This window comes from Vombatus ursinus, unplaced genomic scaffold (assembly GCF_900497805.2).
Source record: "Vombatus ursinus unplaced genomic scaffold, bare-nosed wombat genome assembly UNPS02000580.1, whole genome shotgun sequence".
Classification (NCBI taxonomy): Eukaryota; Metazoa; Chordata; class Mammalia; order Diprotodontia; family Vombatidae; genus Vombatus; species Vombatus ursinus.
Window position 1 is genome coordinate 4,518,290 of NW_020940358.1, and position 144,179 is coordinate 4,662,468.

At 39.4% G+C, this 144,179-nt stretch overlaps 3 protein-coding genes across 8 annotated transcripts in view; all 3 read left to right on the plus strand.

Moving 5' to 3' along the window:
* The first annotated feature begins 5,687 nt into the window (after positions 1–5,687).
* On the plus strand, positions 5,688–35,074 carry STMN3 (stathmin 3). 3 transcript variants are annotated; one of them, XM_027850352.1, is made up of 6 exons: positions 5,688–5,700; positions 7,502–7,638; positions 28,192–28,287; positions 28,895–29,070; positions 33,451–33,642; positions 34,634–35,074. In XM_027850352.1, the coding sequence occupies exons 2-6, from the start codon at positions 7,620–7,622 to the stop codon at positions 34,691–34,693; spliced, it is 543 nt and encodes a 180-aa protein (XP_027706153.1). In that variant the 5' UTR covers positions 5,688–5,700; positions 7,502–7,619; the 3' UTR covers positions 34,694–35,074. The 3 variants fall into 3 exon arrangements, with proteins under 3 accessions (XP_027706153.1, XP_027706149.1, XP_027706159.1); XM_027850348.1 differs by lacking the exon at positions 5,688–5,700 and having other exon boundaries at positions 7,456–7,638; XM_027850358.1 differs by lacking the exons at positions 5,688–5,700; positions 34,634–35,074 and adding an exon at positions 33,700–33,783 and having other exon boundaries at positions 7,456–7,638; positions 33,451–33,586.
* Positions 35,075–43,626: 8,552 nt separating this feature from the next.
* Positions 43,627–102,244, plus strand: GMEB2 (glucocorticoid modulatory element binding protein 2). Of its 4 annotated transcripts, XM_027849921.1 has the most exons (11): positions 43,627–43,751; positions 51,265–51,456; positions 62,280–62,377; positions 63,934–64,061; positions 69,558–69,661; positions 74,187–74,344; positions 80,068–80,139; positions 85,438–85,575; positions 86,207–86,329; positions 95,104–95,162; positions 97,091–97,169. In XM_027849921.1, exons 2-11 carry the CDS (start codon positions 51,326–51,328, stop codon positions 97,094–97,096), a joined length of 1,017 nt encoding a protein of 338 aa, XP_027705722.1. In that variant the 5' UTR covers positions 43,627–43,751; positions 51,265–51,325; the 3' UTR covers positions 97,097–97,169. The 4 variants fall into 4 exon arrangements, with proteins under 4 accessions (XP_027705722.1, XP_027705688.1, XP_027705699.1 ...); XM_027849887.1 differs by lacking the exon at positions 95,104–95,162 and having other exon boundaries at positions 97,091–102,244; XM_027849898.1 differs by lacking the exons at positions 80,068–80,139; positions 95,104–95,162 and having other exon boundaries at positions 97,091–102,244.
* A 24,592-nt stretch (positions 102,245–126,836) lies between these two features.
* HELZ2 (helicase with zinc finger 2) overlaps positions 126,837–144,179 on the plus strand; it is a 32,672-nt gene continuing 15,329 nt past the window's right edge. The window contains exons 1-9 of the mRNA XM_027849941.1: positions 126,837–126,988; positions 132,505–133,717; positions 135,115–135,298; positions 135,448–135,555; positions 135,884–136,410; positions 136,672–137,310; positions 138,753–139,536; positions 140,640–140,715; positions 141,679–144,179. The exon at positions 141,679–144,179 is cut by the window's right edge and continues 1,121 nt beyond it. Of these exons, the coding sequence (XP_027705742.1) occupies positions 132,675–133,717; positions 135,115–135,298; positions 135,448–135,555; positions 135,884–136,410; positions 136,672–137,310; positions 138,753–139,536; positions 140,640–140,715; positions 141,679–144,179 (5,862 nt within the window). The 5' untranslated portion in view covers positions 126,837–126,988; positions 132,505–132,674. The remainder of the gene's footprint in view (positions 126,989–132,504; positions 133,718–135,114; positions 135,299–135,447; positions 135,556–135,883; positions 136,411–136,671; positions 137,311–138,752; positions 139,537–140,639; positions 140,716–141,678) is intronic.

A 144,179-nucleotide genomic window follows, 5' to 3' on the forward strand; every position in this document is an offset into this window, starting at 1 on the left:
CTGGGTAGGTGATTCTAGGTTGTAGTGCTAATTCCTTTGCCCTCCGGAATATCATACTCCATGCCCTCCAGACCCGTAATGTAGAAGCTGCTAAATATTGTGTTATCCTGATTGTGTTTCCACAGTACCTGAATTGTTTCCTTCTGGCTGCTTGCAATATCTTCTCCTTGACCTGGGAATTCTGGAATTTGGCTACAACATTCCTAGGAGTTTTCCTTTGGGGATCTCTTTCAGGAGGTGATCAGTGGATTTTTTCAATTTCTATTTTGCCCTCTGGTTCTAAAATATCAGGGAAGTTTTCTTTGATAATTTCTTGAAAGTGATGTCTAGGCTCTTTTTTTGATCATGGCTTTCAGATAGTCCAATAATTTTTAAGTTCTCTCTCCTGGATCTATTTTCCAGGTCAGTTGTTTTTCCAATGAGATATTTCACATTCTCTTCTATTTTTTCATTCCTTTTGATTAGTGGTACAGTTCCTTAATTTCTCAAATTGTCCCTATCTTCCAATTTCTCCATTCTAATTTTTAAGGAAGGATTTTCTTCAGTAAGCTTTTGGACTTCCTTTTCCATTTGGCTAAGTTTGCTGTTAAAGGCATTCTTCTCCTCATTGGCTTTTTGGACCTCTTGTGCCATTTGGATTAGGCTATTTTTTAAGGTGTTATTTTCTTCAGTATTTTTTGGGGTCTCCTTTAGCATCACTCTCAGTTTTCCCTCTACTTCTCTTACTTGCTTCTCAAAATCCTTTTTGAGCTCTTCCATGGCCTGGGACCAATTCATATTTTTCTTGGAGGCTTTGGATGTAGGAGCTTTGGCTTCATTGTCTTCTTCTGGTTGTATGTTTTGATCTTCTTTGTCATCAAAGTAAGATAATATAGTCTGACTCTTTTTGCGCTGCTTGCTCATGATCCTGGCCAATTACTTGAGTTGTAAACTCTTTGTTAAGGTAGGAGTCTGTTTCCAGTGTGGAGAATGTACTGTCCCAAGCTTCAGGGGTTTTGTGCAGTGGTGTTCAGATACTTCTAGCGACCTGTAAATTTTCAGTTCTTCCAAGGTGGTATGATCAAGGGCGAGGTGTTTACTCCTTTCCTGGCCTGTGCTCTGGTCTATGAGCACTCTTTTCTGTCTTGGAACTGTGAGGAGGGTTTCCTCTCCACAGCCACTACAAGCTCCACCATGCCAGCGGTCCTCCTCGCCCCAGAACCGCCACCCAGAACTGTGACCCAGATCCAAGCACTGGCAAAGCAAGAGAATCCTGCACCAGCAGAGAGATCCCTGCAATCCCCCTCTGATCAGCCACTCGATTCCCCCTCAGTCTGTGGGCCTGAAGCTCAGGAGGCAGCTGCTGCCCCCACCAAGGTCAGGGACTGGAGCTGAGACCACCAGCTTCTCTCTCTCCCCGCTGACACAGACTTTTCCCACTGATCTTCCAAGTTGTCTTTGGCATTCATGGGTTGAGAAGTCTGGAAAACGCCACAGCTACCCGAGATTCAGTCCTCCAAGGCCTGCTCCAGGGCCGCTGCGGCCTGTGTGCCCATGTCAAACTGCACTCCTTTCCCAGCCTGGCACGATATATCTTTCCGATCAACCATCCAGCCTGTCTTGGGCTGGAAATTTGTTTTGCTCTGTCTTTTTGTGGGTTCTGCTGCTTTAGAATTTGTTTAGAGCCATTTTTTAAATAGGTATTTGGAGGGGCTTGGGGGGAGCTCAAGCAAGTCACTGCTTTTACTCTGCCATCTTGGTTCCGCCCCCTTCTGTTATCCAAAGTGACTTTTCTAGAGCCCAGGTCCGACCCTCTCCCTCCATCATTCAACAAACTGTGGAGACTCCCTGTTACCTAAAGCATCAAATATAAACTTGTCTAGTTGGCATTTTCTTAATAATTATTTTCTTTATAACCTGGACCCTTCCTACCTTTCCAGTCATCTTGCACTTCTCATCTCTCTATGTACTCCATGATGTAGTATTCTACTTGTTTCTCATCCATGTCCCTACTCTGCCCCTTTGCACCAGCTGTGCCTCATGCCTGGAATGCTCTACTTCCCCACCTCCACTTCCTAGTTCTTCTGGTTTCCTTAAAGACTCAGGTTAAATCCCACATTGTGCAGGAGGCTTTCCTACTCCCTCCAACTACTAGTGCCTTCCTCCCCAAGATTACCTTTCTCTGTATAAACCTTCTATGGGCAGCTAGGTGACACTGGATAGAGTGCTGGGCCTGGAGTCAGGAAGACTCATCTTCCTGAGATCAAATTTGGCCTCAGACATTTACTAGCTGCATGACCCTAAGCAAGTCACTTAACCCTGTTTGCCTCAGTTTCCTCATCTGTAAAATGAACAGAGAAGGAAATGGCAAACCACTCTGGTATCTCTGCCAAGAAAACCCCAAATTGGGTCACAACAAGTCGGACACAACCGAACAACAACATACCTTCTATGTTTATAGATATTTGTATGTTGTCTCCTCTATAAGAATGCAAGCTCCTTGAATTCAGGGACAGGTTTTGGCTTTTTTCCTATTTCTAGCTCAGCACAGTTCTAGGTACATAGCAGGCACTTAAAATTTGATACGATGCTTGGTGCTAGGGCAAAGCAAACTGAGGCATAGTCAAATAGGTAAGAGAAAAAAGTAAGGAAAGAGACAATATCCAGTAGGAGGAGTCAGTCAACAATGTCAAATCCTAGTAACCTCAATGATGGTGAGGATGGAGAAAAAGCTAATCATTAGTGTGGCCCTTTGACTGAATCCAAACTTCACAGAACAAATCCCTTTAATAAAAGGATCTGTTCTGTAAAACTTGGACTCAGTCAAAAGGCAGGCCTTGAGGTCACAGGTTCCCCACCCCTGGGCTAATGGAGTTATCATTTAAGGGATAATTTGTAATCTTTAAGAAAGCAATTTCAGTAGAATAGACAGATTGCAAGGGATTAGAGAGTAAGAAGGTGATTAGGAAGTGGAAGCAGTAATTATAGATGACTCAGTGTAGCAGTGAAAGAGAGGAGATATAGGAAAATAGCTTGAGGGAACAGCAGAGCAAAGTGATTTTTTTTTATGATAGGGTAGACATGAGAATATTTATAGGAATTGGGAAAGGAGACAGTAGTCAGAGAGAGACAGAGACAGAGAGAGAGAGAGAGAGAGAGAGAAAGAAATTGAAGATGAGAGAAAAGAGAGAAGGCATCTCAATTTTTTTTTGTTTTCTCTTCCCCCACCTCAATCTTAACATAACAATCTTAACAAATAGAACTCATTATTTTTCTCTCCCACTTCCAGCTTCCGCTAGCTTGCCTATTTGCCCTTCCAGCAGAAGCAGGCACCTAGAAAGCCCTTCTCCCCCAGTCTTCTTATGAATGTTCCAATTCCCTTTCCCTCTCTTGTTTGGCTGCTGACCCCATTATCTCCACCCTTATGGGGGAATGTGCTGTAGGGGTGTGCTGGAGTCAGTTCAAACTGAGTCTTGAGAAGTGATTGTTAATTTTTCAATGTGAGCATTTTATTTCTTGGAAATCAGCAAAGGTTAAAAATCAGGGCTTAATTTATTATTTTTTTTGATTCTTTACATTTAGGAAAGTGATGGGGGAAAAGTTAATAATGCAGATTAAGCTTAAAAGTTTGTCATGGATACCTTTTTTTTGGAAAGCAGATTGTTAAACACTTACCAACACACCCCTGGAACTCAGGATCCCAACTCACTGCAATCCTCAGCCCTACTTCAATATGGTGAGCTGTGTCCCTTTAACTCATCTTCATCCTCTTGCCAAGCAAAGATGACTGTGCCACTTATAGGAACAGAGAATCACTAACTACAATTCTTCCTGTAAGTGGAGAATCACCAGGCCATACCATCTGCCCTGCAACTACACCCTCCCACCCACTGGGCCTTACCATCTGTCCTTCCACTATGCCCCCCAGACCCCCAAGCATTGCCATCTGTCCTCCATTCCCAGAATGTACTCATTCCTCACCTCCACGTCATAGAATCCCTAGCTCCCTTCAAAACTCAGCTCAAATGCCACTGCCTACAGAAAGCCTTCCATGGCCCATTCTCCTTATTGTGCTCTTCTAATTACTTTATATTTACTGGGTATGTATTTTGCATTTACATATGTGTGTGTATATATATATGTATATATATATATATGTATGTGTGTATGTATGTGTGTGTGTATACACATATTTTGTTTCCCTCAAACAGAAACTCCTTTCATTTTTGGTTTTGTATCCCCAGTACCTAGCACAATGCCTGGCATATAGTAAGTGCTGAATAAATGCTTGATGATTGATAGGCAATGAGGTGACTCTTTTGGGGTGGGGGTAGAAAGGGATGGAGTCCAAGGTACAAATGGAGGAGCTGGTCTTGGCAAAGAGGAAGGTTACCTCTTCCTCAGAGATTGAAGCAAAGAGAGAATGTGTAAAGAGGAAAGAGGGGTTTTGGTGGGTACAGTAGGGGAGTTGAGATAGTTCATGACAGGAAGCATCATTTTCTCAATAATGGAACCAAGATCATATGATGAGAAAAAAGGTGGTATGCGAGGGTCTTTAGGAGCCTGAATAAGAAGAAATTTTCAAATAGCCAGATTAGGGAGTGGCATAGTGAAAAGGAATTGACTAAAAAATATTAGTATTTATCAGTGAAGGCCCAATTGAATTCTATCACATGAATTTGTACTCCCAAGTCACTAGATTTTATGACTTCTTATTCAACAGCTTGGGGGTAGAAGTAGTTGTTTGTTGTTCTCAAAGAAGACCAAAATGACATCATAAGTAGGAGTAGAGAAGGTAGATGGTGGCAGTGTGATCCATAATTGAGAATGTAAATGGCAAAAGGATAAGTGGGCAAGGATTCAAGGATGAAGGACAGTGCATAGTTGAACTGGTTAACTATAGGGTCAAGACTGTGAAAGTATGAACACGAGGCCATATGGGGAAAGGGCTGATAGATAAGGAAGACAGGGAATGACCAAGAGACTGGAGGCTTTGAAAACAGAGAGCAGGCTTAGAAGGAATGTGGTAGTGGGAGAGGTGGGAGGATAGAAGATTTTGATCAGAAATGGAGAGTTCTAGAGTTTAAGATCACAGAGATAGAACAGTTTTGGATAATGGTGAGGTCTCAAGTATGACCATCTTTATGGGTAAATGAGATAAGAATAGATATGAAGGTCATGGGAGTTGAGGAGGTTAATGGACTGGGAGGCCAGGTAGTTGGGGGACAGTAAAGTGAATTCAATTAAAATGAACAAACATTTATAAAGCGCCTTCTACGTGCCAGGCACTGTGCTAGATGTTGGGGATATAGAAAATAATAAAAACCATTCCTACCTCAAGGAACTAACTTTCTCTCTCCTTCTCTCTCTTTCCTTCTCTCTATGCCTCTGTGTGTGTGTGTGTGTGTGTGTGTGTGTGTGTGTGTGTCTATCCTGGACCCAGTCCATCCCCCCTTATTTCTTTCAAATTATTATTTACCTTAGGACCCAGGATGATAAGAGAGCCTCTGTATCTCATGTCATTTCCTTTCATCAGGAAGCTCTAGGAACATGTTCTCACAAATGAGCTGTATAAAAATAGAAGGGACAAGATCTCCATGCTGGTGTCCAGAATTGGCTGCCTTTATTTCCTTCTGGTACAGGCAGTGAGCTCTTGCTGAGACTGCACTAAGAATTTGGGAATAAGACTGTCTAGCTGTGACTCAAGGCTCCACCTGTGAGGTATGTCTAATAAACTATGAGACACAGTACATGCAGTACTGTGTCCTGTGAATATGGGGGATCACTCCCTCATATCCAATCTGTTGTCAAGGCCCGCTAATTTTACCTTTGTAACATTTCTCATATATGCCACCTTCTCTCCTCTGATAATAGTACTACCCTGGTACAGGCCCTCATGGCCATCGCAAATGTCTGCCTGACACAAGTCTCTCCCCACTCTACTCCATCTTCCACTTAGTTTTTCAAGTGATCTTCCTAATGTAGAAGTCTGACCATGTCACTTCACATACCCCCCACCCCCATCCCCATTCAATAAACTCCAGTGGTCCCCTATCACCTCAAAGATCAAATATAAAATCCCCTGTTGGACATTTAAAGTCTTTCATAACCTGCCTCCCCCCAGACCTTTCCAATCTTTTTACTCCTTATGCAACCTCCCCTCCACAAACTCTGAATTCTGCAATCTGGTGTCACTGGCCTTCTTGTTGTTCCTCAACAAGACACTCTATATCCCAACTCCAAGTATTTTCATTGGCTATCCCCCATGCTTGGATTGCTCTCCCTTTTCATCCTATCTTGTGACTTCCTTGCCTTTCATGGAGTCCCAGTTTAAACCCCATCTTTCTCCATCTCTTTTCATTCTAGCTCCTTCCCTCAATTGATTATTTCCAGTTTATCCTGTATATAGCTCATTTGTACACAGTCATTTGCATGTTGTCTCCACTATTAGACTGTGAGCCCTTTGAGGGAAGAGACTATCTTTTACCTTTCTTTGTATACCTAACATTTAGCACAGTGCCTGGCACATAGTAGGTACTGACTAAATTCTTATTGACTGACTGAGTAGTGTCCTATTCCAGATGTGGGATAGGGGATAGAGAATAATAGATTTACAATTTCTTGATATTTTGAGCAGCTTCAAATAACTATAGAATTTTGAGTTATTTTACTTTGGGGAAAAGTTCAAAAGAATCTAATGAACCCCTTTGACCCCATTTCGCACCTCATATATTCCTATCTCCTCCTAGCTCAGCACCAGCTCCAGCCCCTCAGTATGTAATCTTACTCTTCTTTTTAGTGCAGTAGAAAGAGTACAAGATTTGGAGTCTGTGAACATGGGTTCAAATTCTGGTTCTGTGTAAGTTATTTAATCTCTTTGGGTTTCAATTTCCTCATCTGCAAAATGAGAGGGTTGAACTAAATGGCCTCTTAGATCCCACCCAACTCTAAATTTTTTACTATGATGATTATATTACATTTTCAGAGAATCTGCAAAGCAGTAAGTAAATAATTATTTTTTAAAAACCCTGAATTTCTTCCAAACAGCCAAATTTAAAACAAACAAACAACCCACAACATCCTTCTCACCTATTTTTTCCCCTCATCAATGGAGGAGGCAGAGGGGCTGAACTTTTCAGGCTGGTCCATCTACAATAGAGGAGGGAGGGTAGAAATAAGGGCGTTTTCTAAAAAGAAAAGCTGTCCATTCTGACTGTATAAGACAGCCTTTCTTTCCTTCCTACTACAGGCAGCTTCCATGGCATCAGGAGCAAAGGAAGGCAGTTTTTAGAAGGAATGACTAGAACCTCAGAGCAACTTGCTTTGATCTGCCCATTGATGTTCTGAATAGATGACCCCTCTTTTCCTTCAACTCTTCCTTTTCCACTTCTTGGCCCCTCCTTTCTTCCTCCCTTCCTCCGCCCTCCCCCCTCCTCCTCCCTCCCTCCTCTCTCCCCTCCCTCTGGATGGCTGCAGCCCCCTAGAGCTGAGTCGCTGGCTCTCTCTTTGCTCTTTTCCACAGCATTGCAGCAGTCGAGCCTACAGCAAGCAGCTTCCCATCTCTGCAGCCACCTGCGTCTTGGGCCTCCGCAGCTTTTCCTTCAGCCCCATAACCTCGCAGAGCCTGAACGCCCAGCACCATGGCTAGCACCGTATCCGGTAGGCGTCTGTACATCCCTCAGAATTCAGTGGCTTCTAGCCTTTGCAGAGGGAGCCATAGGCTTTTCAAGGGGCGGCTGGGCGGGGTTGGGTGGGTGGGGAGAGAGGAAACCGTAGCTGCTATTGTCTTCATCCAGGCTGGATGTTTTCAGATTTTGTTTTTTATACTAGAAAGAGTGCTGGTCTTGGAACCAGATTGGAACGAAATTTCAATTCTGCATCCTATACTTATTGTGTGACCTTGGGCAAAATACTTAACCCCTCGGTGCCTTAGTTTCGTCATCTGTAAAATGGGATAATTACCCTTGTATTATCTACCTAACAGGAGTGTTTTATGCAAAACACTTTGTAAAACCATAAAGACGTATAGAAATAGATGCTATTTTTGTGTTTCCATTCTCAGTTGCTTCCCCTCCCTGATCGAGAGTCAGGTTCCGCTGCCAGTCAACCAGGCAGAGAAACCCCTGGAGGGGCCAGTGTGAAGACTTGCCTGGTAGGGCAAAAGGGTCTAGAGAAGCAAAAAGGGGTAGAACAGCCTGGGGTCAGGAGGAAAAAGAGCATCTTTGCTTACTACGGATTATTCGGAGGTAGAAAGTCTGGAGAAAGGTTGATCAGAACCTCAGGATCTGGATGCCCTGAAATAGCAGGGTGAGAAATCGGAGTAGGTTGGGGAAAGGTGAAAGGAGGAGAAAATTCAAAATGAGGGTGAGGAAGCTGCAAGGGAGAAAAGGAATGGGGAGCGGCCCCGCATTTGCAGTGTCTAGTCGCATACTCCACTCCCCCGCCTCCCTTGCGGTAAGGAAGGGCAGGGCGCGGCCCATCTCCTTTCCCCAGAATCCCACCGGGCCACCCTTTTTTTTTGATTTAATACTACAAGGTGTCCTCTTCATGGGGTGTCCTTATCTACCAGTAATCCCCTCCCTTCTCTCGCCCCCCTTCCGAGTTGCCCTGCACCACTTGAGGGAGCTCCCGGGGCTGAGTGGTAGAAGGGAGAGGGTTGAGCAGCCACTGCACTGGCCTATAACTGCAAGCACAGCAGCATCCTAGAATTTTCTTTTTTACGAGGTTAATATTGCTCAGCCCTATATTCCACAGAGACTTGGAGCACAGGTCCAGGCTATAAATGCAGATGGAGAGAGACCAATGGATCTTTGTAGATACAGTGAAAAGAAGGAAGCAGACTCCAGATGCATGGATCAATATCCCTGATACAAGTGATGAGCAAGGGAAGGGAGGTGGCATAGATATATCAAGAGATACATGATACTAATAGATTCTGTTAGATTAACATAAAGCTATAAAGAAAGATACACTCATCAACCAGCTAACAGCCAAGATAACGGGCATCCTCGGAAAGGGATCCTTGTTTTAGGACTTCACTGCTGATGGATCCAACTCCTAAATTGCTCATTGATATTCTAAATTAGTGACCTCTCCCTTTCTCTTTCTTTCTCACTCCTTTGCCCCCCCATCCCTCCTCCTTAAGAGTCTCCCTTAGGTGAAGGAAACAGGGATTGTGACAGAGGTGATGTGAGGACTGTGGAGGAGCCAGATTGGAGGTGGTTTCAAAGACTCCTTCACAGCCCCACCCCCGAAGAACATCTCGGGAGGGGGTGGGGGAGTGGGGAACACTCCCTGCGGTAGTAGCAACAGCAGCATTCTCTGTGCCTGTCCTCATTTTTTCCCATGTATCTTCTGTTCTCTGCTAGCTTTGGTTGGAAAGATTTTTCATTGCAGTGGCTTGTTTCTGGGTGACCCTGTGTGAATCAATTCAATTCAGTTCAACAAATTCATTGAGAACCTACTATGTGCACGGCAATAGACTGGGAATAGAGAAAGGAAGCAGATCAAAAAAAGATGAAAAAAAAAAGTAGTCCTTGACCTCCAAGGCTTTATATTCCAGTAGAAAAATCTGGGGAGAGGAGTTTGTCCTTCTCTATTTTGTTGCAGACCTGGCTCTGCTTTCATTAGCTCAGTTAAGAGAGGGAAAACAAACAAAAACAAAACCCCAGACCTCTCCATTTGAAACTACATTATGAAACAATGAATGAATGACACTGTATACTTACTGGGCACTCAGGGCACTTGCCATTATTTGCCACCCCTTCATTAGGTTGTTTTCCCCCCATTTCTCAGAATATTTTAAATTTCTGGAGAAACTGATCCTAGTATGGGGACCTCATAGGCCAACTAGTCCATCCCCATTATTTTACAGATGAGGAAATTGAGGTCTAGGCAGCTTAAGTGACCCAAGGTCACACAGGAAGTAAATATCTGAGGCAAGTTTTGAACTCGGATCTTCTGACTCCAAATCTGGGTTAAACAAAATCCTAGAAAAGACCTTGAGAGGACATCACATCTAATTCATCTCTCTACCTCCTGACAAGAACATACCTAAGCCATTTTAAGCAGACGAAAATCTATTTTCTATTGCCCTCAAGACTACAGTGAAGAAAATCACACAGCTTCTTGGGTCATCTGTTCTCTTTGTCATCAATGTTCAATAACTCTGGCCATCAGGAAATTACCTCTATCCAAAATCTGTCATTCCAATTCATTTCTTCTGATTCTGTTCCCAGAGATGAAGAACAGTTGCTGGTCACTGTCCTCTATATAATAATTCTTTGTAAATTTGAAAATAATTATTAAGCTCCATTTAGCATTCTCATCTTTGGGGAAAATGAATTATGGAAGGCACAGAAACAGGTTTTGGTTTTTACCTTTTTCATTACTGTTTTCTCCTGAACCCTTTCCAAATTTAAATATACCTCTTGAACTATGGGGGCCAGAACACTACCATTTTCTGAAATGGCTAAATGATGCTGACTATGACAAGAGCATTACCTTGTAGTTCTGATTTTCTATATTCCCGGTAGATTTTTCATTTTGTAAGCAACCCAGCATTGCTGATTCATCTCCATAAGATGTTTCACTCTTGTCCCCTGGAGATTTTTCTTCTATATTCTCCTACTTTAAAGCTCTAATGTTTGCCTTTCTTTCTCCAGGGCATCCACCTTATTTTCTTAATTTAGTTCCTTACATTTTGATGTGGAAAGCATCTTAAAATTTAGGGACTGGGTTTTTATTCCATCACTGAGGGTCCTAAAAAAATACACAGTAATATTGGAATAAAGCCCAGCCTCTGCCAAAAAACATAATATTCTCTTGGGTTGATACTGAAGCAAAGCTTTTAGAGTCTAACCTTTCAGCTAGTTTGCACTTCATTAAGAGTTTTATTGTCTTGTGCAAATTTTCCCTTTTCTTTAAAAAAATGTTATTTAAAATAACAATGAAAACCTCACTAAAGTTTATACTCGGTGTTTTACTACTCACAGAGTATCTTGGAAGAACCTGTATTCTAGCTAATCTCCCTCAATGCCTAGAACACAGTAGACACTTAATACTTGTCAGTTGAATTGAATTGAATTGAATGCTTCAGGGAAACCACATTTTAAGGTGGCAAGAGCTCTAGACTTGGAATCAGAAGCCCTTTTTGCTTTAGCACTTATTCCTGTGTGATCCTAGGCAAGTCACATCAACTCTCTGAGCTTCATTTTCCTGATTTGTAAAATGGAAATAATGATACCTGCCTACCTGCCTTACTGGGTTGATTTGCGTTAAGCACTTTGTAAGGCTACACAAATGTAAACTATTATTATTCTCCTAATCTGCTCTTGTCCATCACTCTGTCATAGGAGATAAAATTCACTGACAGCTCTGTGGGTAATTAACCAATATTATCTTATAGAATCATAGAGTTTAGAGCTGGAAATGACTAGCCTCTGCCAACCAACATGACTTAGAAATTATCTAGTAGTTGAGTGCTGCCCCCCAACTTTTTTTTTTTTTTTTACAGATGAGAAACTGAGATCCAGTTAAGTGAAATAATTTCCCTGAAGCTTGTGAGGGACAGAGTTGGGACAAGAAACAGATCTCTTAATTATAAGCTCAGTTCTTTATCCTCTACACCACATATATTAGTTTGTCTCTGATTGTTTTAACCCCATTTTCTATACTTTACAAATTCTCTAAAATTATAGTTAGTAGCCCTGGTTGCAATTCAAGAGAACCACAGGATGAGGGGAAGTGACTTGCTTACAGCTAATAAGTGGCAAAGGCTTCGAACCTAAAAGATCAATATGCATATGTTATTGTTATTATTATTGTTGTTATTATTGCCCAAGGTCACAACAGCCTATTCTCACACTCAGTTCTTCTGACTCCAAGTCCAGCTTGGAGTTGCTGCAGCTCCATTATACTAAAATGGTATCCCATGACATCTAGAACTGAACTAATCTAACTGGTTGACTTATTTCTGAAAGGCCTTCCTCACTTTTGGGCCAGTTTCCTTTCATTCTCTATATTGTCTATTTCAATTTCTGGTATGCTATTTTCTTTGGTAAAGATCAAGATTTTATTTATCTTTTTAAAAATTATGTATTTATTTTAAACATTCTTTTCTTTTTATTTTAAAAATTGTTTATTTAGTATTTTATTTTTCCCCAACTACATGTAAAAACAATTTTTGACATTCATTTTCAAAATGTTGAGTTCCAAATTCTCTCTAAAATTCTCTTCGATATAGGTAATAGATGTGTCGTCATGCAAAACATATTTCCATATTAATCATGTTGTAAAAGAAAACATAGACCAACCCCCCCCCAAAAAGAAAGCAAGTAAAAAAAGTATGTTTCTATCTGATTTCAGACTCCATCAATTCTTTCTCTGGGAATGGATAGCATTTTTAAAGATCGAGATTTTTAAAAATATAAATGAAAGTGTCCTATTACCAGAATTCCTTCCAAGTGTATTTTATCTTTTCTTCATGTTATATTTAACAACGTGCTTTTTCATCCATGTCCTCCTCTATCTCTAACATCTCTACTTCTGTTGAGGGCACCATTGTTCTTCTAGTCATTCAGGTTTACAATCTTAGAATCATCCTGGATTCTTCCCTCACCTTCTCTGTCATCTTCAGTCAGTTGACCTTCACAATAAATTTTGCATCTATCCCCTGCTTTCCCCTTATACAATTACTACCCTAGTTTAGGCTCTTATTACTACTTGACTAGACTATTAAAATAGCCTTCTAATTGGTCTTCCTACCTCCAGGCTCACTCCTCTTCCACATATTCTGCACACAGCTGCCAAACTGATATCATTAATGCACTGATCCATCCAGATGAGTCAGAAAACTCCACTGGTGTCCTTTTGCTTATGGAATAAAAGGCAACCTCCTCAATTTGGCTTTTTTAAGTTTATTTTTTATTTTTAATTTATGGAATAAAACAAGTACTTCCATAACATAGTATAATTTTAAAAAAAGACGATTGCACATGAGACTGCAAATTTACTACGTACAATGTGCTATTCCTTTTAAATATATAACAAAGCTATTGTGTAAATTTCTTTTTTTTCCTTTTTTTCCCCTTCCCTCCCCACTCAGCTCTCTATTTGGCTTTTAAAGCCACTCACAATCTGGTCCCAACTTACCCGTCAAGGTTTACTGTGTATTACTCTCCTTCACAAACACTACCTTCTAATTAAATTGCCCTGCTTGTTGCTCTCTGTGGACAACATTGCATCTATTGGTGAGGAACTCTCTCCACCAGTGCAATTTATAGTCCTGTGGAATGGCTGGAGTAACCGAGAGGTTAAGTGACTTGCCATGGATTACAAAGCCAGTATATAAAGGAGGGAGGACTTGAACCCAAATCTTCCTGGCCTTAGAGGCCAGCTTTCTATCTGCTATGCCAAGCTGCCTCTCTACATGGCTCTTCCTATCTACTTAATTGCCAATCATTGGATTTTAGAGTTGCAATGAATAAATGAAGTATTTATTAAGCATTCACTATGTGCAAAACACTGTGCTTTGGAAGGGACCTTACGGATTATGTAGTCGAACCCCTTCATGTTACAGATCAGGAAACTGAGTTCCAAAAGAACATAAACTGTTTTGACTAAGGTCATTCAGTTAATGAGTGGCAAATCCAGAATTCAAAGCCAGGTGTTCTGAAACTGAATCTAACACTCTTTCCAATATATCAGACTGCCTCCTACCTATATTGGCTAAAGTAAAAGGAACTTTTACAAGGATACTAATGGGCAGGAAACACAGAAGTATAGCAAGATACACGTTTGACAGAGTATATAGTCTTCTGTTTCTAACAACTCAATTATAATCACAAATTGGCTCTGCTGGCATAGCTTATGAAGCACCTTAGCTCAGGGACTTCAGGTTTGTTGTTATCATGTCAAAGGAACACCCAGGCAAGCCACCACAGGGTTTTATTCCACTGTTGGAAAGAGCAAGTTGTCATTGCCCAACCATTTCATCCAGGTTTGCCATCACAGTAGGTCCTGAACTAAGTCTATTTGAGCCAAGACAGGAAATGTTTTTCCTGACTTCTCTGCACTGGAAATTTTAACCTTGACTCTTCCCTCTGTAATCTTTGACTCTTCCCTCTTCCCAATCTTCTTCCCATGTGCAATCAGCTACCAACTCTGTTGAGACAGGATCTATGATCCTAGATTCCTATGATTTTACATTCATAACATTTCTCCTGTTCTTTCCCTTCTCTCCACTTACATGGCAATGATCTTTGTTTAGGCCCCAATCACCTTGCACTTGGATAATTGCAACAACCTTCTAATTGACCTTCCAGTCTTTTCCCTCTCTAATTCATCTTACATTCTGGTGCAGAAATAATTTTTCTAAAATTCAGGTCTGACCATGTTAACCTTATTGCTTAAGACTCACCTTTGGTGTCTCCCTACAGCCTCTACAACAGAAGACGAACTCCTCCCCTTGGTATTTAAAGCCCTTTAAACTGTGCCTCCAATATAGCTTTCTGAATTTCACATTACTTTTCACATACTTTATGTTATAGCCAAACTGGCCTATTTATCCCCCAAACTTGACATCCTAGCTTCAGCCTCTGTATAGGCTTCCTCTTAGCTTACCGCCTTGGTTCACGCCCTTATCATTTCACAAATGTAATAACCTTTTAATTAGTTCCCAAGCTTCCTATCTCTCCCCTTTATAATTCATCCTCCATATAAATACCTAAGTGGTTTTCCTAAAGCACAGATCTAACCATTTTACTTAGTCAATAAATTCTAGCGGCTCCTTTTATCTTTAGGATCAAATACAAACTTCCTTTGTTTAGCATTTAAGCATTTAAATGTTTAGCATTTAGCCTTTGCAACTTGTTCCCAACCTAACTTCTGGCCTCATTATACATTATTTCCCTTCATAAACTCTGTGGTCCAGTCAAATTGGCCTTTTTTCTGTTCCTCATACTGCACTCTATCTCCTTTTCCTTCAAAACTCATTTCAAGTATCACCTTCAACCTGAAGTCTTTCTAGCCTTCCTCATTCCCCTTCCCCTAGCTGTTCATGCCCCCCCTACTAAATTACCTTGCATTTATTTCATATCTATTTATGCATGTACATGTTGTCTCTGACTTGATTTTAAGTTTCTTAAGGGTGAAGGTGAGGGTAAGCTTTCTTGCAGTGAAATCCTAGGTCATGTCAAGATTTAAAAATTAAAAGTAAGGGAGCAATTCATTTCATGGGTATACTGTAAAGACACTAGGAGTAAGAGGAGCAGAAGAGAATGAGGAGCTAGGAAGAAGAGAATCAGAATTAGTGGTGACAGTCCGTTCTTGTCTAACTTGGTGATCTTACAGTAGTAGGGTCAGTACAGATCTAACATAATTTTCTATACCCATAGTCTTATAATAATAATAACTGATATTTGCATAAGACTTAAAAATTTACAAAATACTTTACATATATCTATATTATTTAAGCATCACAATAATCCTATAAAGTAGCTACCACAGGTACTGGAAACTGAACCACAGATATTAGAACCTCAATATCAGAGAAGTTCATTGTGTTTAAGGTAAAATCATTTAAAAATTGTGCTCATTAAAAAATTGTACTCATTTAGTTTTAGTGTTATCTTACTATATTATAATTTTTAAAAATAATGTAGATAACCAGAATATTAAATTACCCATATCATTCTCTTCCCCCCTCCCCCAACTAGACATTCTGGATATACAGACTTTTACCATATTTACATACAGATTTGATTTAGATTGGGTAAGGGTTATAGTTTCCAGTAGAGAGGATATTCCACTCAGGGAACAGCTTTTCATTAAAGGAAATTTATGAACATTTCATCCAGGGAGGTTCTATGTACCCATAATGGGTACTCACTGGTTTTTGAGCTAGTGAATTGTGTGATTCAACTTAAACATTTATTAAATGCCTACCATGTGTGAGATGCTATGTTCAGTTCTGGTAATACTTATTTTGGTACTTCCATGCTTCTATGGTCTCATTGTTGTGGATATTTCCTATAGTGGTACAGACTGCAACCCATTCCATGTGATTTTTCTCAATAATGTCCTCCCTTAAATCCTCTATAGGGAGTCCACCAAACACCTTGAGGGGCCTTTGTCTGAATCTCTTAACATTGTGTGGATATTCAGTGTAACACTCAAAGTCTCCACTGGTTATCCTTTGTTTTTACAGCATGACTAGCCCTCCTATTTGTTCAGTCTGATTCCTGATAATATCGTTTAACCATTTCTCCTGAGCAAGCCTTCAGTGGTAATATGCCATAACCTACTTTACTCTCCATTAGCCTTTGGTTGACCAATGATTATCAATATTTTTCCCAGAACCCTGTTTTCAATAATAATGAGGTCCATGATCCTTTAAAGGTATTTGGTACCTCCTCCTCTTTTAGTTATCTGGAAAAGAAATATCTCAATATCCTCAAAGTGGTAGAGTTTTACATGCAGTCTTCTTGACCTCTCTTCAACCTTTGACACTGTAGATCACTATTGCCTCCTGGATACTCTCTTCTTTCTAGGTTTTTGTTGACTGTGTTCTTTTCTGGTTCTCTTTCTCCATGTCTGACCGTTCTTTCTCAGTCTGCTTTGCTGGATCTTTAGCCAAGCTCTGTCCTGGACACTTGGTGACCTCATCAGCTTCCATGGGTTCAATAACCATCTCTATGCAGATGACTGGATCTTGTACAGACTTCTTAAACTCAACATGTCCAAAACAAAATTCATCTGTCCCCCTTAAACCCTTTCCACTTCCCAACTTCCATATTATTCTTGAGGGCACCACCATTTTCCTAGTCATATCCTTGACTCTTCATTTTTACTCAACCCACATATACAATTTGTTACCATATCTTATTATTTCTACCTTCCCAACATCTCTTATATATGTCCCTTTCCCTCTACTTAAACAGCTATTACACTAATACTAGTCTTCCTCACCTCTCACCTGGGCTCAATGGCCTTCTAATTGGTCTCACTTCTCCAACTTGCCACCACTCTAATCCACCTTATACTCAACTGCCAAAGGACTTTTTAAAAATAAATTTTTTTTCAGTCAGTGAAAGAAGGGGAGCCACCCTCCTCTTCATTGAGAAAGCAAGAAAAACAAACCCCCTATTACAAACATATCTAGTTGAACAAAATAAATTCCTGCATTGCCATGTCCAAAAAAGGAATATCTCAATCTGCACTCTGAGTCCATCACCATTCTATCTCGAAGTGAGTAGCATATTTCATCACAAATACTTTGGCATCGTGGTTGGTCACTGTAGTGATCAGAGTTCCTAAGTTCTTCAAAGCTAATTATCTTCACAATATTATTATTGTATAAATTGTTCTTCTGATTCTGCTCATTTCACTTTGCAGAAGTTTAGACAACTCTTTCCAGGTTTCTGAAACCAGCTCCTTCATGATTTCTTATAGCTCAATAGCATTCCATCACATTCATATACCATAACTTGTTCATAATTTCCCAGTTGATGAGTATCCCCTAAATTTCCAATTCATTGCTACTACAAAAAAGAGCTACTATAAATACATATGGGTCCTTTTCCTTTCATCTTTTTGGGAGTCCTGAACTTGTAGCAAGTATACTAGGTCAAAGGGTAAGCACAGTTCAATAGTGTTTTCAACAGTTTCATTTTACTTTCCAGAATGGCCATGTCAGTTCACTACCCCACCAACAGTGCATTAATGTACTCATTTTTCCAACATTTGTCATTTTCCTTTTTATGTAAACTTTGTCAATCTGTGGGATGTAAGGTGAAACCTTGGAGTAGTTTTAATTTGCATTACTCTAATTAGTGATTTACAGTATTTTTTAAATAAGGCTATTGATAACTTAGATTTCTTCCTCTGAAAACTGCTGGTTCTTATTATAAATTTGAATCAGTTCCCAATATTAGAAATGAAACCTTTTTCATCAGAGAAATGTTGCAAATTTTCCCCCCATTTACTTACTTCTCTTTGAATTTTAGCTGCATTGGTTGTGTTTGTATGAAAACTTTTTTAATTTTATGCAATCAAAACTGTCCATTTTACTTTCTGTGATTCTCTCTGTCTCTTGTTTGGTCATGAATTCTTCCCCTATTCATAGATATGATGGATAATTTATCCTTGTTCCTCTAATTTGTTTATGATGTTACACTTTATGTCTAAGTCTTGTATTCATTTGGAGCTTATCTTGGTACAAAGTGACTTTTTCTAAAACCCAAGTCTGACCATATTACCTCCTTCCTTAATAAACTCTCAAACTTCCCCATTACTTCCAAGTTAAAATATAAAGTCCTCTGGCCTTTGAAGCCCCTTACTACCTGGCCACTTTTTACCTTTCTATTCTTTTTTTTTCTTTTTTACCTTTCTATTCTTATACTTTACTTCCTTCCATACAGTCTTTGATCTAGCTGTATTGGCCTGTTTGCTATTCCACATGGTACTCCAGCTCCCGATTACATTCCTTTGCATTGTCTGTCTCCTATGCTTGGAATGCTCTCCCTCCTAACCTACTCAACTCAAATCCTATCCTGTGCATTCCCATTCACTGAATTCTTTCCACCCCAACATCTAGAATCTTTGCTCTGAGATTACCTTCCATACACAAATATCTTGCCTGTTCACAGTCATTATATGTTGTCTCTCATTAGAATGAGAGTTCCTTGAGGATAGGGACGGCATTTTTACTTTTCTTTGTATCCCTAGCACTTTAGCACAATGTGTGTCACACAGTAAGAACTTAATAAAAGCTTGTTCACTGACTTACCGACCTTATCTGTATGTACCTGGACTAATACAGCTGTTCTTTCCATCTTTGCTTTTGTTAAAGCCATTTCTACTTTTTCATCTAACATATCAGGGACTGTGATGCAAGACTACAAATGTGGTGGTTTCACTGTCATTGATGGTGAAAAGAGATTGCTATTGAAATCTTCACAAGTCATCTAATTTTTTTGTTCATTGTCCTTTTACTTTCATTCTTAATGACTTTGGGATGTTCTGGCTTAATTGGATCTCTTCAGAACTTTTCTGAAAACTTGTTTTCCCATCCTTGCTTCTTGCTGTTTTGTGAGGTAATTCAGAGGAATGCTGTTAAATGTTTAACTGGTTTTCAAAAAAAAATGTACATGGGACACACTTTTAAGTTTAATCTGCATTATTAACATTTTTCCATCATTTTCTTAAATCTAGACAACCAAAACAATAAATCAGACCCTTATTTGTTGCATTTGCTGATTTCTGAAATGCAAATGCTCACACTGAAAATTTAACAATCAGCTCTCGTGAGCCAGTTTAAGGGGGCTCCAGCACACCCCTGCATAATATTACTAATAATATTTCACTAGAGGAGCTTATCTTCGAAACCAGTGATGCCTTTGGCACTCATATTGCTCCACTTGGCAAGGAAATCAAGTATTTGTTGGCTGAGCGGGTTTTTAAGATCTTGCACTCTCCTCATTGTAGCAATTGATTCAAATCTGTCACACATCTTTAGGAAATAGTGATAGTCTAATTTGATGTCTTGTTCTTTTATCCATTTCTCATTTATCAGTTTTAACATCTTGTTCCAATAGATCAGGATAGAGTTGCCTCAGTTTCATGCTATATATTCTCACTTTTATTCTAATTTGGCAATGATTTTGGTTTGATCTAACATGAAGGTTGTCTGACATTGACAGCTGATTCAGAAATGGCTCCCACATTGGCAATTAGTTGTTTTCTGTCAAAATATAATCAATTTCATTTTTTGCAATGTTATTTGGTGCTTGCCACGTCCAGTGTCTCCCAATTTTCTTCTCCAAAAGATTGCTCTTGATATATAGGTGTAAGACTTCTGTAAAATCTACAAGTCCTTGGCCTCTCTTGTTTCTTACTCCTGAGCCATATTTCCCAACTTATTTTTACCCTACTTCTCCTCTTATTACCTTTGCTTCCACATAAGTATTAAGATACACAATGATTTAATTTGAAATTCTGTAGATACTGAGTTCTTTGTATAATTTATCTTCTGCCTCATTCACTGCAACTGATGTTGGCACATAAGCCACAATTTTTACTTCTCCCTAATTGGTTTTATATCCTACTCCCTATATAGGCTATTCCAAACATTCTCTTCTCTCTTCAGACCTACTTCATTATCTATCCCCTGCCCAAACCTCTCAACTAAGGATCTTGCCTCACATTTTAGTGAGAAAATAGTGAGTTCACCATGAACTTTTTCTCCTTTTTTAATACCTCAAAAACCCCTTGACATCACCCCCCACCATTTTACTGCAGGTTGTGATGATAACGTAGTCCTGGACCTTGCCAAAACCAACCCCTCTACATATACCCTTGATCTCATACCCTCCCATTTTCTCCAGCATATTGTGCCCAGAATCATTCCTTCTCCCTCCATCTTCAATCTCTAATTAAGTGCTCCATCTCTATTGTCTATAAACACACTCAAATATACCCCACGCTTAAAAAAATCTTGCTAGATCATATTATTTCCTCAAACTATCACCTTAGATCTCTCCTGTTTCACAGCCAAGCTGTCTATACTCATCATCTCTACTTCTGACCTTCTCACTCAGTTCTCAACCCTCTTCACTCTGGTATTCACTGCTCAACTGAAACTACTTTCTTCAAAGTTAATCAATAATCTTTTAACTATCTGATGACCTTTTCTCAGTACTCATCCTTTTTGACTTCTCTGCAGTATCTGACACTATTGAGTAACTTCTTATATATACTCATTCCTCTCTAGGTTTTCCTGAAACTACTCTCATTTGGTTTTCTCACTTGTTTCACTGATATTCCTTCTTAGTCTCCTTTGCTAGCTCATCATGCACATCTCTAATTTGTGGGCGTACCCCAAAGTTCTGTTCTGGCCTGTGTTCTCGTTTCTCTCTACAGTCTTACTTGGTCACATCATCAGTTCCCATGAGTTTTTGTCATCTCTAGGCAGATGACTCCCAGATCTTATCTATCCAGATCTCATCTTTCTCCTGAGCCACATCTTAAATTGCCTATTGGAGATATCAACCTGAATGTTCGAGGTAAATAGAATTCAACAGGACCAAAACAAAACTCTTCTTCACCCCCCCCAAGTCTACCCTTCTTCCTAAATTTTCTATTTCAGTTGAAGGTACCACCACTTTATCAGTTGTCCAGGTTTGCAACCTCAACATAATCTCAATTATTTGCCTTTATATCCTACATTTCTAATTAGGTGCCAAATTTTGTCATTCCTACCTCTACAATATCTCTCCCACCCATCTACTTTTCCTTACTCACACAGTCACCATCCTAGTTTAGGACTTAATTGTCTCTTGGACTATTATAATAACCTCCTAATTGGTTTCCCAGCCTTAAGCCTCAACCTATTCCAATCATTCTTTTACATAGCTACTTAAAAGATTTTCCTAAAATACAGGTCTAACCAATGAGCTCTAATGGCTCTCTATTGCCTCCTTTGTTTGGCTTTCAAAGCACTTTATAAATTGGCTGTTGTTCAGTTGTGTCCTACTCTTTATGACCCCATGGACCATAGCACGCTAGGCCCTTCTATCTTTCATATCTCCTGAAGTCTGTCCAAATTAATGTTTATTGCTTTCAAGACACTATCCATCTCATCCTTTACCATCCTCTTTTCTTTTTCCCTTCAATCTTTCCCAATATCAGAGTCCAATTAACACACAACCACAATGAGTTCCATTTTCTTATTATGTGGCCAAAGTATTTAAGCTCCAGCTTTAGTGTTCAAGTGAATAGTATGAATTAATTTCTTTAAGTATTGACTGATTTGATTTCCTTGCTGTCCAAGGGCATCTCAAAAGTCTTCTCCAGCTCCACAGTTTGAAAGCATTGATTCTGTAGTGCTCAGCTTTTCCTATAGTCCAATTCTCACAGTCATACATTGCTAATGGAAGAATTATAGCTTTGACTGTATGGACCTTTGTTGGCAAGGTGATGTCTCTGCTTTTTAGTAAGCTGTCCAAATTTGAGATAACTTTCCTTCCAAGGAGAAAATGTCTTTTAATTTCATGGCTATAGTCACCATCTGCAATGATCTTCAAATCTAATAATATAAAATCTGACACTGCTTCCATTTCTTCTCCCTTTATTTGCTAGAAAGTGATGGAACCAGTTGCCAACATCTTAGTTTTTTTTTTTGATGTTAAGCTTCAAGCCAGTTTTTATACTCTCCTCTTTTATCCTCATCAAGAGGCTCTTAATCCTTCACTTTCTGTCATCAGAATGGCAGAATCTGTATATCTGAGATAATTGATATTTCTCCCAGAATCTTAATTCTAGCTTTTGATTCATCTAGCCTGGCATGTCACATGATGTACTCTACATATGTTAAATAAATAAGGTAATACAGCCCTGTCATACTCCTTTTCCAACCTTAAGCCAATCAGTTGTTCCATGTTTGGTTCTAGCAAGACAAGTAAGATGATCTGATACTACCATCTCTCTGAGGACTTGCCACATTTTTGTTGTGATCCACACAGTCAGAGGCTTGAGTGTAGTCAATGAAGCAGAAGTAGATGTTTTTCTGGAACTTCCTTGCTTTCTTTCTCCATAATCCAGCAAATGTTGGCAATTTGGTCTCTAGTTCCTCTGCTTCTTTGAAAACCAGCCTGGTCTTCTGGTAATTCTTGGTTCACATATTGCTGAAGCCTAGCATAACCTTGCTGGAGTGTGAAATGAGTGCAGTTGTTCAGTAAGTAAACATTCCTTGGCATTACCCTTCTTTAGGACTGGGATGTAACAACCTATTTTCTGAGTCTCATTATATATTACTCTCTTTCCTGCACTTTACAACCCAACCAGACCAGCCTTCTTGCTGTTCCTTACACATGATATTCCATCTACCCTGCCTTTGCACTGACTGTTTTCCATACCTTGAATGTATCTTTTCTTCACCTTTGTCTCTTAGAAGTTCTTGTTTCCTTTTAAAACTCAGCCGAAATTCCACTTCTACATGAAGTAGAAGTGAACCTTTTTCTTGAACCCTCTACCTCCTAGTCCTTTCTTTCCAAAAATTACTTTGTATTTTTTTGTACATTTTGCAAATAGGTAATGGGGATCTGGTCCCCTCTCACCCTAAATTAGCATGAAGCCAAGAGTGCATTACAAGTGCAGTGGTAATGGCCAATGATCCTAGTCCTTACGAATATCTGCAGAGTGTTTGCCTCTGCAATTCCCAAATGGATTTTGTAGCATATGGAAACATCTTGCAGTTGGTACTGGTCTGCTAACCACATGGTGAATGGAGCCTCTTTGATTTGCTTTAGCTGTGTAGCCAGAACTGGGAGTATACTTGCAAAGTCATAGTTAATCTTGGCTTTCCTCTGTTGAACTGACTTCTTTCAGTCTGGGGGCATTCTGGTGAAAGGGCATGCTGTAAGCGGAGAACATGTATCAGCACTTTCTGGTTTCACTCTCTCACAACAAGGCCTACTATATTGCCTTCTTGGGGATCTAGGGATACTTCTGAGGAGTTGGAGAGTCTTTTCTCTAATGCCATTAGCTTAAGCCCTACTTGTCCTTCCCTCATTTTAATCTCCAGTGACTAATATCTCACTCCCATTTAACCAATTAACATCGTTATCTTTTACAAAAAGAATATTTACTTAGAGAATTTAGCAAGAACAGAAGCACAAAGATTTCTGGGCAGTGCTTCAGTGATGCATTTTCTCCCATACCATCTCAGTCTCTGGGAGAGAGGGCTCAGACTTAATGCAGTTTCTGCATAGCCTTGGTACCACTACATTCACTTCTAAATGCAGAATTTCTGCTGGAATAGCCCTTGTCTCGACTATTGCTGGTCTGAGTCTCAAAGGCCACTCTTTAGGGTCAATCAAAGAGACTCCTATTTCCCATGTGGTTAGCAACTCAGAACCAGTTACAGAATGTCTATGCGTGCTCCAATGGCTATATGGGAATTACAGCAGCTAAGCACTCTACATATTTTTATAAGGACTATGATCATAGGCTGGTCACCAATTGTACTCATCATGTGCTCCTGGCTTCCTTGTGGCTATGTACATGTACATAGATATATGTGTCCATGTTATCTGTCCCGAGAGAATACAAGCTTCTTGAGGGTAGGGACTGTTTCACTTTTTTCTTTATACTCCAGCACATAGCATAGTGCCTGACTATATTTGTTAATTAGTTGATGGTGGTCTTTTTGCAAATGCTTATCATGAGCATTGAAATATAAAATGACTGAGTCCCCCAAAATTATGTTTCTTGTTGCTTTTGAATGCATGATAAAAACCAATTCTACCAGCTCCTTTATTTACCTCTCACAGGAGAATCTATCAACCAGCTTTTCATGTAGCTGCATCTTCTTTTCATAAATGGTCTCATTTACAGTGAGAATGTCAAGTCAAGCCAAATCAATAAGCATTTATTTGTTAAGTACCTACTATGTGCTAGGCACTGCAATAAGTACTGGGGATACAAAGAAAGTGGGAAAAATACAGTCTCTGCCCTCAAGGAGCTCAAAATCTAATTGGAAGGGGGAAGACAACATGCAAACAACTATGTACAAACATATGTATGTGTATGTATGTGTATATGTATATAGATGTACACACTCTATATATACTCTCTCTCTCTCTCCCTCTCTCTTTCCCTCCCCAAAACAGAATGTGGTAAGGGCAAAGAAGAAATTCATTCAACATGTTATATGGAAATTTGAAGAAAGAGAAAACTTTTAGGTTGGGTGGGCCATCAGGAAAGGCTTTATAGAGGAATTGGCACCTCAGTTAAGCCTTAGATGAGATGTGGAAGATAAACATTTCAGGCATGTATGATGACCTATACAAATCCATGGAGGAAGAAGAGTTTAGGATGTGATCAGGGAACAATGAGTGGTCCAAAGTAGGGGAAGTATGAAAAAAGATTACATTGGGATTAGTCTTATGTGAGAGCCTTAAATGTCAGTATGAGTAATTTATATTTTATTCAATAGACAACAGAGAGAGAGAGAGATATTGAAAGTGTTTGAGCAGAGGAGTGACTTGGTCTGATGCATGACTTAAGACAATTAATATGCCAGATATTTGAAGAATGGATGGAAGGGGAGAGACTAGAAAAAGGAGCCTTGTTAAAGAGGCTATCACAATATTCCAGTTGAGAGATGATGAGGGCCTGAACAAGAATAATGGCATTGTGGAAGGAAGGGGCAGATGTGAGAGACATTGTATAGGTAGAACAAATAAGGTTAAACAAATGATTGCATATATGGGCTGAGGGAGAGGAGAAAGGTAAAGATAAGCTAGAGTTTCCAACTTGTGTGACTTGAAGAATAGCTATGCCACCAACAAACAGATATCTATGTCCGGAAGGAAGATGACTAATTCAGTTTTGAATATGTTGAGTTTGAGGTATCAGCAGGACATCAAGGTAGAGAAGTAATCAGAGATATGTCTTAGGAAACAACATGACAACAGTGTATAGGAGGGATTGGGGGTTGAGGTGAGCAAGGACTAGAGGTAAGGAAACTGATTAAAAGTCCATTGCAAATACATATGAAAGAATAATCATAAAACAATAAAAATAAATTCTGCAAAATTATAGAGAACTTGGCTCTAAAAAAGAGAAAGAAGACACCTCCCTTTGCTTCACTGCAGAGGTTGGGGTTGATGGGGTGGGAACACTGCATATAACATCATATTTTTTGGATATATCAATCAGTTTTGCTGAATTTTTTCTCATTTTCCTTAAATTTTTTTTCTTTACAAAGGAAGGAAAAAGATACACAGTTCTTAGGAAATACAAAAACCAAATACAAAAATACAAAAAACAATATAAAATCCAAAAAAAAAAACAAATACAAAAACAAAAGATTTCAATAAAAATATTTTTTAAAGTCCTTTAAAGAGCAATCCTATATTCAATTCAATTCAACATTTATTAAGTGCCTTCTGTGTTCAAGACATTTTCCTAGGTGCTGTGGATAAAAGAAACAAATTGGATGGTCCCTCCCCTCAAGAAGCTTAAGTTCTACTGCACTTAAGTCTTGGCTATGGGAAGAAGATAGGAGTAATATTTCAGAGGTCAAATTGACGATTTCTGGATTGATGGGATGAAGGAGCCTACTCCCTTTATTCCACTGAACATTTTGATTTTACTGTACCTTTTCCTAGAGCACTGGGCCTGGAGTCAGGAAGACCTGAGTTCAAGTGCTACTTAGGTACTTACTAGCTCTATGACCCTGGGCAAAACACTTAACCTTGGTCTGCCTCAGTTTTCTTAACTGTAAAACAGGGATTATATTAGCACCTACCTCTCAGAGTTGTTGTAAGGATCAAATGAGGTAATATTGGCAAAGCTCTTAGTACAGTACCTGGCACATAATGAGCACTTAATAAATTCTTATTCATTTCCTTTCTGATCCTTTTCTTTCTCCCTCTGGATCTTTCCCTTCTCTTGCACCCCTTTCTCCTCCTTGACATGTGGCAATAAAAATCATATGCAGTATTTTAGGTGTAGGAAACCCTAATTTTGTGAAAGAATAGAATACCTATAGTATTGGTATTAATAATATCCTTATCACATTGTGCCTTGTATTAAAGTTATTTGTGTACATCTTATTTCTTTTTACTCGATTGTAATCCTCTTGAGGGCAAGGATCACATTTCATCTCTTTAGAGCAAGCACTGACTAGAAGAGTAGCTTGCTTACAATAGATTCTTATAGATTACAATTACTTGACTATTATGGAAATGAAACTTACCAGAACCAAGTTTCCAAAGTCTCCTCTAGATCCCTTTTCATGGAAAGAAGTCAACCTCCCGGCCATTTGACTGAGTGACCAGTTCTAACAAAAGGTTAAACACCTTTCTTGGAAGGAGGAAAGCTTTGATTTATTTAGCCTTTCAAGATAAGAGAGGTATGTAGTGCTGAATGGATAGTTCCTACCCTAGGATGGCTATTTACAGATCTTTGCTCCAGTGTAACATCAATAGGAAAAAAAATGTCTATGTGTACCTAAAAAGTGATCAGGATGAAAGTGCCTATGACTCAGGTTCCCTATCTCTGTATGATAACATGTTGGATTAAGCAACCTATAATATACCTTTTTCTGGGGGGGAGGTGGGGTGGATGATATGAGTAGTGATGCCAGTGTCCATGAGACCCTTTGAAAGTAATCTCCAAACAATAGACAAACTTACCAAATCCCAGAAAATATCACTGGCCACAATCACATATATAATCTACTCCACTTCCCATGCCACTTCTATACCTTCTGACTGATGTCCAATTATCCAATATCCAATTCCACTAGGAGTGTGCAAACATTCTCCTGAGCTCAACACTACAACACTGGCATTCTACTCTACCTTCAGCTAAATAGCTCAGCATTGTGTATGCCTTCCTTGAAGGTTGTGACAACTGACATTATCTAGAATTTCTATATTACAATGTTAGCAGCAGTTACCCAAAATGAAACCCTCTCAGACACTACTTTTTTCCCTCCTAAACACCTCCTCCAGCTTCCTCTAAACTACTGAGCCATGAGACATCTGCTTGGTTCTATACTTGGTTCTATACTTGGTTCTATACTGTGCTTTTAGTTATGAACTCTCACATTTGGAATGAAACTCACATTTATCAAGAGCCAACTATGTTCCAGGCACCATGCTAACTGCTTTACAAATATCATCTCATTTGATCCTTATAACCGTCTTATAAGATAGGTGCTATTATGAACACTTTACTATAGTTGAAGAATCCATGACAGAGGTTAAATGACTTGACCAGGGTTATTTGGTTGTTTCAGTTGTGATGTCATTGGTCCTCTTCAAGGACAAACGATGAACAACAGTCAAGTCTGACTCTTTGTGACCCCCATTTAGGGGTTTTCTTTACAAAGATACTTGAGCAGTTTGCCATTTCCTTTTGAAGCTCATTTTACAAATGAGGAAACTGAGGCAAACAGGGTTAAGTGACTTGCCCACGGTCACACAGCTAGTAAATGTCTGCAGCCACATTAGAACTTGGGTCTTCCTGACTCCAAGTCCAGTGCTCTATCTGCTGCTGTTGCATGATATGTACATGTATATGTGTGTGTGTGTGTGTGCATGCATGCATGAGAGAGAGAGAGTCTGAGTGTGTTAGTTTTTATGGGAGGACCACAGGGAACATTGTTTTCATTCTCTTCTATCCTGATTTTTGTCTTTGTAGCATACAAAGAGAAAATGAAGGAGCTATCTGTGCTTTCACTGATCTGCTCTTGCTTCTATACCCAGCCACACCCAAACACCATTTACCAATATGGAGGTAAGTGTCCTGTCCACCACCATTTCAGCTAGCAAGATCCTACTCCTATAACTCTCTGGCTTTACTAAAAGAATTTCAGGCCATGTCATAAAGCCTCAAAACTAGGAGAATGACTGCCAGCTCACAAAGGATGCTCTGGCTTATAAAGGTGATTAGGGAACTGGCACTCCTCTATTTGGTCAGAAACAAAATGAGGTAACTACTTCTGGCATCTCCTTCAATATCTGCTATATGATTAAACAGAAGAGAGAAGGAAGAACTCAGAAAATCTTAACTCTTCCCTTCCTCAGCCTTTATGTTTGACTCTGGCCCTTCATTCATGAGCCTGGCTAAAATGCTTGGCACAGAGGATGAATGAGAGGCTTTGAATCAGAAAGAGAAGAAAGCTAGTGAAAAAAATATAAAGTAAAGATATCAGGGAAGATGCTGATTTAAAATCCAGTCAGAAGTTAAGAGGTATGATCCTCTCCCCTAACATATCTGCCTTAAACATGGACGTGCCCTGCAGGAAGAGCTTCTAAGGATTCTTCTAAGTCCCTCATCTTAGTCCAGCCTTTCCCTAGGTAGTATGGATGATAAATGCATCAAACTTGCCTTCTTCTCATAGACATGGAAGTGAAGCAACTGGACAAGAGAGCATCTGGCCAGAGCTTTGAGGTGATCTTGAAGTCACCTTCAGATCTGTCCCCAGAGAGTCCTATACTTTCTTCCCCACCCAAGAAGAAGGACATTTCTCTGGAGGAACTGCAGAAGAGGCTGGAGGCTGCCGAGGAGAGAAGGAAGGTAAAGAATTCTTCTCTCCTACCTGCTCATGAGTTCAAATGATGGAGGCCATGGCCTTAGCTTTTCCTGCTCTGGCTCTATCAGTCATATACCTCAATATGTAAACATGAAGAAGTTTGGCAAGCTTATTCTTTCTAGAGTTTTGGTTGTGAAAATGCTGATCAGCAGGGCTGGTGGCTTAAGTTATATGGGGCTTTTCCTTCTCACAAGCCTTTTTGTAAAATGCAGGGGGGTTTCTGTAGTTCTTTCCACTCTGTCTTTGTCTACCAAGACTACTGGATTAGAGAAAGGGTGCTGGGATTTTCAGCAGCCTGGATCTTTTTTCTGAGTTGTTGGAACTGGTAGTTTGATGCAGGAACCAAAGGCAGCTCCATCCCCATGGAAATCATACTATTGTGGAGAGCTTACATGAAAAATATCACCTTCTTTGGACCCCAGAATGGGGAACCAAAGGCAGCTCCATCCCCATGGAAATCATACTATTGTGGAGAGCTTACATGAAAAATATCACCTTCTTTGGACCCCAGAATGGGGAACCTTATAAGGACAGGGCATTTATCAAGTGACTACAGAACTATGTTAGAGCAAACTCAAACAGGCTCTTGAAAGCCAGTTGTTAAATTTTCAGTGGGACATTTACACCTCTAAAATCAGCAAACAGATCAGGGTTCTATTTGTTTTTTGCTGATTGTCCAGACTTAAGAAGATGATGGAGAATATGTTAATAATGCAGATTAAACTTAAACGCACATCGTGCATACATTCCCTCAACCCCCAGAGAGCTGGTTGTTAGACATTTACTAATTCACCCTTGACGTTAGGCCAGCTGCTAGAGCAGGGGTTTTTAACCTAGGGTTCATAGGACCCTAGTTCTGTGGATAGATCTCAAGGAGGTTAGTGAACTTGGGTGGGAAAATTTTTTTCATCTTTATTTTTACTAACCTCTAAATGATATTTAGCACTTCTTTAATTTGAATGCAGTCAATAATGTGTACGAGTCCACAGGCTTCATCAGACTGCCAAAGGGGTCTATGACCCAAAAAAGTTTAAAAACTACTGCTATGGGGGCTTGCCTAGCATTGTGCCTGCAACATATTAAGTACTTAATAAATGTCTACTGACTGACTGTCTGTCAGAAGTGGTGTCTTTTCTGCATCCCAAAGCATCACCTTCTAGCACTGGGCTAATGGGAGTACTGACCAGGAGTACCTAGTAGACAGAACAATTACTCTCCCAGTCCTTTGGAAAACACTTTAAAAAGATAATTTAAAAAGAGTTGTTTTCTTTAAGGCTTTTCTAGTTTCAGGGTATGGACAATGAGGCGCCTGATAACCCAACACGAGGGCCTTTTTCCCCCTTCTATGGCTTCCCCTTGGGGACTTTTCTGCATCTTTGTAGAATTAATTGGCATCTCAAGACCCAGTTGGTCTCAGTGGAATTAATATTATTCAGAAAATTCTGTTGCCAAATTCCCTGCCTCACTGGCTCCCGCTAAGTCCTATTCCCTTAAGCTTGTCCTTGTGGCCAAAGCCTCCCCATCATTTGATTTCCTAAACAGGATCTAGTCTTCTTAGTCTTCTAGAGGGTGGTCATCTTTGTAACCTGTTCATTATTCCTGAGTCGCTTAGCTTGGATCATTTATCTGTTCTCAGCTCTGGCTGACTGGCACACAACTGAACAGAACTCCATTCAGTTAAATTCAGCAAGTATTTATTGAGTAGCTGTGTTGTGTCTAGCCTGTTTTGGGTGCTGGTAGCATTGAAAATTTATTCACATCAACATACATTTGTTAAGTGCCTACTGTGGGCAAATGTACTGTGTTGTGCATAGGGAACACAAAAATGAAACAGTTCTTGCTTCTAAAAAATCTTGTAGCCTTGTGATGGGGACAAGGAAAATATATAAAGTATATATTACACCACAATAGGACAAGCACACAGTTATCTAAATAGAATGTTGTGGGATACCTGCAGTGCTTAGCCAAGTGACTTACACTTAGTTGTTCTGTTGTTTCTGTCATGTCCAACTTTTTGTGACCCTATATGGGGTTTTCTTAGCAAAGATAGTGGAGTGGTTTGCTATTTCCTTCTCCAGCTCATTTTACAGATGAGGAAACTGAGGCAAACAGGGTTATACATAGTGGACCCTAGCAAATGTTTCTGAGATTTAACTGGACTTACCATTGATAGGGAGGAGAGAATAAGCATTTATATGGTGCCTATGTGCCAGGCACTGTGTCAAGCACACAAATGTTATTTCATTTAATTCTTACAACAACCCTGGAAGACAGGTGCTGTTATTATCCTCATTTTATAGATAAGAAAACTGAGGTGGACAGAGGTTAAGTAACTTGCCCAGAGTAACACAGTCAATAAGTGTCTGAGGTCAAACGAACTCAGGTCTTCCTGACTCTAGACCCAGTACCACCTAGCTTCCTCTCTAACTGAGTGAATCAGTGAAGGTTTCAAGGAAGAACGACACTCAGTTTTGACCTTAAAAGGTTAAAGGTTATAGCAGGCATAATGGAGTAAGAGGTATCTTGTCGCACTGGCAAAGGTTAGACTTGGAATCATGACTGTTCACCTTTGATGTTGATTAGCTGTGTAAAGCTTACTAGTTGTATGACTACAGGCAAGTTACAGCTTCTCTGAGGTTCCATTCCCTTGCCTGCAAAATTAGATGAAGGAAGACTTGTACTACCTACCCTTGCAAGGTTATTGTGATTAAAATGTGAGGCAGAAATCCTCAGGTGCTATAGGAAATGTGAGCTATAATATTTGGACATCTGGAAAGATGCCATCGAAGTCATGGTGGGCAACAAGCACACAGGCACAGCTGGGAAAAAGCAGGATGAAATGGGCCAGAAGGCTTTTGGAGCATGGGCCCTCCCTCAACATTTACAACGTCACATGCATCATTCAGTTAACTAACAATATGCTGCACACAGTTGCATCTCCAGTGGTTTGCAATGACACCAGGAATACATTATTACCAAGTCCTACCAACAGCTCTAACTGGCCCCTGTAATATTGTTTCAATGAATACTGTGCTTGCTCATTAGACAGGGAAAGCCTAAATGTAATATATAATGACATTCTGGTAAAATGTATACATTATTCAATACATAAACCTGTCATATATTTACATAAAACATATAAATATGTTGTTCAGTCGTTTTTTTCAGTCATATTCAACCCTTTGTGACCCTATTTGGGGTTTTCTTGGCAAAGATATCAGAGTGGTTTGCCATTTCCTTCTCCAGCTCATTTTACAGATGAGGAAACTCAGGCAAACAGGGTTAAGTGACTTGCCCAGGGTCACACAGCTAGTCTGAGGCCGGATTTGAACTCAAGAAGATAAGTCTTCTTGACTCTAGAACTATCCTTTCTTTAGAACTATCCTTGACTCTAGAACTATCTATCCCTTGCACCACCTACCTGCCCATAAATATGATTTGCTACTACATAAATATAAATACTGTTGCTGTTGCTGCTATTAGCTTACAAAATGCTTTTCCCCATAGCAATATTTAGTTCAAGTAACTCCCAAAATGATGCTTGTATATACATCTATAAAGCTGGGCAAATATGACTAGATTGTAAAGTTTTTGGATGGGATTGATATGTAAGAAGATTGGAAAGGTAGGAAGGGGCCAAGTTATGAGGAGCTTTAATATTTGATCCTAGAGGTAACAGGGAGACACTGGAGTTTATGGAGTAGATGGGTAGCATGGCAACACCAGTGCATTAAGAAAATCTTTTTGGCAGTCCCATGGAGGATATACTGGAATAGGCAGAGATCTGAGGCAGGAAGATTAGTTAGGAGGCAACTGCAGCTTCTAAGTCAGAGGTGATAAGAGCCAGAACTGTCTTGATTTTCATCTCTCCGCTCCTAGTGCCAGTGTGGGGTCTTGCACATAAGATGAGGGGTGTAATAAATGTTTGTTGAATTGAACTGGAGGGTTTGATGTTTTAGAACTATGGAAGGTTATTCTGCAGGGAACTGACATGATTAAAGTAGTGGTTTTGGGAAGATTACTTTTTGTGAAATGGGGACAAACAACCTTCTAATCCCAGGTTGTGAGCTGAGAGGTTTGTGAGAATAGCTGCAGCACAAGTTTATTGCTGAAAAAGGAGCAAATTATGTGCCCCATTTCTACTGATTGTGTTCCATGTTAAGGTAAGTTATTCTGTGTAATGTACCTACATTATATAAAGAGTACATCTTTGATCCTTCCTGCCGAGTATCTGTCAAGGGAAGACCACTCTATGACTGTTTATATAGTTAGGTAAGCAAAGCCTTTTCTGTTTGGGGGAGGGAAAAGAGGGACCCTTCAGGAATGGATCCCTGGTTTTCACCTGGGACCCTTTGGTTTGCCAGACTCAGGAGGCACAGGTCCTGAAGCAGCTGGCGGAGAAGCGGGAGCATGAGCGAGAGGTTCTACATAAGGCCCTGGAGGAGAACAACAATTTCAGCCGTCTGGCTGAAGAGAAGCTCAACTACAAGATGGAACTCAGTAAGGAGATTCGTGAGGCTCACCTGGCTGCCTTGAGGGAGAGACTTCGGGAGAAGGTGAGTTGGGCAGCCTGCTTCTCCCTCATTCTACTACTCCCTTTCTCCTTCATTCAGGCAAAGAATCCCCACAGGATGAATACCAATGAAAAACCAACGGAAAGAAGGCAGTTTTCATATTCATTAATGACCCTTAGTACCTGGGTTTTGTGGGTTAGAATTATAATAAACATTCCTTATAAAAAGTGTTTTCTCCAGGCTAGTTACTTTCAATTGTGTGTTATGTACATGGTGGGGGGGGGGGGAGGGAGGGGCAGAGAGCAGGAAGAGAAGACTGAAACTCAAATCTTTCAGTCCTCAGGTTGAAATCCTTCAACTCAGAAGCCTTTTCTCCCTCTTCCCCTCACCCCCAACACCTTCCTACCTCAGTTAAGAGACTCATTTAAATACCTGGCACTGCAAGAGGACCAGAGTTCAAATACGGCCTCAAAACACTTAATAGCTTTGTGACCCTGGGCAAGTCACTTAACCCCGATTGCCTCACCAAAAACAAAAACAAAACAGAACAAAAAAAAAACCTGCCACTGACCTAACCCTCCCAGAATTGGACACTGTATTTCAGCCAGGGCTGAATATAGTAGTTCTTTCTCTTACTGTAGACACTTCTGTTACCACTGTTCTGTTCTTGTCATTAATTTGGCCTAATAGCACATTAGTTCTTTTGGTTGCTACATCACAATACTCGCTCACATCACAGTGACGGGAAGAGTGGGTAGGGATAATTCATGTTACTCCTAAAGCCTAAGAGCCTATTAGGTTAGCTGAATGTCATGAACCCAAGTTTTTCCCATTAATCTGGCCTCATCTACCTCTCTAAAGGATAGGAAGCCAAAGTGGGAACTGAATGATCTAAACCTAGGTATGAGAAAGTTTCCCAATGTGAAGGAATGAGGAAAACTACAATCAGGAGGGAAAACAAGAACATCAAGAAAATTGGATTTCTAGGCGGTGGACTCTTCTTCCTCCCTTAACCTTTCCCATGTCTTTGCAGGAACTTCATGCAGCTGAAGTCCGCAGGAACAAGGAGCAGCGGGAGGAGATCTCTGGTTAATGGGCTTTTCTATATGCTTAGCACCTGGTTCCTGATATAAAACAAACAAACAAACAAAAAAAAACCACCCACATTTTTATTTTGTTTGTCTAGATGCAACTTTGTCTTCACTACCCTCCCCCTTCTCCTCTGCCTACTCCTATGCTAACCTCCCTAGTTTATGCTTTTCTCTTAGGATCCTTATCTGTCCAGTCCTTGTGGAGGGCCTTGCTGGCCTTGGAGAACTCTAAACAGAGTAGCCACTAGTTCATATGAATATAGAGTCAATCACATTAATCACCTGACAAGTCAATCCACTTGGTTCCTTCCTGGAATCTTTCATAAACTTATGTAAAAGATGGAGACATTAATAAATTCAACCAACAGTGGCATGGAAATGTAGATTTCTTATCCAAAGTTTGTTCATGATACTTTTTTTTTCATTTAAGAGAATTTATTCTGAGCCAGCTTTCAGTGTCTAGGGATCATGGAATCAAAAGTAATCATTTCTTCTTTGATGGAAAATCATGGGAAGAACAACAATCAATATATCCAGATTATCTTTAGGATTAGAGAAGGAAGGAAATTGGGTGGGAGAGTTAAAATTATGGCGGTTTCCCTTTGGGTTACTGGTTCTAACCCTGATGAGGCTTGAGGTTGCAAAAAATAAACATAACCTGAGGATAGTTGCTAGTTGACTTGCTTAGCTGGTCTGTGTCTTAGCTTTATTCCTAGAAAACAGAAGTGGGGGGACTGAATATATGGATGTCAAATATTAACTCATGGCTGGTTTTTAGTATTATTATTTATTATTATTTTATTTATCATTTATTTATTATTATTATTATTTTATTATCATTATTAAGCATAGTATCAGTGCTCAGAGGCGATGCGGAAACTAAAGATCTACATTCTTTAGAAATGAAGTTTGGAGTTGGGAAGCCTGGCGCTGTCTATGACAGTTCCAATCAGGAGCAGTGATATGTCTGTTACCTAGGACAGAAATTTTCACAAAAAACATTACGATAGGGAGGATTAGATATTATATACCAATCTAAAGCATTGAAAATCAAAAACTTTGCAACAAGGGATAGTGACTTATCCTATATGGTACTTTTCAGACTTTTTATGAAGAGGTAATTAGTACTAACATAGTTAACTCCTCAAGCATTACTAAGAAAAGTTCATAGGAAGCTCTGCTTTATCCATCTATAGACTACATAAAGTCCATAGTTTATTTTTTTCAAAGGACTCAAAAATGGGGAGATAAAGGACAATGGGTAGACTCACTTCTGTTGTGTGGTGGATGGAAGTCCAGGTTTTCTGCTAACTGTAGAGGACGCCACCAGTGTGGACTGATGTAAGAACGTGCTGTAAAGAGAATGTTTTGGTATGTCTACTCATACTATGAAAGCAACAACCTAGGTAGACACAAATTCCAGATCCAGACCACATGTGGGAGTAGACTGAATACTAGAAGACAAAATAAAAGGCAATTACTCAGCATGACCTAGACCTTTCATTGTGTGGTTTCTTTGGTGAACATTAGCTCAGATTTGTGACTTTGAGCTTAGCAACTCATCTGTAATTTACTGAGAGTTGCCCAGAGTACTGAAATATAAGTGACTTTCCCTGGTCACACAGCTTGTCTGTCATAGGTTTGGATTTGAACTCAGAACTTCCAGACTCCAAGACTGTCCCTCTGTCCACTCAGATCTACTATTCTATGCTTGGTGGACAATAAATATTTTAATTCTTTTCCTTCTTATATTCTTAAAACTTGTGAAAACTGGATACCATTTGCTTCTAATTTCTAGCAACCTTATTAAATATTTATTTTTATTCACCTCTTTTTGGCACCCAGCTCTCTGGTAGTATAAGTAAGCTACATCAGCTGAGGATTCTTCCATAGGGCATAGGTAGCACAGGGATAGATCACAGGCTCATGGTCTATCCCTGTGAGTTGGAGTTGGCAGGTATCTTAGAGGTCACCTAATCCCACTCTCTCATTTTACAGATAAGGAAACTGAGGTACACAGATAATTTGTTCAAGGTCAGGCAGTTGTAGAAAGTTAATGGATTCAATTATCTGATGATTTAAGTGTCTGGGGAGAGTGAAAAGGGCTGAAATCCACAGAAGTATTTCGTTAATTGAATCTCACCCAAACATTGCTTATCATATTTTCTATTTTACTGATGGGAAAAATAAACAACAAAAAAAAAATCCCAAACCTCTCTGTCAGTTCCAGTGGGGTGGACCATCTTTAATGTTGCAATTCCTTTTTCTTAAAATGTAAGGGCCACCTTACAGCCTTGTTTAAATTAATCTGGGAACTGAGAACAAATTTTCCTTTTCATATATTTGCTGAATCTAGTAGAAAAAACTAGGTTACTTCGTTTTACCTCCTAAAGCACTTTCATGAGTAAAAGCCAAGGCAGGTAGACATTCAGAGTTATCTTACCTTGGCCAAAATACTCCTTTTACACAAAGTTGTTAATCTAATACTCACACAAATGTTTATCTTGTGTCTGGAGTCCTTTTGGCTGACTGTAACAGGTGTCAATTTACTCCCCACCCTCTTTGTAAAGATGAGCTACTTTTAATTTCCCTTATATTGGAAGCAATGTTGTGGAAGTGATGAAGTTAGTGCACTTTGTGTTTCATTCATGTTCCAATGCTAGGTATGACTTAAATCTACTGGGGGGGAGGGGGGACGCCTGCCATTTAGCATCAAAGAGACTGAGTCCCCATAGCTGAACAAGTTTAGCAGTTATTTTTCCTAAAGTTGCTGAAAACTCACCACCAAGACTGCCTCCAGAGGGAGCTGGAAGCCATGATTAAGATTTAGCCATGGCCAAAGGCTAAAGTTGCTTGGGGCAGTGAAAGAGAAGAAGAAATGGAACTGAAGGTTGAATTTCTTAATAGTCACCAGTTTCTAGCAGGTAGTAATTCTCATAGCAGAAATTTACTATAATTCAGACTCATCTTCTTCATATAATAAGGTAAAATTTAAAAGTTAAGAATTACTTAAGTTAAATTAATAGTACTAATAAAATCTGTGTGTGTGCTAGAGTGTAAGTAATGGTTAAAATGTTGGTGTCCTACATCTGTGGGATATGGGAAACTGTCTGCAATTAACTTTGTCCTACTACTCTGTGATCGTTTCCTTGGGGTGTAATTCCAAACTGAAACTTGTAAATACCTTTTATTAGTGATAATTCTAAGAAATGTTGTACTCATGAGTTTGAATATTTGAGAAGGGCAGGAGGGGTATTAGGAAATAGGACAGCCTTGGGGTACAGAAGCTATTCTCAAAAGGAAGATATTGGGTTGGGTTTGAAAGAGGCCTTATGAGTAGATCTGGACTTAAAGCCAAGGATATTTGACAGTGCCTCCTCAGAGGATTTAGCCTAAACTACCAATTTCCTGGGAGTAGCAACTGATGGTAATCAGTTTTCCTCAGGAATCCTGTTAAGGCCTAAGACATATGTAGTTTAAAAGAAAATAAAATGGTCAAGATAGAAGAATCAAGGCCAAGGCTCCATATTTCTCTGAATAGAAAACTTCATATTCCTTACCTTGATCCTTGGATGCTACTAGGTTTCTTTGGGAAATACAGTTGAACTGCTTCATAGCACACAGCATTCCAATGCCCTCATCAGTTGGCTGAGAGGATAAGATCCAGCATTAATTAGGGAAGGCCAATGCAATTCCTCAATGACTCTTTCTTGGTGGCTTTGCCTATTGTTTTGATTTCTTGTTAACTCACTCTTATTGTCCAAGCTGGTCATTTGGTTAGCTTGTGTCAGGAGTGAGCAGTTTGGGACAGGCCTCCATCTTTTCACCTAATTCTCATAACCTTACTCTTTCCCTATGTTCCCCAACCTCTGTTTACTAAGGAATAGCAACTCTTAAAAAATAATTATGGGGACTTCATGTTGTGCTGAACCCCTGACATTCCCTAGACTGTAAAGAGGCAGGTAATATCCCTTGGCTGTGGAACAGAACTCAGTTGAAATTAAAGATAATTATCTTTAGTGCTGGAAATTGTTCCTGACCCCTCAAGCACAACAGTACTACTGCTGGTTTCGTATAAGATCAAGAATCTGGAATTATACCTTCCTTCAATCGTGTTTGCAAGCCATTTCTGAGCTTACCCAGATTTCAAATCTCATTCCTAGAGAAGGCACAATGCTTGCTCCTTACATCTGACTAAAAAAACCTCAACTGTCCTCCCTCTTCCTACCAGCTCACTGGACATTATCAATCATTCTTTAAGGCTGGTAGGGAAGCCTTAAATTATATGACACAGAAATCCCATGAGTAGGAAATAGAACTGTTTTCTTTTGACTACCTCCCATCACAGTTTTCCATGGCTTTAAAGTAGGAAAATAAGGGAGATTAAAAAAAAAAAATTATCATTGGAAAACCTGGAGAAGTAAAAATGTCAGAAAAGAGATTGGGATTTTGTAAAAGGATATAAGTAGAAAAAAAAAGCCAATCCAATGCCATTTTCTCTGTGCAGAGTTGTCAGTTGAGATTAGCTATTCTGGGGGGAGAGGGGGAGAGAGAGAGGGAGCGTGAGCATGTGCCGTGTGTGTGTGTGTGTGTGTGTGTGTGTGTGTGTGTGTGTGTGTGTGTTGACAGGGATCTGTGGTTTTAGGACATTTGCAATTATAGCCCATTTCCTCTTTAAACTTTTGGTTATGCACCCCCCCCCAAACTGTAAAATCAGGGTAGTCCTGGTATAATATTCACACCATATAAAGGTTGTAGTCATGCGGTAGGAGGGAGGTTGGTTTTGTTGTAAACATTTTTTGTGGTAGAAATATAAAGATAAAATAGAAATACTGATTGCAGACTGTCAGTGTAAGTAGTTGTTTACAAATTAATACACACTCCATACATATACTATAAATATCCATTTAAAACTGAAATTTCAATGTTTCATTTGGGTTAGTCACTGGGCCAATATGGTCTTCTAACAATGATCTTAATTGCATAGTTCACCTTTGTCTGCTGTGCCCTAGCATTTTATCGAACCTGCATTATTTCAAACATACATCTGTAATGTGTATACATACACTATGAAGTACATAGATGTGCAGACATGTACATCCATGTAATATGTATACACTGACATTTTTATCCCCACATGGTCAGGCAAAGGCTGATTATGGTGCTATAGAGATTTAGTTCCTAACCATGCTAGGGGATAAAGTGATATACTAAGACTAATAATGCATCTGCTAGGTGTCCTTTGTGGAACAAAGAGGGAGTGCTGGCCACTATTAAGGCTTCTTTTATCAATAAGCTGGTGGATCATATCCTCTATGTAACTAATGTAGTTTCTTTTAAAAAAGACCAGCCACTGACAGAGAAAGTCAAAGCCAAAAAGGCACTCTGTACAGCCCTCAAAGGATTAAGTTTGGGTTCAGTAGCTTTAATGTCACTGGGCCTACACAGGATCCATTCCTTACAAGATGGTGTGTACAGCTTTCAAATACATAGAACAAGAAGCTTGTGAAGGATTCCTACCAATCTGACGTCACCTAGTTCCTTTAGTGCATTTCATTGTCAACTTAAGGTTGTTGTTGTGCAAAAGAAGTGATGATAAAAAAGAATAAAGTTGGTATTAAACTATGTGCTTCTATTTTTTTTAACTAAAGAAAATTTTTGATATCCAGAAAGTTAGAGGTATATATTAACTAATTAAAAAGGAATCCAAGAATTACTTCACCACTAAGCTGGATTGAAGATAAGCCTCACATTTCCCTAAGAACGTATAGGTGCTTAATCAATTTCTCAAATGTGATGTTTCTATTAAATGTCCCCAAATACTGAATAAACTTTACCTATGTTGATCTAATACAACCTCCAAATTTCTAGGACATCTATATATAATAGCTAACATTTACTTCATGCTGTACTTCTTTTCAAGACTGTTATTCTGACTACTATATGAATGAACTAAACCAAGTCTTCAGAAGATGTTACCTGCTACACTGAAAAGTATCACATTACACCCTACACTGACATAACTTGAGATATTTTCGAATGAGATTTTATTATAGTAAAACACTGGAAGATATCAGAACCACTTAACAAATTAACTAGTTTTATCTTATTTATTTTTTTGCTTTTTGGTGAGGCAATTAGGGTTAAGTTACTTGCCCAGGGTCACACAGCTAGTAAGTGTCAAGTGTCTGAGACCGGAGTCAGGTCCTCCTGACTCCAAGGCCAGAGCTCTATCCACTTCGCCACCAAGCTGCCCCGAATTAACTAGTTTTAAAACAAATGGCTGAAGCAAATTAAACTTGCCTTAGCTATATAGCTTACATATTTCTGAGTGAGTTACAAAATCCATTAAGGTTCCTTTCTTTGGCTTTTAAAACAATTTTTATTGACATGCTTTGATTTTACATCACATACATTTCCCATTCTATACTCCATTCCCACTCTCAGAGCCATTCCTATAAGAATAGGAGGAAAAAGTAGTTTAGCAAAAGTAACTAACACATAAAAAAAGCCTGACATTCTAAGTAGTATTCCATACTCATAGTCCTTAATCTCTGGAAAAAAAATAAGGGGTTACAGTCTTACCTCCTCTTTGGAAGGAAATTAGCATTTATTAAACACCTACTATGTACCAGGCACTTTCCCAAATATCTTATTTATTCCTCACAACAACCTTGTGAGGTAGGTGCTGTTATTATTTCCATTTTACAGATGAGGAAATTGATGGAGGTTAAATGACTTACCCAAGGTCACACAGCTAGTAAATGTCAAGGATGGATTTTAACTCAGGATTCCAGGTACTCCACCTAGCTTTTCTTTTGTAAATGAATAACATCCACTTACAACACGGTATACATGGTTTTGCTTCATTTTGTATCATATAATGAGCCTTACTCTCTTTCTCTATATTTACCATATTCATTACTTTTGATCAAACATTAATATTTTGTTACTCATATATTACTATTTGCCTTTGGTTTTCAAAACCAAATCAATACAAATACAGAGCAAAGGCATAAAAAAAGCTTTATCTTTTACTATATTTTATAAAATGATTATTTTAAAAGACAGAGGTTCCTTTTACAAGTAGAATAATTTCAGGGAATAATTTCACTAAGCTTCCTTTATAATAGAGGCTATGCACACACACCTATAAATGCAAACCCCATGTTGCTTTAGACTAAGTGGAGTCCATTTAAATTTTACAAGTACAATTGGGGGAATCTTTTGGAACAATAATTTATGTAGCACATTAAAGCTTACAAAGCACTTTTCTCACAACCTGATGAGTTGAGAATAATCATATCTGCTCTACCTACCTCACATGTGAAGAAATCTGGGCTCAGAAAAATTAGAAGAACTCTCCAGAATAGTGCCAAGTAGAACCTGGATATTCTGACTCAAGACCACTTCCATTTCTACCATCTCTACTTCCTCTCTGGCTTACATAATGGAACACTTTGCCCTTCTTTAAAAAAAAAATCAAGGAGCTAGGCTTGCTATTGTTACATATATATGTATTATATATATAATATATATTATACATATTACATATATAATACATGTGTGTATATATATATGTATGTATGTATACATATTTTGGCAAGGCAAGGGATGAACTGACTTGCCCAGGGTCACACAGCTAGTGTCAAGTGTCTGAGGCCAGATTTCAACCCAGGTCTTCCTGAATCCTGGGCCTGTGCTCTATCCACTTCGCCATCCAGCTGACCCTTAGGCTCGCTATTGCCTCAAGATCATGGTAAAGTGCAATCCTGAAGAGTCCCACCTTCTTTACCTTAGCATCCCCGAACAATTTAATAAGAGGAAATTACTCCCCCTACTCTGGATACCTCTCCATGGTGGCTTCAAGAAAGACCTATAATTTGACAGAATTAAAAGGACTGAGGATTACACATGTAACTAAAGAAAACTTTCTAAGAACTAAGACATTGAGATATGAGAAATAGGAAGTAGGAATCTTGTCACCAGGAGGAGAAAGAACAAATATTTCTCCAGGTGACCCAAATATTTTGCTACTCCTTTTGGCATAACTATCAAGCATTTCTAACCAAACAATGAGAACGTACATTGTGTTTCTGGAGTGATTCTTCAAGATTTCAAGGGCTTACATATGCAACCACATAAGTTTTTTCTCACAGGGACTGGGAACATTATTAACACCCACACATACTTACCAGAATAGAGTAATAAATAAAATACTGGACTTGGGAATCAAAAAGGCAGAGGTTCAAATATTGACCCTGAGGCATACTTTCCTCTTATGGTTGTTGGGAGCTGGGTCAGCCGTGGGCGAAACTGAGGAATTTGCAGGATATTTACTCAAGGAGAAACTCAGACTGTCCCCTATTCTGGCCTGCTGGATTTCCCCCAAAGTAAAAATTTAACTTCCGACTCATCATCAAAATACAACCTCCCTGTGTCTAATTTCCTACAAGGTGAAAGGGATAACTTGTATTATGACGCCCATTTTACAGGTGGGTAAACCGAGGCTCTCACAGCTGGATTTGGGGAGGGGTGCTTTCTGTACATTCCCATCATCTTCCCTAGATTAGAGCAATCTTCCTGTTTTCTTCACTAGTTTCACTTAGCGGCCCACCCACAACCAGCTTCCCTCAGTGCAGGACGATACCAGAGAAGACGCCCTGATCTCTCCACCCAACTTGAAGCCCGAGTTGTCTAACGCGGTTGCTCGCTGCAGCATGGAACCTGCCTTCTACGCGCAAGCGCGCAGGGGCCCGCCCAGGACTTATTTCACAGTTCCCAATCAGCCCTGCTCCCGCCTCCCTACGGAGGCTTTTCAAACCACAGGAGCACCAAAAAAGTCACCCCCTCCCCCTTCCGCACCCCTCCTGCGTGCGCGCCCCTCGCCTCCTGCGTCACCCGGGAGGCGCGCGCCCGAGCCGCCGCCGCCGCCGCCGAATATCCAACAAGGAGCGAGCCCAGTGGCCGCTGTCCTCGCCAGCGGAGTCACCGCCACCCTCCCCTTCCCTGCCCCCGTCGTTGGGCGTTTGAGCAAGACTGGTTTCGGTTCTCCCCGAGGTAAGCGGTAGCCACAGGGGGGTCTCCCCGGCCCGATCCCTTCCTCTCACCTCCCTCTCACCCCCCCGCGGCGAGGCCTCTCCGGCTCCCCTCACGCACCCGTCCGTCCAGTCAGGGGTCCCTGCGGAGCGTCAGGACGTTACGGCAGGAGGGGGGGAGAGGAGGAGGAGGAGGAGGAGGCGACGGCGACGGCGACGGCGGCGGCAACGGCCGCAACGGCCGCCGGCGGCAGTGACTGCAGCGTAAATACGGCGCGAGACGAAGCCGGCAGCCGCGTGCGTCAGGCCATTCCCACGCCCTCCCCCTCGCCTCGCGCCTCTGCCCCCCACGGGGTGGAAGGGGAGGGCTGGAGGAAGGGGACGGGGATGTGCTGCAAAAGGCGGCCTGGGTAGGGGGTGGGGGAGAATAGTGGTGTCTCCGCCAGCCACCCCCGCCGCCTCCTCCTGGAGCTTGCCGGGGCGGGCTGGCGGCGCGTGCATGCCGCCCCGTTCCTCTCCTTCCCGAAGAGCGCCGTCTCCCGTAGCCTCCTGTCTCGTCCGGCTCGCCCGTTCCCTCCTTCGGAGCTCCTCCTCCCCCAGTTGCATGCAACAAGCAGGCCTCCCCTCCGTATCAGCATGCCCCGTGAATAGCTCCCCGCGGCGCCCTTTTGGTTCCCTCCATTACACGCCTAGAGCTGGCTCCCCGCCCCCCACCAGCGTGCGGCCTCCCGGCAGTTGCAAGTACCGTGTCCAGGCTGGTCCGAAGCCCTCCCCGCCCCGGTTGGTGCTGCCTGCAAAATCCCGCTCCCCCCGCCCCAGTGGGAGCCCCCGAGCTGGGTCTGCGGGCTCTGCCTGGCTACCCGGCTGGCTGGGAGGAGGAGGAGGAGGAGGCAGCGGCGGCGGCAGGAGGAAGGAGGGGGCCCTCGCGCCGCGCTGGACGGAGCTGGGCGTTGTGCCCTTCTCTGCGATGCGGTTGGGAGGCGGCGTTTCCGCCCTTCTCCCCCCCCCCCGGGGTCGGGGCCCCCGCTGGCCTCTGCTCAGCCCCGGGCCCCCGGCGCAGCTGTCAGGGGCTGCTTCGTCACAGGTTCCCCAACACTCCTCAAACTAACCTGACTTGGCCACGCATGGCCCCGAGCCCCTTTCTCCCCACGAGCTCCTCCGTTGACTGAGGAAGGCTCTTTTTCAGACCCCTCTCCCTACCCCCTTCCACCATACACGTATGGCTCTCCTTGCAGAGTAGCATTATGCTGCGTGCTAAAAAGAAAATTGGTACTTTTTTATTTTAAGTCAGAAGTATTATAGAATCAATATTAAAGCAGATCATGAACATGAAAAATAACTGGAGAAAAATCTTAATATACTATGACCACAGTTGGGGCAAAATTAGATTGACTGGGATGTCATTGACATTATATACTACTGTACAGCCAATAATGCACAGTACTGTTGTCCATACAGTTAAGGTCCCAAATCTGAGTTTATCTGAATCAAGATACTCATCCTTTATCCAGATTCTTGCTTGACAGTCTACTTGGCTATGTAGACCTACTAGCTTTGTGGGTGGACTAGGAAGAGGAAAGTTCATATGGCCATTTCTGGGCCTTTTTTCCCCCTCATTTAAAAAAAAAAGCAAATTGCAATAGTATCCTTGGGTATTCTGGGTTGGAGTCTGTGTCATTTTACAAGGGTAGGTGATGAGTGTTTAAGGAAATATAGAAGAGACTTATCTTTTTGTGGACATGAAACTAGTGTGACCCTGAAAGTGTGTGCAAAATGAGTTCTTATGGATAGTGTTAGGAGATTTGATGTACTTAAGCAGTATTTCTGCTTTATGAAGAAGTGAATGCATTTAGCAAAGTGAGTGAGTGAACCAACCAACCGTAGGTGTGCTCAAGTGGGAACTTGTACATGTAACTTATATGTGTAGGTGTAGAATATCTGTAGAAATGAGAAGCTCATCTATGTATTTCTCTTCTGGTTGCTCAGATGTGGAGGAGTACATACCTCTGTGGGAGAAGTTGATGTTTTAAAAATAGTTTTAAAAGGAACAAAGTATTGGTTGATGATACAGCTGTGTGTGAAGCATCTATCTGCTTTAGCTGCAGTATTATTTAGCTGACTAGTAAAATTTAATTATAAATGTAATTGATAGTCCCTGTTAATTTAAAGACTAAGGAATTAATTTTAATGAAACTTCTTAAACAGTTAAAATTGAAAGGAGAGTGCTGATAAGTTTGTGATTTCTGAGTGTGAAATAGATTTAACTGTTAAATTACATTTTTAAAATCTATTTTCTCTATTTTACTGAAGCCTTTTGCTTCTACTTCACATTCATTTTAAAATATATTCTGCTTTGTAGCCTTCTTTAACAAAGTTTTTTTTAAAACAACAGCTTGAACACTTTATTTTCACAAAGACATGATATAACAATTAAGGTTTATATTATGAGGTTAGATGTTATATTTTAAAGAATACTGTTCAGCTGTTTTTGCATTAAAAATAGACCCACTAACAGGAATTGCATTAATATGGACTTGACTGTATTTTGTATAGAAAACATTTTTCATTGATAAGTACATTTTTTCCATTACTTTTCTTTGAAGAAAAATGAATTTTATTTTATTTTATTTTTGTTTTGTTTTTTAGGCAATTGGGGTTAAGTGATTTGCCCAGGGTCACACAGCTAGTTAGTGACAAGTGTTTGATCTGAGGCCGATTTGAACTCAGGTCTTCCTGACTAAAGGGCTGGTGCTCTATCCCCTGTGCCACCTAGCTGCCCCAAAAGATGAATTTTAAATACCAAACAATAACTTGGTGATTTTTTTTTTAAAAAACGTAATGATCCTAGCTGAGGGGGAAATATTGAAATAATTACCAACAAGCCCCCCAAATAGATGGATGCCATCTTTTGGCTTTCAGTACTTATGTGTATGGTGCACATACTGTGCGTGTGTTTTATATACTATTTTTGTGTTAAGGATAAATTCCACATTGCCTACTCACATAACCATGCTAGTATATTTTTTGGATGTCTGTGGGTGTCATATCTTCTGTACCAGATTGAAAGCTCCTTGAATGCAGGATTGCCTATATTAGCCCTTGAGCTAGTGAGAACTTGATAAGTGTCATGAAAGTGTTTTATTGTCACAGTTCTCATTTCCCTTTACTACTACTTTTAGCAAACTGACTCTTGAAAAAAAAAAGTTTTAATTCTGTGAAAATAAGCTGTATTTAACTTAGGATTTCACTTGTACCAGTTCAGTTATCTTTTGAAAAGGGAAGCTGAAATAGGTAGCATGTATAACAACAGGAATAAAACAGATTTTGGATTCATAAGTTGTTTTCTTAGGAAGAAAGCTTGGAGAAAATGTTTGTATATACCAGACAGACATATATTTAGGATACTTTTGCAAGTATGTTCATATACTCCCAAAAAGCCTTTCACCAAACTTTCATTTTTAACAGCAAGGTTCTTTGGATGCACTTTCCGAACAAAAGACATGAACATACATTGTTTTGTATGGCGTTTTGTCCAAAGAGAAATGACTGTGGTATTTCCATAAGAAATGGAAAAGCTGGGCTTTTGATTTTGAGTGTACCAATAGCACATTAAAGTTGAAGTTGTATTTGTATTTACCTTGTTTTTGTACATAGGCTCTTATGTAAAATGTAGTTCATAGCTTTTTGTAATTTCTATTCAGGTAATTTTTGTAGTTTCTATTTGGACATAGACTGAAATCTGTTGTGTTTGAATTTATCACCCAGTGTAGATTCTTTGGGCCCTTATATTGAAGATATGGAAAGTTATGTAGGTACACTGTGGAATCAAGTCTTAATAACCTTTTGTAACGTTAGTAACATTTTGCCGTGTAGCTAGTTTATTTTGTAGCCAAGGATATTGTACAAATGATCTGTATTAAATTTACTTCCAGTGTAATATTAAAGTATTCTAGTTTCCATTGGAGATATAGGAATTTTGTTCAGTGTTATCTGTTAAAAAAGCAGCTTTAGTTAAGCAAGATTTGGAAAGCCTTGAATCCCTGGGTAAGGAAGTTGGAGTTTATTCAATAATGATGGTCTCCAAACATTTGTTAAGTACATATTCTGTGCCCAGTCTGTACTGACTCATAGGGATACAAAAAATGGCAAAAACACAGTCCCTGCCCTCAAGGAGCTTATATTCTAATGAGAAGGACAATATGCAAACAAAAATGTGCATTTGAGAAATTTTCACTTGAGGATGTGCCTATGGCACTAAGAGTCAAGTTTCTATTTAAGTTTGACTATTTTAGCGTAACAGCAAAGCTCAGAGCTCAGCCTAGTTAAAATGAACAGAGCAGTTTTCTGCAGGTAAATTATTAATAAAGATAAGAAAATTTGAGTGGCCTTTTTTGATTTAGATGTTTCCAGTTATGAAGAGAGCTAATGTTTAAGAAGAAAAGTTAAAATTAAGAAAGAACTAGAACTTGAATCAGTGTAGATTATTTACTTTAGAATTATTAAATGTGATTTTTTTAAAAGTGTGGCATTTAAAATAATTGTTCATGTATGTATATTAAATTTACAGACCTTTATATAGAAGCTTTAAGCTGCTTATGTAAATACAAAATTTATTTTAAATATATACTATTCATTAAGTGTTTAATACACGTGGGAGCATGAATTTAAAATTGTAAATATAACTAGCTTCAATTTTGCAGCTTCTCTCACAGAATTGTTTGAAAATGGAGTCCATCTTCTGGAGATTCTGGCACAGGCTGGGTCACATGCAGCAACTGGAAGATATGCTCATGCACATGTGAACACTTCCCTTCCACTCCATACAGATATTGTATTAGCTTACTGTTTTGTTTAAAATTGAAACGTTAATAAACAATGTATTATGTAAGAGTACTGGAGCTGTTTCTTTATTTATATACTTAAACCTTCTACTTTTTTAATAATGTTTTCCACATCTATTAGTTTCCCATAGCCCTTTAAAGCAGTATCATCCCCTTATCGTATTAACCTGTTAATAACTTGGAAGTTACTTGAGGCTTATTCTAAGATGTCATTTATATTCCCAGAATTCTTTCTTCTTTTGTTTTGTTTTGTTTTTTCTCAGAATTCCCTCCCTACCTAAACCTTCCATCTCAGGACACCGCTCTTAAGACATTTACCTATAATTTTTTTTCTGACTACTTTTCCCTAAGAAGCATGGATTTTTTTTTTTTTTTTGAGAAATGGTACTTTTCTTTCTCTCATCTATATCTTAGAAATTTATATTTAAGTACTGTCTTCGTATTTACTTGATTTCTTGTCTCTGATTTATATATCTAGGACTAAAAAGAAAAGTATTAATTTGTAGTTTGGTGGACCTGTAAATCCCACTTGGTCACCATGCTCCTTTCCTTCATTTATTACCAAACTTACTTATTTCTGGTTGCTGAATCAGGAGTGTTGGGACGACCACTCTCAGGGAGAGGAGGATTCTAAAAGTTGTGGGCAGGTATCCTGGTCTTCATATTTGCCCATTCTGTTCATCATTATTTGTGGACCAACAATTAATAGCCAGCTGAATATCCAATTTAGCAAGTCTTTTGTAAAGGTATGCACATTCTCCCCCACTCCTACCTCCACCCAAATGAATTTAGATCAAAGCCACTATTATGTCTATTCTGTACTTAGTGTAAAATTTGTTAAATGGTCTAATTTTTTTTGTTTGCTATTCAAAGGCTAGATTATCAAATACTTTGAGGTAACTCCTGAGTATTCAGGCAAAGTTATTTAAAATTTGTCCTATCTTCCTTGTATATTTTGTTTTTCAGTCATATCTGACTCTTTGTGACCCCATTTGGGGTTTTCTTTGCAAAGATTCTGGAGTGGTTTGTCATTTCTATCTCCCGCTCGTCTTGCAGATGGGGAAACTGAGACAAACAGGGTTAAGTGACTTGCCTAGGGTCATGCAGCTAATAAGTGTTTGAGGCCAGATTTGAACTCAAGAAGATGAGTCTTCCTGACTCTGGGCCCAGCACCCTATCCACTGCATTACCTAGCTGCCCATATATGTCCTTTTATATTAAATAGAGAAAATAGTATTTATAGTTTTTTTAAAAACAAGGGATCACAACTGAGATATTGTTTTGTAGTACTTTATAACCTGAAGAAACTTTAGTGCTCAGTGAGTACAGAGTATGGGTTTAAGCCAAGGTTTTAGATTTACCTCCAGCCATTCAGTCTTGCACAGATTAAATGTTGAATTGGCTGGTTTTCTGGAAAGTACCAGGTCATAAAAGTGACTGGGTGAGAATATGTATAGGTTTGGGCAAAGCTATCATCTCTACTAAAAAAGCAACTCAAAACCCATGTCTTAGTGATAGTGTTATCTTGATAGTACTAGTGAAAGGTGACAGTGATGTTTTGAAATGTAGCACACAATATAGTATTCACTTTTTATAGTACCTGGAACAGTAGGTTTTATTAGTAATTTTTGGAGTTGAAAGTTTTATAAGATTTGGTAAAGATTATTAACAGAAGGTTCCTAGGTTTTTCTTTGGAGAGTTTAAATGATTAAAAAAAAAATCTGCCTGTTCTTTTCTGGTATGTATTTGATAGGGAAAGAGGTAAGGCTATCTAGCTGACTATTTTCCTTGCTTAGGAAGTTGAATTTTGCTTCTCAGAGCTGTGACTTGCTGGTGGGTTATGGTGCAGCATGATGATGTTCTTTGACAAGGTTCTTTTCATCAATTCCCACATTATTTGGAAAGACACTATCAGTTGCTGATGAAAATCCTGGGTTGCTGCTTAAACCCTGAGTTGTTGAGGCCTGTGACACTTCCTTGAAGTGCTACCATACCCTTAGAATCCTTTCTACTGGGCACTAGACCAGAGCTTCTGGAGGAGGGATCTTGGATGCTTAGCAATACCCTATCCTAGTGATTTTTAGATTCAGAGAAGTGATAGGACTTTAGATACTAATTTGTTCCTGCCAAATCTAAAAGTACTGTCATTTCTCTGAGTCCAAAAAATTGCTAGCATATGCTGTTAATATACTTATCTTAAGTATGGGGAAAAAGGATTGTAGTAAAAGATGGATCCTTGCCTTTAATCAGTGAATTGCAACTCAAAAGTCTTTTTTTTTTTTTTTACAATACTCTTGTATACCCAAGACTCTTCACTACAATAGACTTAACAGATAAAGCTTGTATAATCTAGTACACTGTGCATTGTGCATTTCAATGTGAAAACTATTGTAAGAGAAATGTAGTCATAAATGTTCATTTTCTTCTTTAGTGCCTTTCACCAAAACATCCCAGTTTTTGTGTGTCAAAACTTTTTAAAATAACCTGGACAGGTGTGCTGTGAGCTTTTTGTTATACTGGTATTTTAGTGTTAACAGCTTTTGCTCAAAATAATTGTGCCAGCAGTTGGATTGAGGGATTATTTATATTATACTGAGCATTAAAAAAAAAATTGGTTTTGCCCTGTAGTTATTTTATCCAAAAAAAGATGACTTCCCTGTGACCCGTTTGTGATCTTATTTGTTTTTTGGCCAGGACTTATAATCCTGGGGGAGTCACTGCATTACTGGTAATTGGTATCTTCATCTGACTAATCATGGCAACCCCCGATGTGAGTGTCCACATGGAGGAAGTGGTGGTTGTGACAACACCTGACAATGCAGTTGACGGCAGTGGTGTGGAAGAAGTGAAAACTGTGTTGGTGACAACAAACTTGGCTCCTCATGGGTAAGAAACTGATCTTTCGTCTTGCTTTTTGCAAGGTTACAAATTGGAATCTTGTTAGGGCTTTGTCCCCATCATAGCCAATACATTTTTTTTTTTGGATATTTTAAAAAGAGTAGCATTCTGCAAGCTTTTGTTTTAGAGGCAGCTTGATGGCGCAGTAGATAGAACTCTGAGCTTGGAATCAGGAAGACCTAAGTTCCAGTACAGCCTCAGACACTTACTAACTGTAAACCTGGATAAGTTGCTTAACCTCTGTTTGCCTCAGGCTCCTCAACTGGAAAATGGGGATAATAAGAGTACCTACCTCACCATGAGGATCAAATAAGATAATATTTGCAACACGCTTAGCACAGTGTATGGCACACAGTGTAGGCACTTAATAAATGCTTATTCCCCCCTCTTTTAGTTGGACACATTTATTTTAGAGTCGAATCAATTGATACGTTAAGTGATTTTTTTGAGAGGAAATAAAACATATTAGTCTTTGCCTGAAATCTAAGAAAACCTAGCTGTAATCCCATGATATTTGTCTTATATATTGCCTACATCAAATTGGTGTGCTAGGACTTGTTTTCATGTTAGGTGAGCTGCCATGGAGGTGGTAGCTTTATGAATTTTTCTTATTAGAGAACTTCAAAAACTTTTTCTAGATGGAATGGAAAATTTGATGATTTCTGTTGTTTCTGTTAATAACTTCATCTGTGAATTTTTCTAATCTTACTATATTATGTAACAATAAAGAAATGTTGATTAAAAAGAGGCTACTATTTTGTTTTCATTGACTTTTTTTTTGTTTTTGTTTTTTTTTGGCTAAGCAATGGGGTTAAGTGACTTGCCCAGGGTCACACAGCTAGTAAGTGTCAAGTGTCTGAGGCAGATTTGAACTCAGGTCCTCCTGACTCCAGGCCGGTGCTCTATCCACTGAGCCATCTGGTTGCCCCCCCCATTGACTTTTCTTTAAGTAAAAACGCAGCCATGTGACCAAAGTGATTATCAGTCTTTCCTTTCCCACATAAAAGAAAATGATGGTGATATAGATCCCATAGAGAGAGAACTTTAAGATCTATAAAAATATATTCCTACCAGTATCCTTATGAAGAGTTGGTAGTATTAAGCATTAGCATTTTACAAATAATGAAACTGAAACTCAGAAAAGTGAAGTAGTTTGCCTAAGGTCACACACCTACCTAACAAATGACAGAGCTGAGACTCAACTGCACATCTCCTGACTCCAAGTCCAGTGTTCTTTCCATACTGCTGTGTACTTCAATATCACTTTATGTGCAGAATAGAATGTACTTTAATATTTTAAACCTTGAGAATGATGATCATTTTTGTCCTGCTGTCCTTAATCATTTACTGGATTATAAACTCCTTGAGAACAATGGAGGTGATAAATCTTTGTATTTGCATAAGCCCCTAAATGGGTACTTAACAGATACTGTACTTGTTAACTTAGTTTGCTGCATCTTGAGTGACCTTTCCCTACTGTCCTGCCACTAAACTGCTTGATTTAACATAATAGAACTAATTTAAACTTAAGGCTTTTGTGTGTGTGTGTGTGTGTGTGTGTGTGTGTGTGTGTGTGTGTGTATTTGCTTGTAACTTAGAGTGATTCTTTTTTTTAATAATAAATTTATTTATTTTTAGTTTTCAACATTTACTTCCATAAGATTTTGAGTTCCAAATTTTCTTCCAATCTCTCTCTCTTCCCACCAAGCCAAATGGCATGTAAATTGATATACACTCAACATATACATTCATGTTAAATTTATTTTCACATTAGTCACGTTGTAAAGAAGAATTAGAACCAATGGAAGAAACCACGAAAAAGAAGAAACAAAAAAAAAATAAGAGAGAGCAAATAATGTGCTTCCATCTACATTCAGACTCCTTAGTTCTTTTTCTGGATGTGGACAGCATTTTGCATCATGAGTCTTTTGGAGTTTTCTTAGATCCTTGCATTGCTAAAAAGAGATAAATCTATCAAAGTTAGTCATCATACAATGTGGCTGTTACTATGTGCAATGTTCTTCTGGTTCTGCTCACTTTAATCAGCATCAATTCATATAAGTCTTTCCAAGTTTTTCTGAAGTCTGCCTGCTCATCATTTCTTATAGCACAATAGTATTCCATTACATTCATATACCACAACTTGTTCAGCCATTCCCCAATTGATGGGTGTCCCTTCAATTTCCAATTCTTTGCCACCACAAAAAGAGTTGCTATAAATATTTCTGTACATGTGGGTCCTTTTCCTATTTGTATGATCTCTTTGGGATATAGTCCTAGAAGTAGTATTGCTGGGTCAAAGGATATTCAGAGTTTTATAGCCCTTTGTACATAGTTCCAACTTGCTCTCCAGAATGGTTGGATCAGTTCACAACTCCACCAGCAATGCATTAGTGTTCCAATTTTCCCACATCTTCTCCAGCATTTATCATTTTCCTATTTTATCATGTTAGCCAATCTGATAGGTATGGCGTGGTACCTCAGAGTTGTTTTGATTTGCATTTCTCTAGTCAATAGTGATTTAGAGCATTTTTTCATGTGATTACAGAGGGCTTTAATTTCTTCATCTGAAAACTTCCTGTTCATATCCTTTGACCATTTATCAATTGGGGAATGACTTGTATTCTTATAAATAGAGTGATTCTTAGTCTAGGCTTTGAGACTTCCTCTTTCATATTGCTTTCAAAATTGTCTTTGGGTGGTAGTATTGAAAATTAATATTTTTCCTGGGATATTTTTTCCCTCTTACTTAGAATCTACTTTAACAATATATGTATGTATCTGAGCTTTCTTGCTTAGTAGAAAAGCATCTCTGAAGTATAGATTTAAAGGTGAAAGTTTGCATGCCTCCTATCCTTTATGTCTAGCTTGTTCATGTCAGTGAGGTACAATTTCAAAGGCTACACAACCCACATTTCAGCTCTGAGAGTTTTTTTCCTTTCTAACTATAAATTATGAAGAGGAAATGTGAAAAAAAAACAACTGTCAAAGTAGATGACTATTAATACCCATGTGAAAGCTATGATTTAAAAAAAAAGTTTCATGGTTTCTTTATATATGTGCTTCATCTGCCAGTTACACAGGGCTATCTAAACATTAGCTTTTACATTCTTTAACTTGGTTATATCATAGGTTTATTAGCTTTCCAGAAACTGTCTCATTTTATTCTTACAAAGTTTATAATTTCTGTTGTCCTAGCATGTTTGAGTTTTTTTTTAATCTATTAACTAATGAACTTTGAGTTTTATGCTAAACGGACATTTAAAGAAAATTAAGAGCTAACAATAAAGGCAAATGTTCTTCACTTCTCACTTTGTCCTATTTCTTGTGTGTATAATTCTAAACAATTGTTCTTTGTCTGTTAGACGTTCGTAGAATCATAGAACTAGAGTTGGAAGATATATTGTGGGTCATCTAGTCCAAGTCCCTATTTACAAATGAGGAAACTGAGTCCCACAAAAGTTGGAAATTGTCCAAGGTCATATAAGTAGTAAATGATAGAGCTGAGATTCAAACTCAGATCCTTTGACTCAAAGTTCATTATTCATTTTACTGGGTCACAGAAGAAAAAGCAGATCTGTGCATTCCACTTTGAGCAGGAATCTAATATTTGGGGCAACTAAGGTAGATTATTTAAAGGACCTAAAAATAGTTTGTCTCTGTTTCTATTGGAATTTCCTATTTATCCAGCCCCTCATAGAGGTTTGATTGAGTTTGAAATTTGTTTTAAAAGAGCAGAGACAAACCAATTACTTTGTGAGCACTGGATCTCTTCTCTTTTCTTGTTTGTTGGGTGTTTTTCTGGGGGAAATTTCTCAATTAATGAAATTCTCTAGAGGTGCTTTTTCTCCTCGCCATTGTTTTGTATTGGCATCTAGCTGATTTCTTTTGGGTGGAAATATGTACTGCTGGGGATGAAACATTTTATGTGGCTTTTTTTCCTTTCCGTTTTCTCTTACTAGAATGGACATTTATTCTGTTCCCTCTCAGGAGAGGAAGGGGGAACAACAAATTGCCGTGCTTGCTTATATAATGTCTCCTTGAGCATCTATTTGAAGGAATATTTCATAGCACTCTTCTATCTCAGCCTTATATATCAGCCTTTACTTTAAAGTTTATGAACTCTAAGACTTCTCTATTCCTAAATGCAAATTTTAGTGAATTAGACTCTCTTTAGCTGTGATTGGTATGAAGTATTGCAGCAGTGATCAATTTCCACGTAGAAGCTATCTTTCATAAATTCAGTTGGTGGAGCTTGTCAAAAGATATTAGATTTTAAAGTTGGTAGGAGACTTGGGAAATTATCGAGTCCAGCACTCACTTCATTTTGCAGATGAGTAAATTGAGGTCCAGAGAGCTTAAGTGATTTGTCCAAGATGACGCAGCTAGCAGGTAGAAGAGTTGGAATTTAAACTTGGGTCCTCTGACTCTGAATCTGGCTCTCTTTCTACCATGCCATCCAGCTTCCACACTGTTGTGTCAACTACCTTATTCATTTAATTGAGCTCAACAAATTGCCTCCGAAGAAAAGGTATGAATAAATCGATGGAGTTTCACATTTTTTAATATGAATAATGGAAAGCGCATTGGGTAAACTTGAGAGTATTCTGGGCTTAGTTTGTCACTTTGACCTCTTTGAACCTCAGGTCTATTATTTGTAAAATAATATCTGCCCAATTTACCTCACAGGGAGTGGTACAGATTAAGTGAGATATAAAGTGTTTTGTATTCTCTGAAAATGTAAATTGTTATTTTTAATAGTTAAATCACCTAAATAAAGGTGTGAGAAAGATTCACATTGCCACCTCCACTTTGCATATGTGTCCACTAAAGTATGGTGATTTTTATACTGGTTGACCCTGGAAGTAAGCAGCACCTGACTTGCAATGAGGTGAAGGTACTTTTTAACCTTGGCTTTTTTGTTTTGTTTTGTTTTGGTATAGCTAGTTCCATCAGGATAACATTATTTCATGTGGCTTAAAAGTTTAGAAAGCACTTGCAAAGGTGCGAAGTGTAAACCTCTATTTTACAGATGAGGAAATTGAGACTCAAAGAGGTAAAGCAGCAAAACGGTATAAAACTTGGGTCTTCTGACTCATTTGTCATAGATTTAAAGCGGTAAATGGCCTTAGAGGCCATTGTGTGTGTGCCACCTCCATATTTTTAGTGGAGAAAATTGAGGCATAAAGACCTGTCCAGGGTCACATAACTGGTAGGTGTTTTAGGTGGGATTTGAACCCAGGTCTTCCTAATTTTAAGTCCATTGTTCTATCTACTATGTACTACGTCTAAGACCAGAACTATTTTTCCTTCCTCTTTTCTCATTCATTTCTTATTCCTTTTCTTTTTTCTTTTTTTTCTTTTTTTTTTTTATTTTTAGGCAAGTAGGGTTAAGTGACTTGCCCGAGGTCACACAAACATTTGAGTGTCAAATGTTTGGTCGGAGGCTGGATTTGAACCCTGGTCTTCCTGACTTCAGGGCGGGTGCTCTATACACTGCGCCACTTAGCTGCCCCTCTTACCCCTTTTCAAAAGGCTTTTCCTCCCCACTGCTAGTACCTTTTCTTTGAGATTACTTTCCATTTATACTGTACAGAGCTCATATGTTCATAGTTGTTTGCATGTTATCTCCCCCATTAGAATATAAAATCCTTGAGGGCAGTGACCATATTTTTGCCTTTCCTTATGGTTCAGCCCTTAGCACAGTGTGTTGACACATATTAAGTGCTTAATAAATGCTTGTTGACTGACCTCCAGTCTGGCTTCTGACTTCATCATTCAACTGAATGAATTCTTTACAATGTTACCATTGACGTCTTAATTTCCAAATCTGATGGTCTTTTTCCAGTTCTCAGTCTTCCCCACCTCTCTGTAGCATTTGACACTGTTGAACACCTACCTCCTCCTGGATACTTGATCTTCTCTGGGTTTTTGTGACTATATTCTCTTTTGGTTTTCCTATTTCACCTCTTTTTCTCGGCCTTCTTTGCTAGCTGGTCATTCGTATCATAGAGGATTTACCCTTGGGCTCTGTCCTGGGTCCTCATCTCTATATGCTTCTGTGGTTTTAAGATTATCTTTATGCATGTGAATCCAGTTTGTATATATCAAACCCTCATCTTTCCCCTGAGTTCTAGTCATATATCACCAATTATCTATTAGACATCTCAAGTTAGATGTCCTGAGGACAAATTCAATTCAGTATATGTAAAACTGAACTTTCCCTTCAAAGCCATCCTTCTTTCTAGCTTCCCTGTTTTTGTTAAGGGTGCCACAACCCTTCTAGCCTCCCAGGTTCACCATCTTGGCATTATTATTAATGTCTCATTCCCCCGTGCACCACTTACCTGGTCTGTTGTCTGGTCTGTCTGGGTGTTTCTGCCTCCACAACTTGTCTTAACTCTTCTCCACTCACACAGCCACCACCTTAGTTCAGGCTTTCATCACCTCTCACCTGGATTGTTGTACTGTCCTCTTGCCTCAGGTCCTTCCCCATTTAAATGAATCCTCTAACTCAACTGCCAACTGATTGTCTGTCAGTACAGCTCTAGTCATAAACTCCAGTATGTTGCCCCTATTGCTTCTAGAATCAGATGCGGACTCCTCTGTTTGACATTTAGGCATTCAAAGCCTTTCACAGACCTGCCACAATCTACCTTTCTGGTCTTATTATACGTTAATCTGCTTCCCAAACTGACTGTCTTGGTGTAACACTCACACATGCAGATGTGCACACCCATGTGGCTCTCTGTCTCCAGTCTCCTAGCTTCTGCATGGAGCCTTTCTTAATGGTTCCCCTCTCTCCTACCTCCCTAAACTACTGAATACTTTTTTTTTTTTTAACATCTTATAATTTCATCTGTATAAGGGCAGCTAGGTGGCACAATGGATAGAGTTCTGGGCCTGAAGTCAGGAAGGCTCATCTTCCTGAATTCAAGTAGTGTCTCATGCACTTACTAGCCATGTGACCCTGGGCAAGTCACTGAACCCTCTTTGAGCTGGAGAAGAAAATGGCAAACCACTCCAGCATCTTTGCCAGGAAAACCCCAAAAGACTTATGATGAAAAATTCTGTCCATCCCTAGAGTCTGAATACAAATCGACACATACTTTTTTTTTACTTTCTTAATTGGAATGGGAAGGGGGTGTTGGTCTGTGTTTTCTTATACATATGTTTTTCATGACTATAACTGTATAACCTGTATTAAATTGCTTGCCTCATTGAGGGGGTGGGGAGTGAGGAAGAGAATTTGGAACTCAAAATTTTTAAAACGAATGTTAAAAATTGTTTTTACATGCAATTAGGGAAAAATAAAATACTAAACAAAGAAAAAAAAGAAAACCCCAAATTGGGTCAAGGAGAGTAGGACATTACTGAAGAACAACAAATTAGTAGCATGTGAGGAACTCTATCAAAGCAAATAAATACCTTACTCTTCTACTTAAAGAGTTGCTTGGGGCACTAAGAAGTGAGATGACCTGCTCTAGAGGTACTATTTGAATGTACTATGGAACTTGCATTCTGGTCTTCCCAACTTCAAGGTCAGGCATACCTGACACCTAGTAGGCACTTAAGAAATGCTTATTGTCTGATTGATTACATCATACTCCCTTTCCCTGGTTTTTATCTGCCTTCAGATTCCAGACATATTTACTCCCAAGAACCATGTTACTTAGTGAGGGTGGGGAAGAAAATCCTAGGGCTATAATTTTATGCTATCACCTCGAAGCCTTGATCCTGAACTTGAACCAGGTAGTGAATCATATTAATATAATCAATCCTGAGTGCTAATGAGCAGATTTTAAGCTTACATTTTTAATAAACTCTAGTTTCTGACCTGATTTAAAGTAGAACAAAACTTTGAAATTTTGGAAAGTAGTTAATTATCCCTTTTTAGTACAGAACTCTGTGGCACAGAAGGGTGGTTGCCATAGTAATTAATTTAGGTCCTTGACTGGAATAGGTTGTTAATGACCCTTAGGATGGACAGAAAAATCTTAAGCAAGATGCTCTTCATTGCCAGATATAATCTTTAATGGAGTCTTTGTGCCCATTCTGCTCAGCAGAAGGAACCTTAGGTTTTATAGGGAGAGAATGCCTGTCCTTCAGGGCTATGAGAGAAGTCCTTCTTGAACCTTAAAGCACCATGTAACAGAGTTGTTATTAGTGACAAGGGGGTTTGAGCTTATTAGTCACAAGGGGATTTGTGCCTGTGGCAGCTTCCTTTTGAATGATGTCAGCCAAAGACAGAAAATCTTACAGTATGTATGCTCAGCCTTCTAGCCTATTATAAATACACATGTGGAAACAAGGAAATGCTCATGTGATCAACAGAAACCCTAGGGCAGACAGCACACCTGAGGAGGCCATGAAAGTACCTGGGGCTTTTTACATGTGGTCGGATAGACAGTAACCTTTTTTGTACCTGTCATATATTTACCATATTCTGTTTTGTATTATTTTAAAGGGTGTGCCAATAGCTTAAACTGCACTAAGACTTTTGGATACCCTGTATTTTTATGTGTACATATCTTATCTCCCCACCCTTACTACATTTTACAGTCATTCTTGATAAGAATACTTTATTTATCTCTGTAACCTTCAGTTCCTGGCACAGCTTATTTTTGCTGTTTGTTGAACAAATGATGTTCCTAGTAATATACTATGAGATCCTTTCCAGAGGCTTGTGTGGATTTGTATTAACTGATAGATATTTTCATTTGTTGGGACTGATAGCTAGTATTTATGTCAGTCATTAGTGATACAGTCTTTGACCGTGAAATAGAATGCAGTTAACTGGCCCTTGGTCGGTCTAAATGCCTCCTCTTTGTCTCATTAGCATTATATACTCTATGTTTTTGCCAAACTGGCCTACTTATCTCTTCTATCTCTTTGGTTTTTTTTTGTTTGTTTTTTTTTTTTGCTTTTTGATGAGGCAATCAGGGTTAAGTGACTTGCCCAGGGTCACACAGCTAGTAAGTGTCATGTGTCTGAGGTCGGATTTGAACTCAGGTCCTCCTGACTCCAGGGTTGGTGCTGTATCCACTGTGCCACCTAGCTGCCCCAATAGGGTTCTTTTTTATTTATTTATTTATTTTATTTTTTGGGCAACTGGGGTTAAGTGACTTGCTCAGGGTCACACAGCTAGTAAGTGTTAAGTGTTTGGTCTGAGGTCAAATTTGAACTCAGGTCCTCCTGACTTCAGGGCCTGTGCTCTATCCACTGTGCAACCTAGCTGCCCTTCCACCTCTTTGCTTTTGAACAGGCTGTCTGTCCCCCATGCCTGGTTCGTTGGTGTCTCATAATCCAACTTTACAGTGTAATTAATTCCTGAGGTCAGAGAGCATTTCATTTTTGTGATTATATATCTAGCATTTAGCACTGTGCTTAATGTGTAGTGGACAATCATAGCACAATGCCTGGCACGTAATAAGTGCTTAATAAATGCTTATTGACTGACTAACTTAATAAATACTTACTGAATTGAATCGTGTTCCAGTCAATACCGCTTATGTAACAGTGCTTATGGACAGAGAAATGGTAGACAGAACCAGAGCATTTCAATGAGATGATTTCTAGTCAGAGTTTAGCTATGCTAAGGAAGTTTAAGTATTTTGAGTTTTTAATACTTATTTATTATTATTGTTGTTGTTTTTGTTGTTGTTATGCTGTGTTGACTACCTGAAAGCTATTGTCTTCCCAGGGCTTCAGTTTCCTTGAACAAAGAATAGAGTCTGGTAAACCTTAAATTCCAGAATCTGCTTGCAGACTATAAAGGAAAAGCTTTATTTGGTCTCACAGTAACTTTTAAACAGATAGTTAAAAAGAAAATTAAAGACAAAGAGCAGGAAACACCAAGTTATTTAGGAAATTAGCTCTGGAACTATGATGAATTTTAACGAATTCATTAAATATTATTATACATATTTTTTCTCATATGTTTGTTATTTTCAGTAGTGTCTATTTATGATCCCATTTGGAGTTTTCTTGGCGGAGATACGAGAGTAGTTTGCCATTTCCTTCTACAGCTTATTTTACTGATGAGGAAACTGAGGCAAACGGGATGAAGTGACTTAGTAGGGTCACACAGCTAGTGTCTGAGGCAGAATTTGACCTCAGGAAGATGAGTCTGCCTGATTCCAGGCCTGGCATTCTATCCACTCTGTTACCTAGTCACACATGTAATGCTTCTTAGCTTTCAGGATTTTTTTTTTTTTTTTTAGGACTGTAGGGCTCCATGACTGACTTCATTTAACTGTAGGGCAGCTATACTGGGCATCCCTTCCTTTGGATGCTCAATGAGGACAAGTAGTTGTTTGACTGAAAACAAGAGAGTATTAAAAGTGATTATCTGTAAAATTAAGAATAAAGTAATTTCTAAGGTCCCTTCCAACTCTTAACATTCTGTGATCTCTACTTATTTCTTGTTGGAGAGCAGAAACCAGAAGTGCATTGATTATCATCAGTTCAGCATGTGACATCCTGTTAAAAGAAAAGTAGTCTTAACATTTAACAGGTAAAAATAAGTCAGCCAGTAGGCACAGACTAAGTGTTTAATATGTGTGAGGCACTGTGCTAAAAGGGGCATAAAGGAAATGCTGGAGCATAGCTCTCCCTCAAGTTTGAATTCTAGTGGAGGAGATGGCATGAAAATAACTAAGTACATGCAAGATATACTGAGTAATGAAAGGTAATCTCAAAGGAAGCTTTGAGCTCTCTTCTAGAGAAATAACTATTCAGATTAGACTGTACACTAAAGTTCAGTAGTTTTGATATGTATACTAATTTTTAAAATTTTAATTGCTTATCAGAGGAGACCTTACAGAAGACAACATGGAAACAGAAAATGCAGCAGCTGCAGCCGCAGCTGCTTTCACAGCTTCTTCACAGCTGAAGGAAGCAGTATTAGGTAGGAAACATGCAAAGCATTTCTTTTTTCATCACTTATTCACATTACTCTACCTCAGAATATTTTAAAGGACTGTATTTGCCTTTTATCAATATTGGACATGATTCTCTAACTTAGAAGACCTGTTTTACTTTTTGAAGAGACTATAGGCTGTCATTTTTAATGAATTTTCTTTTTTTTAACTTCTATTATAGTAGTCTTAATTTTCTCTTAAACTTGATTATCTCCAATGTCATTCCAGCTTTAAAATTCTGAGTCTGTGATTACATCTCTGCTATTATCTGGTGAAGATAGTGCTTATCATGGCACTTTGCTGCCCTCTTCTGTTTCATTCTTTTACTACTAGTTTGTTCATTTGAATACTTTATCAGGATTTATTGTTATGATTGTGTTGATAACTCACAACCAAAAACTTTTTACAGAAAATGTTAGTAGATATTTTTATAACATTTTTAATATTTTTCTTTCTACAAAATTAAAAATCTCATAATCATTGAAAACAGTATAAGGAAATTTCAGTGTAATTGTTTTAAATAAAACTTGACTTTACCTCCTAAAGGGATTCTTCAGCTTCTGGACTTTTGACTTTGCTAAATTGGTGGGCATTTCATGGATATCTATTAGGTTTATAAGCAGCCCAAAAGTTGATTTGTATATTGATTGTTTGGAACTTATATCACAATTTCCCATAGAAATACTGTGTTAGGTGGTAGATAGGTTAGCAGGCTAATCTGTATTGTAGCCTATGTTGTAGCTGAACTAGAGTGGCAATAATTTAAGCTACATCTTTGATTAAATGGTTCTAGCTAAACCAGACTACTTGACTTTGCTCAGCTTCATCCTGTCATTTCCTCCTCTGTGCTTTAGCACATGCTGTCTTCCATGGCTGGAACATACTTCTTCCATCTGTTGAAATCCTTCTTTTCCTTTACGACCCAGTGTGGGTGACACCACCTCCATAGAATCTTCTCAGATACCCTCTAGCTATGAAGTAATCATCCCTTATTCATATTTCTCATACCATTCTATTATGACTTTTCCTATGGTCTTAGGCTACTTTTGCATGTGTATTTTTTTAATAGTTATCTAAATGTTTGTTTTATTCCAGTGTAGATTATAAATCTTTTGAGGGTAGGTCTTATCTTTGTATCCCTAAGGTCCAAGACATTACATAGCACATAGTAGGTGCTTAATAAATGTTTGTGGAATTGAATTGAAATATACTGTGATGGGTTAGCCTGAGAACTTCGCCACCACTTGTAAGCATTATTTCTATGGGAGATGATTTTTAGATTGCCAAACTGGAATTAAGGATGTTGAAAACACATTTGCTCTATAGTAATAGCAAAAGGGAGTCCTTTACTCTTGTCTTTTTTTCCTCCCTGGATATAATAGATGTTTATAAATTAAATGTCCTATCTTAGGAACTGCCTATAGCTGAATTTTCAATTTGTAGATAATTAGTTGTGCTTTCTGCATTTGCAGAAAACAGTACTGAGAGATTGTAATTGATTTTCTTTCCTTTCCTTCTTCCTATCTGTATACCTTGTGAGAAGTGAAGATGGCTGAAGAGGAGGAGAGTTTGGAGACTGAGATTGTTTACCCCATCACCTGTGGAGATAGTAAAGCCAACTTGATATGGAGGAAGTTTGTCTGTCCTGGCATTAATGTCAAATGTGTGCAGGTGAGGATATATGACATTCTTCTGGGTTTGAGAGATTGAAGGAAGGAAGACAGATCTTATTTTTGAGTGGGAAGGCTAGTGGTGATAATACATTTCTGAGTGTAAACCAGAACCTGTATACTGTCATGAGTTACAATTAACTTTCAGTTGAAAAATTAAAAAAGATTAAAATGTAACCCTGTATGTCATGGAATTAAACTCTTCCTGTGAACTAGTAGGTTCTATGGATTAGAAGGTGCACATTCCACTCAGGTGTCAGTATTAGGATTGCCTTATGATATCTGGATGATTAAATCAACAAGAATTTACTAAGTGCTTATTAAGGGCCAGGAACTGTGCTAAGTGCTAGGCATACCGGAAAAAGGCAAAAATAGTCTTTGCCCTCAAGGAACTTACCTTTTAAAGGCAGGGGTGGGGGAGAGGGAGACAACATGTATATAAATATAGGCACATATAAGATCTATATTTTGAAAGACTACAGGAGGAAGCTCTAAGTGGGAATTTTGTATTAAAGTTGTTAGACATTTCAGGCCCTCTGTATATTGGCTGAGTATCTTCTCCATTTACCCACCAATTAAAAGAATATTTAACACTTTGTTAACTAAATTTTCTTAGGAAAATCTTTGATTGGAATTGTACCTACAAAGGAAACTGTTAACTAGGCTATATTTTCATTTGTATATACTCTGCACACAGTAGCCATTTGATATTTGTTGAATTAATTTGTTGACTAAATGAATGGTGAAAGATCATAAATGAAGCAATAATAAAATCTCATGCCTTGCTGACAAATGAAGATATAGCCTAGTTAACAGTTTCCTTTGTAGGTCATCTTATAGATGTAAGAGAGAGTTTACATTCACATGTAATGGTGGCTTGAAATTCTGACCTCTACTGTAGGTAAAAGGAATTGGTTCCTCTGATCAACAGGCCCAATAGCTACCGAAGTAGAAAAAGATAATTAAAGATGAGAAGTGGGAAGCAAGACACTTCTTCACAAATTGTTCTTAGCCCAAATTCTATTAGGAAATTGTCCACAGAATCTTCCTCCCTGGAGCTTAGGTTCTTATAAGCAAAGCAAGGATCAGAGCTCTTTTTACTATGTCTGCCAAGATCCAGTGACTCATCTCCAATTTTTTGCTTTTTTATTTTTTGCTTCCTAAATTTAACTATTTAGCCCTAACAATTGTTTGTTGATTCAAGATCATAATTATAAAGTATTTTGTTAGAGGGAGGGCCGCTCTATTTACCATCTGGATATCGTGGTTTCTTTAGCTTCTTCCTCCCTATTTAAGTCCATCTTATGTACTGCAGACAAGATATAATTGTACAGATTGTCATAACCATTGTTAAATTTCTTCAGTGGGCATCCTGCCACGTAACAGATCAAGCAAGCATCAATCTTTGTTTTATGTTCCCGGGACACTCCATAAACTTGTCTTATTCTAACTGCAGCTGCTTTCTACTGTTGTAGCCAGATCAACCTACATGTCATCCTCTATCCTTTCTGCTACATCTAATGTTCTATCTAAACTACCCTCTATGTTTAGACTAGGTTGCCATGCTATGTCATCCTGGGGCTTTTTTCATACCATACCTATAATCCATCCCCTTTAGGAAGTCTTCTCTTATTAGCCTACATGTACTTTATACCCTATATCAAACTGTGGTCTCCACCTAACCCTTCCTTTTGTATAAGTGTTAATATGTATTTGTAGATTTTTTTGTTTATTCTACCAGAGATGGCAAATTGAGCCTGCAAAACTCCTGAGTGCCAAAGCATATTAAAATGTAATTAGGAAATGTTTAACAAAATAAACTAAAATATAATATAACATCAATAATGTTAACCTCTGGTTTTCTAAGTCAGCATGTGGTCCAGAAAGATCTGTTTCTATTTGAACTTGACACCACTGATATAGACAATACCTCTTTCTAGTCACCCATATTATATATGTTTAGACTTTTAGGATTTGGCATTAGATTATAAATTCCTTGAGGGTGCTGACTATATCTGTTTAGATACAGTCAGCACCCTCAAGGAATTTATAATCTAATGTGGATTCACATATAGAGTTTATCTATTTTTCTATCTATCTATCTATCTATCTATCTATCTATCTATCTATCTATCTATCTATCTATCTATTCATTTATATGTTGTCTAGTATCTTCTGTAACTCCTTCTTTGACTCTTCTTCCCAACCCCTTAAAGTGATGGCTTCCCAGAGTTCTGTTTTCCATCTGAATGCTCTCCCTCAGCAGTTTTATCTACTGTCACAGCTTTAATTCTCATCTTTATTTAGATGACTTCCAAATTTCTATCCCTAGAACTAATTTCTCTCCTGAACTCCAGAGGGATATCTCCAACCTCATTGTGCTGGTAGTACTTCCAACTCGACATACTCAAAATAAAGCATACCTTTTCCCTGAAACTGATTCCTCATTCTCACTTCTCAGTTTCTGTCAATGGCACTGCCATTTATCCACTCGTCAGTGCTCAAAATCTCTGTATTATCTTTGATTCTTTCTTCTCCCTCATCATCTGTAGCCAGTCAGTTCCCAGTTCCTATCAATTCTATCATTTCAGTCAGCTCCAGTTCTCACTGATGTCATCCTAATATAGACCCGTATTGCCCTCTCAATGGACTACTGAAAAAGCTTTCTTAATGGTCTTCCTGCTGATATTCCTTCTCCTCCCTCATCCATCCTTGATACTACTGCCAGAGTAATCTTCCTTATGTAAAGATATTTGTAGAGTTTTGCTTTAATGCTATCTTGTGTTGTGGAAGACACCCTGATTTCTTTTCTAAGGCTATGCCAACAAAGTACAAGCCCTGGCAGGTCATACCAAGCTGGAATGATGTCAAATATAGGCCTTAAAACATTTATCTGTAATCTCACGAGCAATCTAAGTACAGTGACTTATGACCAGTATGTTGTTCACTAAATGATGATTTATTTGACCATGGCAACTCATGAAACAGGTCAAAATCCAAAATGGCCCTTATTCCTTTGTGTATTCCTTCTGCATCTTCAGTGGTGGAGGAGGGGGCAGAGGATGTTACCTAGTTTTTAGGCTGTCTCTGAGCTTTAATTGTTTGGTGAATTGATATGGCATTAAATTGTGTTTATAAGGTCAGTTTCAATACAAATGAAGCCAGTATGCAAAAGGAAGTTGCAACTAAATGGAAGGATGGCTTCACAAGCTGTTCTTGAACGGTAATTAAAGAAGTTAGCTGAGTTGGTTTCATTGTGCACTCAAGGATAACAAGAAACTCTTTTTCAAAGAACAGTTGGCTATTTTATATTTGCAGCATTCATGATGAAAGTAGGTAAGGGCATCACCCTGCCATGGACATAGTTTTAGCTTATGAGCCATCATCTATTGTAGAGGATTAAAAAGTAGAGAGATTCTACAAGGAATATGGCAGGTTCCACCAAACCATATTAACATATGATTACTGCAGTGTGAAGGTGAGTACACATTAGTATAAAAATTATGTTGGGAAAATATGATTCACGATAAGAAATGAAATCAAAAGCTTATATATTATTCAGAAGGTTATATCATGAGTAATTTCTACCATCACAAAATATCAGCTACATTTATTTATCTGTCTATCTATCTATCTATCTATTTATTTATTTATTGGCTAGGCAATGGGGTTAAGTGACTTGCGCAGGATCACACAGCTAGTGTTACGTGTCTGAGGCTGGATTTGACCTCAGGTCCTCTTGTCTCCAGGGCTGGTGCCCTATCCACTGTGCCACCTACCTGCCCCCAGCTAGTTATATTTTAACAGACCAATTTGGTTACTCTTGGAGTCATTTCAGAATCAGACATCTATATATTGATTGGTTTAAAAGGCAAAAATATTAAATTGTAAGAAAAAGTAAAGATGAGAAACTGAATGCTGTTATAATGACCCATTTAAATGAGATGTTGACTTTGAAAATGGGAAGTAGACAAAAATAAAGACATTGATTGTGATTATTGCCTTTTCTTAAACTTAACTAGGAAACCAAAAGAACCTAGAAACTGCCTTAGCCAGCAAACAATTTCCTTGCCAGGTGGAGAGACATGGTAGCCAAGGTAACAGCAGTTTAGAATACAAGCTTAATTGTAAAACATTGAGGAGAAGGATGGAACGTTTTGAGCAATGCTATACAACAGTGAAAAACAGTAGAAGGAAAACAAGTACTCAGAAAGCTGGGCATGAAACCCAACTAAGCCAAATTATTCCAAAGGCATTTATAGATTTAATCAGAAAGATATGTAGAAATGAAATGGGTTAGAGCATTTTTGTTATAGTTTATTCTTTTCACTGAAGAAAGTGTTGTGACCTTTCTAATTTTACCTTACACAACTCACTTCTGTACATATTGTGCTTCATCCAAACTGGACTACATGAAATTTCTTTTTTATAGCCAGTATTTTCTTCTGCCTGGAGTACCTCTGCCACCATCTCTCCCTTTTGGAGTAATCCTCATCTTTCAAGATCCAGCTTAAATGTCAATGTTTCTAGGAAATCTCCCCCTAATTTCCAAAGTTGAAGTGCATCAGTAGTACATCAAGGACCTTGGTCTGGGAACTCCCTCCATTAAGGCACATTCCAATCTATATATAATATTATAGTTTAAGTTGCCTGAGGATCAGAGAGGTTAAATGACTTGCTTATGGTTAATGAACTAGTTAAGTGGAAGAGGCAAAATTTGAACCTAGTTCTTCCTAACTCCCAAGGTAAAACACCATCTCTAGCCTCTGCTACCTTTTATTTCCATGGAAATCTTCTACTGACTCTTAGCTCCCTTCCTGTTAACCAATCATTTGTTTTCATCAACTTCAGACTTTTTGAATAATCAGATTTTATCCCTAAAATCATGCCAAATCCTGATAGCACCAAAGATTTTGCCTGATATAATAACTTTTTTTTTTTTGACTAGGCAATGGGTTTAAGTGACTTGCTCAGGGTCACTCAGCTAGTAAGTGTTACGTGTCTGAGGCTGGCTTTGAACTCAGGTCCTCCTGAATCCAGGGCCGTTGCTCTATCCACTGTGCCACCTAGCTTCCCCTGTTGTAATAACTTCTAACCTTCTATGCAGTGAACATTATTTATTACTAGAAGATTGCTATGTGGCAAATGATCCTAACTTTCCTACATTCTTGCATATTACTTTGTACCTATCTTACTCTTTTGTTATAGTTTATTCTACACTATTGTAGCTTTAGATTTATTGAATAGCTTTTCATATTTATGTGTCACACACAGATTGTAAGCCCCATGAGGGCAAGGATTACTTCTTAATTTTCTTTGTATCTCCTCCAGTATCTAGCATTGTACTTTGCACATAAGAAGCACATAATAAGCGGTGAATGTAATGAATGTATAAATTCCTGGTAGTGTTTGAATACTTGGTAGAGTTTTGCTAATGATAATGTAGTCAGAATTTTACACTTGACTACTGATGGTTTTGTTTTTCTTTCTTCTTCAGTATGATGAGCATGTGATCAGCCCTAAGGAGTTTGTCCATTTGGCTGGCAAGTCAACTCTGAAGGACTGGAAAAGAGCAATTCGCATGAATGGGATCATGCTCAGGTCAGCCTATTTGGTAGCAAGTGCCTGGATGACAATATAGCCTCCCTCTCTTAGGGAGAATCTCAGACTGAGCAACAGGTTCTGATCCAGAAGTTGAGCTGATAAGTCATTGCAACCTTAATCATCCACATTTATCATTATGATTATCATCAGATATATCCAGAGTAAGCAGCCCAGTTGCCAGGGCCAAAGCTTCCCCTCTATATTTGCTCATTTGCATCTGGGTAAGCCCTTTAATGCTAAGTTATCAATATTCATAAATCTTTTGGTGACAGGAACCAGGAATTTTCTCTCCATTTAAAAAAAAAACCAAACAAACATTTAGTAGTGGGTAATTTTTCCTGCTCAGAATGTTAAAAGTTAGTAGTTCAGCTAAAATCCTCGACTATTCTGGAATTGACCTTGGTCTTTGGCATGAGGCTACTTGTCCAAAAATTCTGCAGTCAACTTAAGGACAAGTGACTAATTAGCAGAAGGGAAGATCATGGAAGATTTGGATAATTGGAGATAATGAGTGAGGCTAAGTCCGTAGGTAAACAAAGACAGAGAGAAGATGAGGAAGAGAGAAATCTCTGTTTTAGAATTTCAGAGAACTCATTTATAAGCTTTTCAATTTTTCTTTCTCCACTCTGTTTAGGAGGCCAATATGTATCGTTTGACTGATTTTTCCTACTTACCTGTACAAATAATCTACTAGCTACTCCCACTGAATCTGCCATAGCAATGACAAGAAGTTGAAACCAACTTGATAAAAGTTTTTACTTCACCTGACTTCCAGTTCAGCCTTTTCAGCTAACTACCTCTTTAAGACAGCTAGGTGGCTCAGTGGATAGAGCACCGGAGTCTGGAGTCAGGAAGAATTGAGTTCAAATGTGGCCTCAGGCACTTACTAGGTGTGTGACCCTGAGCAAGTCACTTAACCTCTGTCTGCCTCAATTTCCTCAACTGTAGACTGGGAATGATAGTGGCACCTACTTCCCAACGTTGTTGTGAGGATCAAATGAAATAATATTTGTAAAAAAAAAAAAAAGTGCTTAGCATAGTGTCTGGTGCATAGGAGATGCTATATAAATGTTTATTCCCTCCCCTTAAGACTAAGTTCTGGCTTCTAGTTCATCAGCCAGGCGTTTGTGGCTCTTTTCTACATCTTTCCTTTTTCTGATAGCTCATTCCAAAGTTAGTGACAAAGCTCTTAGGCTCTTGTTTTCCATATTGTCTTCCTACAGGGAGTGTAAATGAAACTTTTTCTAATCAACATTTCTTCCACCAACATCTTGCTTGAAATGTTTATAATATTGCCCTCAAAAACTTCTCTTTCTTCCTTCTTCTCTCTCCACCTTCTGTCTTCTCCCTTTTCTCTTACCTCTCTCTCTCTCTTCTCTTTTTTTTTCTCTCTTTCCCTCTTTTCCCCCTCCTCCCTTTTCATTTTGGCCGAGCCTATCCTTTTGAACAACTTTTAGTAAGCTGAAAGGTTGAGTCAATTTAGTCTCCCTCTTAATGTTTCCTTTGATTAATAAGAGTAACTGACATTGATATAGTGCTTTAATGTTTGCGAAGTGTTTTATATTGCAGAATCTCTGACAGGTTCTGAAATTGTTCTGGGATTATATGGGGATTTGTCAACTACAAATGTTTATTATTATCAGTTTTAGAGGTATATTTGTTGAAATTTTCAGACATGTCTACAATATCATTTCAGACATGCTGTATATTCCTTAGTCTTTTTTGGTACTTCTCAGTTTACAGATATAATTTCAAGTTGCCCTCTCTGCCTAGTGGCAGCTCCCAGTATCTTCTTTCATTTTGAGGTTTCCTGGGTATATTTTCCTGTTGCCTTTTGAGTATAATTGTGTCTGTCCCGACTACTGGTTCTCAACCCTCTTGGTTTCAGGACCTCTTTATGCTTTTAAAAAATTATTGAGCATTTCTTTCCATGGGTTTTATCTACTGATATTTACCATATTAGAAATTAAAACCAAAGATTATTATGAAAATAGTCTTGACCTTGCCCAGGGGTCCCTCGACCAAACTTTTAGAATTACTTGTCTAGTCTCTGAGATGAATCCCTTTCACTCTCTTCCTCTGATAATTTACAATCTGCCCAAGTACCTAGAGTTCTCTGGTTGCACAGTCAATCCTAGAATACTTAGCATACTATCCTTCTTCTTGATAATCTTGAAAAAGAAGGAATGGGTCCCTCTCAGGCTGAATGTATGGACTTAACAACTTTTGGCTGATACCTCTAGAAGGGTTTATTGTTAAGTAAAATTGAATGTTATATTCCTTCCAGTCCAATTAGTTTTTTAACCAAATCTCTCCCTGGCTGTTTTAGCAGTGATAACTTCTTTTCAAGTTTGGCCTAAGGTAGAAGAGCTTAATCACCTTTAATATTCCATTCTCATTCTCTTGTTTGCCAAAGCTGGCTTCCTGAGGAAGAAGTCATTTCTCCAGCAGAATAAACTTTCGGTTGAAAAAATGGAACCTTTTGGCAGAATCTCTGTAGCAAAGTGATCAATCCATCTGTGCCAGACATTGACAAACAGATTTTGAAATATTGAGACTCAGATTTGCAAATAAACAAGCTTTAAAACTAAGCCCCACCCCATCATGAGCTTTTTATCTTAGTTTTCTCCTGCCAGAATATGACTTTGTTTTTTTTTCTTCCTTTTGACCACAAATCAGTAACATATTTGTATAGTACTTCATATTTTTTCAAACTGTTTTTTTTGCTTTTTTTAAGTTCCATTTATCTCATTAGACAGAGGGAAGTATAAGTCAGCTGCTGATTTTGTAGAATATGACCTGATATCAGAGCTATAGGGAAAAAGGTGAAAACTTTTTTTTGAAAAACCTCTGCTTAAGCAGTGATGCTATAGGAAGGAGGAAATGGAGAATCCTCGTTCATATAGTAACTTTAAAAAATGTGGCTGATAGTATCTGCCTAGCAGTAATGAGTATCAAGGAAGCCAGAGATGAAAATAACCTGCTACGTTATCTCCATTCCTCTAGAGCCCAAGGCAGAAGGGTTACCTGCAGTAGGCTTTTTGACATTTATTTCTTAGGCTTTAGTTAGAGAGCATAAATTATACAAGCTCTTACATTCTAATATCTTAAGACTTTGTGGCCCATTTCTTTCTGCCCTCCACTTTTTTTTCTGTTTGAATTTTGCTTCTAGAATGACATGGGAGAATGGCCAGAAAATTGTCTCGTTAGTTAGCTTCTGGAGAGGGGATTCTTTAATAGTTCCTTTTGTTAAACAATACTTTTCTCTACATATACGTCAGGATTTGCACTAATAACCAGAATTCTTAAGTGCTATTCCTTTCCTTCTGGTTTCTATAAACATTCTTCATAATTACTTCTTACCACTATCTATGAGTCATTTTTGCTAAATCAAGAATTAGATAATAGTCTATTATGAATCAAACACTATTATTTTTCTGTCTTCATTGGCTTTACAAAAGTGTAGTGGGGCATTTGCATTTTCAAGCAAAAACATAAGAAAGGGCACCCTTACCCTTTCATTGTAAAGCCAAATCGTCTCTAGACCCAGGTGCAATGCAGGGACTTGTTTAGTTGTTTGTAGTTTGGAGAGCAGTCTTTGTCAGTTACTTTCTTCTTCTGTCTTTTCTACTTTATTACCTGTTTTACATTGGCTTTTTTACTTTTCCCATGCCGAAAAGAACAAATGATAAGAGGAATCTTGGTCAAGTTCATAATTTATGCGGTTTCACTAATATATTTCTGAAGAAGCACAGTAATAGGATTTAGAGCTTGAGGGGGAATGTTAGAAAAAGCTTCCCTTCTATCCCACGTTTCTATAGATAAGGAAATTGAAGCCCAGGGAAGCTTAGGGAACAAATGAGTGCCAAAGCCAGGACTAGAACCCAGGTCTCATGATTCCTAGCCCAGTGCTCTTTCCACTACATAACATTTTCTCTTTGTTTTTTGGGATTTGAAAGATCTTTGATAATAATGTAAATATCTCTTACTAAATTAGCAAAACCTTTGAGTAAGTTGAAAGCTGTTGCTAACTGCTATAGCTACTGTGACTTTTCTGTTTGGCTTTTTGATTTAGTGATAATAGTGCTGTATTTGGAGTCAGAGGACCTGGCTTCTAATTCTGGCTCTGCCACTTATACCTTTCTAATTTCTGTGGGCCTCAGTTTCTTCTTCTGTAGAATGAGGGGGTTGAACTAGATTACTGAAGTAAGGTTCCTTTCAGATCTAAATCTATGATTCTGTGATCATATAGCATAAAGGGCCCAAAACTTGCAGGCGCTGCTTGGCAGGAATCTTAACATGTTCTCAGATGCCATAAAATCATTGCAGAAGTTTCTTTTGCCTGAACATATATTATTCCTTAACTTCTTGTTCCAAGTTAAGGCAGAATAAAAGATGATTAGATAGAAAGATAAATAATTCATATTTGAGTTGGGACAATTGTAAGTTTTGACATCAGTGTTACTTTGGTGGTTTGTGATCAGCTTGTGATTATACTCTTATACATAATCCTTTGCCACAGGAAGATCATGGATTCTGGAGAGCTGGACTTTTATCAACATGACAAGGTCTGTTCCAACACCTGCCGCAGCACTAAAATCGACTTGTCTGGTGCCAGAGTGGCTTTAAGTAGTCAGACATCAACAGAATACATCCCTATCACTCCTGCTTCTGCAGATGGTATGTTTTCTTCATGCCCACCGCTGACTGAGCTATATAAATATGGCCTTGTACTTTGTGACTATATTCTAGATACAGGCTTATTTCTCTTGCTTTATGTCAAATTTTGCTTTATATTTATGTTGCTTCCTTTTCTAAATTTACTGTTCTGTTAGGTATAACAGAATAATCACATAATCATATAAGCTAATGTAGATAGTTCAAGTAAATGAGTTCTGGTTGTGGTAAACTCCCCCTTTCAGTGATTTCTGCTTGCAAAAGGAGAGATGAATAAGTGAGACTGCCTCCCTAGCATTACAGGAATTCCTCCTTGCCTCACTGTGTTGGCCTCTTTCTGTTTGTCTCTATTTTTAGTGAGAATATTATATAGTCATTTTACTACTTCATATAGGATTTTGAGTCCCATTTTCTACCAGCTTATGAAATGAACAAATGAGTAATAAATCATTTAGCTTTTTTCACTGAAGTTTGCCTTAATTGAATTATTTATCATTTTCATCTGATAGAATTAAGTAATCCCGAGAATTCTATCTTGTGGTTTTTTTTGAAGCCATAATTAAATGCTAAATTTAACTAATAATATCTCAATGAGCAGTTTTGGATTTCTAACTCTTTTTTAAATGTTTTTCCTCAACTGTTACTGAAGAACTTCATTTGAAAGGGCATTTTTTTTTTTGCTAGTCCTAAAGAAGTAATTCTTTTCTTAATAGTCCTTCAATTATAGCACCTTCATGCCTTTTAGTACTCAGGGAAGAATTTTGGGAGTGTTAGGTCAATTTCATCTGACACTAATTTTAAAAGTTTGCATGGTCCTTCTTAAGCAGAGAATGTGTGATTAAACAGTATCTCATTTAAAAGTCTTGCCCAAGAAATGCTGGTAAGACCTAGAAGCTTCAGGCAGTTAGATATATGGTTATTGATGCTCTTTTGTAAATTATGAGGGAAGGGTGGACTTTAAGTACCTAAGTTCTAATTAAAGCATGTTGTTAGTGAAGTTGTAGATTAGAGCTGTGTAAAGGTCATTTAGCTTTATGTGCCAAAGCTCCAAATCTTTCCTCACGTCTTACAGATCATTCTCCCTTTTTGTCAACTTTGCCAGTATAGTGATTATGAGATGATAACCTCAGAATTAGTTTAATTTGTATTTCTCTAATTATTAGTGATTTTGGAGCATATGACTATTGATAACTTGGACTTTTTCCCTACAAGACTGCCTATTCATATCCTTTGACCATTTATCAATTGGGAAATGGCTATTATTCTTATCAATTTGAATCAGTTCCATATATAGCTTGGAAATGAGTCCCTTGTCAAAAAAACTCATTACAAAGATTTTCCTAGTCTCACAAATCATTGCTTTTGGTCATGTGATTGGTTCAGACACTATGCATGGCTCTTCAGAGATTCATCCCAATATCTGAAAAAAAGCAACCTAATGCCTACAAGATGATTTCTCAGCATTGAGTCATGTATTTAGAAATAAAAATTTTTTTTTAGCATGTAAAGGATGTTAGGAATAATTTAATAATCCTAATTTTACAGAAGAAGAAACTGAAGCCAGGAAAGTTTAAAATGACTTAACCAAAGTCACCCAGCTAATTAGTTGTTTCCTGATTACTAGAAAAGTGCAATCTATGCACTAATATTACAAATACCTATTCTATACTTACTGCAACACTGAGAGGAACCTTCTTCATATTGTATTAGAAACAACTCTTATGTTTTTTATCTTCTCTAGTCAATGCAAGCTAACCAAATAGAAGTATAAATTAGTGACATTAACACAAATTACCTTTGAAATAACTAAGGGGTCTTATAAAGCCTGTGACAGTTCTACCCAGTAAGTACAAAAGAAGAAAAGTTTGTAATCCAGCTCGTTGAAGGCTTGGAGATTTTTCTGTTTTAAGTGGATTCTTATAACATTTAATGTGAGTACTTTATACTAATATAGAATTAGCATCAGTTCAAAGATCTAGTATCTGAAAAAAATTAGAAATTAGTCTAAGCCTAAAATAAATCAAGTTGTTGGCAAGCAAGAATATATGCTTATTAGATAACATTAACCCATCATTCTTTATATTACTCATGTTCTCTGCTAAGTAGTAAGTTATCAGTGTAAGTGGAAAATGTTCATAAAAATTTGTCAGTCTTGCCCAAAGGAAAAAAATTAAGCTACCTAATCTTTATAATTTTTTTAAATTAAATTACTTTATATAGTTAAGGCTGGAGTATGTGCAATTTTAAAAAAATACTCTGTGTAAATGGTAGATTTGATCAGAAATTCTGGAGGAAACACAGGATGGCCAAATTGAGATATATTCAAATAATTTAGTGACGTACCTTTTCAAGACCTTCAGTTCATAGGATTATAAATCAAGACTGAAAAGAAACTTTAGGGGTCTTCTTATCCAACTCCCTCATTTTACAGATGGGTAAAATGAGGACTAAAGAGGTTAAGTGATTTGTCCAGTGTCCAAGACACAGATTGGAAGAGCTGGGATTGAATTCAGATCCTATAACTTTTAAGTTCACTGCCCTCTCCACTGTATCATATTGTCTCCCTAGTTTTTAGTCATTCAACAAACATTTATTAGGTCCCTATTATGGGCCTTGTACTGTGCTAACCACTGAGCATACAAAGACCAAAATAGTCCTTGCCCTCAAGGGTCTTGAATTCAATTGGTGGAAACAACATGTGTACATAACAAATAAATACAAAATACATACAAAGTAAATAAAAAGTAATTTTGGGAGAGAAGAAACAGATAAGGGGTTCAGGAAAGGTTTCATGTAGGAAGTAGCACTTGAGCTTTGAAGAAAGCCAGTGATTCTGACAGATGTAAGTGAAGAGGGAGTGCATTCAGATATGGGAGAAGGCTGATGCAAAGGTATGGGTATGGAAAAATGGAGCGTTATAGGTGAGGAGCAGCAACAAGTAGACCATTTTGATTGGAATGTGGACTAGATGAAGGGAAGCAATGTGTAATAGTTCTGGAAAGGCAGGCTGGAACCAGGAATAAAAGAGCTTTAAATTCTAAACAGAAAAGTTTGTATTTTACCCTAGAGCAGGCCTACACAACCTGTGGCTTGCCAAAGGATTTTGGGCAGCCTGTGAAAAATGTGAAGGAAAACATCCTCTACATTTTTTGCAGGCTGCCCAAAATCCTTGGGCATGTCCATGGGATGCTTACAGCTCAAGGGCTGCAGGTTGTGCAGTCTTTCCCTAGACTCAAAGGGAGCCAGGTACTAGATCTTTTTGATGAAAGTAGTGATACCATTAGTGTTGTGATTTAGAAATAATAGTTTTTCAACTGTGTGGATGTTGAATTAGAGGGGGATGAGACTTGAGGAAAGGAAACCAATTAGGAGGCTATTGCAATAGACAAAGTAAGAGGTAATGAGGGCCTGAACTAGGATGGTGACCATATGAGTAAGAGGGGGATAGATATATGAGATATTGTAGAGGTAGACCACGTTATCCTTGGCAACTGATTTGATATAAGGGGTAGAAGAACATGGAGAGTTTAAGCTGTGAATTGGGGTGATAGGAAGGATAGTGGTACTCTCAGCCGAAATCAAAAAGTTCAGAAGAGAAGGATTTTAGGAGAAAGATAATGAATTCTGTTTAAAATGTTTTGAACTTGAGGTGCCTACAAGACATTCAGTTGGAAGTGTCCAGTTGGCCATTAACAATTTGAAACTAGAGCCCAGGAGAGAGAGAAACTAGGGCTAGATGTGTATGTGTGTGTGTGTATGTGTGTGTGTGTGTGTGTGTGTGTGTGTGTGTGTCTGTCTGTCTGTCTGTCTTGGAGTTGTCTGCATAGAAATGATAAATGAACTCATGGGAACTGATAAGATCACCAGGAGAAAGGGTGTAGAAAAAAGATGAGGATCTAGAACAAAGTCCTCATAGTTATCAGGCATGCTGTTGATGATGATCAAGTAAAAGAGACTAAGAAGGCGCAGCCATACAAGCATGAAGAAAACCAAGAGAGAAGTGGAGAGAATATTAATTGAGGGGAAAGTAGTCAACAATGTCACATGCTTCATAGAGCTCAAGTAGAAAGAGGATTAAAAAACACCAGGGAATCTGGCAATTTAGTGGTTATTGGTAACTTTGGAGAGAGATGTTTCAGAGGAGTGATATAGTTGGAAGCCAGATTATGAGGGGCTGAGAAACAAATGAGAGAAGAGGAAGTAGAGGCAATGAACCTAGGAGTATGGCTGTGATTTAAGGAGTGACAAATACGATGATAGCTTGAAGGAATGGTAGGGTCAAGTGAAGGTTTTTCAAGAATAGGAAAAAGCTGAGCATAATTTTAGCCATAAGAGAAGGAACTGATAGGGAAGGAGGAGGGGGAAGAATTAATATGATTGGGAGTTGGGGATGGAATGGGGCAGTGTGCAACCTGCTAGAGGAGATAGAATCTAGGGTAAAAGTAGAGGAAGAGAGAATAGATACAAAGTCAAGGGGTCTTGAAATGAAGAGTGGAGGAGAAGAGGAAGTTCCAAGTTCTATAAATACATATATATATATATATTTTTTTTTTTTTTTTTGGTGAGGCAATTGGGGTTAAGTGACTTGCCCAGAATCACACAGTTAGTGAGTGTTATGTGTCTGAGTCTGGATTTGAACTCAGGTCCTCCTGACTACAAGTCCGGTACTCTATCCACTGTGCCACCTAGCTGCCCCAAGACCTCTATATTTTCGAAAAAGTATAAGTCAGGATTCTCTATTCAAAGGGAGTACGGAGGGGGGACCATGTGGGAAGCTTGAAGAAAGAAGAAAAGATTTGGAATAGCTCTTTTAGGTCATGAGATTTGAAGAAATTATGATGGGTCAAGTTGTTCTCTAGTATAAACTGAGATGGTACTTGGATTACTATATTTTAAATATTGATTACATTGAATCATAGAAATTTAGATCTGAAAGAGGCCTTCTAGGTCATTTAGTATGTAAGCTTGAGGTTGTTTTATTTTTTATTTTGTTTTATTCTCATTGTTTAACATAGTGCCTTGAACATAGGCCTTAACAGATATAAGTTGGATTGGATCTATTCTAATGCAACTACCTTACTTTACAGATGAGAACCTTTGGCCAGAGATGTTAGTTGACTTGCCTAAGATCACACACATATTTTGTAACAAATCTGGGACTAGAATCTAGGTTTCTTGATTTCCACTCTAGTGTTTCTACTATACTGTGCTACTCTTCTTAAATGTAAGATTGATAAATTAACTGCTGGTATTTCTCCTAGCATCATAAAAAGTCCTCGATTTTTAAATCTAGAAATATGGAAGATACTGAAAAACAAAAGATCAATGAAACTTAAAAATAGTTTATTATAGTCCTGTATGATAATAAGAATAATTACTCTTAGGATGAACCTCCACGGTTCTAAATAGAAAAGATTCAAACAGAAAAATACCTACATTCTGTCATGTTATTGATATTTATGGACAAGATCTTATAAACTGGAGAGTAAATAATGGAGAAAATAGAAGTAGGAACTTAATATGAGGCCAGTAAATATTCAAGTACTGAGATGTATATATGGCATTAAATTAAATTAAAGAGAGCAGTAATATAACAGATAGCAGTTAGAAAGGAAATAAACCAAAATTAACAAAGAAAAACTGCCTACTATTTTGAAAAACAAAATCTGTATAAATGATTGTGGGTTTGGTTTTTGTTCTTGTTTTTGTTTTTGTTTTGGTTGCAGTGAATGGGTCTCCTGCTACAATCACCATAGAAACTTGTGAGGACACTGGTGACTGGACTACCACCATTGGAGGTATAATGCATGAAAACCGCAAGACAAAGGGTAGTGATTGTTGACCATTTGTTTATCATTAATCATACAATTGGAAACTCTTAGAACTTTGAGGAAATGAAAAAGGAGACGTTCAAACAAGGGAATCTGAAGGGAAGGTGCTAGCTATACAGCATTGTAAAAATTATATGTATGGTAAGCTATTAGGGTATAGGAACTATATTTTATGTTATACTTGTGCACATGATAAGGCAAGGTTTGGAAACTGTAATTTGTTATGCAAAGGAGAATAGCTGTCTAAGAAGATGGTATCAGAAAACAGACTTTACATAGCATAAAATAAAAAAAATAAATAGTTTGGTCTGAAATGGAGTACAACTAAGGAAGCTAGTAAAAAAAAGTTTCTTTGCCTGGAAACATGTGAATCTGATCAAAAAGGCTTTAAACTGAAAATAGAAAGTGCAGGAGAAAAACTGCTCATACATATCCACTAAACTAGATACCACAGAATATAACAAGTGGTATATAGGAAGAAGATACCAAATCAAGAGGACTAGTATTTCAAAGCAGATGATATCCAAGAAGAGGGAAACGTGAAACCTTATATCCTACATGTATATGCAAAATATGACTAGTAAACAAGATGAACAAAAGTTATTAATGTGGGGTAGTTAATTACTACCTCCTGGGTATCATTGAAACTTGGTGGGCTGCTACTCATGATTGGAATTTGTTGATGGAAGGGTTTAGTTTTATTCAAAAGGAATGTATTAGTAAGCATTGTATATTAAGAACAAAGGAAGTATATGAAACAGAGGAGAAAAACATGGTGAAGCATATTTCGATGACAATCAATAAAGATCATTCGAAAATTATATTGTGGCATAAGTATACTAAAGACCACTAACCAGAAGGATGAAGTAGATGAAAATTTCAGGAAATGTATTGCAAGCTTGACACAAAGGCCATTTGGATATCTGCTGGAGCTCTTTACTAAAAGGAGAGGAGTTGATACATTCTCGATTAACATTTAATTCTTCAAAAGGCAGCTAAAGTGACCTTAGGAACTCCTATACTGGACTTGATCAGCAAAGAGGTAGCTGAAATGGAAACCTTGGGAAGAAGTGACCACTACATCTTGGAGCTTTGTAGAAAAGGAAGGGGAAAGCTTGGCATAATCCACTGTGCGTCCGATATTTGGGAGGAATTGATTTCAAAAAGAATTTCAAAGAATTGATTTCAAAGATACGTAGGATCTTATTGCTTAAAATTCTACCAAGGAAACTAGCATAGGATGGATGAGAAACTAAGTAAATGCAATTCTGAAAACAAACTGTTGTCGAGGAGAAAATAGTGGAACTCTCTAAAGTGACAAATTTGGAGTTTTATATATATATATATATATATATATTATTTTTTTTTTTAATATAAAAGATGGAAGCAAAGGCAGGTATCAGGATGAACCTAAAAGAATGACACAGTTCTGTAAGCAAAGTGACAAGAATGCTAAAGCTTAGAGTGAGCTGGTGTTGGCAGTGACTGCTGAGGGCAACCAAAAGGACTTTTTAAGGGTATAAGAGAAAGTTTAAAAGAGGGATGGAACCACGAAGGTGCTGGACAGAGGTGGTTATCATGACAGAGAAAAGACCAGAATTAGTTATTTCTGATTTTGCTTCTGTGCTCTCTACCAAAGAGAGAAGTTTTCTGTTGGAAAGGATACAACAAAAATGGTTGACAGGCATTTGAGAGAGAGGATAAGTGAGGCAATATAAACAGAGCGTCTAGCTGTCTTCAGTGTGTTCAAGTCTCTTGGTTTAGATACACTTACATTCCCGAGTACTGAAGAGCTGGCTGGTGAGACTTCTGAACTGTTTGTTGTCTGAGTGCTTTTTGAAAAATCATGAAGAATGAAAGAGAGGCTGCAGGACTGGAGAGAAACAGACAAATGTCTGATTTTCAAAATAAGAGTGTCAGTATTTATTAGCCTATGAACTTCACCTTAATTCTGGGCAAAATTCTATAATTATTTAATTTGTGGTATCAGAGCATGAAAAGAGATCTTGACTGGTTTTTGAGGGATTGATCTCTTGCATTGTTCAACATTTCTGTCAGTGACCTAGATAAAAACATAGGTGACATAATTATTAAATTTGTAGATGACATGAAATTAGAATAGATAACTAAATTAGATGACAGAATCAGGATTCAAAAAAATTGACAAACTGAAACAGGAGTTCTTAACCATTTTTGTATCATATATCCCTTTGGAAGTCTGGTGAAAACTAGGTACTCTTTAAAATAATGTTCTTAAATGCATAGAGTAAAATACAAAAGATTACAAAGGAAATAAATTATATTGAAATGAAGGTGTAATTTTTCCCCCTTGAGTTCATAGGCCCCCTGAAATCTATCCATGAATCTCAGGTTAAGAACCCTTGGTCTGGAATTATGAACTAAATATATGAAATTTATACTTCAATACCTAAGCAGATTTGTAATATCATCATGTATATACTCTGCATTGGTGCAAATCTCAATTCATCCTGCTTTTATCATGCTGGGAAGTTCTTACCATGATCTTCCATAGTAAGATTCTCTTCCCACAGAGGGTCCAGACAAGGTCCAGAAGGCCTTCTAGGATTTTACATTTTGTGAATATTGGTAGAGCACTCTGGCTATCCATGTTTTAACACATAATTGACTCATCTTCTTTTCTAATGATATTTTACTCCAGTTGTAGAAGGGATATCATCATTGGAAATCATAGATGCTCCTTGGAATCCTTTACTTTTTTATATCCCAGTAATGAAGGTCTTCTTGATATAGTTTCATCTTCCTTTAAAGGAGACTCTTTGGTATCTTTTGCTTATTTATACTGAATTTCAACAAAAGCGATTTTTGTTTCAGTACTAGTTAGTATACATAGGCAAAGAATTGTGGGAAATTCTTTTTCTCTCCTCCCATTCCTTAAGTTAGAAGCATTTTATTTAGATTAGGTGTGAGCACTATTAAACTTACGGACTGCTCAGGTGCTACCACCTATGTGAAGCTTTTTCCTGATCCTCTTAGTTATTACCAGTCTCTTCAACTTGAAATTACTTTTGTATTACTTTATACATACTTTGTATGTACTTGAATATATATTGTATCCCACAGTAGAATGTAAGCTTTGAAGGGCAGGGATTGTTTCATTTTTGTCTTTATATAGCTGATGCCCATCACAGCACCTGGTACATAGTAGGCATACATGTTGAATTGGATTGACTTGAAACCTGTTGTTGCCTGCTTGTGCATACCATATACTTCTCTGTTGTTCTTTGAATCACCCCCTGCTTTGACTCTTTGGAGATTGTAGCATCTTGGGATCATTTAAAAGCCTTGTGTAGTTTATCAGCACTAACCCAGCCTACTCTGTTTCTCTTATTCATTTTACTACCCAACTCATTGTTATACCTCCCCCAAATATCTATATTGTTGTACTAATTTAGTGAAGTGGCTATCCAAAGGCATATCATGGTCCACTCAATAGGCATTTCTATCCATTTAGTTTTTCCTGGTTAGATTGATTGGCTAATCTCTTGTCATCGAGGAAGCTCTATAATGTGATGACCGCATCAAATCCCAACCATTGCCTATCAAACAAGAACACTGGGAGACCCTCACCATCTATGGGCATTACCTCTATCATTGGAACCCTAACTCTGTTCAAGAGATCCATGATAGTGTGCACATCTTTGACTAGCACACACTTTCTTGGTATATTTCTCACTAGATATTAATAGTCAAAAGATCATTGAATAAAGTTTTTCAGTGGTTGCATTTATTAAGGAGTCTTGTATGATCAGAGCATATGCAAGAGAAACTCCTTATCCTTAAAGGAAAGCCCTTAATGTTCTGTTTTGCTCTGAGTCAAATGCTTTTTTTTTTTGTTTGCAACCAACAAATAAAAAAATGTAATTTTGTATTCTGTGTACCTTTGAATCACTTAAAACAGCTAAAAAATATGGTCTATTATAGACAATCCCTTGTGTTCTCTTCTCATTCAGTATCAAGTATGACACAGATGCATATGTAGATTCTTTTATTAAAGATTCTGTAAAAATTATTAAATAGCCATTATGGGTTAGTAGTTACTGATAGTCTTAGTCATCTTTTAGGTATTACTATAGCCTATGATTTTTTTTCCTCATTTTGGGGGGAGTATATTCTTCCTGTGATATCTTCTACAAAGAAGAAATAGGAATAAGTATAAAGCTCTGTACTTGGATTCAAGAAATCATCAGCAGAAATACAGATTGGGGAACACCTGGCTAGGCAGTAACTCTTGAAAATGAGTTGAATATTTTGGTGATCTATAAAATAAGCACAAGTCAGTAGTATGACATGGCAACCAAAAAGTTAATTCCTTCTTAGGCAGCATTAATAGATACTTAGTGTTTAGAACATGGGAGGTGACTCTGCCCTGTTCATATCAATCTACAGTATTGGGTTTAGTTATGGGTACTACATTTTAGCAAATACATTGACCAGTTAGAGGTGGTCCAGAGGAGGGTAACCAGGATGGTAGAAGGCCATGCTATATGTTTATTGTTTGAAAGGATTGGGTTTGTTTATCCTGGAGAAGAGAATGTGATAGCTACATTTAAATATATGGAAGGGTCATTCTTCTTCCTGTTCCCAGATGACAGAGCTAGGAGCAATGAGTGGAAGTTTCAGGAGCAGTTTATAGCTTAATGAAAAACTTTCTAACAATTACAGCTATCTAAAAGAAGAATGAGGTACCTTAGGAGGTAGTAGGCTTCCCATTGCTATATGACCATTCATTGGTAGTGTTATAGAGGGGATTCTTGTTCAGCCATGGATTGGACTAGAGGAGAATGGATTTTTCTTCCTACTCTGAGACACTCTGAAATCCTGAAATGAAAGACCTGAAATCCTAAAATGAAAGACCTGTTTCTTATATGCTAGGACCATATTAAATTCCATTCTACTTTTTTTTTAAGGCTTAGCTTAGGTGCCACTCACTGTGTGACACCTTCCCTTCCCACCCCAGTTGCAAGTAGTCTCTCCTTCCTCAAATTACATTATATTATACTTAATTGTTTGCATGTTGTTTCTCCTCAATAGAATGTTAGCTCCTCCAGGGAAGGGACTGTTAAATTTTGGTTTTTGTAGCCCTAGGCTCTAGCATAATGCTTTGTGTATACAAAGTATGTAATTAATCTTTGCTGAATTGAATTCTGAGAAGACAGAGACATTGTTAATTGTGGTAAAACCTCATTCTTGACACCAGAGATTATTTTCTTTTTATTTCTCCAGATGAGACTTTTGCCTTTTGGCGAGGGTTGAAGGATGCTGGTCTATTAGAGGAAGTGATTCAAGAGTTTCACCAGGAGCTGGTAGAGATGATGAAGGGATTGCAGCAGCGGGTCCAGGATCCTCCTTTACAACTTCGAGGTGATAATTTGATAGCTATCATACTACAGTAGCCACAGATTTTTGTCCCTGTATTGTTTGATGATTAGTACATTACCTTCCCTCTTTTAGTTCTATTTTCCTGCCTCAATAGAGATAAGTTTGGGAAAATCATAGCTAATATCCATCCTATGGCATGGGGCTGACTGTCCTATAAAAGTCTGATTTTTAATCTGTCAGCCAGATATTTTTCCAGCTCTTTTGGGAATTCTTGCTGCCAGTTAAGAAAATTGTACCTTATTTAATTTATTATAAGTCAAGTCTTCTGTATTGTATGAATAGCATCAAAGTCTTAAAAGAAATATAGGCTACAAAGTAAAACCTAGATCAAAGATTCCGCCTTTTATGGTAAGAACCTATATTAAAGAATCCTCAAGATTTTAAGAAGTTTTGTTTACATTTTATAACCTCTTTCCATTAGATAGCTCTTACTTTGCTATCCTGGCTTGTTATTTTCCTAAGGAGAATGCCAAGATAATTTGCTTATCTAAAAAGTTGTTTTGGTTTTAGTTTCTACTTTGTGTTCTTGAAAACAATTCAAAGTCCTTTCCTTTGGGAAGTTTTCAGTCTTCTTTCAGAGATTATTATTCCTGTCTTACATTTTCTTTTAAAGATGCTGTTTTACTCAACAACATTGTACAGAACTTTGGAATGTTGGATTTAGTGAAGAAAGTCCTGGCTAGTCACAAATGCCAAATGGACCGCTCCCGAGAACAGTATACTCGAGATTTGGCAGGTATGTATCACTGGGGCAAAAAAATCCAGCCATAATTATGGCCAAGTATCATGCTTTAGAAGAGAATGGTCTTCCCAGGATGTATATTAAGAAATCTGTTGAACAATGATTTATCTCCATTACTAGCAGAAAATGAGTGTTGTATAAATTCAGAACTGCACGTTATTACTTTTGGATTATGTGCTATCATACCTATATTGATGCATACTGTATTTTACCAACTAAACAATAAGTATGAAATGTTCATTTCAGTTCAGTTCAGCAGATAGTTATTAAGCACTTCCATGGGCTAGGCACTGTCCTGCATGCTGGTGAAACAAAGACAAAAACACAATAGTTCTTGTCCTCAAGCAGCTTACCTTCTCTTGGGGGGAAACAACATGTAAATGGATAAGTAAATAGAAAGTATACACAGAGTAATTACAAAGTAACTTGAGGGAGGGAGGAGAATGTTAGCAGCTGAGGGGGTAGACCAGTTGGAGAGGAGAGAGATTGGAATCAGAAAGATCAATTAGGAAGCTATTATGGTTTATGTGAAAGGTGATAAGGGCCAAGTAGTGACTGGGTGAGTGGAGGGAGATGGTGGATGAGAGAGAGGTTGTAAAGGTAAAAACAATCAAACTTGGCAGTTGGTTGGAAATGCGGAGTGAGAAAGAGAAGAATCAAAGCTCCCTTTGAGGTTTTATACTTCACCAATTGGAGGATAGTAGTGCCTCCAATAGGCATAAAGAATTTAGGATTATAATTCTAGAGTATGAAGGGACTTGAGATGCCATATAGTCCAACCCACACATTTTTTTTGACAGTTGAGGAAACTGAGGCCCAGGAAGGTTATGTGACTTGTTCAAAGTCACACAGATCCTCTGACTTTCTACTCTACTGTTCTGTCTTTGGTCAAGATGAGTTGGTTCCATTTTTTAGATTTCTGTGGGATGTTCAGGTGGAAATGTAATTGGTAATATGGGACTAAAAGTCAGAAGAAAAATAAGAGATGGATATATAGATTTGGAAGTGATTCTTACAGAGTATTTGAATCCATGGGAGTTTATATGAAAGTGCATGGAAAAGAGGGTATAGGGTAGACCTCTGGAAAACATATAGGGGCAGCGCATGGATGAAGTTCCAGCAAGAAACTAAGAAAGAGCAAACAGGTAATTGGAGAACCAGGAAAGCCCAGGTAAGAGACAGTATCCAGAGGGGATGATCAGTAGTCTCAAATATTAAACAGGTCAAGAAGAATGAAGATAAGGTCAAGAAAAGTCTGTTGATTTAACAATTAAGAAATTGTTGGTAAGCTGAGAGAATGCATTTTCAGTGTTTTGGTGAAGTCAGAAGTCAGGGTACAAGAATAGTGGAATGAATATGTGAATTTTAACATTATAGTCCTGGATATGCATCTTTTAAAAATAAAATTTATTAATGGTCTTTTGTCCACTCTATCAGTACTTACCTACCTTCCTCTGAATCCCTGAGTAAAAGTTTTCCTTTATTACAATACCAATGCATTGATCATATTTGAGAATACTTGTCTGATTTCTGTACCTCTAGTCCATTGCTTCTCTTCTAAGTCTTTTAAAATCAGAGTCCTGAGGTCTCTCAGAGTTGTTTCTTCTCACATTATTATCATCAATATAAATTGTTCCACTGGTTCTGTATCAATTCACATAAATCCCTCCATATTTCTCTGAAACCATCATATTCATCACTTCCTATAGAACAATAAAGTCTCATTACATATGCATACTGGGATTTGTGCTGCAACTTCTCAATTCATGGGCACTTAACTTTTTTTCTAGTTCTGTGCTACCACAAAAATTGTTGTTGTAAGTATGCTTGCTCCTTATAGATCCTTTTGTCTTTGATCTTGTTGGGGGACGTGACTATTTATGGGCATGTAAGTAAAAGTGAAAGTGAGTAAAAGTATAGTTTAGTGAATTTAGGGATATAATTTCAAATAATTTCAAATTGCTTTCCAGAATGTTGGAGTTAATTCATGACTCTTCCAGTAGTGAATTATGACCCTGTCTTCTCAAAACCCCTCCAACAATGGCTGTTTCCTCTTTTGACATCTTTGCCAATGAGGTGGAACCTCAGAATTGTTTTAGTTTATATTTCTCTTATTATTAGTGATTTGCTGCAATTTTTCAAATGTTTAATTGTTTAATTAAGCTTTTACTTGAAATCCTAATATTCAGCATCATTACAGCTACTTATACTTGTAGCTATAATACAGTATATATTGCATATAACCATATAGTTAAATTATAGCCATATTTAGTTAAATTAATTTCAATGAATAAAGTATAACTTTCTTCTTTTCCAATATCAATTTCTATCCACCAACTAACCCACCTTCCCCACCCAGTCAAAGCCCCTAGTAGAAGTGCCCCCATGAGATAAATACCCATCAGATTGACAAGGATGATAAAAGCAAAATAGTAATTGTGGAGTGTGTATATATGTATACATTCATGTATCTACATGTATACATTTATGCAAGAGTACATGTAAGAATACATACATATATATTGTATACAGCATATATATATATGTACACACACACACACATATCTATATGTACATGGCATGTAGAAGTCTCAAGGTATATAACCAAAGATGTGGGGGGAAGTTATAAACTTTGTTATTATTATTATTTTAAAAAGGCAACAGAAAGAACATCAATAACTACCGACCTACATGCCTATTTTCCCATCTCTACCACGTTTTTATGAGAGTAATATATGCACCCATTAAGGGAGTTTCTGATGAAGTCTTTAGTCAGGCTTTCATAAGTGATATTCTGCATTAGTTTATATCTCTATGGTCACATAATTTTATCTGAATTCTAGAGATTACAGGATCCCATTCTGCTTATTGTTTGATGATTATAAAAAAGCATTTGATTTGGTAGAGCAAAAATGTCACTCTAAAGGTTCTCTTCCAGAAAGCTTTTCCCATGTATATGTGAAAATCATAGATAGTACCTTGAAAGTATAACAATAGGGAGAACTTTGTTCAACAATTCTCTGATTATTCATGTCAAGTGAAGCGTAGGCAAGGAGATGTATATTTGCCAAAGGCATTTGCCACCATCATAAAATATGATCAATATAGAGTCCAAGTTTAAGAGAGATTCCACGTAAACAATGAGGACTTCAGGTATTCCTGTTTGTGGGTGACATGCTTATCACATCAGGCCTCAGAATATCATGGAGTAGACTCCAAATTCATAATCACTCAACTTTTTGTCTTACCTATCAAAATAGAGAAACCAAAAGGATGAAGAGTGTTCATTGTTTAGACTGTGTTCACTTGCATATACAACTTAGAGTTGTCCTAACATAATTTTGGACACTCAAAATGGGCACTGAGCTAGACCCAGAATTGAACAGGAAAAGGATGTTTGCCTTTGGAAAACTGCATGATTTTAAAAATTAAACAAAGATCCATCTTTTGAACACCAGTTTTCCACCACTGCTGATGTATAACTATGATTCATGGCATACGATAGTTTCTGGAGAACTGAAGTTGAAGATCACCCAGAGAGCAAAGAAGAAGCACATGGTGAATGTGAGCAGACTGAAAAGTGCTACAAATAAGGAATTGGTATAAAGGATGCTATTGGAGAAATGTACAACAGAAAAAAAGATAGGCTAGTCACATAACAAGAGCAAAGGGTAACCGACAGCCTTCATACTTTCTTCATTGGTATCCACGCAGTATGAAAAGAATGTTTGGAAAGCCACCAGCCCAGTGGGTTGAGCCCCATGGTAAATTTTTGGGAGAGCATGGACAAGACTCACAAAGAGTGGGTTGTAGTTTGCATCATTGAGGAAATATCCACATCATTTAGCTTACAGATCCAGTGAAGTATCTATATTCTATGACCTCTGTGTAGCATTCTACATTTTTGACCACTTCTATTAAAGCTTTTTCAGATGTTTCACAGATATGGCTGGAGGGAGAGTTCTTAAGCATATAAGAGATAATGGCCATCCATCACAAAGGATGAAATAGGTAATATCAGTTACAAGAAATTGAAAAACTTTTGCACTAACAAATCAGTGCAGTTGGAATGAGAAAGGAAGCTATAAACTTAGAGAAGTTCTGACTCACCATACTCATAGTTCTCCTACTTAGATAATTTATCTTTGTCTCTTTCATTGGTTCTTCATCTTCTTCCTGATACTTTAAAAATGGATGCTTACCAAACTTTGTCCCCTTTCATCTTCTCTTTTCTCTTTATAGTCTTATCACAAGGCAGTTTCATTCATTCCCATAACTTTAGCTTCTGCCTTTATTTAGATGTATCCAAAATGTTTTTCTCTGGCTCTCATTTTTTTTTGTAAGCTCTAGACCTGCATCTCCAACTATCTACAAGACAGCTCCAGCTAGATTTCACACCATCACTTTAAATTAAATGTGCCCCAAATTAAAATTATTATCTTTTGCTATAAATCTGTTCCTCCTAACTTCATTACTTCAAGGATGGGTACCACCTCTTACCCATGAAGTCAGAATGTTAGAGCTGGAAGGGATCATTTGAGATAATATATTCCTTCAGATTCATCTTATGGATGAGAAAAATGAGATCTGTAATGGAAAAGTCACTTGCCTTATGTCACACAGTAAAATATCAGGCTGGAATTCAAATCCAGGTATCCTGAGCCTTTTGACTATAAATACGGTGATTTTTTTGCTACATCGTGCTCTTCCTATGTTTGAAATACTGGTCTTTGATTATTCTGTTTTGCATACTTCTCTTAGGTAGTTTCCAAATCCTCTTGATTCTACTTCTGATAATATCTTTTGTATCCATCCCTTTTTCCATGTTTCTACTAACAATACCTTAGTATATGACCTTACTACTTCTCACTTGGACTTTTTGTAAGTCTCTTAAGAGGTCTTCCCAACTATATTTTTTCCACTCTTGAGTCCATCCTCTGCATATCCTTTAGTCCAAAATTAATCTCCATGGCTCTAAAAGTCTTTGATGACAGAGAATGAGATCAGGTGTTTTTTACAGGTATGGCTTGGGGGAGAGTTCTTAAGAAAATAAGGGATAGAGGTGATCACAAAAGATTAAGTAGACCATTTCAGTTACATGAAATTGAAAAACTTTTGCACTAAGAATATGTGCTGGGTGGGGCAGAGCCAAGATGGCAGTGTAGCAGGAAGAAGTATAGCCCAGCTTCTCCCCCACCTGCCCCAGCACTGCCACAAAAATCAAGAAAACACACCAGACCAAGTCCTGTTCAAGAAATTAAAGAAAAAACCAGTGAGTCATTGTTGCAGTGTGTAGTCCAGGTCAGCATAGGGAGACAAAAGAGGTGTGTGGACATTAGGGAAGGGTTTGGCCAGGAGTGTGCCTCATGGAAGATTCAAGCACCAGATACTGAAAGAAGACTACGGTTGTGCACCTGGGCAGGAAGAGGTGCCAGGGGCTCTCCCTAACCCGACTGATGCAGGGTATGCAAGTGGGTGCCATCTGGCAAACTTGTTGCTCACTATCCTGATCATAGATCTAGAGTGGAATAAGGAGAAGGGATCTGTGCCCAGGGGTGGCCTTCCAAGATGAGGATTGGTTGTGGGTCTTGGACTGTTCACTGAAAGAGAAACAGAAGTAAATAATAGCTGTGTAGCTATGACCCCTGGAGGAGAACAGGAGAGCAGTTCTGCTAGCTGAAGCCTGCAGTGTAATAACCAGTGCAGGAATCCCATACAAAAAGGGAGCCTAGAGTTCTGTCCTGCAAAACTTCCCAACCAACTTGATAGTGGCTGAGTCTAATAGCAATCTACTGGAAATTTCGTCCTGGGACAAACTCATAGGCATGTTGCTGAGATCCAAATCGGAGTCATAGACCAGGAGGACAATGAGCAGAATTCGCCCTGGATTACACCATTTTGGGAGCACTGAAGACTTGCAGGTCCCTGAAATAGCAGAATAATACAACACCCAATATGCCAAGAAAGCTTCAGAAGGTCCCAAGAGGACAGAAGCTCAGCTCAGACATTCAGAGCCTGGCCCTAACATAAAGTCCAAAGTCAGGAAGTAGGTTGTGATAACAAGCAGTCCTACCATAGAGAGTTGTTGTGGTGACAGGAAACTTGAGATAGACTCAGAAAAGAATGACTCCAAAATAATTATAAGCAGGAAAATGCAGCTTGGATAAAAGTCCAACTAGAATTCCTAGAAGAGATAAACCAAGAGTTTAAAGAAAAAAATTAAAATGGTTAAAGACTGAATGAGAGTGATAAAGGAAAAAATTGGAATAGAAATGAGAACTATGTAAGAAGACTACAGAAAGAGAATTAACAGCTTGGAACAAGATGTAAAAAACCTTACCCAAGGGGGAAAAAAAACTGCCTGAAAATTAGAATTGACCCTGTAGAAGCTAATGACTCCATGAGATATAAAGAAATATTAAAACATGCTGTTATCTATATGAAACATTGTTCCATATATCTAATTATAAAAAATTCAGAACAAAACAACTCTGAGGTTTCACTTCACCTTGAACAATTTAAAGATGACAAAAGATGGTAATAGTGTTGGAGGGGTTGTAGAAGAACAGGCATACTAATATACTATTGGTTTAGCTTTGATGTGGTACAGCCATTTTGAAGCATTTTAGTCATGGGGGATATCCAGAGAAAATGCCTGGAGCCAAGAGATTTGTAAAACAACAAAGAGTCCAGTGTTGTTGAATTTAAGTGTATTTGCCAGGGAGTAAGGTGTAAGAAGGCTGGAAAATGTAGTGGGAAGGCTATATTATGAAAGACTTTGAATACCAAACACACATTTTTGTATTTGATATTGGAGATGATAGCACTAGAGTTTATTGAGTGGGTGTGGAGTGGGGCTAGTGACACAGTTAGATCTGTACTTTAGGAAAATGACTTTTGTGGATGAATTGCAGTAGGGAGAAACTTGAGGCAGGTAGACCCATCAGCCGGCAATTGCAGTAGTCCAAGTGTGAGTTGATAAGGGCCTGCGTCACGGTAGTAACAGTGTCAGAGGGGATAAGGGGGCATATTTGAGAGATATTGCAGAAGTGAAACTGACATGACAACAGATTGGATATGAGGAGTGGTGGTGAGAGATAGTCAAAAGTCAAGCATGACAACTCAGATTATGAGCCTAGACGACTGGCAAGATAGTGGTGCCTTTGACGATATTAAGGAAGTTATTGGGGGAAGGGTTTAAGAGGAAAGATAATGAGTTCAGTTTGCACATTTTGAGTTTCAGATGTCTATTGGACATCTAGTTGAAGTCATTTGAAAATCATCTGTAGAGGGGAGACTGGAGGTCAGTAAAAGAAGTTAGACAAAGATAGGTATATATAAGAGTTGTCAGATTTGAGAATCCTCATAGAGATGAAAATTAAATCCATGGGAGCTGATGAGATCACCAAGTGAATAGTATAGAGAGAGAAGAGAAGAAGGCCCAGGACAGAAACCTTTAGGGACACCTATGGTTAGAAGTTGTGATCTGAAGGCGGATCTAGCAAAGGAGACCAAGAAGTAGCAGTCAGATAGGTAGAAAGAGAATCAGGAGACAGTGGTGTCCCAAAAAACGTAGAGAGAAGAGGATGTTCACCAATGTCAAAAGCCTGCAGAGAGGTCAAGAAGAATGAGAAAATGCCATTGGATTTGTCAATTAAGATCATTGGTAACTTTGGAGAGAACAGTTGTGGTAGAATGAAAAGGTCATAAGCTTAAGAAGAAAGTGAGAGGAGAGAAAGTAGAGGCACCTGTTGTAGAATTTTGTCACAAAGGACAGAAGAGGTATAGGAAAATAGTGGGGATGGAAGGATCAAATGAAGGTTTTTTTGTGATGAGGGAGACTTAGGCATGTTTGTAGATAATAGACAGGGAGAGATTAAAATAAGTGATAGAGTGAGGATGACAGAGGGGTCAATCTGTTGGAGGAGACAGAATGGAATGGAATTGCTTGTACAGGTAGAGGGGTTTGCCTTATTAAGAAAGGCCGCCTTTTCTAAGACAAGGGTGAAGGAGGAGATAGTGGCAGCATCTGAGTGATAGGAGATGAGGAAGAGGATAGAAGAGGGAGCTTACAGTGAATAGCCTTGATTTTTCCTGTAAAATATGAAGCAAGGTTCTCAACTGTGAGGAGAGGGGGAGGGGGAGCCATGAGACATTTAGGAAGGTTGGAAAAGCTTGAAAGAGTCTCTGTGGAGAGTGGGATAATAAGTTGACGGGGGAAGTGTAGAAGGATTGCTTAGCAGCAACGAGGGCCCAGTTGATGTGTGACATGCATTTGTAGTGGACCCAGTCAGAACAGTTATGTGATTTTCTCCATCTTTGTATGAAGGATCAAAAATAGTTTCCAAAACTCAGTCTTGGATAGATCAATATAGATCTCCCATCCAAGTCTTTTTCCCGAGCTCTAATCCTGCTTCACTAACTGCCTGTTCAGCGTTTTGAACTGGAATACTTACAGGCATCTCAAACTCAACATGTCCAAAACAGAACTCATCTTTTCTCCTCAATCTACTATTCTGAACTTCTCTAGAACTGTCCAGGGTACTACCATCCTTCTAGTCACCTAGGTTCACAACCTCAGTCTTATCCCTGTCTCCTCATTCTCACTCACCCCATATATCCTGTCAATTGCCAGATCATGTCCTTTCTTCACATCTATTGCATACTTTGCCCCTTCTGATTCCCATAGCCACCACCCTTGGTCAGGCCCTTTTCACCTCTTACTCTGACTATTACAATAGCCTACTTAATTGATCTCCTTGCTTTAGGTCCCTCCCTACTTCAGCCCATCCTGACCCAGCCATCACCTGTCTTCTTGCCTTTGCAAGTAAGTGCTCAATAAATGCCTGTTAATTGATTAATTGATAGGTAGTAAAAAGTGACTTAAATGTCCATGCCTTTGACCCAGACATCCTGTTGTTAGGTGGGTATGTAGCCTAAGGAGGTTGAAAGGTCCTGTATACAGCAAAATATTTGTAGTAGCCCTTTTGTGGTAGCAAAGATCTGGAAACAAAATAGATTCCCATCTAGTGGGCAGTGGCTAAACAAAATATGATACATGAATGCAATGGAATATTACTATACTGTAAGAAATTGTGTACGTGATTACTATAGAGAAATGTAAACTTAAATGAACTGGATGAAGAGTGAAGTAAGCAGAACCAAGGAAACAGTATGCATAATGACAACAATGTCAATGTAAAGAACAGCAGCCATGAAACAAAAGTGAATGTTACAGAATTACAAAGAACTAGCAAGGTCCCAAAGAAGAGATGTGAGAAGACATTTCCCCTTACTCTTTTGTAGAGTTAGGAGGTACACAGGTGTGAAATTATTGTTTGTATCATTTATATCAACTTTCATTGTTGAACTCATTTACTGCTAGAGAAGTAAGCAGAACAAGGAAAATAATATCCATAATGAGCACAACAATTCAAATGAAAAAACAAAACTGAATGCTATGTAATTATAATGACCAAGCTTGGCTCTAGACAAGAGTTGAGAAAATGCACCTTTTTCCCTTGGGTTGTGGAAAGTTGTATTTACTAATACTTGGTTGATAAGATGAATAAAGAAGTATTTTTTAAGGACTTACTGTGTGCAAAGTATTGTGCTAAGTGCTTCTGGAAACAGATTCAAAAGGGAGACAGTCTTTTCCCTAAGGGTGCTTGCATTCTAATAGTGGGAGATAATACATAGAGGGTAGTGGTGTCTGGAAGGAGTGTTTTGGTAAGTCACAGAGATGATGGGTGAGCCATAGGGTAGTAGATCCATTCCCAGTGGTATTACTGATTTGATTATGAGTCTAGAGCTGGAAAGGTGGTCAGAGTTCATGCTTAATGACAGATGAGATAGCAAGAAAATGACTGGGGTATAGAATGAAGCGAGGCTGGAGCCTTAGATATAGTAGATCATCAGAGGCACTAACAAAGCAGCATGAGCCTTTGGGTAGGAGTTCAAGATCTGAAAGGCTTAACTTTTCCAGGCAAGGTCTTTTGTTTGGAGTGTATTGCAACATATTGGATGGAAAGAAGATTCCCCTGGTATAGAGTGATGTGTTAGCTGGTTTTGCTGACCTGATTTTTTTCCTCTTTATAAAAACAAAAATCTTTGTTACAGGAGATAAATTTGCTTTATAGAAAGGGGTCTGGGCAGGGAGAAGGTATATTTTGCGAAGAAGCTAATATAAAAACAAAAAGATATCAGTAAAAAAAAAAAAAAGAGTCTCCAGCGGTTCCCTATTAACCATCAAATAAAGTTGAAATTTCTTTGCCTAGAAATCCAAGTCCTCTCCAATCTCCTGTCACTTTTGTTTTCTAGCCTTAATTCATATTACTCTCCTCTTTGCATTCCAAACGTGATCCACTTCAGTCAAACTGAACCAGTCTTGTCCTCGGAGTAGTTTTCCATCGTGTTTTCTGGTCACTATGCTTTTGCTCACATCCTCTCTCCCACTGTGCATGCTGAATTTTTATCCATCCTTTAACATCTGATTCACATAATCACTTCTTCATGAAATTTCTGTTCCCCTGTCAGGAACAACCTTCCTTCTAAACCACAGTGCTCATATTATGGCACTTTGTTTTGCCTCTGTAGTATCTTAACTAAACTAAACTAGGACCCTAGCACAGTGCTTAGCATAATTTATGTCATTCAATACATTTTTGTTGTGTTTGGATTCCATATCAGTTGCAGATGGTGCACTTTTTCACAATCATTGGCTTGCCTCATTTTGTTTCTTGTTTCCCCCCTCAGCTTTAGAGCAGCAGTGTGATGAGCACCGGAAAAGAGCCAAGGAACTGAAGCATAAATCCCAACACCTGAATAATGTGCTAATGACTTTGACCCCTGTCTCTCTTCCACCGCCCATGAAACGTCCCCGACTTACGAGGGCTACATCTGGGCCAGCTGCCATAACCTCTCAAGTACTGACTCAGTCTGCACAGATAGCCCTCACTCAAGGAGTACCAGTTTCTCAGCTTGCCAACCTGCCACTGAGCAAAGTGGTATCTACTCTTCCATCTACCATATTGGGGAAAAGTTCAACTCAAGTTTCTCCTGCTAGTTCCCCAGCCTCACCACTACTTGGGGGCTATACTGTACTGGCTTCTTCAGGTTCTAATTTCCCCAGCACTGTGGAGATCCATCCTGATGCTTCCAACCTCACTGTACTCAGCACAGCAGCAATGCAGGATGGCAGCACTGTGGTTAAAGTGGTGAGCCCTTTCCAGCTGCTCACTTTGCCTGGCTTGGGCACCACCATACAGAACGTAACACAGGTATCTCCTAGTGGTAGTACAATTGTGGCCGTGCCATCTAGTGCTGTGGAGAGTGGGGCAACCTCAGAGGAGCATACCACCATTGAGGTAACCACAGTGTCAGAAGATCATGATCAGAAGTAAAAAAAAAAAATTTTTAAAAAGGAGGAGATGGACCTGTAACAGAACACTTAAAAATGGATTGTGTCTTTGAGAGCTGCCTTTTCCCAGTCTGTGCTGCAGATTAAGAAAATGAGGGTAAAAAAGGTAGAAGGAATCAAAACTTAGAGATAACTTGGCTAAAGTGGGTAATGGTGAGGCTGCTGAACCAAAGAGAGAAAGAGAGAGAGAGAAAACACCAAAAAAAAAAGTTAGATGAATTATACCAACTTCTAAAAAGTTTTCAAGTACTAAACTTTTCTCCCCCTTTTTTCCTGGGATATGTATTTTTCCAACTATTGCTTAACAGCATGGTTTCACATTTAGAAATAGCAGGAGAATGACTAGCAAGAAGCAAGTCTAAGTAAAATAACAGGGTGGATGAAAAGTAGAGGATGAAAAAGATTGAAGAGATATTTGTGGATGCGGACCTAAAGAACCTCAGGAAAACGTTGATTCTCTAACAGTAACATTGTATGTCAATTCTTGGGGTTTCAATCCCAGGGTTTTCTGTCGCTTTCTTGTCATTTCCTGTGAAGGTTAGTTTGGTTTACAGCATAGGGTATGTGGTAAAGTTCAGTTAATGCATTTTTGCACCAGATGAGGTTTGTATAAGACTTAGGAGCTTGGGGTGGCAAGTATCTGCACAACTTGGTGCAAATCAGTAGTCACATGTGCCTGTTTTGTTTTTTTTTTTTTCCAATTCTAGCCAAGTTCCTTGCCTGAGGTCTGAGAAGTGTTTAAGGGAAAAAAGGGACAATAATAAAGGTCTTGGGGACCATACCCAAGTGTGGAAAATCCATGGATCCTATGGATTTGGTGTCTTCCCACAGTTTTTCTGTAGGTTTTAATTTGGATAGTTTCCTTCCTCCCCCTTCCTTTTATAATTATATATACATTATATGTTTATATAATGTATATGTGTACACACACAGGTCTGGGAGAAAACTTTAGAGGAATCTTCAAGGTGCAGGTGAATGAGTTCAAAGCAGGCCACATTGAGACACAAACTTCCTCTCTCTGTCTCAAGGTGGGTACTGAGAGGGGAGAGGGCTTAAAAGGGGCCAATAAATGTGAATATTTTACCCCAAGGTAGGAAGATTGAGCTAATGAGTCAGTCTACTTGTCCAATATATGATCCTGACTAGGCCAGATTAAACAAGTAGTTTGAATATTTCAAAAAGAATCATTTCAGCATTCAGGGAAAGTTAAATTTGTAGCATTTTTAACAAAAGAATGCTACGTATATAGGTTTCCTAAGATGACTCTGGAGTTTGTATGTTTTATATTTTTTAAATGGCCTAGCATTGTGTTAGCATCTTTCTCAGATAATCTCATGAGCTTATCTGAACCAATATTGAAAATTCTTGGGCTACTTTGCTTTTCTCTATGCTAGTAGGACTTGGGGACCCTGTTCTGAGAAGAAGTAAGCATGGGTTCTTAATGGCCATTACAACAGCTTGTAGGTTGTTTTCAAAATTGTGTTATATTCACATGTAGTAAAGAAGGAACCCTGGGAACTTAAGAATACACCTATCATCTAGGAACCCAGTTATGATTAGGCTTTGCCCAGGTGTTGGGATGCACCAAATAGATAGTAAAACAGTAACAGGTTACTGAGAAATATAACTGTAAGATTTAGATAACGGTAGGGAACTCAACTCTTTGTAAATCTATGAATAAGGTACATACAGTGAGTGTGTTAAATGTTGTTACTGGGTTATAGGATTCTCAAATTTAAACTTGGTGGTTACTAAATGTTGCTCTCATACCTCACACATGCAGCTTTGTTATCATAGATTTATCCCAAGCAGCCACCAGTATAGCCACTTTGTCAGACTTAGTCTGACTAGCTCTGCCACCTGAGCCTTCAACAACTGGAAGCCTGGTGTGTACAAATCCTGCTTAAATAGCAGAGTTGGATGTGCCTAAGCAATGGTTTTCCCTGGCCTGAAAGCACCTCTTTGGATTTGCCAATAACATTTAAATCATGAAGTCCAGGTGGCTAGTCCTAAAAGTTTTAAACAGTAAAAATAGATGGCTGCAGAAAGATCATGTACAGTGAAGGTGTTTCCTGCTCTGGATCTGGGTTTAGGAGGACCTTGCTCATAGTCAGAGTGTAGTAAGGAATCAAACCATTGAATTCAGCCCGATTGTGAGGTCATGAGCAACTTGCTAAGGTGTTCTGTGCTCAAAAACATTGCTCATGAGATAACTCTAGAGCTGCCAGGGAAAGTGGTCTTAGAATAAAGAATCCAAGTTGCATTCTGGGTCAAAGAAAGAGAAGAAAAAGTGATTTTGCAGTAATCAACTTTAAAGTTTCCCTTTTTTTTTAATAAGGGAAAAATTCTTTCCTAAAGACTAAGGACATTTTCCTACAGGAAAATATCTTGCAGTAATCTGGAAGATGAAAGTGCCTGAGTCACAATTTTAATTAAAGTTACCAATTTGGAAATTCTTGGATTTAAATTTTTATTTTTCATAATTTTCTGGCCTTTGTTGACTCTTAAATTCCTTCTTCAAATTGCCCCCTGACTTACTGGGAAAGACTGATCAGCTCCAGTGTGTGTTCTTTCCAGCAGCCTCACAGCTTATTCCAGGGAGCTTGGTGATAAAGGAGGTTGAAAGCTGTCAGGTATAATTTCTTAAGAAATAGAAGGAAGTGAAAATATTTATTGAAGTGTTTTTTTTCTTATACTTCTTTCTGGGAATAGAGTGTGTCCTGTGTTGTAAGTTTACTTTACTAGGGCAGCTAAAACTCTACAATCTCATCATTGGCCTAAAATATATTTTTCTTTATGTTTGTGCATGCACGTGTACTTGTGTGTGCATGTATTTTGAAGGAAATTTTGGCCATAGCCCAATTCCTGCCCTCATAGACTAATTATGCCTTTGCTTATAGGTCAAACCAGTTACATTTGTTTCCTTTAACAGTCTTGCAGCCCATTTATTTCATTGTCTGACTGGTGGCTATTGTGGGGATCCTTTTTCCTAAGTACATCAGGGCAATGTGAGGAGGCCAGTAGGTCACTCACTATCTCTTTACTGTATTTAAAGCCATTAGAAAACTGACTTAATTTAATGTAGTGTGGCTTTGAGTGGAACTTATTTTAAATGCACCATACAATATTCCATCTTTGAATTGATTCATACACAAATCTATTGTTTTTCCTAAGACATTCCCACTTCTCAATTGTGACTTTCATCCAATATTGCTACTCTCTCACTGTGTCAAATTACTGAAGCCCTGGTGTCCTCTCTGTTAAATTTTGTTCACTTTTTTGTTGTGGGTCATCTGGTTACATACCAATATTGACTTATTTATAGATACTCACTTTTAAAACAATTTTTCCATACTCAGTTATGAGTCATATTACCTGTAGGAGTCTGATTATACTTGATATAAATATAGGGAATTAAAAGGGAGTGGTGGTATTGACTCAAATTATCTTATACATGATGTAACAAACCTAAGTCCAAAGGCTAAATGTTCCCCCAGTGCTGTAGGTTAAAGTATACTTACTACTTTCATTAAGCCCTGTAGCCTTACTATGTTAGCAATGGTTCAGCAGGCCAACCTAGCAACAGGTTTTTTCTGATGCTTCTAGGATCCTATGCTGATCTTGTCAATGTTCTCAATCTTGAAGGCTCTATATACTCAGTGAATATCAGACTTATCAATGGTCACCCTCATATTTTCCTTAATGGGGTGCTGTTGGGATAAGAATCATGTCACTAATAAAAAAAAATGGTTGTTAACCTTGGGAAAAGCCTTTCATATAGTTTTCTATTTTAAATACCTAATTGCACCCTTCCCTTTTCATGCAGTCTATAATATCCATAGTCCTTTCTAGCTCTAAATCTATGATCCTATGATCTCTAATAAATGAAGCTAAAGGGCTAAAATGGAGTAAGTGGGTCAGTTTCACTTCATTTTCTTAAAGCAAGAGCAGGAAATCTTTTTTACCCCTATTTTGGCCTATTGACCCATGAGAGGAAAATTCGGTTTCACAATCTAGCACAAATCAAAAGCAGCAATTAAGTGCCACAAACAAAATTCTAAAATTTTGTTGCTCATTGTTAGCATGTTCTTAACTTCTAGCTCATGGTTTTGCTAACCCTGTTTCCTCACTGCACCACCAGTACATTGTAAGAGTTGATAAACCACAAAAGCACTAAAAAGTGCTTTTCTAAAAGTGCATTTTTGAAGACCTGTATTTTTTTTTTTTTAAGACTTGCCACTGGCTAGATAAAGTCAAGCAGAAAAAGACAGCCTCAGACCTTTGGGCCATAGTCTTAGGGGATAATGCTGCCCGTTTAAGTTTCCAACATAATTAGAAAATGGTTTTAAAGGGGGGAGGATTTTTTTTTTAAAATGTGTGAAGGTATGGATCCATTTGTTCTTTACAATGATCTTTGAGCCCTGTCAGTAGTGACTCCTTTGTTAACTTTTAGTATTCATTGCACCTAATAAAAGCTGACTTCAACTGAATGAAAAGTTCTTCTTATTTTCAAACCCTTAAATAATATTTTAATAATTGAATCTTTTGCTTCACTTGGAAAGATGGGGCCAAGGCCAGGATGTCGAATTGGGCAATGAAGGGGCCTGGACTAGGAAAAGTGTGACTTCTGGAAGATACCGATGCATACTTAAAGAAATCATACCCTACTTACACTCATCTGTAAGCTAGTTGTTGCTTCTGTAGTTAACATTTTCATATACAGCAGCACACAACAGGGCCCCTCTCCCCCACCAAAAAAAAAAACCTCCTGCTCTTTCTATTCTTTAATTTATGTAAATTAACAGTATAGCACATGTACTAAACATTACTGTCTTTTTAGGACACAAGTCCCAGTTAGCATTGTTTTGCCTCACCTGACCCTCAAAGGATACTGCTCTCGTTACATAGGTCAGGACTTTTAACCCTAAAACTAGAAGTAAGAATATTTTGGAACCATGTACAAGAGACAGGTTTGCCATAAAATGAAAACTGTAAATATAGACAGACTGGTTTTATTTGGCTTCCATTTTCCAGAAGAGCTGGAATTGAAAGTTGCTTTTCCTAAGGGAATATTTGTTTCCTATCAGTGCCTGCTCAGAGATGATTTGGGAGGAAGGGTTGACATTTTGAGTTTTGTTTTGTATATTGTTTTTGCCAGTATCTGCTTGATATTTTGATTTAAAATAAAATTTTTTTTCATATCTGGTGTCTCCTGGTTATTGAGGATTTCTGAATCAGTTTAATTAAAAACATCCAACTTTTAATTTTTTTAAATTAATCTTTTATTTTTTCCAATTACATGTAAAAACCATTTTTAACATTTAAAAAAAATTGGGTTCCAAATTCTCTCCCACCCTCCTTCTTCTCCCCCCTCATTGATAAGGCAAGCAATTTGATATAGGTTATACATGTGCAGTCATGCAGAACATATTTCCATATTAGTCATTTTATGAGGGAAAAACCTAGCCTCTCCCCCCCAAAAAAGAAAAATAAGTTTTAAAGGTATACTTCAATCTTCCCTTAGATTCCATGAGTTTTTTCCCTAGCAGTGGATAGCATTTTTCATCATGAGTCCTTTGGAATTGTCTTAGATCAACTGTAATGCTGAGAATAGCTAAGTCATTCACAGTTGATCATCTTACAAATATTCTTACTGTGTCCAGTGAAAAATATCCTGCCTTATAGTGTCAGCTATTAAATGCACTTGAACTTTTAGTATGTAATAGACTTAAAAGAAAACATTCAGGGAACTCATTCTTTCAATTCAAATCCACAAACATTAAGTTTTTCTATGTGCCAGGCATAGACCACATGAGAGATACATTCTGAAATGAAAGTCTGCCCTAGAGGATATCATAATGGAGGGGATACAAGACATATACCTAGTAAGTAAATGCAAAGTAGTTTACAGGGGTCAGGAGCATAATAACTCAGGGAATCAGCAAAGTCCCATTTTGTATAAGGTAGCTTTGGAGGAACATTTTGAATGAAGCTAGAGATTCCAAGATGTGGAGGTGAGAAGAGAGAACACTCCAGATTGTGGGGAGGGTTGTAGGCAGGGCCAGTCCCAGAGACAGCCTATGCATGGCTCAGAAGCAGAAGATGGAATGTGGCATGTGGGAAACAACATCACTTCCCTTCTAAACCGTCTGTAAACTGGCTTCAGTACTCATTCAACTGAAAACTCCTCTCTCCAAGGTTACTAATGATCTCTTAATTGCTAATATCTAATGGCCTTTTCTCAATCCTTTTTGACCTTTCTGCAGCCTTTGACATAGTCATACCCTTCTCCTGCATACTCTGTCTCTAGATTTTTGTAATACTGCTCTTCACAAGTTCTCTTACCAATCTGATTGCTCTTTCTCAGGCTCCTTTGCTGGATCTTTATCTATGTCATGCCCACAACCTGCTGGCGTCCCTGAAGGGGACCTCTTCTACTATATCACTGGGACTCTAATCAACTCTCACTGATTCCATTGTTATCTCTATGCAGGTGATTCTCAGATCTGTTTGTAAAACCCTAACCTGTCTCTACCTTCAAGCTCCTATCACCGATTTGAACTGGATACCAGTAGACAGCTCAAACTCAACATCTAGAAAACTGAACTCATTCTTCCTACCAAACCCTATCCTCTTGTGAACTTTCCTCTTGCTATCATGAGTACCACAACCCTCTTAGTCACCCATATTAGAAAGGCAGGTATCATATCATCCTCAGCCTCTTACTCTTATTCACCTTATATAACCAAACATTTTCCAAATCATGACCTATCTCCACATCTGTTGCAAATCTCCCCTCTCAGTATTCAGCACTCACACAACCACCACCCTAATTCAGACCCTCTTTACCTGAACTATTACAGTAACCTCCTGAATTGTTCTCCCTGATTCTGATTTCTCTGCACTTCAACCCATCACTAAAAGTGGTCTGACCATGTTACCCTTATACTCAGTGAACTCCAGTCATTCCCTCTTAGTTCCAGGATCAAATGTAAAATCCTCTGTTTTGCTTTTAAAAGCCCTTCACAATCTGGCCCCTTCCTACTTTTCCAGTGTGTTTATGTTTTATTCCCCTCCACGCAAGCTGTTCTCCTATATTGGCCTACTTGCAGTTCCTTGTACAAGATCCTCCACCTCTTGATCCCAGCCTTTTTACCTGCTGACTCCATGTTTGAAATGTTCTTCCTTTTCACCTTTGCATGAGACACATAATAGGAGCTTACTTAATAAATACTTCTTTCTTGTTGACTTCTCTGTCTTCAAATTGTTGTTCGGTGCTTTTTCAGTTGTGTCCGACTCTTCATGACCCCATTTTCAGTTGTGTCCGACTTTCTGTGACCCCATTTGGGGTTTTCTTGGCAAAGGTACTGGAGTGATTTGCCATTGCCTTCTCCAGCTCATTTTACAGATGAGGAAACTGGAGCAAACAGGGTTAAATGATTTGCCCAGGGTCACACAGCTAGCATGTGTCTGAGGCCAAATTTGAACTCAGGAAGGTGAGTCTTCCTGACTCCAGGCCCACTACAATGTCTGCCTTCCTTCACTATTCCTCTCAGATCCCACCTTCTGTAAGAGGCCCTTCTTGGACCTCCCCCATCACTGCAAGTACCTTCTCTCTGATATTATATCCAATTTATCTATCATCAGCACTAGCATTAAATGTTATACAGTATATTTAATTTCCAAACTTCCTCTACCAATGCAGTTAGATACTTTCCATAATTTTATGGTTTTAGAGAGCTGCCTCAGGCATTGAGAGCTTAAATGACTTTTCCAGGGTCACCGAATGAGTTTTTGTCTTACAAGCTGGACTCTTAAGACTAGCCGTTTATTCATTACAGCAGCCCAAAGCTTAAGATACCATGAATTACTGAAAAGGTCATCATTTTCTCCTCAAATTAGCTTAACAGTGACCATATATCTTTAAAGATAAGAATACCCCTATTTGTATATAAATAAAGCTTTGTTCATTTACCTTTTCTGAATAGGTTACACAATTTTTTTTTTAATTCTCAAATTTTTTTTATGTAAAACATATCTCCTTTAAAAATCTGCCTGGTGAAGGTGGCTAACACCTTTATTTTTTGATAATTTAATTTTTGTTATGAATACAGTACCAACTTAATTATACTTCTCCATGTGCTCAAATCATAAATATTCAGATTATCAATCAATAAGTATTAAGTAGTGACATTAATTTTGAGAGAATTATTCATTGTATTTTAGCCAATATGTAAAATTGTTTCTTGCTACTAAGAATAAGTAGGCAACTTTATTTTTAACCTGGTTCTACATTTATATACAGTATGCATATGACAAATAAAAATGCATTGTTAGGAATAAAACAACAAAATTATCAAATAAGTAAAGCTTCTGTTGACTTGCCTTTAAACCCAGATCATTCTGACTTTCATTGAATGGGCAATAATAGCCCCAATCCAAGCCTTTGTAGTTCATTGTTTAGTTTTGATGGCTTAGAACAAATGTAAGTATCAATTGTTTTCTGTTCTGGCCTGAAACTCTGAGAGTCTTTCCCTCCCAGAATGATATCTTCATGATGGTAAATTGGGCCATCTTTTATCTCAACTCTTACCCAGCCCTTAGTCATTGAATGGACATTGCTTCAGACCAGCTGAGACTTGGGAAAGATATTAATTTAGAAAGGCCAAGGTCACCCGCTGCATCCTGGGCCATTGCAGTCGCCTTGACTCTGTCTTGCCACTGGACTTTAAGAGTAAGGCTGATGACTTTGCACAGCTCCGCCTCACTCATATCCAGTTCATGTGCAAGTCAAGACATCACCCTTGTAATGTCATTGGTCCTCTTTGAGAAAGAAGGATGGACAATAACATCCAAGTTTTACTCTACATATTTTGTTTGTATATAGTTGTTTATATGTTGTCTCTTCAGTTGAAATATGAACTGTGTGAGGGCAAGGACTATTTTTACCTTTCTTTGTATCTCCAGTTCTAATCACAGTGGCTGGCACATTGTAAGAATTGAAGAAATAAATGCTTTGTTGCGGATGCTGCAGCTGCTGCAGTGGTTCAATCTACCACTCAAGGTCCTTGTCAAATCTTATTTTCATTGTACTTGCTTTCAGTCTGAAACTTTCCATGATCATCTAAGCAGACAAGATTTTTCCCTTAAAGTGCCATGGTATTTTGTCTTATCGTTCCTATATCATTATATGCTGCCTTTTAAAAAGTTAATTGTAATGATAATTTATGCTTATATATCAGAATAAGGTTCACTAAGTTTTTCCCTTTCGTTTAATTAATTAATCATCCAACAAATTTTTATCAAGTGCCTATTGTGTGTATTATGTTACTATAGCCTGGGGGAGATAAAAAAGTTTAGGTAAGACATAGTCCCTCGTTCATGGAATTTATAGCCTAGGAGAGAATATGACCAAGAGGAGGATGGTCAAGTTGACAACTTTAAAGGATAAATCCTTGTCTCTGGCCTTGAAGACAGCTTAAATATATATAACATTCTTTCACACTTGAAGGATTGGGAAGTATACCCTTCCCTTTAATGGACATTGATTGACACACTTCACCAAAAAGATTAAATCATGGCATTGGAGGATGATTGAAGAATAGCTAGACAACATCCAATAGAAAGCTGTCTAGGGCTTTTAGTGGACTGCAAACTCAATGAGTCAATAATGATGTAGCAGTCAATAAATGAAATCTTAGCAGATCAAGAGAAGTACTCTGTTTAGGACTTACTAGTTCTTTTTTATTCTGTTTTATATTTTTTTATTTATTTATGCCACTGGGGTTAAGCGACTTGCCCAGGGTCACACAGCTAGTACACGTCGAGTGTTTGGTCTGAGGCCGGATTTGAACTCAGGTCCTCCTGACTTCAGGGCCTGTGCTCTGTCCACTGCGCCACCTAGCTGCCCCATGATAAGAGTTTTCCAGAAGTGAAATGGACCCCTCTGGAAGGTGGTAGGTTTCCCCTTACTGGAGATCTTCAAGAAGAGGCTCGATGACCATTTTTTGCATATATTGTAGAAGGGAATTTTGTTCAGATCTCATTGGACTAGATGGCATCTGAGGTCTCTTTTCACTCAGAGATTTTGTAATCTCCCTCACATGCAGGAGGCCTTCCTTTAGAGATTTTAATAATTTGTGGATACCGGTGCTACGTTCAGGTTTACAATCTTGTTATCCCTCATTCTTACTCTATGACAAGCTTATCTCCTTTTCCAATCATACGTGCTAAAGATCATACTGTTTTAAAATTTTTTAAAAAATATTTTCCCCCAATTATTTGTAAAAACAATTTATATATATATATATATATATATATATATATATACATAAAAGTAGATTTTTGTTTTTTTGCTTTTTTTTGTTTTGTTTTTGGTGAGACAATTGGAGTTAAGTGACTTGCCCTGGGTCACACAACTAGTAAATGTCAAGTGTCTGAGGTTGGATTTGAACTCAGGTCCACCTGACTCCAAGGTCAGAGCTCTATCCGCTGCACCACCTAGATGCCCCTTAATAAATGTTTTGAAGCATTTTTGATTTTCGAATTCTCTTCCTCCCTCCCTCTCCTCCCCCCTCATTGAGAAGGCAAACCATTTGTGATATAGGTTATACATGTGTAATCATGCAGAATATTTCCATGTTAGTCAGGTTGGGAAAGAAAACAAGCAAAAAAAAACCTAAGAAAAATAAAGAAAGAGTATGCTTTCATTGGCATTCAGACTCCAGTTCTTTCTTTGGAGATGAACAGTATTTTTCATCATAAGTCCTTCAGAATTGTCTTAGGTCATTGTATTGCTGAGAATAGCTGTTATTCTCAGTTGATCATCATACAATATTGCTGCTACTGTATACAATATTCTCTTGATTCTGCTCACTTCACTTTGCCTCAGTTCATATAAGTCTTTCCAGGTTTTTCTGAAAGCATCCTGTTCATCATTTCTTATAGCACAATAGTATTCCATCACAACCACATACCACAACTTGTTCAGCTATTTCCCAATTGGTGGATATCCCCTCAATTTCCAATTCTTTGCCACCACTAAAAGAGCTGCTATAAATATTTTTGTACATATAGGTCCTATTCCTTTTTGTTTTTCATCTCTTTGGGATACAGGCCTAGTAGTGGTATTGTTTGGTCAAAAGGTATGCATGGTTTTATAGATCTTTGGGCATAGTTCTAAATTGCTCTACAGAATGTTCAAATAAGTACACCATTCCACCAACAGTGCATTAGTGTCTTAATTTTCCCACATCCCCTCTCCCTTTCCCTTTTTCCCAGTGCATTCCTCTTTTTCATCCCCCCTTTTTTTTGATAATTATCCCATGACATTCAACTCATACCCATGCTCTCTAACCACGTATACTCCTTCTAACTGCTCTAATAATGAAAATGTTTTTAGGAATCAAGTATCATATTCCCATGCAGGAATATAAACAGTTTAACCTTATTGAATCCCTTATGATTTCTCTTTCCTGTTTACCTTTTTATGCTTCTCTTGAGTCTTGTATTTGAAAGTCAAATTTTCTATTCAGTTCTGGTCTTGTCATCAGGAATGCTTGAAAGTCCTCTATTTCACAGAATATTTATTTTTTTCTCCTGAAGGATTATACTCAGTTTTGCTGGGTAGGTGATTCTTGGTTGTAATCTCAGCTCTTTTGCTCTCCAAAATATTCCAAGCCCTCTGATCCTTTAGTGTAGAAACTTGGCTGTGGCTCCATGATATTTGAATTGTTTCTTTTTGACTACTTCCAATATTTTTTCCTTGACCTGGGATCCTTGGAATTTGGCTGTAATATTCCTTGGAGTTTTCAGTTTGAGATCTCTTTCAGGAAGTGACCAGTGGATTTTTTCAATTTCTATTTTACCTTTTGGTTCTAGAACATCAGGGCAATTTTCTTTGACAATTTCTTGAGAAATGATATCTAGACTCTTTTTTTGATCATGGCATTCATTTTTTGTTTTTTAATATTTTTGGTGAGGTAATTGGGGTTAAGTGACTTCCCCAGAGTCATACAGCTAGTGAGTGTTATATGTCTGAGGCTTGATTTGAATTCAGGTCCTCCTGACTCCAGGGCCGATGCTCTATCCACTGCGTCTCCTAGCTGCCCCCAATATCATTTTTGTTTGTTTATTTTTGGTGAGGTAGTTAGGATTAAGTGACTTGCCCAGGGTCACACAGCTAGTAAGTGTCAAGTGTCTGAGGCCAGGTTTGAATTCAGGTCCTCCTGACTCCAAGGCCAGAGCTCTATCTACTATGCTACCCAGCTGCCCCCAATAATTCTTAAATTATCTCTCCTGGATCTATTTTCCAGGTCAGTTGTTTTTCCCATGAGATAGTTTACATTTTCTTCTATTTTTTTCATTCTTTTGTTTTTGTTTTATTGTCTCATTAGGTTATTAGCTTTCACTTGCCCAAATATATTTTTTAAGGAATTATTTTCTTTGGTGAGCTTTTTTACCTCCTTTTCCATTTGACCAGTTCTACTTTTTAAGGAGTTCTTTTCTTCAGTGAGTTTTTTTTTTAAACCTCTTTTTCCATTTGGCTGATCTTGCTTTTTTAAGGAATTCTTCTCTTCAGTGAATTTTTGTACATCTTTTTCCATTTGGTCAATTCTGCTTTTCAAGACATTTTTCTCTTCCTTTGATTTTTGTGCCTCTTCTACCATTTGGCCTATTTTGTTTTTTAAGGTGTTATTTTTATTCAGTATTTTTGGGCCTCCTTTACCAAGCTGTTTACTCTTTTTTCATGATTTTCTTGCATCACTTGCATTTCTCTTCCCAATTTTTGCTCCTCCTCTCTTACTTGATTTTTAAAATCCATTTGAGTTCTTCCATGGCCTGAGACCAATTCATAATTTTCTTTAAGGCTCTGGATGTAACAGTTTTGACTTTTTTGTCTTCTTCCGAGTTTGTGTTTTGTCTTCCCTGTGGTAACTTTCTATGTATATTCAGGATCTTCTTCTGCTGTTTGTTCATTTTGGGCCTATTTCTTGATTTTTAACTTTATGCTAAAGTTGGGCTTTGCTTTTGGAATGGAGGTGGCACTGTCTCAATCTTCAGTTTTTTGGTACAGCTGTTTTTAGAGGTAATTCTGGAGACCTGTAAGCTCTCATTTCTTTCAAGGGGATATGATCTAGGAATAGGTGTGTTTACTACTCTTCTGGCCTGTGCTCTGGTCTGTCAGGGAGCACAAATACTTTTTTTTGCACCGGAACTGTGACCAGGATCTGAGCTTCCCTGGGGCCACAAACTCTAGTGCACTAGTGCTCCTCCTTGCCCTGGGACTAAGACCCAGGACCAGGACCTAGATCCAAGTATGGGCAATGCAACAGATCCCTGCCTCTGGTGCCAGCAAGAGGACTCCTTACCATCTGAGGATAGAATTATATCTATCTGTTTCCATACACATTATTAGTTTAGGGGATGTGGTTTTCAGGTTCAAGCTAACTTCTGATAACTGTTCATTATTGGGTGGGAAACAGGACCCCAGGCTTTATGTCTGAGGTTTGACTCCCCTCCCCAAACCAGGTCCACAATGAACATACAGAGAAGCTCATTTATCCAAATCATGGCAAAACATAAATAAGAGAAGGTATGCATAGGAGAATATGTCAGACAATAGAAAGGGAAGGAGCTCTCATTTGGAGCAAGGTAACTCAGTTCAGCCAAGAGGGAAAGTTCCAGATCACACCCAAGAGGAAATTCCCCAAATTCTCAGTATAGCCAGCTGGGGATAGGGACATGATGGAGACTGCCAGCTCCTCTTATATCATCCCCTGAAGTGAGATTGGCTTCATCCATCTCCTCTCTTGAAGCTGAAAGCCAGAAGCACCTGAAATGGCTGAAAACCCAAAGTGACTACAGAGTCTGAAACAACTTGAAGTTTGAAAAGAACTGAAGAGCACTTCTCTTTTTCACTTTTACCACCTTGTCCCTCACATAGACACAGGGCATTGATCTCTACCAATAAGGAAATTCTCGTACCAATAAGCTTTGGAACTAGAACTAGGGTTACATTTATAATTTTATTACATTCACTTTAGATTTATGTATGTGTGGTTGTTCTTTCCATTTACATTATTGTAGTTATTGTATATATTGTTTTCTTGGCTGTGCTGACTTCACTCTCCATCAATTCTTATAAATTTTTCTATGTTTCTCTATATTCATCCCATACATCATCTCTTAACAGCACAGTGATATTCCATTACGTGAATGTACCAGAATTTGTTTAGCCATTTCCCAGCTGATAGGCATCTACTTTGTTTCTAATTCATTGCTATCACAAAGGGTGCTGTTACAAATATTTTGGAGTATATGAGAACTTTCTTCTTATCAATAGCTTCCTTGGGGTATAAGCCCAGTAACAGAGTCTCTAGTTTAAAGGGTATGGACATTTTAGTTACTTTATTTGCATTATTCCAAATTGTTTTCCAAAATGGTTGTACTTTTTCACAGTTTCACCAGCAACATATTAGTCTGCTTATCATTCCACATCCCTTTCAACATTGATTATTGCCATTTTTTGGTATCTTTGCCAATTTTCAGGGTGTAAGATGAAACCTCAGGGCTGATTTGGTTTGCATTTCTCTTATTATTAAATATTTGAAGCATTCTTTCATGTGATGGTAATGCTTCACCATTCTTCTTTTGAGAAATGTTCATATGCTCTGACCACTTATCTTTTGCAGAATAGTTATTGGTCACATATATATATATATATACACACACACACACGTACATGTATGTGTATATGTGTATGTAGGGAGATATATATTTTTATATATGTTCTTGTTTGACCTTTGTTTTCAAAGAGGACCAATGACATCACAGGGTGATGACTTGCTTGTGAGTTGGATTTAAGTGAGGCAGAGTTACCGGCTTCATTCTTTCTTCCAGTCATTGAAGTCCAGTGGCAAGGTAAAAGTTAGGATGACTGGTGATGGCCCAGGATGCAGTGGATGACCTTGGTGTCTTCCATGTCTCACCAAGCTCTAAGCACTCTACAGCACCTGCTTCCCTATCCCTCAAGAAGAGACTATTTTACAAAGAACTTGCATAAGGCAAGAACTCAAATGGAGGTCAGATGAGGTCATACAAAGTCTCTCTCAAGGTCTCTCCAAAGAACTTTTGTGTCGAGTATGAGACATGGGGAAATGTTGGCACTGGACTGCCCAGCATGGCGTGCCTACATCAAAGAAGGCCCTGTGTTCTATAAGCAAAGCAGAATCACAGTAGCGCAAAGAAAATGTGAGATGCACAAATCTAAAGACATCTCCATCCCAAATGCTCAAATGGACTCTTTCTGCCCAACCTGTGCTAAAGTCTTCCAAGTTCATATTGGACTGATCAGCCGCAGTTGGACACATTGTACATTGACCCCAACATTGTGATGTCATTGGTCCTCTTTGAGTATGAAGGATGAACACCAGGACCATATTTGTCCCATAAAAGGATTCAGGCAGGGTGCTTTCTTTCTCGATTTTTGAGAATAATTTATGAAGTATGATTACTAATTATTCTTTAAAAATTTGACAGAATTCTCCTATGAATCCAAAAAGACCAGGAGTTTTTTTCTTTGATAGTTCCTTTACAGCTTGATGTATTTTCTTTTCTGAGGTTGGACTATTTTAGTATTTCTATCTGGTCTTCTGATAGTATGGGTATTTTATATTTTTGAAAGTGTTCCTCTATTTTTTTGTATTCTCAGGTTTTTTTTGAGCATATATCTATGCATAATATGTTTGATTATTTAAAACATTTCCTCTGGCTTTGTTGTGATTTCATCTTGTTTATCTGCTATTATATTGACTTGATTTTCTGCCTTCTTTTTAATCAGATTAGCTAAAGGTTTGTCAATTTTGTTTGTATTTTCAAAGAACCAGGTTTAGTTTTATTTACTGTTTCTCTAGGGTTTTTGTTTGTTTGTTTGTTTCTAATTTATCTCTTTTCAAATTTTTAACATAATTTATTTTGTACTTATTTGGGTTTTTTATTTGTTGGCTTTCTAATTTTTGAAATATATATTAGTTCATTAAATCTCTCTTTTTCTATTTTGTTAATATATGTTTGTAGGGATATGATTTTTTTCCCCATGAGAACTGCTCTAGGCAAATCCCAGAAATTTTGATATATTGTTTCATCATTAACATCTTTTTTTTTTATATAACTATTAATTGTTTTTATGATTTGTTCCTTGGTCCACTTGTTATTTAGGATTTCATCATTAAGCCTTCATTTGTGTCTTTTGTTTATGGTCCCTGAATCAATGACTATTTTTATTATATTATTGTCTGTAAATGACGTATTTACTATTTTTTGTCTTTCAAAATTTGTAATATCTCTGTGCCCTAATAGATTGTCAATTGTTGTAAAAGTTTCATGTAGTGCTAAGAAATACGTATTTTTTGTAATCCCATTTAGAAGATGCTATAAAGTAGGGATAGAGTCAAGATGGTGAAGTGAGAGTTAGCATTTTTGCCTAGCTCTTCCAATATACCTCCTTTATAACAACCTAGAAAATGTGCCAGACCAAATTTTGATCAGGAAAACCAAGAAAAAGTAACAGTGAGTTATTTTTGCAACACAGAACAACTTAAGACAGTCAGAAATGTCTGCCGACATTGGGGTGAAGACTGGCCAGAAGCAAGGCATGGTGGTAGTGGCAGCATGGGTGGAACTATAAACATTCCAGTGCCCAGGAATGGAAAAGGAATGGATAGAGCACCATGGTAGAAAGCACTGTGACAGAAAGAGACCCTAGCAATCCCTGAACTAACACTGGAAGCAGGAATGGGGCAATCCAGCTGCACTATTACCTATTGCCCAGTTCTAGGTCAGTGATCCAGGGTGAATATGAGCAACCCTGATGGAGCATAGGGCCCTAGCTGAGCACAACACAAATACCAGAACCTGTGTGGTTCTGAGCAAAGGAGCAGAGTGGTGACTCTGTTTTCACCTCTAGCCCAGTATATAAGCTGTAGCAGACTAGGAGCATTCAAGTGCCCAGAGGCAGAAAGGGAACTAAGATCATCAGTGCAGAAGATCCTAGGGGATCCCAGAGCTAGTGCTCAGAGCAGGAACAGATGCCATCTGGCACCTCTGTCATTACTCAGTTCTGGGTCATTGATTCAGGGTGGAAAGGAACAGCCGTGAGGGAATACAGTGCCCTGACTGAATACTGAGCACAAACTAAATTCCAGAAACTTAGTTGTGTGACTCTGAGAACAGGAACAGAGTGGTGACTCAGTTCTAACCTTTAGCCTAACACAAAAGTCTGCAGTAGAAAAACCAAGGTTAAAGAACAAGACCAAAGGGGAACCAGCAGATTAATTGCTCTGAACCTGTAGAACCTCAGAGTAGGCTAATTGTGACTGAGACCAGCAAAAATCTACTGAAATTCAAGATGAGCCAACAGATACAAACCTGGGTCAGAACTTGAAAAGCTCAGACCAGTAGGGCTGGGGATAGACTTCCCCCTGAATCACACCACTTTGGAAACTTGCAGGCCTTCAGGCTATGAAAGCTTAAGCCAGGCATACTACCACCCCACTCCCAAACCCAGAAGTGAGCAGAGTTCAATACTAACATAAAGTTGAAAGTCAAGAAGTAAGTTGGAAGAATAAGCAAACAAATAAAAAAAGAAGTTGACAATAAAGAGCTACTGTGGTGACAGGGAAGTTCAAGACACAAATACAGAAGAAGACAATGTCTTCAAAACATTTATAAGCAAGGCCTCAAAGAAAAATGCAGTTTGGACTCAAGCCCAACAAGAATTCCCAGAAGATTTAAAGTAAGAGCTCAAGAAAGATATTAAAAAAAGAGAAAAAAATTATTTTGGAAACCAAATAAGAGTAGTAGGAAAAAATGGGGAAAGAAATGAAAGCTAATTAAGTAAGTTGTGAAAAGAGAATTTACAGTTTGGTAAAAAGAGGTACAAAGGCTTACTGAGAAAATAACTTTTTAAAAATTAAAATTTTCCAAATGGAAGCTGATGACTCCATGAGACACAAGAAATAATAATGCAAAGTCAAAAGATTGGAAAAAAATAGAAGAAAATATGAAGTATTTCACAGGAAAAATAATTGACCTGGAAAATCAATCAAGCAGAGATAATTTAAGAATCATTGTCTACCTGAAAGCAATAAACAAAAATAGATCCTAGACATATTTCAAGAAATTATAAAGGAAAGCTGCTTAGATATCTTAGAACTAGAGGGCAAAGTAGAAATTAAAAGAATCCACTGGTTACCTCCTTAGGGGCAGCTATGTGGTGCAGTGAATAGAGCTCTGGTCTTGGAGTCAGGAGGACCTGAATTCAAATTCAGCCTCAGACACTTAACACTTACTAGCTGTGTGACCTTGGGCAAGTCACTTAACCCCAATCATCTCACTTAAAAAAAAATTCCATTGGTCACTTCCTGAAAGAAACCCCCAAATCAAAATTCTTTGTAGTATTGTAGCCAAAACCCAGAATTCCCAGATCAAGGAGAAAATACTGCAGTCAAAAAGAAAGAATTCAGGTGCTATGTAGCCACAGTCCAGATCACATAAAATCTAGCAGCCACTAATATAAAGGAATGAAAAACTTGGAATATGATATTCTGGAAGATAAAAGATCTGGGATTACAACCAGGAATAACCTACTCAGCAAAACTTATGGATATTTGGTGATATATAGAACTTTCAAATGTTCCTGATAGAGAGAACAGTGCTGAGTAGAAATATGACATTCAAATACTGGATTCAAGAGAAACATAAAAAGGCAAATATGAGTGAGAAATCATAAGGGATTAAAAAAGATTAAACTATTTACATGATTACATGGGGACATTATATATGTAAACCCTTAGAACTTTATCATTATGAGGGGTCTTAGATTCAGTCTAATTAGACAGAGAATCTGAGTGTAATTCTACTTTTTTGGATGATCTCAAAAGAAGAATGGAAGGATGGGGAAGAAAAATGCACTAGGAGAGGGGGGCAAGGAGAGAAAGAATGAGGAAATTATTTCACATAAATGGGGCACTCAAGGAAGAATTTATACAATACAGGGGGCAGTGGTAGGGAGTGGGCAACACTTGAAACTCACTTTCATCTGAACGGGTTCAAGGAGCGAAGAATGCACGCATATACATAGACAGGTATAAAAATTCATCTTGTCCACATCAAAGAAGGCACTGTGCTCTATGAATGAAGCAGAATTGCAGTTGCTCAAAAGAAATGTGAAATGCACAAATTTAGAGACATCTTCACTCCAAATGTTCATTTGATAAAAACTACTGGGAAAACTAGAAAGTAGTCTGGCAGAAATTAGGTAGGCTTAGACCGACATCTTACAGCACACTCCACAATACATTCTAAATAGATACTTAACCTTAATTTTTTTGGTGAGGCAATCAGGGTTAAGTGACTTGCCCAGGGGTCACACAGTTATGTGTTTGAGTCTGGATTTGAACTCAGGTCTTCCTGACTCCAAGACTGGTGCTTTATCCACTGTACCACCTAGCTGCCCCTATTTAATCAATATTAAAGATCATACTACAAAAAAAATTAAATGAGAAACATCTTGTAGTTTTCATAGCTATAAGTAAGAGATGTATTTTTAATCAAACAAGAGATAGAAGCAATTACAAAAGTTAAAAACTGAAAAGCCTCTGCACAGACAACATTATGCGTCTAGGATAAGAAGGAAAGTGGTCAAATGGGAAAAAAATCTTTGCATCTAATTTCTCTCATAAGGGTTTGATATCCAAGATATAGAAATAATTAATAAATATGTGTAAGGTTAATAGCCATTCTCCAGTAGATAAATGATTAAAGGGTATGAATAGAAAGTTTTTAAAAGAACTGCAGAGTATTTACAACAACATGAAACAAGATTCCGAATTCCTAATGATAAGAGAAGTGTAAATTAAAGCAACCCTACGGTTTCACCTCACACCCTGAAACTTGGTAAAAGTGACAAAAAATGGCAACAGTCAATGTTGGAGAGGTTGTGAGAAGATAGGCACACTACTACATTGTTAGGGTAGCTAGGTGGTGAAGTGGATAGAGTGTGGGGCCAGGAGTCAGGAAGACCTGAGTTCAAATCTGGCCTCAGACACTTACTAGCTATGTGACCCTGGGCATGTTACTTAATCCTATTTGCCTCAGTTTCCTCAATTGTAAAATGAGCTGAAGAAAGAAATGGCAAACCACTCAGTATCTTTGCCAAGAAAACCCCAAACGGGATTATGAAGAGTCAGACATGACTGAGAATGACTAAATAACAACAATACATTGTTGGTGGAGCTGTGGAATAGTACAACCATTTGGTAAGCAATTTGGAATTATGTAAATAATTTCAGTAAAATGTACATACCCTTTGAACCGGAGACTGTATAACTCGTCTTATACTCTGAGAAAGTCATTGATAAGAAAAAAGACTCCAAATACTCCAAAAGTTTTTAGCAGTACTTTTTGTGATAGCTAGGAATTGGAAACAAAGTAGATGCCCATCAGTTGGGGAATGGCTAAACAAATTGTGATATATTCATGTAATGTAATATCACTGCACTGTAAGAAATGACGTATGGGATAAATACAGAAAAGCATTGAAAGATTGATATGAATGGATGCAGAGTGAAGTAAGGAGATCCAAGAAAACAATATACACAGTAACTACAACAAAATAAATGTAATGAAAAAATAAAAAGTAAATGAAACAAAATTATAAAAATCAAGCAGAACCTAAATGAAGAGACATGAGAATATATCCTGAAATTATCCCTTAGTGGAGCTGAAAGGTCCACAGGAGTGACACTTTGCATATTTTTGGACTTTCTCAATGTATCTATTACTTAATGCTAATTTTTTCCCTTCTCTTTAAAAAAAAACAACAACCCACTATTTGTCATATGGGATGGGTCTCTGAGAAGGGCGGAGGGATATGTGGGATATCATGGTGATGTAAGGAACAGAAAACATCAATGAAAATTAGTTTTAAAAAAGCACTAGAAAGCATAGGAATAATTAAGATGATAAATAGTATCTACGTTTAACCAAGCATAAACATTATCTATAATGGAGATAAGGTAGAAGCCTTTCCAATAAGATTAGGGATGAAGCAAAGATGTCCATTATCATTGTTACTGTTCAATATTGTATTCTAAATGCTAACTATAGAAATAAAATAAGAAAATGATATTGAAGGAATAAACATAGGCAATGAGGAAACAAAACTATCATCCTTTGAAGGTGACATGATGGCTTACTTAGAGAAATATAGAGGGTCATCTAAAAAACTAATCAAAACAATAAACAGTTTCAGCAAAGTTGAAGGATAGAAAATGAACCCATGCAAATCGTAAGCATATCTGTATATTACCAATAGAAGATGCCACAAATTTTTTACATTTAGTTTCTCCAGCAATTTGTTAAGTTCCAAATTTTCCGTTTTGTTTATCTTTGTTAGATTTATCTGTAACTAAGAGGGGTATTGAAGTCTCCTGTCACTACTGTGTTTCTATCTATGTCTTCTTGTAGCCTGGTTAATGTTTCTCTTATGAATTTGGATGCTAAGGCATTTGGATTATATAAGTCTGTTACTAATATTGATTTGTTGTCCATGATTCCTTTTAGTATAATGTAGTTTCCTTGTTTATGTTTTTCTATTTTTTGAATGTTTGTTTTTGCTTTGTCAGATAATATGGTTACAACTTTTGATTTTTTTAAAATTTATTTCACACATAATGTTTTTTTCCATCCCCTCAGTTTAATTTTGTGCATCTTTGTTTTTTTTGTGTTTCTTTTAAGCAATAGATTGTATACTTTTGGTTTGTTTTCTAATCTATCTTTCCATTTCATTTTATTGTGTTGTTTAATGCATCTACATTTATAAGAGGTAGATTTATATTTTCCTCTATTTGTAATATTGTTTTTTTTCAAGTTATGATTTTTTCCCTCTTTTGCTATAAATACACTACTATGTCTCTTCAGTTACTTTAACTTAATCTTTTCAAGGTAGCTCTATTTTCAATGGCTCTGTTCTCTTTGCCTCTAATCACCCCTTCCCATTTCCTACCCCTTTACTTTTGGTGTTTTGTTTATGAATTCATTTCTCTTTCCTGCTCTTATCTGTTTTAATTATTCCCCTCTATTGAACTCTGTTCAATGACTATTTGATGATAAACATCAGGCAGAACAGTGTGCTCACCAAAAATATTTGCCACTGTGATAGAAGAGATCTAGTACAGAGCGCAAATAAAAGAGGGGCTCTCTGCAGATAATCAGGTCCTCCAGATACTCCTGTTTGTGACTGGTATTGTGACAAATTAATGCATCAAGCCCTTAGACATTGCAGAACCTCTGGGATGAGATCTGTTATCACTCAAAGAAATTATGTCGGGGCAGCTAGGTGGCACAGTGGATAGAGCACCGACCCTGTAGTCAGGAGTACCTGAGTTCAAATCTGGCCTCAGACACATAACACTTACTAGCTGTGTGACCCTGGGCAAGTCACTTAACCCCATTGCCTACCCTTCCCTCCCCCCAAAAAATTATGTCCATCCACACAGGAAAGACCAAATGGATAAGCAATGTCTCACCCATATTTCAATGTCTCAATGGTCATCCTAAGGAGCATGTCCAACAGTATATATGTCTGGGACAGATTTTACAGATGGACAAGGAGCTAAGTCCCGAGTTAAAACGGAAAGTGGGCTATGTTGCTTTCAGAAAATTGACTCTTTTGCTGACTCCAAGCTTTCCATGAAATCAAAAGCCTATTTTCAAATTCGAATGTTTACTGATGTTGCAAGTCATTGAATACCACAGCCTCTGAAGATTCAAGATAAGCATCACATAGAGGGCTACAGGAAAGTGCATGGTAAGAGTGAGCAGGCTGAAACATCAGCAAAACTAAGCAACGCATCAAAAAAATCAGTCATCAGATGCAGGGTTCCATACTCATGGTTTCCCACCTTTCCAAAGAAGTGGAAGAGGTGCATTCTCTACCTGGTCATTATATTTTCATAACATGTCCTTTCATTGTAGTTATTTTCATTTATATTATTATAGTCATATGTAGTTTCTCCTGGTTCTGCTTACTTCACTTTTCATCACTTCACATGTGCATTCTCATGCTTCTCTGTAATATTTCTTTACATACTCATTATTTCTTACAGTGAAGCAACATTTCATTATATTCATGTGCCACAATTTATTTGGTCATTCCCCAATTGACTTTGTTTCCAGAACTGAAGAATCTTTGGAGCTAAAAGGAACCTTAGAGATCATCTAGTTCAATTCCTTCACTCAAGAAATGAAGAGGAGCTAAGGGTCAACAAAGGGAAACTGACATACAATACAACACAATACAATACAATACAATACAATACAATACAATACAACAATACAACACAATACACTCCTCTGCCCGTAAATTAAAACTCTCCATAATTGTTCCAGGCTTATTTCTTACTATGCTTCTTCATGCACTCTTTGTTTCAGTAAAATTAGACTGCTTGCTGTATCTCATGCATGGCATTTCATCTTCTGCCTCTGTGACTGCTCTGGCTCTCTCCTTTGCCTTGTCAGGAATATTCTTCCTCCTCTTCATCTAAAGCACAGCTCAGATTCTACCTTCTCCAGCAGTACTTCATTGATACTTCTAGTTATTAACACTCTTCCTTTTTAAAGTACTATACTCTGACCCACTTTGTATATTCTTTTTATTTCCTGTCTTGTATAAAGGTGGTATTCTGCTGCAATTTCCCCTCCCCCACACACTTCCTGTGACTCTGCTTTCTCTTTGTATCCCATGCATTTTTGTTTAATTGAACAGTATTGAATTGAATGGAAGATTCTACAGGGAGTAAGCAGCAGACCAACAGGGCAGATAAGACATTTCCACCTGTAGTAATTTGTACTAGGAGTCCTTTTTTTTTCTTTTTTAATTAATTTGATTTATCAACAATCACTTCCATAAGCTTTTGAGTTTTACATTTTTTTCTCCCTCCCTCCCCACCGCCCTCCCTAAGACCAGACAGTCTGATATAGGCTACACATATACATTTCTATTAAACATATTTTCACATTAGTCATGTTGTAAGGAAGAATTAGAACCGATAGGAGGAACCACCAGAAAGAGGAAACAAAACAAAAGAAAAAAATAGCAAATAGTATGCTTCGATCTGCATTCAAACTCCATAGTTCGTTCTTCTTTGTGAATAGCCTTTTCCATCATGAGACCTTTGGAGATGTCTTAGATCCTGGCATTGCTGAAAAGGGCTAAGTCTATCAAAGTTAGTCATCGCACAACATGACTGCTACTGTGCACAACGTTCTCCTGGTTCTGCTTACTTCACTCAGCATCAGACCATACAAATCTTTCCAGGTTTTTCTAAAGTCCGTCTGCTCATCATTTCTTATAGTACAATAATATTCCATTATATTCATATACCACCACTTGTTCAGCCATTCCCCAATTGATGGCATCCCTTCAATTTCCAATTCTTTGCCACCACAAAAAGAGCTGCTATAAATATTTCTGTACATGTGGGTCCTTTTCCCATTTTTATGATCTCTTGGGGATATAGCCTAGAAGTGTTATTGCTGGGTCAAAGGGGATGCACATTTTTATAGCCCTTTGGGCATAGTTTCAACTTGCTCTCCAAAATGGTTGAATCATTTCACAACTCCACCAACAATGCATTAGTGTTCCAATTTTCTCACATCTTCTCCAACATTTATCATTTTCCTGTTTTGTCATGTTGATCAATCTGATAGGTGTGATGTGGTACCTCAGAGTTGTTTTGATTTGCATTTCTCTAATCAATAGTGATTTAGAGCATTTTTTCATATGACTATAGATGGCTTTAATTTCTTCATCTGAGAACTGCCTGTTCACATCCTTTGACCATTTATCAATTGGGGAATGACTTGTATTCTTATAAATTTGACTTAATTCTCTATATATTTTAGAAATGAGGCCCTTATCAGAGACACTGGTTGTCTGAAAACTGGTTTCCTAATTTTCTACTTCCCTCCTAATCTTGGTTGCATTGGCTTTGTTTGTGCAAAAACTTTTCAATTTAATGTAATCAAAATTATTCAATTTGCATTTCATAATGTTCTCTATCTCCTATTTGCTCATGAATTCTTCTGTTCTCCATAAATCTGACAGGTAAACTATTCCTTGCTCTCGGAGTCCTTCTTTAGACCAGTCCACATTCTGGAGATAACATTGAATCATTTAGACTGTTCATTGATTTCTCTGGGTCTTGACACCCTTTTGTGACCATGCATTTTTATACTACTTTTTGCATGGGAATCATCATTGGTGAAATACTGCACTTTTCTGTCCAGCATACCAGCTTCCATTGATCTTTTGATAACCCACATTTTTGATTCCTCAGAAATTATTGTGTTCATCCATTCATAGGTATATAACATGGGGGAGAACACATGCACACATATATATATGTGTGCATGTGTGTGTTTGTATGCACACATATACATATACATACATACACACACTTTTTTTTAAAAGATGGGTTTCTAGGTCAAGGAACAGCTTGGAATTGTTCATAGCACTGTACAATTTTCCAAGTGGGATCTAGTCTGTTCTGTTCCTTTTATTAAGTTTTAGCCTATCTCATTGTCCGTCTGCTGTACCTAGGAAAGATACCTATACTGATGGACTTATTGGATGGACTCAATGGGCTGCCAATTCAACCACATATTATAATTTGGATAACAGTTACGCTATATTTCTTTGTTTGAATATGGTGCAAGTAGATAGAGTGTTAAATCGGGAGTTAGGAAGTCCTTGGTTCAAATCCAGCCTCACTCACTTTCTAACTACGAAGTTCTGGGCAAATCACTTAACCGTTCTCAGACCGTTTCCTAATCTGTAAAATTGGGATAGTAACAATCATAGACTTGTTAAGGTCAAATACAATAATATTAGGAACAGGACCCAAGGGAAGATGCCAGATTGCAGGGAGCTAAAGAGGAAACGACGGTGAGGACCGGAATGTTTGGCAAACTAAATTGATATTGCTTGCTTGGAAAGGAGGGAAGTTTTTTTTACTTTTACTTTTTCGTCCCCAAAATGAGCAAGCCTTGTATGAGTGATCGAAGTGCTGTAAGCCTTATCCTGGAGCTGGCCAGGACTAGGAAAGTCCCGCCACGGGATGGGGATGTTGTCCTAGTGAAGGCTCGAGGTAATAACCGTGCCATCCCCAGTGGGCCCGGCTTTGTTTTTCTCACTTGCAACACAGGAAAAGCAACGTCTCTAGAGACCGCAAATCGGGTGGTTCCAACCCGGCTTTGTAGAGTCGGTAAACAGACCAGGCCCGCCCCTGCCACAGTTACCTCACCACCACCTCTCCCGCCCCTTCTCCAGCCCCCTCAGTGACGTTCGAAAATGAAAACCGAAACTCTTCGTTATCTTGGAGGTTTTTTTTTTTTTCAACAACCCCTCCACTCCCCCGGCCACCCCTCCCCTCCCCGCCTATTCTTGGGCCCATAGGGCTAGCTTGATCTAATCCGATCATCCCTTTCAGGCCTGCGGGGGGGGGGGGGGTGTCCCCGTCCCTCTCTTCGATTCAATGTAGTACTTTTCCAGGCCTCCCCTTCTCCCACCCAAAACACCCCCTTCCCCAGTCTCAAAAAAAAAAACCAAAACCCACAATCAACAAACTCATCTGACGTAAGTCTTTCCTATCTACTCACGACCTGGTTTAGCCCTTCCTTTTGGCTGTCAGCCTGTCCCAGTCTCATTCTCGGTTCTTTTCTCAAACTAGGTAAAGCCTAGGACTTAAGACTGCCTCTATAGGTCCAAGTCTAAACTAACGCTTAATACATGCTTTTTGTGTGTGTGATTTTTAAAAACCTCTTCCCCAGTCATTCCACGAAGCAGGGGTGCCTTAGTTTCCCCTATTATTGGGGACTCTACAATAAAGCCTTCCTTTCCAAATTTGAGTGGATGTTTTGGGAACTGTAGCGCACCGTTAGCGCTCACTCAGAATGTAGTTCCCTTGGTGAACCCCTCCCTGACACCCTTAGCTTCACTACAGAGCAAAGAAACGTGGTTGAAGTCGGAGGGCGGCTTCAATCAGTGCTCTGAATTCAGGTCTTCTTACTTAAAGTGCATTGCTCTTTCCATGACTTCCTTACAGAATCTTTTAAGAAAATGTAACATTGTCCTTCCTTAGACATTTTGCCTAAATGTAAAATGTAAAGTTCAAATCTTCACACAAGAACTTAAAATCTTCAAACGGCCAGTTACTCTTAGTTTGGTTTCCGCTCCTGCAGAGAAAGCAACAAAAATATCCAAGGACTCCCCTTTGGAGGTCTGGTGGAGTTACATACCCCTACTATCATAAGTCTTAGCATCGTGAAGGTGGGGTTGTGTGTCTGTGGGAAGTTGTGGGGTGGTGGCAGAATTTGGCAAAGAACACAGAAGATCTGGGTAGTCAGAGAAGGTTTGGAAAAAGAAGTGGAATTTGAAGGATAACTTAGGATTTGAATAGATGGAGAGAAGAAGTGAATTCCAGATACTTGAAAAGGGTGATCAAAACAACTGTTGAGAAAATGTGCTTGGTGTTTCTTTGGGGCCCTGAACAGAAGCGAAGCAAAAGAGAAGGCTGAAAAGGTAGACTGGGGCCAAATTGTGAAGACCTTGGAATGCCAGCCTAATGATTTTGGAGTCTATCTTGTGGGCTAAGCAGAGGAAAGACATAATTTTATTGACATTATAGGAAAACCAATTTGGTTGTATAGGCATAGAGAGATCATGGACCAACTCAGTGTGTGTGGAGCAGGGAGGTGCCATCATGCCTTGGGAAAAGCATGGCTATGGGACCTTCTGCTGAAGGGAAAATACTGGCACAGACTAAGCTATCTCCCTTGGAAATGGAAGGGTCAATGGTGATGCTTCCCCCCACCCCAGCATGTGTCAGTTTGCACACCTAATATGCACATCTTTGTCTAACTGCCTGCTAAAATAGATTCTTAAAAATAAATAGATTCCAGAGAGAGAGAGAGATTGGAAATGTGGAGCACTGTTAGGAAAATTGCAGTAAATCAAGTTGAGAGGCATGAAAGCCGGGAGTAAGCAGTGAGTTTGCTATCCATCTATGATCAAAGAAGTTTGGCTGTTAGGGATGAATATGGATCAGGGGAGGGGGAGGAATCCTACAGAGTCCAAGACAGAAAGCATTTGGTGATAATAGAGTTGAAGTTAAAGGCAGAATCCAAGATGAATCAGATGTTTGGTGCTGCCAATGACATAGGGATTTCAAGAGTCAAAAGGAATGCAAAGTTGACCTGTAAGACTCCTAAGTTTGAATGTGTCAACCTGTGAAGATGTAGTAGCCTTGTTCTTGAAATAGCCAGTCTGTGGAAGAGAGGGCCTGCCCGAGCATATTTTTTTCTCTGAGTCAATAAACACACACACACACACACACACACACACACACACACACACACACACACACGGGGGGGGGGAGAGAAAGAGAGAGAGAGAGAGAGAGAGAGAGAGAGCCTGTTTGCGGAGCACTGTGCTAGACACTAGGAGAGAGTGGTACTTGTATGTACTGAGAGTTTACCGATTGAATGTGTTTTAGTGTCTGACAGTCATACAGCTTATGAGAGAGGGTGGATCTGTGTGTGAGGCAAACACACATAGAGCTTATGGGAGAAGATGGCCACTACGAGTGTGTGAATGTGTGTGTGATGCAAACTGTCAACATTAAAAACTCCACCTAACTAGAAGGTGGTGTGAAGATGCTGGGGGTGGGAAGGGGCGGGAATGGGGTGGAGGAGGCGGAGCCTGGGGTGAAGGGGAAAGGTGGAGCAGAGAAGCTGAGGGGGTAGAGGAGGGGGAAGACGAATGGAGGAGGAGCCTGGACTGGGAGTGGCTCCGGATGGGGGGATGCAGAGCATAGGGAGGACTGGGGAGGCCTGGGGAAGGCTGGGGAGGCCTGGGGAGGGAGAGGGAGGGCTGGGCTTGGCAGGGCGGGGCGAAATTGACTGGCCGGGGGAGTGGGGGAAGGGGGGGGGGGTTGTCTAAGCTGTGAGGTAATTTCCGCGATCCGGCGTCGGAGGTTTGAATAGCCCCGGGGGCAGAATCGAAAATGATTCTGGAGCAGAGGAGGCCTTGGGATTGCGGCCTGGGACTGGAGGCCGGGGCGTAGCTGAATGGCAAGAGAGAGAGCTCCAGGGACGACGAGAACCAGAGCCAGGTCGGGGACAGCGGGCAAGGGGGGGTGTCGGGCGGGGGCGGGGCGAAGACAGCAAAGACTGGGGACTCCCTACTCTTCCTCTGGACAGACGTTGCATTGGGATTCCAGCCCCAGACTTTCTTGAGTCCCAAGGGAACAAACCGGGGGTCCTAGGCTGTTGCTTTTGCTTGGAATGGGCCAGGATCCCTGTCCCCGCGAGACCCAGACCCAGGAGGGGATGGATTGGGATGCAGTAGGGCTGGGAATGAGGGGGACACCTCCAGCCATTATTCCTAGAGCCCCGGCCTCTGTTCTTTGGTTGGGGGAAGCTATCATTCTCTCCACATTAGAGGAAGAAGCTAAGGCACAGCACACACAGATAATCAGGGAGGCTGGACTGGAGTCACACAGCGGCTGAGGTGTCAGTGCACCTTTGCGGCTCCCCAGTTCTTTTTCTCTCATATCTCGTTTTTATTTTCTTCTAGTCTTCCCCTCTCGGCTATGTCAATATATCCTCAGTACCTACCTTTCTCTCCTTTCAGGCGTTTCTTCTCAATTTCAAGGGAGTGATGAAGGAGCGATTGCTATTTGTTAAGGGCTGCTGACAGAGGGACTGGAGATGGGTAAAGCCCACAACTGGAGGTGGTCTATTCCTGTTCCTGAAACCTTTTAGGTGGGGGAGCCAGAGTTGATTGTAGTTTAAGTGTAGGTAAGCTGAAGCCTAAGAACCCCGAGGCAGCGTTCTGGGGTTCTCCGACTCCGGAGCCTTGGGAAAGAAATAGTCGGGGCTTTGGCCTTGCCTGACCTGAGAGGTACCTCTGCTGACTCACCGGGAGGCCCGGCTTAAAAGACACCCCGAGTGAGGCTTGGGGAACCTGCCTTAGGGGAGAGGGAAAGAGCAGTAGTTGTGAGCTGAGTCCTTGGGCACTTGGCAGGGTTCTGGCCTCAGAGAGAATAATGGGTGTTCCTGCCCTTGGTGGTGCTTTTGAGTCAGCACCAAGACCCCTGGCCTATAAGCAGGAGAGAAATCCTTGGAGCCAGAGAGAAACCTGCCCACCTGCAGAGTAGAGGGGAGCAGAGGAATAGTTCTTTTGACTGAGAGTCTTGCCACCCTTTGAGGGAGGCATCAGGCTATTGGGCCCTGGGAGTTGTGGTGAGAAAAAAAGGAGAGTATTGATGGGAGGAGACTATAGCTAGAAGCCCTGGAGGGAGACGACTGGTCCTCTTGAGGATTTGGGGACCTGGCTGAAGTGAATTAATGTCTCCTTGGGTTGTGTCATCCAGAGCCCTACCAAGTCTGGTTAAGGCTCTTCAGTCTGTTTGCATTCTCTCAGAGGACTGACCCTCTTCTGTCAATCTGGAAAAAGAGTTTTTGTTTGGGGAATGAACTTCAGTGTTATGAATACTTTTTTCATTGATCTTTTATTTACCCTTCCAAGGGTTTCTTTAAAAAAAAAAAAACCAAAAAACCCAACATCCAGCAACACTCACTTTAGATAAAAAAAAAAAAATGTAACATTTCCAGGACAAACAATCCTGAAGTCCCATTGGTTCCTTCATTGATTTTGCTTGTGAGCAATAGGGAGGATCTGAATGGCTTCCCGGATCTGGAGAGGTGGCCACAACCACTTTGACTGAGTCTGAGTATATTACTTGGTGTGTTTTAATTTTGTGTTATTGATTAATTTGTGCCCCTCTTTTTTTTCTCCCCTCCAAAACTCTTCCCACCTGCTAATCAATCAGTAGATAGTTGACACTTAATAAATATTTGTTGATTGTTAAATTAAATCAACAGGCATTAATTACTTACTTAGGTGTGAAGCACTCTGATGCATTGGTGATATTAAGAGGCAAAAACCAGCCCGTACCCTCAAGTAGTTCACATTCTTATGGGGGAGAGATAACATGCAAACAACTATTTATTAATAAGATATGTATAAGGTAAATTGGAGGAGATAACAGAGAGAAACATTAGCATTAAGGAGATTCAGCAAAGGCTGTCTGCAGAAGGTAGGATTTTCATTTAGACTTGAAGGAAGCCATAAGGAAATAGAGAATTCTAGGCATGGGAACTGCTAGTGAAAATTAACTGAGTTGGGGGATAGAGTGTCTTGTTCTAGGAACACCAAAGAGGCCAATGTCTCTGGATCATAGAGTATGTGGGAGTAAGACTGGAAAGGTAGGAGAGGACCAGGTCGTGAAGGTCTTTAAAAGTCAAATGGAAGCCTTTATGTTTGATCCTGAAAGGAACAGGGAGCCACTGGAGTTTATTGAAATGGGAGTTGGGGGTTCTTTAGAAAGATCAGTTTGACAACTGAGTAGAGAGGATGGACCAGAGTAGGGAGAGACTTGAGGCAGAGAAACCAACCAGCAGTCTGTTTTTGCCATAATCCAGGCATGAAGTATATCAGTATGGTGGCTATGTGAGTGGAAAGAAGAAGACATATATTAAAGATGTTACCGATGTAGAATCTATAGGACTTGACAACAGATGGGATATTGGTAGGTATTTTGGGGGTAGGGAGAAAGATACTAAGTTCTGGTTTTTGAGTTTAAGACGTCTATAGGACATCCAATTTTGAGATGTACAATAGGTAGTTGGAGAGAGGTTAGGCCTGGATAAGTAGATCTTAGGATCATTGTATAGTAGAGATACTAATTGAATCCATGGTAGCTGATGAGAGATCCCCAAGTAAAATAGTATAGAGGTAGAAGATAAGAGAGCCCAAGATAGACCCTTGGGACACCCATGATTAGTGGACATCACCTGGATGAAGATACTTCAAAGAAGACTGAGAAGGAGTGGTCATATAGGCACGAGGAGAATCAGGAGAGAGTAATGTCATGAAAACTCAGAGAGGGATGAGTATCCAAGAGGAGGTGATCAACAGTATCATATATTGCAGAGAATACAAGAAGGATGAGGATTGGGAAAAGATCATTAGATTTGTCAATTAAAAGATCTCTGGTAACTTTAGAGAGAGTTGTTTCAGTTGAAAACCAGACTGCAAGTAGTTAGAAGAGAGTGAGAGAAGAGGAAGTAGAGGTAGCTAGTATAAACTTCTTCGTCCTCCTTTTTTTTTTTTTTTGAAAGTGAGAAAAATATGCTTCAATCTGCACTTAGAGTTTATCAGTTCTTGTTCTGGAGGTGGATAGCATCTTTCATCATGATTTCTTTGGAACTGCTGCGGATCATTGTATTGATCAGGGTAGCTAAGTCTTTCACAGTTGATTATCATTACAATATTGCCATTACTGCCTACTGTGTTCTCCCAGTTCTGCTCATTTCACTTTGCATTAGCTCAAATGAGTCTTCCCAGACTTTTCTAAAGCTATCCTCTTCATTATTTATTAAAGTACAACAGTATTTCATCATAGTTATATCCTACACCTTGTTCAGACATTCCCCAGTTGAAGGGTATCTCCTCAATTTCCAATTCTTTGCTGCTACAAAAAGAGCTGCTATGAATATTTTTGTACATATGGGTCCTTTCTGTAAACTGCCTTCTCAAGAAATTTAGACACTAAAAGGAGAAAAGATAGGATGGTAGCTATCATGGGTATTGTAGGTAGGATAATGAGGACTTTTTTTTTAAGGATGGGGGAGACATGGGTGAATCTATAGGAAGGAATAGGGAGATGGGGGAGATAGATTAGTAAAAGAGTAGGGATAAGAGAAGGGGCAGTCTGATGGTGAAGGGAGGAGTTGGGATCAAGGGTACATGTTGAGGGCTTTGTCATAGCAAGGAGAAGGGGAATCCCTTGAGGCAGGGGTGAAGGATGAGATAGTGGAAGATTTATGAGTCGAATGAGATGAGAAAGGAAGAAGAAGCTCCTATGAATGGGTTCAATATTTTGTAGGGGAAGTATGAGGCAACCTCCTCAACTGAGAGGGTGAAGGGGAGAGCAGGATTAAAAGGTTTAGAGTGTAGTGAGTGAAATACTGTAACTGTACTTACCTGACTTAATGCACATATGTTCCTGTGGGTCTGCTTAATATAGAAATGGAAAGAGAAAGGAGAAGGAGGTTGTGGTTTGTCTAGGGGATGATTTATTTCTCTGGGACGTTGATTCCAGTTACTCAAAAGCCAAAGTAATATGATTTTCTATTATACAGGTAGGAAAACTGAGGCACATGAGGTAAACCAAAGGCTTATTTTATTATTTGGGAAAATCAGACCTCAGGAGTTAGAGAGATAGGAATATGGTTAGGAGGGAACCCTTAGAGTTCTAGCCTGTCCAATCTGTACCTCTGGGTGCAGAGGCAGAGGTCAACATCCAGTCTTTGCTTTCCTTCCCCATGCAATGGCCTATTCCTTGAGAATCTCCAAAGCTGTCCAGCTTGCTTTTCCTCCTCTCCACCCCACCTGCTTCTCCTGATCTATCTCAGTCATGTGGGGTGGGGGAAGAGAGGGAGAACTTACTGTGATGAAATCCTGTGTCCTGAGGCCAGGTGGAATCCGCTCATCTGCAGGGTTCCCAAAGGTCACAGATTTTGCTTTCCTCCTACCCCTTATCTCACCCCTAAATGGAAATGTTTTTGTGGGAGCTCAGCAGTACTGGATGCAGATGAAGCTCAAAAAGGTACTCAGTTTACTGGTTGGTGGAGTCAGATGTTAAGTCTCTTAAGCCTTGGAAGACCAAAATGAGGAAGAGCTCACTGAATATTAGTCCCCAAAGAAATTTTTGTATAAAGTTGCTGTGTCCTTGTGAAATCTTTGTGGAGGTTTTGGGTGATGGTGATGATGGTGATGGTGATAATCTCTCCCAATCAGGGGCCATCCTGCCACTCTGGAGCATCTCTACCTCTAGGAAGAAGTGACCTTAAGGAGTTGGCATGGGGATGGAAGGAAGAGCCCATAGGCTTCTCCCCAACTGTGATTAGAGAGCTCTGTGTCTGCCAGTTTTCCTACGTTTCTGCCTCTCCAGGGTAGAGTGGTCATCATAGGAATCTCCCTTTCCACATCTCAAGCTGGTCCTGCCCTATGAGCTCCTGCCCTGTGAGGCCTGGGTGACATTTCAGTGTTCACAGTAAGGAAAAAGTGTTTGTAGGATGGACAGGCTGCCAGGATTTTGTCATTTGGTTTTTGTAGATGAGTAAAAGAGGAAATTATTTTCTTCCACTTGGAAAAGTACCAAAACCTAAAGCTTCCCTTCTCATTCACAAAACCATGTCCATCTATCTTTCCGCATTCTGCTCCAAACTTACCTTCTCTTTGAAGTGTGGTCTTTCAAAATGAACCTCACCTACCTCTGGTCACCTTGTCCTTGTGGTTATTGCTTTTACTTTTTGTCCTGTACCCACAGCAGTAATTAGTTAGATGTTTATTTCCATGTTTTCCCCTGTGAGTTCTAAAGCTTTGCTTGTATTTAGATTTTATCCCACATTATACTGGGGGCTTCTCTAGGGCAGGGCCATGCTTCTTTCTTTTTCCTGGTGGAGCAAATGGCTGTCCTTGCCTGGAAGGAGCCATCTCTTCTGTCCCTCTCCCCTTCCAATCCCCAGTTCAGAGTGATGACTATTCCCATCTCCCTAGGGTTCTGAGTTCAGGACATGAGTTGGAGGATGAACTGATCCTGAGGTCCAGCTACCTCGAGGACCTTGCTGTGCCTGCTGCAAACTGACCCAGTGTTTGGGGCACCTGAAGCACCTTTAGCTGGAGTCATTGGATATTTTATATCTAGTTCAAGTGTCCTGTGGAGGGAGATGCCGTCATTCAAAAAGAGGCTTCTGGCTCGGCTCCAGGGCCCACTGAACCAGCTCCAGAGCCAACTGGACCTACGTGTGGGCTGCTCAGTCTGCTCGAAGCCATTGAATGAGAGCACGTATATATGGGATTCCATAGAACACAATTGCCCCCGTGAGATCCTCCTGGCAAGGGCCAAGGGAGCACCTGAGCATAAAGAATGGAGAAAGGTTGGACGCAGGCCGAGCTTCCCTCGGCCCAGACGTTATGAAGTGTGCCGCTACTACAAAGCTGGGATGGGCTGCAGGAAACACCACAACCAGTGCACATTTGCCCGAAGCTTAGAGGAAGCACTGGTTTGGACTTTTGAGAGGGAAAATGATATCCCCAGACTATGGCTGAAAGCTAAAGTACAGGGCAGCTTGTACCAAGGGACTCCCAGGATCCTGACTGCAGCTGAAGAAATAGGGGCTGAATTTGGAGGCTATTTTCAGGAACTCTGTAAGCCTTGCTTCCGGAACTGCCCTCCACAGGTGACCATCCGGGGTCCAAATCTGCCGTGCCCACAGCATGGGGCCTCTAACCTGCTTATCGTACACATAACAAGTGAGGGTCTTAGAAAGAAACAGCTAGTGGAGATCCGGCCTCTGCCCCGGCAAAACCACCTCCTGGAATATTGTATGTATGTGTCTCGAGGACATCCATGTCGGCATGGGGTTGTTCGCTGTCAGTATGCTCACAGTGATGTGGAGAAGGTTGTGTGGGAAGCTGAGTCCATAGGCTACCTGACTCGCTCTGACTTGCTTAAGCTTCCAGCCACACTGGAATCTGGAGCAGGGGCTCGGACCAGTGGTGAGGATGGTGGTAGAAATGGGAGCCCATCTGCTTCACCCCAGATTCAGCTATATTGCCGAGCCTGCCTCGTGACCTGCAACTCCCAAGAGAGTTTTGAGAACCATTGCTCAACCCTGGAGCACACACAGATGGTGTCCTATGACCAGGGGGCCCTGTGGGAATACCGAGCGCCCCCCATGGGGCTCCGCAAATTCAAACTTTGCAGCAGGTAAGGCTTCTGGGGCAGGAAAGGCAGTACTTCATTTTTTTTTTTTTTTGGCTAGGCAATGGGGTTAAGTGACTTGCCCAGGGTCACACAGCCAGTAAGTGTTATGCATCTGAGGCTGGATTTGAACTCAGATCCTTCTGACTCCAGGGTCGGTGCTCTATCTACTGCACCACCTAGCTTCCCCTGCAGCACTTCATTTAGCAAACATTTATTGAGCATGGATTGTGTGGCCAACCCTAGGCTAGGCATTGTATAGGGAGAGAAGAGAAGGAGTTAGTGCTTAGTGTCTCCACTCAAGGAGCTCTTTCCATCTTTCCCCTTCTTCTTCTCCATTCATCAGTAAATACTAAACTTCTTTATGGAGGACATTGATTGGACTTAGATCCATAATGGTACCCCACTTCTGTACAGTACGTGGCTTACAGTGAGTTAATCAGCAAGCATATATTAAACACTATGTGCCAGGCACTGAGCAGTGCTTGGGATACGAAAAAGACAAAATCACAGTCTTTGTCCTGAAGGAGCTTGTATCCTGCATTCCAAATGAGGAGATAACATGTAGACAACTATGTACATACACAGACATGTGGAGTGTAAATGGAAACTAATTTCAGAAGGGAGTCACTGGCAGTGAAGGGATGGGGGGGGAGGGGGAAGGGACACCAGGAAAGGCCTTCTGTATGCTAAAAGTGGGATTTGAGCTTTCTCAGCTCTTTATCTCATTTGATTATCTCAGCAGCTCTATGAGGTAAGAGAAGAGGAAACAGACACAGAGATTTAAGTGATGCAGGTAAAGGTGATTGTAAGGAGTCAGATCCAGTTTTGGAATTCTGTGTACCTGACTTAGTTCAGTGTTCTTTCTGTTCTATCGCATGTGGAAGCAGACCACCTTTTAGTGTCCCCAGCCCCAGCTGCTCAAGGCTTGGCCTCTCTGGGGGAAGGACTGGATATCTTAGCCACTCCTTACCTTCCTTCCTTTCTCGTCAAAACTTACATTTCATGTAGGCCATTGGACTAGCTCTCAGTCCCCAAACTCAGGGCTCCAGCCTATGGGAAGAATCCATAGATGTCACTCCCTTTACATGTTCCTGTCTCTCACCAAACCAGACACTAAGATTTGCTCACAGGATCATAGATTTAAAGTTGAAAGGGATTTTCTACGTCAAGGTCATTTCATTTTATAGATGTGAAAACTGGGGCAAAATGATGTGATTTGCTCAGTCATATAAGGAGTATCAGAGTTGTCATTTGCACCCTAGGGTCTTCTGATTCCAAATCTAATATGCTTTCCATCTGACCTTGTTACTACCTCAGCAGCATGGGAAAAGGATAGGGCAAGACTTTTATTGCTGTAATAATCCAGCTGACTACTATGTTTGGATTTCTCATTCTATCAGGCAGGATATCTGTGAGTATGGAAATGGATGCACCCAGGCACACTCCGTGGAAGAGCTTCAGGAATGGATTGTGCGGGCTCAGGCAGCCCAGATAAGAGAGGAATCAGCCCGGCAGGATGGACTTCTCTCCTACCAGGACCGGCTTTTACATGAATATCAGCACTGCAGCCGTGAAATGCTGGTGGTGAGTAGGCCTTAGTGACTTTGAGGAAGGACTTCAGAAGAGGGGTGAAGAATGGGGAGGGCCTGGGTGTGATCTCATGGACATGGATGGGGAGCTGGGGTAGCATCCCTTCTGCTAACAGCCTCCCGTGCCCATCTGCCTCTCATCAGATGTCCGAGTCTATACGTGATGTAACTGTGCACTGTGACCAGCCCTTACAATGCCGGGTAGAGGACAAGAAATCGCAATGCAGATGGAAATTTATCATCCGTTCTAAGGTTTGTGACACCCGTTTGGGGAAGTGGGGCGTATGTGAAGTGTTTCAGCTCCCTCCTTACAACAGTGGAAGCAGTCACCAAGATGATGGGGTTGCAGGATGACCCACAGAGGTATGCCAATATGACTGAGGAAGTGAGGGATCTAGAAGACTGGGGCTAGAGTGGATCCTGTCATCTGGAGCAACTGGTAGAGGAAAAGCTGTGGTCTGAGACCCTGGCCTGGCTTCTGGGGGGAATGAAGAGGACTGGGAGAAATGGAGGGAGAGAGTTTAGGGGTAGGAGGGCCAAACTGCTGATGTCGCAACATCTTTCCCCATCACCTCTCTAGGACCCGCTTCAGCACGTGGCCCTCCTCAGACGTCAGATGGGAGCAATCTTTTCCTTGGTGAGTCCCGGCCTGCCACGAGGACAGCTTTACGCCCAAGGCTCAAGGTTCCACGTGCAGGGTGCAGCGATGACCTTCCAGGTGGAGGTGCTGGTGGAGTGTATCACCTTTGGCAGCTACCAGCAGTGGGTGGCTTTTGACTTTGGACGTCGGCCCGTCCTGGTACAGAAGCTACACGTGCAAGTGGGACAGAGGGAAGCCCGTGGGATCCTGCCCATCTGTACGCAGGACCACGACTGTCTTCTTGAGTTGATACGCTGGCACAGTGGAAATCGTTGCGTGGTGCCCAGTGCGGCTAGGACGGCTGAACAGATGAAGCTACTAGCCAAGTACAAAGTGAGCCCCCAGGAACTAGAATACTACAAGTCAATGGCCTCTGACCAGATCCCCATAACTCCAGTCAACTATCGGGACAGGATGCACCAATTCTTGTATGTAGAAGAGGAGGCTCGGCAGGAGCTGGTGGCCAAGTGAGCATGGGATGGAGTCACTGGCTGGGGGAGGGGGAAGGACATGAAGCGGGGAGCAGAGGAAGGTGGCAATTAAGGGCGTGGGAGCCGTGTCTCCCCGCGATGCCCTCCTTGACCCAGGATAATTGGAGTCAGAAGAGATCAGGAAATACCAGAAAAGAAATACAGCTAAGTTTGAGGGATCTGGATGGGTTAGAGAGGATCCAGAGGAGAAGTTTATAAGAGGGATCGCTCACTAACTTATTTATCCCTTTGTCACAGACTGAACCTTCAGGTGGAAGTCACATTAACCTCCAAGATGCAGACCTTGGCAATGGGCATGAAGCTTGCACCACCTGGGGAATTGTACGCCAAGGTTCCAATCCCTTGCTCCCTGACACCAGACACAGACCAGGGCTATTTGCTAAGTAGAGCTGTTAGCACTGCTTACGTGGCACCTGTCCCTGCCCCTGACAATCGTGTGTATGAGGTTTGGGTGGAAGTCAAGGCCACTTCGGAGCAGAATGTGTGGCTTCTGCTGCCAGCCCACTGCTGCTCTGCCTTGGGACTTAAGGATGAAGATACACAGCTCATGGAAATCCAGTTTCAAATTGACAAGACTGTATTTGGGTTATGGCACCAAGCCGTTGATGCACTTCAGGATGACAGACTGGTGGTACCTGATGTACCTACCTGTTCTCTGCCTTCTTTGAGGCCACCTCCCCAGGAGCTCCGTGGTAATCCAAAACAGAAGCAGGCCATCTCTTTTATCACAGGCACAGCTGGTAGTCGACGTCGAGTGCCTCCACTGCTCATTTATGGCCCATTTGGGACAGGCAAGACATACACGCTAGCTATGGCCACGCTAGAGGTTATCAAACAACCCAACACAAAAGTGTTGATCTGTACCCACACCAACAGGTGAGCTGGGCTGGGGCAGGGGCAAATACAGCTTTCTTTGGGTCAGGATTGGGGCTCGATTCAACTAACATTTCCTAGGTACCCATGAGATCTAGTGTAGTATCATGTATTATACTATAGAGTAGCAGATGATACCCTAGGAATACAAAGATAAAAACTGACAATGTTCTTGTTTACAAGTAGCATATACAGAGTCAAAATCACAGAATTTTGGAGTTGGAGGGGCCTCAATGGCCATCTAATCTGGATTAATGTGAATGGATATGAAGAATCCCTTCTGTAATATACCTGGTTATAGTCTCCAAAGATCTCCAGAGAGATTGAGACAGGTCATTCTGCTTTTAGATGGTTCTAATCATTGGGAAGTTTTTCCGAATAAATCCTTTTTGTAACTCCCCTCCCTTATGGTCCTATTTCTGCCCTCTGGGGTCAAGTCAATTAAGTCTAATCTCTCCTCCATGTGGCAGCTCATCAAATATTTGAAGACAGGGATCGTGTATTCCGCCAGTCTTTGCTTCTCCAGATTACATAAATAGGGCTGATACAAGATAGAATGTGATTGGGCAAAGGGAGGAGAAAGATTACTTTCACTTGGATATTGGTGTCAGCACGGGGTGGGAGGTTCATGGTGGAGGCAGAATATGAGATGGGTCTCAAAATGAAGGATTTTTACAGTTAGAGATTGATTGATAGTGGTGGGTTCTTTTGGGGTGTGCTGGAGCCAGCTTTAAACCAGGGGTAAGTTACTGATTATTAAAATTTCAGTGTAAGCACTCACACCTTGGAAATCAGTACACCCTACAAATTAGGGCTTGATTTATTGTTTTGTTTGTCTAGACTTAAGAAATCTATGGAGAAAATGTTAATAATGCATATTAAACTTAAAAAGTGTCATGCGTAATTCCCTCACCTGTGAGTTTACCTAGACAGTAGGTTGGGGATACCCTAGGATTAAATATTTATGATGGAAAATGGATAATTGGCACTTGATTAATACCTTTGAATAATTTTGAGAGTGGAGTTCTTTATCTCTCTCTTTCTCTCTCTCTCTCTCTCTGCCTCTCTCCATCCCTACATATCTCTTTCTTTCCATGTCCCTCTCTCCTTTCTCTGAACAAAAATGCTTAGCACAGTATTTATTAAATGTTTCTCAACAGATTAGCAAATTTATCTTAAGTACTTTAAAAATATTTAAATTTAATTTAAATGTTCATTTAAGCACTTTGGACCTCTCCTTTGCCTCTTTTTAAAAACATTATACAGTTTGCATCTCCTGGTAGAATGTAACCCCCTTAAGGGATACATTTTTTTTTTGTATACCCAATATTAATTAGCATAGTGCCTTGCACGTAAGAGGCAGGAAATAATTGTTAAATTGAATTGAAGCAATTGAGGAAATCCTGTAGCCATTCTCCTGAACCTCTTCTGTTTTTCTTCCACAGTGCTGCTGACATCTACATCCGTGAGTACTTTCACGCCTATGTCACAACTGGACACCCTGAGGCTGTGCCACTGAGGGTCAAAAACACTGAAAGCTTCCTCAGCCAGACAGACCCAACCACACTGCAGTATTGCTGCCTCTCAGATGATGGACGCTCCTTCTGTTTCCCAACTCAGGAGAAACTAAAGCAGCACCGCATTATAATCACGACCACTACTTTATCCCACTCCCTGTGTGTGTCACCTGGTTTTTTTTCCCACATTCTCATTGATGAGGCTGCTCAGATGTTAGAATGTGAAGCGATAATTCCACTGGCCTATGCCACCCAGAACACTCGCATTGTGCTGGCTGGGGACCACATGCAAATCACCCCCAAACTCTTCAGCGTGGGGGCCAGGAAGTCTGCTGATCACACACTGCTCAATCGGCTATTCCAGTACTACCAGCGGGAGACTCATGAATTGGCTTCCCAGAGCAGGGTCATCTTCCATGAAAATTACCGTTCCACTGAAGCCATCATTTCCTTCGTGTCTAGGAATTTCTATGTGGCTAAGGGCAACCCTATTCAGGCTAGTGGACAGATCCCTGGCCACCCATGCAAGTATCCGCTCATGTTTTGCCATGTGGCTGGTACTCCTGAGAGAGACATAACAATGACATCATGGTTCAACAGGGCCGAGATAGTGGAGGTGATTGAGAAGGTGCAAGAATTCTATAGTATCTGGGCCTACCAATGGAATAGCCCTGATCTGAAGCAAATTTGTGTTGTGTCTCATGGTTCTCAGGTGATTGGCCCTCTTTCCATCTTTGTCTTTTCTCTCCTGCAGGGATTAGAAACAGAATCTTGGTTTGTCAATGGGCAGGCAGACTTTTGTATTTAAACTCCACCTCCAAATGACAGCCATTCTAGATGTCCACTGGGCACTCTAGGAGGCACATAGTTCTTCTCAGGATCCTCAAGAAGTATCCTGCATATGGATTGGGGAGTAATGATCATTTCTGGACCCTTTTGTGGTCTAAACTTTTCTCCTTTACCTGGAAAAGAAGGGATCTCTGGGGTCCTTCATCATTATCATCACTCTCACTGATTCATCTTCATCAAGTATATGTTCGCAGATAAACATACTCAGATGCAGCATAGTCTAGTGGATAGAGAGAAGTCCTTGAAGGCAGAATAGCCTGGGTTCAAGTCCTGACTCTAACTTATCCTGGATATGTGACCCTGGGCAAGTCACTTACTCTTTCAGAGTTCTCAGACCACTCTCTAAGAGAAGGCGCCAACTTATATTTGTAGAGACTTTTCTCACCTGGGAGTTTCCTATGCTAATGAAATCTCAGGTCTAGTATTTATCCTTATTCTTATGGCTTGGAGAGAAATATAGGAAAATGCACAAGTAGTACAATGATTGTCTTTAGCAAACATTGCAGTAGCTCATGTCCTTTGTGATCATACTATATTGGGACCAGGTACCAGTGTTTCTAATGGAGACTGGAAATAGTAGGGGCGGTTGTGTGTGTGTGTGTGTGTGTGTGTGTGTGTGTGAGACCCATCATCTAGCACAGAAGCTGATAGAAACTTAACTTTTTCTCTGAATAATCTATGAAGGCTTCATGGAGGAGGTGGGATTTTGTAAACTGGGATGATCTGAGGAATGTGGCTTAATCTTTTTATTGTTCTGGATGGTTTCGGAAAGGGAGAGTGAGTATATATATGATGTATTCTTCCTCCCAGTGAAGGCACCGGATGGTGCTATTTGATTCTGATGGAATAAGTCTGGAGGCTGAGGTCTTGGTATTAAACTTGGTTATACAGGGTAGGGATCTTGAGGAATATTGTTTACTCTGGGCTGAAGTCACTAATTGGTCCCCCTGTTGGTCTATTTTTTAGGTAAAAACACTGAGGCAAGAACTGAGGAAGAAACAACTGGGAGAAGTAGCAGTGGAGAATTTTGAAAATCTGCCAGGTGGGTGCCTAGTGCCAGGAGCATAAAGCTAGGAGGTAATATGTTTAGGTCCTGTGAGGATGGGGGCATGGAGTACCCTGTTTAAGGTGACCTTAGCTGTCTATTTAGAACCTTATTTATTTGCTAGTCACTGTTACTACAGCCAAACCCCTGGGCAATGGACGGTGGAGGGGCCCTGTTTTCTAATTCCTAGAGTCTTTGATAGGGAGACTTATTAAGGGCAGGGGTCCCTCAAAGGTCACTGTATGTATGTATGTATGTATTTATGTATTTGTGTATGTCTGTGGGGGTCACATGTGGCTCTCTAGGTCCTCAAGTGTGGCCCTTTGACTGAATCCAAACTTCATAGAATAGGAGAACAGTGTAGAAATTTTTACTATCTCTTCTAAGACCATGATTAGTTATTAGTTGCAACTTCTCAGGGAAGGGAAGAGGCACACTTAAAGAGGCTGAGTGTCAGGTTCTCTTTGTAACTACAGTAAGGACTCTTTGGTCAGCCAGACTACAGATACAACATTGCATGTGTGATCTTCTTTAGCACACACTAAGGGTGGGGGGAGTCAGGACTCCTAGGGTATAGGGCCAGGAGTGGGAGGTGGTAGGGTGGGGAAGTTTTCTGTTGGATCACATCCACCTGGATAGTTCTTGATGATAGATGTGAAGCACCTTGGTAATCTTCATCATGCAGCAGCACAGAGATGCATGATTTCTTTAGAGCTAGACTATCCAGAGGGGCTGAAAGTCAAATGTCTGAGAACTCTGGTCTTGGCTACTTCTTTTCCCTATAATGGGAAAGGGTCCCCAGGGTAGGTTCCTCCTTTGCCTGCCCCCACCCAGTATTCTTCCCAGGGTGATCTGGCTCTTTGACCATTCGGGGTTCCCACCTGGCCTCACCCTTTCCTTTTCCCTTGCTTTTGCTCTTCTGGCTGTGTCCTGATTTTTTGGTCCTGGCTGTTCTCTTAGGTCGAGAGTTCCGAGTGATCATCCTCAGCACAGTCCACACCCGGGACAGCCTGCTCAGCAGCTCGGTCCCCCACCTGGAATTCTTCAGTGAAGCCCGAGTGCTGAACACAGTGATGACCAGGGCCCAGTCACAGGTGGTTGCTGTGGGTGATGCTGTGGCCCTTTGTTCTTTTGGACGTTGCAGCAAGGTATGGAAGCACTTCATTCAAGAGTGTGTAGAGATGCACAGCGTGTCCCCTGTGGACCTCACTATGGAACAAATTAAGCAAGATGTGGCACACAGACAGCGCTGGGCCTGGCAAAAAGGACTGCACCCTGTGAAGGTCCCCAGGGAAGAGCAATTAGAAGAGGAGGACAATAACAATGACATTCCTTCGTGGGTGTCTGATGCCGAACTCAATGCTGATGACCCCATCCTGCAGGAGTTGCTGGATGAGAGCAAGAATGTGGCAGTGACGGTAACGGAGGATGGGCTGCTGAATGTGACATCAGGTGGACGGTCCCGTCATCAAGGGCAACAGTATTTAAGCTTTCCTGTGCCAGTGTTGCAGAAATATCTACGCATGCAGCCCAAGATATATAGGAAATGTGAACTGATTAAGGAGGCCTTTGAGAAGGCATCTGCCTTCACCATAGATGACTCCCCACCCCTCATTATTCAAATCAGAGGGCGCACCAACTGTGGTATGGCCTTCACTGGTGACCAAGTTCTAGTGGAAATCCTGACCCCAGAATTGGAGGAACAGGGGTATTCCTGGCGCCCCATGGGCCGAGTGGTAGGTGTACTGGAAAGGGGTGACCGTGAACTCATCTTCATATGCAAGATGGATGAGTTTGATCCCCGAGTAATGATTCCCATTGACCCTTCAGTCACCAAGATCTTTGTACCAGAGCTAAAGGATAAGCCCAACACTATTCCCATCCGCCGTTTACAACGAGGACACATTAAACTTATTAGCTACGAGAAGATAACAGAGGAGACCAAGCGCAATCAGCTCTTTCGTGTACAGATCATCTCCTGGAAAGAGAGGTTCTATTATCCATTAGGTATCATACTTGAGATTCTTCCCTTGCCTTTGACCTTAGAACAAGGTTTTAAGATTCTGGACATGGAATACTCTCTGAATGCCAATGGAAGATACCCAACTCCTGTCATTAAGGAAGTGAACCAGCACAGCTGCAATAAACTTAGTCTGCACCGGGGACAGTGGAAGGACTGCCGGGATTATTTAACCTTCACTGTGGACCCACAGGGCTCCCGGGATCTGGATGATGCTATTAGTGTCCGGGACCTGGGAAGCCAATATGAGATAGCTGTCCATATATCTGATGTGGCCAGTTTCATGCCAAAAGATGGGGCACTTGATCGTGAGGCTAGGAAGCGAGGTGCCACATATTATGCTCCTGGAAAGGATCCTGTGGCCATGCTCCCATCCAGGCTCAGCCAAGACCTATTCAGTCTCCTTCCCCAACAAGAACGTCGAACCATCTCCCTGATTCTTACAGTGGAGAAGGAAGGTGACCGAGTAGTACAATGGCATATCACGCCATCTATGATATGCTCCAACCTCCAGCTGACTTATGAGGAGGCTGAAGTTATTATTAAAAGTCATCCTGGTGGTGGGGCCAGGCTGCCTCTCCGGCTGGGCACTGTGGAAGGCTGTGTTGTGGCTGCTTATCACTTTTCCCAAGTCCTCCGCCGAAGCCGCCTTCAGGGAGATTGCTACTATGACCAACCAGATGAAGATAGCCCTCTTGGTTCACGTAGCTCCCACCAGATGGTTCAGGAACTTATGATCCTATTCAATAGCTATGTAGCTGAATTCCTGGTGCACAAGGATAACACAAAGTTGATCACCCCACTGAGGTGCCAGGCTGAGCCCAATCCTCAGCAAATAGCTCAACTAAAGGAAAAGTACAATCACTTGCTCCCTCTGTCCCTCCATCTCTCTTACCGTCTCTCTGGCCAGACCACCAGTACTTCCCGAGCAACCAGCTCAGGTCACAACCTTTGCATCCTGCGTCCACTTTGGGACCACCTGTGTCAGGCTGCTGACAGCAAAGACTATAACAAGATGGTGGACCTCATTGCCACAGATGACATCCACCCCACTCTGGCCCCAGCTGGGCTGGAGTTCCGAAAGCTGCTCAGCCGTTCCTACTTTAGCCGCTCAAACTCTACTAGCTTGTCCAGGACTGGACACTACTCATTGCAGGTGGACTGGTACACTTGGGCATCGTCCCCCATAAGGCGCTACATTGATGTGGTGCTCCAGCGGCAGCTCCATGCTGCCATGGGCCAGGGCCAGCCTGGCTATTCCCCTGAAGATATTGACTTGTTATGCCATGACTTCAACCGAAAAAATGGGCGTGCGCAGGCTTATGAGCGCAAGGCCCACTGCCTTCACCTGGCCACCCAGCTTAAGGCCCAGCTGCTGACAAAGTTGTGCTTTGTCGTGAATGTGGAATCTGCGAACCGCTTTTTTAAGGTGATTTTCCCC

Coding starts and splice junctions, on each gene's coding strand:
- STMN3 (XM_027850352.1), top strand. Junction 28,288..28,894: donor CACCATTTACCAATATGGAG/GTAAGTGTCCTG, acceptor TTCTTCTCATAG/ACATGGAAGTGAAGCAACTG. Junction 33,643..34,633: donor GGGAGAGACTTCGGGAGAAG/GTGAGTTGGGCA, acceptor ATGTCTTTGCAG/GAACTTCATGCAGCTGAAGT.
- GMEB2 (XM_027849887.1), top strand. CDS start 51,326: ATGGCAACCCCCGATGTGAGTGTCCACATGGAGGAAGTGGTGGTTGTG. Junction 51,457..62,279: donor ACAAACTTGGCTCCTCATGG/GTAAGAAACTGA, acceptor ATTGCTTATCAG/AGGAGACCTTACAGAAGACA. Junction 86,330..97,090: donor GTATACTCGAGATTTGGCAG/GTATGTATCACT, acceptor TTCCCCCCTCAG/CTTTAGAGCAGCAGTGTGAT.